Source organism: Pristis pectinata, chromosome 7 (genome assembly GCF_009764475.1).
Source record: "Pristis pectinata isolate sPriPec2 chromosome 7, sPriPec2.1.pri, whole genome shotgun sequence".
NCBI classification, from domain to species: domain Eukaryota; kingdom Metazoa; phylum Chordata; class Chondrichthyes; order Rhinopristiformes; family Pristidae; genus Pristis; species Pristis pectinata.
The window spans coordinates 1,959,006-2,081,846 of record NC_067411.1 but is presented as its reverse complement, the minus strand read 5'-3'; the positions used below and the strand labels follow the sequence as shown (position 1 = coordinate 2,081,846).

General features: G+C 45.4%; 2 protein-coding genes across 4 annotated transcripts; one reads left to right on the top strand and one right to left on the bottom strand.

The window, feature by feature from the left end:
* Window positions 1–1,252: 1,252 nt before the first annotated feature.
* Window positions 1,253–88,867, top strand: LOC127572475 (coiled-coil domain-containing protein 152-like). The gene is made up of 9 exons (XM_052019797.1): window positions 1,253–1,275; window positions 4,721–4,811; window positions 19,814–19,919; window positions 52,829–52,897; window positions 63,017–63,081; window positions 70,614–70,716; window positions 78,991–79,118; window positions 85,870–85,959; window positions 88,019–88,867. The coding sequence occupies exons 2-9, from the start codon at window positions 4,737–4,739 to the stop codon at window positions 88,139–88,141; spliced, it is 759 nt and encodes a 252-aa protein (XP_051875757.1). The 5' UTR covers window positions 1,253–1,275; window positions 4,721–4,736; the 3' UTR covers window positions 88,142–88,867.
* A 5,804-nt stretch (window positions 88,868–94,671) lies between these two features.
* On the bottom strand, window positions 94,672–120,430 carry selenop (selenoprotein P). 3 transcript variants are annotated; one of them, XM_052019316.1, is made up of 7 exons: window positions 120,334–120,406; window positions 112,523–112,697; window positions 108,666–108,873; window positions 106,240–106,451; window positions 102,274–102,486; window positions 98,728–98,845; window positions 94,672–96,089 (listed from the first exon to the last, which is right to left on the bottom strand). In XM_052019316.1, the coding sequence occupies exons 4-7, from the start codon at window positions 106,254–106,256 to the stop codon at window positions 95,823–95,825; spliced, it is 615 nt and encodes a 204-aa protein (XP_051875276.1). In that variant the 5' UTR covers window positions 106,257–106,451; window positions 108,666–108,873; window positions 112,523–112,697; window positions 120,334–120,406; the 3' UTR covers window positions 94,672–95,822. The 3 variants fall into 3 exon arrangements, with proteins under 3 accessions (XP_051875276.1, XP_051875277.1, XP_051875275.1); XM_052019317.1 differs by lacking the exon at window positions 108,666–108,873 and having other exon boundaries at window positions 120,334–120,430; XM_052019315.1 differs by lacking the exons at window positions 112,523–112,697; window positions 120,334–120,406 and having other exon boundaries at window positions 108,666–108,820.
* Between the last annotated feature and the right edge of the window lie 2,411 nt (window positions 120,431–122,841).

Here is a 122,841-nt window from a genome sequence, read left to right as displayed (position 1 = left end):
GAGTTCCTCCAGCAGATTGTGTGTTGACTCTTGCCTTTTTCAGCTCTTCCTGCAATCACAAACAAGGCCTGTGTCCACACGATCACCAAGTTGTGAAGGACACAGTGGAGATTGTCCCAGTCCTGATATCGAAATGTTTGTTTAAGTACACCATTTGGGGCGGGGGCACTGATGGGTGGGGCACCGATGGGTGTGGCAGGGGCACTGATGGGTGGGGCATTGCTGGGAGGGGCAGGGGCACTGATGGGTAGAGCACTGCTGGGTGGGGTGGAGGCACTGGATGGGCCAGGCACTGGATGGGCAGGGGCACAGATGGGTGGGGCACTGGGATTGGGCAATGGTTGGGCAGGGGCACCGGTGGGTGGGGCAGGGGCACTGATGAGAGGGGCACTGATGGGTGGGGCACTGGGTGGGGCTGGGGCACCGGGTAGGACACTGGGTTGGGCAGGGGCACCGATGGGTGAGGCAGGGGCACTGATAAGTGGGGCACTGATGGGTGGGGCACTGGGTGGGGTGGGGCGCTGATAGGTGGGGCACAGGGTGAGGCAGGGGCACAGATAGGTGGGGCACTGGGTGGGGTGGGGGCACATGGGTGGGGCACTGGGTGGGGCAGGGGACAGATGGGTGGTGCACTGATGGGTGGGGTACTGGGTGGGGCACAGATGGGTGGGGCAGGGGTACTGATGGATGGGGCTGATGGGTGGGGCACTGATTGATGGGGTGGGGCACTGGGTGGGGCTGATGGGAGGGGCTGATGGGTGGGGTGGGGCAGGGTGGGGCTGATGGGTGGGGCGGGGGCATATAAAGGCTCAACAGAGACGACAGTGGGACTGAACCAATGAGGGACAAGATAAGAGCAGAAGTGGGTGGGGCTGTCCGTGATTGGCAGGGCTGTGTCAGGCATGCGTGGGGCTGGGGCAGGGCTAGGTTGCTGATTGGTGGGGATGGGGAGCTGATGGGCAGGGTCAGATGCGCGGGGCAGGCTCAGTGATAGGCGGGGCTGTCAGGGGGAGGGACAGGGTTCGTGATTGACAGGGCTGCCCGTGCAGGGCGGGGCCGGGAATGGGCTCCGTAGTGGGCGGCGCCCATTGGCCGGGCCAATGACGGGCGCGGCGACGGCAGGCAGTGGCGGGATATGATTGGTGGGACTGCGGAAGGGGTGGAGTCAGTGCTGGGCGGGGGCCAATCCAAACTCCGCATTGTGGATTCGGGACCGCCCCCCACTCCCTCCGCGGCCGATGGTGCGGTCCAACGGACTCCCGTGGCGGGCAGGACGTGAGGAAAAGGCGGGAAAGCCCGGGAGGAGGAGGAGGGAGGGAGGGAGAGGGTGGGAGGGAGAGGGAGGGGGAGAGGGGGGGAGGGAGGGAGAGGGGGGGAGGGAGGGAGGGGGGGGGAGAGGGGGGGAGGGAGGGAGGGGGGGGGAGAGGGGGGGAGAGGGGGGGAGGGAGGGAGGGGGGGGAGAGGGGGGGAGGGAGGGAGGGAGGGGGGGGAGAGGGGGGGAGGGAGGGAGGGGGGGGAGAGGGGGGGAGGGGGGGAGGGAGGGAGGGGGGGAGAGGGGGGGAGGGAGGGGGGGGAGAGGGGGGGAGGGAGGGAGGGGGGGGAGAGGGGGGAGGGAGGGAGGGGAGAGGGGGGGGAGGGAGATGGGAGAGGGGGAGGGAGGGAGGGGAGAGGGGGAGCGGAGGGGGGGAGGGGGAGGGGAGGGAGAGGGGAGAGGGGGAGGGGAGGGAGGGAGATGGGAGAGGGGGAGGGGAGGGAGGGCGGGGAGGGGAGGGAGATGGGAGAGGGGGAGGGGGGGAGGGGAGAGGGGGAGGGAGGGGAGGGGGGGAGGGAGGGGAGAGGGGGAGGGGGGGGAGGGGAGGGGGGGGAGGGGGGGGGGGGAGGGGGGGGGGAGGGGAGGGGGGGGGGAGGGGGGGGGAGGGGGGGGAGGGGGGGGAGGGGGGGGGAGGGGAGGGGGGGGAGGGGGGGAGGGGAGGGGGGGGAGGGGGGGAGGGGAGGGGGGGGGGAGGGGGGGAGGGGAGGGGGGGGGAGGGGAGGGGGGGGAGGGGGGGGAGGGGAGGGAGGGGGGGAGGGGAGGGGAGGGGGGGAGGGGAGGGGGGGGAGGGGGGGGAGGGGAGGGGAGGGGGGGGAGGGGGGGAGGGGAGGGGAGGGGGGGGAGGGGGGGAGGGGAGGGGAGGGGGGGAAGGGGGGGAGGGGAGGGGGGGGGAAGGGGGGGAGGGGAGGGGAGGGGGGGGAAGGGGGGGAGGGGAGGAGGAGGGGGGAGGGGGGGGGAGGAGGAGGGGGGAGGGGGGGGAGGGGAGGAGGAGGGGGGAGGGGAGGAGGAGGGGGGAGGGGGGGGGAGGAGGAGGGGGGAGGGGGGGGAGGAGGAGGGGGGAGGGGGGGGAGGAGGAGGGAGGAGGAGGGGGGAGGGGAGGAGGAGGGGGGAGGGGGGGGAGGGGAGGAGGAGGGGGGAGGGGGGGGAGGGGAGGAGGAGGGGGGAGGGGGGGGAGGGGAGGAGGAGGGGGGAGGGGGGGGAGGGGAGGAGGAGGGGGAGGAGGGGGGAGGAGGAGGGGGGAGGAGGGGGGGGGGGGGAGGGGAGGAGGGAGAGGAGAGGAGGGGAGGGAGAGGAGGGGAGGGGAGGGAGAGGAGGGGAGGGGAGGGAGAGGAGGGGAGGGGAGGGGGAGGAGGGGGAGGAGGACGAGGGGGAGGAGGAGGAAGGAATAGTGAAGGAGGTGGAAAAACCAGGACAGAGAGAGAATCAGGAAAGGGCAGAGAGAGAGAAATCTAAGGAGAGGGTGAGAAAGCACTTGGGAAAACTGAGGGAGAGATACCCAGGATAGAGAGAGGGAGAGAAAGAAAACTTGGGATTCAGAGAATGGGAATCTGAGGGAAAGAATCCAAGCTAGAGAGAGAGAGAAAAAGCTGGGATAGAAAGAGTGCGGGAAATCCAAGCCTGAGAAAATGCAGGATAGACAGTGTGTGAATTCAAATTAGGAGCCATGAGAGAAAGGGGGAACCCAGGATAGTTGGACTGAAAGAACCTGAGAAAGAATGTCAGGGAAATGCCCGGATAAAGAGACAAGATAGAGAGGTATCCTGCTATAGAGAAATAGGTAACATGGTAAATGGATAGAAAAAGGAAGGAACAGTGGGATTGGAAGAAAGAGGTTGCTTGAAATAGAGAGATTATTTGGGGTAGAAACATGGTGGATAGGAACACAAATTGTAGTTGATGAGAAAATGGGCATCTGGTAGGTAGCACAGGGAAGTGAAAAGTAACATGACAAACAAAGATTGTGAGAAGAGGACAACACTTAAACATAAAAAAACAGGAGAGGAGGAGGTCCGTGCAGACAGACAGTCAGTCCTCGAGTCTGCACGGTCATGATTGATCCTCAAGTAGCATATTCTCATTTTCTCTCCATGTCCCTTGATGCCTACCTACCTACCTTAAATATACTCAAAAACTGACCCCCAGTGCATTGTATGGAAGAAATATCTGCAGGTTCACCACCTTCTAAGTGAAGATTTCTTTTTCCTCATCTCAGTCCTGTCTTGCACTATATCCTGAGATGGTGGTTCTAAACCCTCATTCAGGTAGGGAAAATATCTTCACATCCAGTCTGGCTGGCCTAGTCAGAATTTTGTTTTCTATTATTATTATTATAAACTTCTGTGAATATAAGCCAAGTCAACCAAATCCTTCCTTTTGTGACAGTCCTCCATTCAATGAATCAGTCTGATGAACCTTCACTGCATTCCCTCCAAGGCAAATGTATCATTTCTTGGGTCAGGAGAACAAACGGGTCCTGAAGAAGGGCCCTGACAAAACATTGACCGTCTGCTTTTCTCCACGGATGCTGCCTGGCCTGCTGAGTTTTTCCAGCATCGCCGTGTTTTTCATTCAGACCAAACAATGCTCTGGACATGGTCTCAACAAGTTCCTGTATATTTGTAGCAAGACATCCCTGTTCTTAAATTCAGAAACTTGTGAAGCCCAAATACCATTTGTCTTCTTAGCTCCTTGCTCACCAGCATATTTACTGTCAATGACTGGTGAACAAGGTCACCCAGCTAACTGCCTGTAATGGTTATGAAAACAATCATTAAGTGTCTTCAAAAGAGCATTAAATAGCCCTATAGTATTGTTATGGCACAGTATTGTTATGGCTGTAGGGTTTAAAAATAACCTGTGTGGCTATGGAGGAAATTAGGAGTGAAAAAAAAATCACGAATGGGCTGGAGATTGAAAACTAAATGAAGGGCTACAAAAAAGGGATTAAGTTAAGTGGCATCTCTTAGGGAACAGAAAACTGCTCTTGAAGATAGTTGATTTTACAGAGATTAATGATAGCTCAAGGGAAGATAAAAATACTGCCCTCAAGGAAAATATCACCCTGGGGAACTTGCTAAGGAAATCTAGAAAGTAGGATACCATATCTTAACTAAATTAATTGTAATATGTTTAAGCAGATAAATTAAACATTCTTAGGAAATACTGCATTGTAAAGAAAAGATTGAGTTAAGACTTTTGGGATATTACCACACGACATAAACAAAACCAGGAATATAGCTACACCCAGTAATTCATATTTCAAATTTGGGATTTTTTTCAAATTTGGGATTTATTCAAATTCAAGATGTCAATGTATTAAAAGAATCATAAACAAAAACTAACAAGACTTTTTGGAAGACTAAGTAATAATACCCTATTTTGTATATATATATATATATAAACATCTAGCAACAAAATAAAGAAAATGGAGAAGATGAAGAAGGCAACACATGCAGCAAATCTGGACAAATTGGTGGAAGACTTTGCCCTTTTGGAACAGGTATGCAAATGAGTAGCTTGGCAGTATGGTATATGCCAGAATGGATGGTGACTAAGGTTGTCAACTTTTCCCCCAAGTGCAGGAGTTAGATAAAGAAATTAAACTTAAAAACCTATAGCAACACCAGCTAGTCAAAAGTTACCAGTTTAGTACAGTTAACTAGACATTTGCTGGTCACCTGAACAGTGACTAAAAGGCTTTTGTGAAAGGGAGGGATTTGTTTTTTGCAGGACACTGGTAACAATGGTGTACCTTGCACCTTATTGCACTGCACTTTCTCTGTAGCTGTGACACTTTACTCTGTACTGTTATTGCTTTTACCTGAACTACATCAATGCACTCTGTACTAACTCAATGTAACTGCACTGTGTAATGAATTGACCGGTACGATCGGTTTGTAAGACAAGCTTTTCACTGTACCTCAGTACAAGTGACAATAATAAACCAATACCAATACACCACTGGAACACAAGTATCCAGACTCTCCCTGAATGGAATGAAAATAGTGCCTTTAAATGGCAGAGTCATGAGTACGTGAATGCAGGAATGGAAGCTGGTTTACCCTCAAGAAGAAGGTAGAATAAAAATGAGGATTTTAAGTTATAACAGTTCTGGATAGAGTTGATGTAAAGAGAGTACTTCTGATTGGGGTTGAGCAAAATTGAAGGCTATCAATTGAAAATAGTGATTCAAAATTAAAATAATTTAGAAGAAACATTTTTATCCAGTTACATTTCTGCTAACTGGAGGTTGACTCTGGTGCCAGGAGGATAACATACCTTCCTGGAATGACATCTGTGTCCACAGAAACACTTGTCACGTCCCTGACACTAGAATCACCTATATCTATTACTCTTTACCTTTCTCCTCCCTCCCTGTACAGCTGAACTAATCATGCAGCTATTGTCTTAGCTGTGATGACAATTTTCATGACAACCTTCTTCCCCCATTGGTATTTAGAAGCAGGTACTGGCTAGAAAGCAAGATATCATCAGGGGTCTCCTGAACTATCTGCCTGCTCTTTTCTATCTGTGGCACTTCTGGTTTTTGTTTTGGTTTATTATTGTCATGAGTACCGAGATGCAATGGAAAAACTATTGTTTGTGTGCCATTCAGGTAGACCATGCTATATATAAGTACATCGAGGTAGTGAAAGAAAACGATGCAGAATATAGTGTAGCAGCTATAGAGAAAGTGCAGTGCCAGTAAACAAATAAAATACAAGTCCCACAATGAGGTAGATTGGGAGATAAGAATTCATCTTTAGCATATGAAAGGTCCATTCAAGAGTCTGATAACAATGGGATAGAAGCTGTCCTTGAGTCTGGTGGTACGTGCTTTCAAGATTGTGTATCTTCTGCTGGATGGGAGAAGAGAACGACAAGAGTGGGAGGGGTCCTTGATTATTTTGGCTGCAGGAGGGGAGGCTGCTTTGTGCGCTCACAACTCTAGGCAATTTTTTGTAGTATTGGGCAGAGCAGTTGCCATACCAAGCTGTGATGCATCTGGAGAGGACGCTTTCTATGATGCCTCTGTTAAAAATTGTTAAGAGTCATTGGAGATGTGCTGAATTTGATTGTGGACTCCAGGAAGGGGAAGTCAGGAGAACACACACCAGTCCTCATTGAGGGGTCAGCAGTGGAAAGGGTGAGCAGCTTCAGTTTCCTAGGTGTCAACATCTCAAGAGGATCTGTCCTCAGCCTAACAGATTGATGCAATCACGAAGAAGGCACGCCAGCGGCCCTACTTAGGAGTTTGAGGAGATTCAGTATGTCACCAAAGACTCTTCAAAATTTCTACAGATGTACGGTGGAGAGCATTCTGACCGGTTGCATCACAGCCTGGTATGGAGACTCCAAAGTGCATGATCGCAAGAGGCTGTAGAGGTTTGTAGACTCAGCCAGCTCCATCATGTGCACAACTCTTCCTACCCTCGAGGACATCATCAAGAGGCAATGCCTCAAGAAGGCAGTAAAGACAGGTAGCAGCATGGAAAGACTGTTGGATTAAATTGAATTGGGGTGGTGGTGGAGGCAGATACATTGGACAGGTTCAAGAGCTTGTTGGATAGGCATATGGAGGAATGTGAGATGGAGGGATATGCGGGAGGAAGGGGTTAGGTAGTGTGAGGGTGGTTTGATGGACGGCACAGCATGGTGGGCCGAAGGGCCTGTTTTGTGCTGTATGGTTCTATGGAATTCATTTCAATGCAAGAAGCCTGACGAGTAAGATGGATGAACTCAGGGCATGGATAGCTACATTGGACTGGGATATTATAGCCATTACAGAAACATGGCTAAGGGAGGGATCAGACTGGCTGCTAAACATTCCAGGGTACAGGTGCTATAGGTGGGGTAGTGGTAGAGGAAAGAGGAGGGGGTGTTGGTTTTATGATTAGGGAGAACATCACAGCAGTGTGAGATGAAATTACTGAGGGATCGTCCAGTGAGGCTTAGAACATAGAACATTACAGCACAGTACAGGCCATTCAGCCCACAATGTTGTACTGACAATTTATCCTGCTCTAAAATCTATCTAACCCTTCCCTCCCACATAGCCCTCCATTTATCTATCATTCGTCTATCTAAGATTCTCTTAAATGTCCTGAATGTATCTGCCTCCACAATCTCTGCCAGCAGTGCGTTCCACGCACCCACCACTCTCTGTGTAAAAAAACTTACCCCTGACATCCCCCTTATATCTTCCAACAATCACCTTAAAACTATGCCCCCTCGTGTTAAGCATTGTCACCCTGGGAAAAAGTCTCTGACTGCCCACTTGATCTATGCCTCTTATCATCTTGTACACTTCTGTCAAGTCATCTCTCATCCTCCTCCTCTCCAAAGAGAAAAGCCCTAGCTCACTCAACCTATCCTCACAGGACATGCTCTCCAATCCAGGCAGCATCCTAGTAAATCTCCTCTGCACCCTCCCTAATGCTTCCATATCCTTCCTATAATGAGGCAACCAGAACTGAACACAATACTCCAAGTGTGGTCTAACCAGAGTTCTACAGAACTGCAACATCACCTCATGGCTCTTGAACTCAATACCCCGACTAATGAAGGCTAACACACTATACGCCTTCTTAACAGCCCTATTGACCTGCACGGCAACCTTGAGGAATCTATGGAAGTGGACCCCAAGATCCCTCTGTTCCTCCACACTGCTGAGTTCTGCCATTAACCTTGTATTCTGCCTTCAAATTCGATCTTTTGAAGTGTATCACTTCACACTTAGCCGGGTTGAACTCCATCTGCCACTTCTCAGCCCAGCTCTGCATTCTATCAATATCCTGTTGTAATCTACAGCAACCTTCTGCACTATCCACGAAACCACCAACCTTTGTGTCATCTGCAAACTTAGTAACCCACCCTTCCACATCCTCATCCAAGTCACTTATAAAAATCACAAAGAGCAGGGGTCCCAGAACAGATCCCTGTGGAACACCACTGGTCACCAACCTCCAGCCAGAATGCGCTCCATCTACCACTACTCTGTGCCTTCCATGAGCGAGCCAATTCTGAATCCACACAGCCAGGTTTCCCTGGATCCCATGCCTCCTGACTTTCTGAATGAGCCTTCCAAGAGGAGCCTTATCAAACCCCTTATTAAAATCCATGTAAACCACATCCACTGCTCTACCTTCATCAATGTGCTTTGTCACATCCTCAAAGAATTCAATCAGGCTTGTAAACACGACCTGCCCCTCACAAAGCCATGCTGACTGTCCCTAATCAGCCTATGCTTCTCCAAATGCCCATAAATCCTGTCTCTAAGAATCTTCTCCAGTAATTTGCCCACCATTGAAGAAAGACTCACTGGTCTGTAATTCCCAGGGTTATCCCTACTCCCTTTCTTAAACGAACAACATTTGCCACCCTCCAGTCATCTGGCACTAATCCTGTGTTCAGTGAGGATGCAAAGATCGTCGCCAAAGGTGCAGCAATCTCTTCCCTTGCTTCCCCTAATAACCTTGGATATATCCTGTCCAGCCCTGGTGACTTATCTATACTAATGTTTTTCAAACGTTACAGCACATCCTCTTTCCTCACGTCAACATGCCCTAGTGTATCAGCCTGTTGTACTCGCCAAGGTCTTCTCATGCCCCCTTCTAGCTCTCCTAAGTCCATTCTTAAGCTCCCTCCTGGCTACCTTGTAACTCAGAGCCCTGTCTGATCCATGCTTTCTAAACCTCAGGTAGGCTTTTTTCTTCCTCTTGACAAGATATTCTACATCTCTTGTCAATCACAGTTTCTTCACTGTACCATCCTAACCCTGCCTCAATGAGACAAACCTATCAGAACTCCCTAAACAACCTCCACGTTTCCTCTGTGCACTTCCCCAAGAACATCTGTTCCCAATTTACACTCCCAAGTTCCTGCCTAATAGCATCATAATTCCCCCTCCCCCAATTAAATACTTTCCCATATCGACTGCTCCTTTCCCCCTCCAAGGCTGTGGTAAAGGTCAAGGAGTTATGGTCACTGCCTCCAAAATGCTCTCCCACCGAGAGATCTGAAACCTGATCAGGCTCATTGAAGTCAGAAACAGGAAGGGAACGATCACTCTATTGGGAGTATGCTACAGACCCCCCAATAGCAGCAGAGATGCTGAGGGGCAGATCAGGAGGCAGATTTTGGAGAGGTGCAAAAACAACAGGGTTGTTGTCATGGGTGGTTTCAACTTCCCTAATATTGATTGGCACCTCCTTAGTAAAGGGGATAAATGGGACGGAATTTGTTCAGTGTGTCCAGGAAGGATTCCTGACACAGTATGTGGGCAGGCCGACTAGAGGAGAGGCCATTCTGGACCTGGTACTAGGCAATGAGCCTGATCAGATGTCAGATCTCTCAGTGGGTGAGCATTTCGGAGACAGACCACAACTCCCTGACCTTACCCTTGCCTTGGAGAGGGACAGTAGCAGACGGTATGGGAACATATTTAATTTGGAGAGGGGGAATTATGATACTCTTAGGCAGGAACTTGGGAGTGTAAATTGGGAGCAGATGTACTCAGGGAGATGCATAATGGAACTGGAGGTTGTTTAGAGATCACTTACATGGGGTTCTGGATAGGTTTGGCCAACTGAGGCAGGAAAATTATGGTTGGGTGAAGGAACCATGGTTGACAAGATGTGGAATATCTAGTGAAGAGGAAGAAAGAAGCTTACTTCAGGCTTTGGAAGCAAGGATCAGACAGCGCTCTAGAGAGTTGCAAGGTAGCCAGGAAGGAGCTTAAGAATGGACGGGAGAGCTGGAAGGGGGCATGAGAAGGCCTTACTGAGTAGGATTAAAGAAAACCCCAAGTTCTACTCGTATGCGAAGAAGAGATGAATGACTAGAGTGAAGGTAGGACGATAGGAGAGGAAACATGTGCCTGGAGTCAGAGGAGGTACGGGAGGTCCTCAATGAATACTTTGCTTCAGTACTCACCTGTGAGAGAGACCTTGACGTTTGTGAGGACAGTGTAAAACAGGCTGATAAGTTTGAACATGTCGATGTTAAGAAGGAGAATGTGCTGAAATGTTTTAAAAACATTAAGATAGATGAGTCCCCGGGGCTACAGGGGATATCCCAGGATACTATGGGAAGCGAGGGAAGAGATTTCTGAGCTCTTGGCGATGATCCTTGCGTCCTCACTGGCTGCAGGAGTTGTACCAGATGATTGGATGGTGGCAAATGTTATTCCTTTGTTCAAGAAAGGGAGTAGGGATAACTCTGGGAATTATAGACCAGTGAGTCTTACTTCAGTGGTAGGCAAATTATTGGAAAAGATTCTTAGAGACAGGATTTATGACCATTTGGAGAAGCATAGTCATAGGGATAGTCAGCATGGCTTTGTGAAGGGTAGGTCGTGCCTTGTGAGCCTGATTGAATTTTTTGAGAATGTGACAAAGCACATTGAGGGTAGAGCAGTGGATGTGGTGTATATGGACTTTAGTAAGGCATTTGATAAGGTTCCCCATGATACGGTTATTCAGAAGGTTAGGAGGCACGGGATCCAGGGAAACTAGGCTGTGTGGATTTGGAATTGGCTTGCCCACAGAAGGCAAAGGTGGTTGTAGATAGAACGTATTTTGCCTGGAGGTTGGTAACCAGTGGTGTCCCACAGGAATCTGTTCTGGGACCCTGGCCTTTGTGATTTTTATAAATGACTTGGGTGAGAGAAGGGGTGGGTTAGTAGGTTTGCAGATGACACGAAGGTTGGTGGTGTTGTGGATAGTGTAGAAGGTTGTTGAGGGTTAGAGCAGGACATTAATAATATGCAAAGCTGGGCTGAGAAGTGACAGATGGAGTTCAACCCAGAAAAGTGTGAAGTGATACACTTTGGAAGGTCAAATTTGAAGGCAGAATACAGGGTTAATGGCAGGATTCTTATCAGTGTGGAGGAACAGGGGATCTTGGGGTCCAAGTCCATAGATCCTTCAAAGTTGCCGTGCAAGTTGATTGGGTTATTAAGAAGGCATATGGCATGTTGGCCTTCAATAGTCGGGGTATTGAGTTCAAGAGCTGCAAGGTAATGTTACAGTTCTATAAAAACCCTGGTTAGACCACGCTTAGAATATTATGTTCAGTTCTGGTCACCTCACTATAGGATGTGGAAGCTTTAGAAAGGGTGCAGAAGAGATTTACCAGAATGCTACCTGGATTGGAGAGTATGTCTTATGAGGATAGGTTAAGTGAGCTAGGGCTTTTCTCTTTGGAGCGGAGGAGAATAAGAGGTGACCTGATGGTGGTGTACAAGATGATAAGACTCATAGACTGAGTGGACAGTCAGAGACTTTTTCCTAGGGCAGAAATGGCTAACACAAGGGGCATAATTTAAGGTGATTGGTGGAAAGTACAGGGGGGATATCAGAGGCGAGTTTTTTTTACTTAGAGTGGTGGGTGCATGGATTGCGCTGCCAGGGGTGCTGGTAGAGGCAGATACATTAGGGACATTTAAGAGACTCTTAGATAGGCACATGGATGATGGAAAAATGGAGGGGTATGTGGGAGGGAATTGTTCGATTGATCTTAGAATAGGTTAAAAGGTCAGCACAACATCGTGGGCCAAAGGGCCTGTACTGTGCTGTAATGTTCTATGAAATCAGAGGGACAAAAAGGGGGCATGAGATAGCTTTGGCAGAAAAGATGAAGGAGAATCCAAAGAGATTTTAAGTATACTAAGAGAAAAAGAGTAACCAGAGAGAGAATAGGGCCCTTCAAGTACCAAAGTGGACATCTTTGTGTGGAGTGGCAGGAGATGGGCGAAGTCTTTAATAGATATATCTCTTCTGCTTTTACTGTGGAGAAGGACATACAGACTTTGGAAATTGAGATATTGATTGCGATGTCTTAGGGATAGTCCACATTAGAGCAAAGGAGGTACTGCACATCTTAAAAGTGTATGAAGGTAGATGAATCTCCAGGGCCTGATCTAAGAAAGTGTGGCAAGCTAGAGAACAAATTGTGCGAGTCTTGTATCATTGTTAATGGCAGGTGAAGTTCTAGAACACCGGAGAGTGGCTGATGTTGTGCCTTTATTTAAGAAGGTCTGCAAAGAAAACCCTGGGAACTATAGACCAGTAAGCCTAATATCTGTAGTAAGTAAGTTATTGGAGGGGATTCTGAGGGATAAGGTATACAAGCATTTGGAAAGATAGGGATTGATTAGGGATAGTCAGCATGGCTTTATGTGCAGGAGATCATGTCTCTCAAATTTGATTTGAGTTTTTTGAAGAGGTAAGAGGTCAATGAGGGCAGGGCAGTAGGGTTGAAAAGTCTTTATGCACTTCAGTAAGGTGTTTAAGGTTCCACAGGGTAGGCTGCTATGGAAAGTTAGATCGCATGGGATCCAGGGTAAGCTAGCTAATTGGATACACAATTGGCTGGATAGTAGGAAGCAAAAGGTGATGGTGGAAGGTTGTTTTTTTGGACTGGAGGCCCATGACTAGTGGTATTCCCCAGGGTTGGTGCTGGGCCCATTGCTATTTGTCATCTTTATAAATGATTTGCATGAGAATATACTACCATGGGGCAGGCACAGTAGTGTAGCGGTTAGCGTAACGCTATTACAGCGCCAGCAACTCAGGTTCAATTCCGGCCGCTGTCGGTAAGGAGTTTGTATGTTCTCCCTGTGTCTGCATGGGTTTCCTCCGGGTGCTCCGGTTTCCTCCCACATTCCCAAGACATACAGTTTAGAAAGTTGTGGGCATGCTGTGATGGCGCTGGAAGCGTGGCGACACTTGAGGGCTGCTCCCAGAACACTCCATGCAAAAAAAAAGATTCATTTCACTGTGTGTTTCGATGTACATGTGACTAATAAAGATATCTTTTATCTTATATCTTACAAGGCAAGTTTAGTAAATTTGCAGATAACACTAAAATTGGTGGTGTCGTTGACAATGAAGATGGTTTTCAGGATTTGCAGAGGGATCTTGATCAGCTGGGTCAGTGGGCCGAGGAAAGGAGTTTAATTCAGGTGTGAGGTGTTACATTTTGGGAAAACAAATGAGGGTAGGACTTTCACAGTGAACAGTAAGGCCTTTGAGAGTGTTGTAGAACAGGGGGAGCGAGGAGTACAAGTACATGGTTCCCTGAAGGCGGCATCACAGGTAGACAGTGGTAAAGAAGGCTTTTGGCACAGTGGCCTTCAAGAGTCAGGGCATTGAGTATAGAAGTTGGAATGTTATGTTGCAGTTGTGCAAGTTATTGGTGAGACCACATTTGGAATATTGTGTTCAGTTTTGGTCACCCTGCTGCATTAAGCTGGAAAGAGTGCAGAAAAGATTTACGAGGATATTGCCAGTTTAAACCAGTCCCACCTGCCTGCACATGTTGGTCTTGGTTTATTATTGTCACTTGTACCAAGGTACAGTGAAAAACTTGTCTTGCATACTGATCGTACAGGTCAATTCATTACACAGTGCAGTTATATTGGATTAGTACAAAGTGCATTGATGTAGTACAGGTAAAAATGATAACAGTACAGAGTAAAGTGTCACAGCTACAGAGAAAGTGCAGTGCAATAAGGTGCAAAGTCCCAACAAGGTAGATCGTGAGGTCATAGTCCATCTCATCGTATAAAGGAACCGTTCAATAGTCTTATCCCCTGCCTGCTCAGTGACTTAAACGTTGCTATCATATCTGCTTCCACCACCTCCACCAGCAGCATGCTCCAGGCACCTACCACTCTGCTCCTTTGAAATCTCCTTTGAACTTGCCCACTCTCACCTTAAAACCACGTCTCTAGTATTTAACATTTCCACTCTGAGGAAAATGGCTATCTGCCTACCTATGCCTCTTGTCATCTTGTATAGTTCGGGTCACCCCATATGCTCCGATGTTGAAGTGAAAGCAATCTAAGTTGTGTGAACTCTCCTTATAGCTGATACACTCTAATTCTTGGTGATCCTCTTCTGAACCATCTCCAAACCCTCCATATCCTTCCTGTAATGTGGTAACCAGAACTGCCCACCATACTTCAAATATGTCCTAACCAAAGTTTTATACAGCTACAACATTACTTGCCAACTTTTATACTTAATGCCCTGACCAATGAAAGCAAACTGCAATGTCAAGCCAGAGGACTACAGGCCAATGAGCCTGACATCAATGGTGGGAAAGTTACTGGAAGGGATTCTGAGGGACAGAATCTACCAGCATTTAGAAAGACAAGGACTGATAAAGGGTGATCAGCATGGCTTTGTGTGTAGGAAATCATGTTTTGCATTTTTGATTGAGATTTTTGAAGAGGTAATGAAGGAGATTGACAAGGGAAGGGCAGTAGACATTGTCTACGTAGACTTTAGCAAGGCCTTTGACAAGGTCCCACATGGTATGTCTGGAAGGTCAAATCACATGGGATCTAGGGTGGGTTGGCCAATTGGATACAAAATTGGTGCGGTGGAAAGAGATGAGGGGTAGTGGAGGGTTGCAGTTCACATTGGAGGCCTGTAACCAGAGGGGTGCCACAGGGATAAGTGCAAGTTGCACTGTCATCTGCTAATGATTGGGATGACAGTGTTGTTAACGAGGTTAGTAAGTTTGCAGATGACACCAAAATTGGTGGTGGAGTGGGCAGTGAAGATATGATTATGACAGGATCCAGATGAACTGGGGAAGTGGGTCAAGGAATGGCAGATGGAATTTAACTCTGACAAGTGCGAGGTGTTGCATTTTGGTAAGTCAAATGAGGGCAGGACTTGCACAGTGAAGGTCAGAACCCTGGGAGTGTTGTAGAACAGGTAGACCTAGGGCAATGCTACATAGTTCCCTGAAAGTGGTGACACAGGTAGACAGGGTGGTGAAGAAGGCATCTGGCATGCTTGTCTTCATTGATCAGGACATTGAGTACAGGAATTGGGATGTCATGTTGCAACTGTATAAGTCATTAGTGAGATCACACTTGGCGTATTTATGCACAGTTTTAGCCATCCAGCTACAGGAAGGATGTCATACACAAACCGTGCAGAAAGGATTCATGAGGATGTTACTGGGACTGGACGGCTTAAGTAATAAGGAAAGGCTGGATTGGCTGGGACTTTGTTCCCTCGAGCGTATGAGGCTGATGGGTGACCTCAAAGGTATACAAAATCATGAAGGTCATGGATAAGGTAAGTGGCCTACACACAGGGCATGGGAGTCTAAAGTTGTAGATTTAAGATGAGAGGGGAGGTATTTAAAAGGGACCTGAGGGGCATTCTTTTTTCACTTAGGGTGGTGGCTGTATGGAAGCCATAGAGCTGGGTACAATTGCAATTTTTAGAAGACATTTGGTCAGGCACGTGGATAGAAAAAGGTCTAGAGTCCATCACAGGCTCATCACATCTTCAAGGTACATTACATCAGGAAGGCTAACAGTATCATTAAGGATGCCTGCCACCTGGCCATTCCCTTTTCTTTCTTCTATCTTCTGGGAGAAGATACAGGAGCTTGAAAGCCTGGATGATTGGACTCAAGAACAGCTTCTTCCCTATTGCTATCAGACTTCTGAACCAATCAACCTCTTTCACATCCCCTGCCCAGTGATGCTGCCATGTTCTTGAACTCTTAATTCTACCTCTTTTGTTATTGTCACTTTAGCAATTTATTTTGCACCGTTTCAGATTACACTACTATACTTTGAACTTCTATTTTGCACTTGTCACTGTATTTATTATTACTATGTCTACTGTCTGATCACATGAATAAGGAATTTCGTTGCCCCCAGTGTATATGACAATAAACTAATCTGAATCGAAATCTAGGGGACATGAGCCAAACACTGGTAAATGAGGCTAGCACAGATAGACATCTTGGTTGGTATGGACGACTTGGGCTGTAAGGCCTGTTTCCATATTGTATGACTATGCCTCTATGCCTTATGTCTTCTTTACCACCCTATCTACTTGTGTTGCCACTTCCAGGGAGCTATGGAGTTGCACCTGAAGATCCTCTGTGCATCAATGCTCCTAAGGGTCCTGCCATTTACTGTATACTTTGCTCTTGCATTTGACCTCCCAAGTGCTACACCTCACTTGTCTGGATTAACCTCCATCTGCCATTTCTCTGCCCATATTTCCAACTGATCCATATCCTGCTGTATCCTTTGACAACCTTTTTCACTCTCTACAACTCTGCCTATTTTTGTGTTATCTGCAAACTTACTAATCATTTTTGTCCAATTCATTTTATATGTATCACAAACAACAAAGGTCCCAGCACTGCTCCCTGTGGAAAAACACTTGTAACAGACCTCCAATCAGAATAACACTCCACCACTGCCATCTGTTTTCTTTGGCTAAGCTGATTTTGAATCTAATCTGCCAAGTCACCATGGATTCCATATGCCTCAATCTTCTAAATCAGCAGACCATAAGGGGCCTTGTTGATTGCTTAAGTCCATGTAGACAACATCCATTGCCCTACTCTCATCAATCATCTTTGTCACCCCCTCAAAAATCTCCAAGTTTGTAACACATGACCTCCCCCACATATATTGACTATCCCAAATAAGTCTATGCTTTGCCAGCTGTAAATAAATCCTATGCCTAAGAATCTTCTCCAGTAATTTCCCTACCACTGATGTCAGAGTCACTGGCCAATAATTTGCTGGATTGCCCCTATTGCCCTTCTTAAACATTGGCTATTCTCCAGATCTTTGGGATACAAGGTCTCTGTCAAGGCCCCAGCAATCTCCTCTCTTGTCTCTCAATAACCTGGGATATCGTCATTTCTGTTTCATTATTTAATGGGGATGTCACTAGCAAACCATCAACTGGTAAATTCCACAGCAAATTTTTAGCCACTTTCCTCACTTTCCATTTGTACATTCCTCGCTTTTGAGCTCCAGCCATCCAAACCATCAGGATTTCTGAATGTTTGGATTGCAGATTATCAGAATTTTTCTGTAATTTGCCCACATTTTGTTGGAAGTAAGGAAGAGTTTGAGGTTCAGTAATCCTTATGCATGACATTTACCTTTGCTGATCTTTTTTGTAATCTCACAGTACTTCCATCACTTCCAGGCATACAATTTATTAAAAACATTAATTTAAGAAAAATGTGTTATGACTGTATGAACCAGACCCGATTAAGCTTCATGAACAATGAAGGCAATTGAGATCAATTTCAGTTATGTTGTCAAGAACTGGTAGTATATCATTTCTGATAAATGAGTCATGGTGATGCATACTTTTCCCTGCCTATGTAAATTTAGTTCAGTATGTCAGAGCTCTGAGAAAAATTGGTGGAAGCTAGTTGGCTAAATTCCACATATCTGCATGGGATTACAATAACTAGATTTGCAAAAGAAATTAGGACAGACCTTTATTTGTTGTGAGTCATTAAAAATTCATGCATCATTTTCATGTTATCACACATACTGCTCGGGAATTGAGTGGTAAACAATGCCCTCAACTCTATCGACAATAATGGAATCTTGCTTGACTTTGCACCCTCACTGAAGAACTGGATTCATGCAGATGTATTTCACTGCATATAAAATATAAAACAGAAAATATAAAAACTATTGCATGGTCTCCTTGTACACTAAGATGGACCCTTTGACCTCACAAGCTACCTCACAAGTCATGGCCTTGCGCCTTATTGTCTGCCTGCACAGCACTTTCTCTGTAACTTTAACACTTTATTCTTCATTCTGTTATTGCTTTTCCCTTGTGCTACCTCACTGTACTGATGTAATAAAATGATCTGTATGGATGGCATGCAAAACAAAGTTTTTCACTGTACCTTGGTACATGTGACAATAATAAACCAATTTATCAAACTCAGACTATAAGTAGTTGAACTGTTTAAATGTTGCTGTGCAAGTTCTTCTGCCTAATTGCATACATATTCTAAGAGTGTTGCAATCTTTCTTCTTGTCATAGCATGATGGTTTGTTCATTATGGCAATTAATAATGACTCTATTACATAGGAAAGGCTCCTGAGAACTCTACAGTGAGGAATCATGGTATCTGTAGAATAATAGTCTACTTGTTCAAGGTTATTGTCATAAGCATACATAGACAGTATAAGTGGCATGAAAATTAGCTTTTTGCAGCAGTACATTACAAACATGACACTAACTGCTAACTGCTATACTACTGTGCCTGCCCTTGACACAATGATGTGCCAAATCTCCTTAAACTTGTAAGAAAGAAGAGATTCTGGTGCGCCTTCTTCATGGTTGTGTCTATTTGCTGGGTCCGGGATGGATCCTCTGAAATGATGACACCTAGTAACTTGAAGTTGCTCACCCTTTGCATCACAGACTCTTCAATGGGGACTGGTGCGTGTTTGCCTGGCTTCCCGTTCCTAAAGTCCACAGTCAGTTCCTTGGTTTTGCTGACGTTGAGTGGACGGTTGTTAAGACATCACTCAACCAGCTGACCTATCTCACTCCTATACGCCTCCTCATCACCATCCCTGATTCTGCCAACAACAGTGGTGTCATCGGCAAATTTGTAGGTGGTGTTGGAGCTATGCTTAGCCACACAGTTGTAGGTGTAGAGGGAGTAGAGCAGGGGGCTAAGCACACAGCCCTGTGGTGTGCCTGTGTTGATGTTCAGTGAGGAGGCGATGAGGTTTCTGATTTGTCCTGGTTGTGGTTTCCCAGTAAGGAAGTCAAGGATCCAATTGCAGAGGGAGGTACAGGAGCCCAGGTCTTGGAGCTTGATGATACATTTTGAGGGGATGATGGTGTTTAATGCTGAGCTTCAGTCAATGAACAACAGCCTGATGTACGTGTTCCGGTTGTCCAAGTGGTCCAGAGCAGAGTGGAGAGCCAGTGAGATAGCGTCTGCTGTAGACCTGTTGTGGCGATAGGGGAATTGAAGCAGGTCCGCGTCCTTACTGAGGTAGGAGTTGATTCAAACCATAACCAATCTTCATTGCACTTATTTATTTATATGTTAAATGTAAGGAGTGGTTATGATCTGAAAAGCTGGTGGAAATAGAATCAATCAAGGTTTTCCAAAGAGATTTGGATTGGCACTTGAGGAAAGATAATTTGCAGGACTATGAGGAGAGAGTGCGGGAACAGGACTGGATTACTGGACAAAGAGCTGGTACAGATTCAATGAGCTAAATTGCCTCTTTCTGTGGCATAGTAATTCCACACTTTTAAGATTCTATCAGAAATTTACTCAGCTTGCTGATCATTTCCAATTTGTATTTAAGCTCCTGTTTTATGAAGTAGTTAATGTTATTACTTTTGCCAGGAAAGTGTTGTGCAGTGGGCAAACAGTCTCATTCGAGGTCTGTTAACTTTGGGGTTGACTTTATACTCACAGTTGGCTACTTCCAAATGCTTCATGCCTCTTAAAGTTAGTCTCGTCACCCTGTATCAACAAGCAAATACTTTTCATTTATATAGTACCTTTAAAAGAGTTCTCCAGAATTCTTAAGTGCAGTATTTATCTCACAAGCAGATTATTGGAGGCAGTTTGTGCATAGGTCTCAGATCTATTCTTAATTAAGATACACAATTTTATGCCACTGTTACCTTTTAAATATTTCTTTACTTGCCTTAGAAAATATGCGAAATTCAGGGGAGAAACAGTCTTTTGGAAATTCAGCTGGAGGAAGCAAATCGTTTGGTGAAACTGACACAAACTAAAGAAAACTGTTTGAAAGAAGGTAACTAGAGGTGGATTAATGGAAATGCTTAATTTATTTGTCTGAAACCTTTTCTTGAATTTTCCCTCGGGTTTCTTTGTAGGTGCAATTGAATAATTCTTTCGTGACATTTACAACAAAACCGCTTAAAACTCATCTGATTAAAGGTAATATGGGTTGAGTCCTGGGTACCGCACATATCAGATGTATGTGAGATATAGCTAGTAACTCTGATCACAAATGTAAAAAGGTGTCCAGTAAGTTCAGAATGGAAAAACACAAAAAGTCCCAATAATCAATAGAATCTTAGAATATCAGACAACACATTGCAATTACAGAGGCACATAGAAATGAGATGCTGGATAGGTAAATGTTAATTGCCCAACTATAATTACCCTTGAGTAGATTGTGTTGCTTTCTTGAAACACTGAATAGGAGATGGCCCTCTCTGAACACTTCCTTCTGAAGCTCTCTAATCATATCCCACTTTCTCCTCCCAGCCCCTCCTTTTTGTCTAGCCCTGTAAAAAAAAAAGCTGTCACCCAATTTATTTCTACTACACTTTCAAAGTCTCCACTGTATAATCTTTGGGCCTGCAATTTTCCATTTAACGTGAAATTTCTGCTCAACCATGTGTTTCTTAATATCCTTAACTATTTCTGGCCACCGGTCTCCCAGCCATCTCAACATTTATTAAAACTCAGTCATCATCTTAGTATCACCTGTGCCTTTGTTACCTCCAGCAATGACAATTGCAAAACATTCTTCCAACCTCTCTTGCTTTACCCTACATAAGCTTGAAAACGTTTAGGTAGTCCATTTATCTATCACCCATGCTCTGGTTGATATACATTGGCTCCCTGTTGAAAATTGCTTTGATTTTAAAATTCTTATCCTTTTTTTTCAAATCCCTTCAGGGCTTCAACCCCATTAATCTCTGCAACCCATCCCAGCCCTATCACCCTCCAAGATATATATCTTAATCCAATTTGGTCATGGTCATCAATGAATTTATTTGTTCCTCCACTGGCATCAAAGGCTACAGAAGGCAAGGCTGAAAGCCTTGCAAATCGTTCCCTAGGTCATTCTGCCTATTTCCACCTTTAAGATGCTCCTTCAAATTAATCTCTAAATTTTGGAATTGGTCATTAGGTGGCATAGCATTGAATTTTGTTTGACAATGTTTCAATGGAGCATGTTGAGATGTTTTATAATAAAGGCACAGTATAAATGGAAGTTATGTTGAATGTTAATGGTGAATTTGCCAATGTAGGGAACTGCTTGTGAAACTACACCGAGAGTCAGTCATACAGTACAGAAACAGGCCCTTTGTCCCACCATGTCCATGCTGCCCATTGTATTTACCTACACTAATCTCATTTACCTACATTTGGTTCATAATCTTCTAGGCCTTGACAATTCAAATGCTTGTCTAGATGCATCTTGTTGTGAACGTGTCCACCTCCAACACCCACTCAGCCAGATTCCAATCATTTTCCATGTAAAAAAAACCCTCTGATCCCCTTTAAAAATCCTACCACTCACCTTAAACCTATTCCCTTAGACATTCCCACCATGGGAAAAAGATTTTTACTATCTAACCTATCTATCCCCCTCATAACTTTATATACCTCTATCAGGTTACCCTTCAGCCTCCTCTGCTCCAGGGAAAACAAACCCTGATTATCCAATCTCTGGCCCCAATCCAGGAAGCATCCCAGTGAACCTCCTGTTCACCCTCTCAGCACAATCGCATCCTTCTTGAATGGAGAGTTTGTTTTTCTAACCCATGCTGTCCCATCTTTTTATTTGATGTCAATGTAGGGAGAGTTTTATTCTTAATCCAAATCACACAATATACTTTCTCTGAGAAAGTTTTATGGGACATTGTCAAGAGATTTGTATCTAATCCATGTTGTGGTGGCAGTGGGATTTATAGACAGTAGATTTCAGAGGAAATTTTATTTGTATTGTATGTGAGATGAATGGGTAACTGTCGCATCCAGATCTCTCGGTGACTGAGTTGAGATGAGTCAGATGGATACATTTTCGAGGAAAGTAGATAAGTACATGGGAGAGAAAGGGGTAGAAGGATTAAACTGACAGGGTTTTCCGTCTGGAGTATAATCACTAGTACAGACATTAGATGGGCTGTTCCTTGAGATGTATATTCAATGCAATTACCAGCATTCAGCCTTCACCTTACTACCATTAAAAAAATTACCGGAAGAGTAAAAAGGAAAAGAAAAATGATTGTAGATTGATGAACAGGCAGGTTTAGTCAGGCAGAACAGTAAAGCTATTAGTTGTACTTAACCCCAATGATCTGAGCCAATTTTTGTAGATTGCTTTGAGACTTGTACTTGAGTGAGTGTACAGCCTGTTCCTGATTAGAAAATGCAAAACCTGGAACATCTTGTTTTTCACAGATTGTTTTAGGATAGTTCATGGCAAGCTAGAACAGGCTCTGCTTACAGGTGTGAACTTCCATACACCTCACTATCCAACATAAATACTATAACATATTGTAAAATAAAGAACAAGAAGCATGCTGTGTCAATGGTCGTGTCTCATCACTCCCCTTGCCCTCTTTATACTGGCCATCTCCCCTCTCCACTCTCAGACCTGAAACGTTGACGATTCCTTTCCTCCCACAGATGCTGCTCGACCTGCTGAGTTCCTCCAGCAGATTGTTTGTTGCTCCAGCTCTAGCATCTGCAGTCTCTTGTGTTGCCAGAAATATACAGTGAATTATCAACATCTGAAGAAAGACAAACTCAGAAATTCCTTGCTAGGACATGGAATGCTGAATATATTTATCAGGTCAAATAGTATCTTGAAGAAACAAAATTAATATTTCCAGTCATTGACCTTTCATCAAAGCTAGAAAAGTCAGAAATCAAGATTTTTTTTTAGAAGTTGCAGACATTGAGGTGGGTGGGGGTGGGAGCGTGGGAGAGGTGCAGGGATAGGCTATATAACAGAGGGGAGACTAAGAGAGGGTAAATGATACAAATGGCAGTGATATCACCAAGGTTGCCTACCTCTGCCACTTCCTCTGGCAGCTCGTTCCATATATTCATCACTGTCTGTATTAAAAACTTACCCCTTAAATCTTTTTTGAATCTTTCCCTGTCACCTTAAACCTATGCCCTCTAGTTTTAGACTCCCCTACCCTGGGAAAAAACCTGTGAGTATCTACCCTCTATAAGGTCACCCCTCAGTCTCCTTTGCTTCAAGGAAAGCAGTCTCTCCATAACTCCAGTCCCAGCAACATCCTTGTGAACCTTTTCTGTACCCTCTCTAGCTTAATCACATCCTTCCTATAGCATGGCCCAGAACTACACAATATTCCAAGTTAGTCTAACCAATGTTCTATACAACTGTAACATAACATTCTAATGCTTGTACCCAATAAGGGCAAGTGTGCCCTTCTTCACCACCCTGTCTACTTATGTCTCAAATCCTCTAGTAATCATACCATTTGCCTTCCTAACTGCTTGTTGCACCTGAACACTTGTTTTCAACAACTGGTGTACAAGGAAACCCAGGTCTCATTTCATTTTCCCTTCTACCGGTTGATCACCATTCAGATAATAGTCTTTCTTCTTGTTTTTAGAATTAAAGTGGATAATCTCACATTTATCCATGTAGAACTGCATCTGCTTTACAGTTGCCCAATCACCCAGTTTGTCTGGATTACACTGGAGCTGTTTAGCATCCTGCTCACAGCTCACATTTCCTCCCTCCATCTTTGTGTTGTCCAAAAACTTGAAAGTGTTACATTTAATTCCCTCATCCAAATTCTTTATATATATAATGCGACTCACTGGGACCCCAATCACTGATTGCAGCAGCACCCCACTAGTCACTGCTTGGCACTTGGAAAAAAATTCTGCTTTTTGTCAACCAGTTCTCGGACCATGCCATGACGTAGAACAGTGCAACACAGGAACAGGCCCTTCAGCCCACGATGACTCTGCTGAACACGAGCCAAATTAAACTAAATCTCTTCTGCCTGTACATGATCTATATCCCTCCACTCCCTGCATATTCACGTGTCTGTCTAAGTACCTCTTAAATGTCACTATTGTATCTGCTTCCACCACCACTCCTGGCAGTGTGTTGCAGGCACCCACTGCTCTCTGCCATATGTGCTGTAGGAAATTTGGCAGCCAATTTGTAACCACTCCTGATAACCAGATAAGTTTTAGTGAGATTGGTTTTGGACAAACAATTAGCTGGGACATGGGAGGAACTTTCCTTCTTTCCTTCAACCTGCGGGTGTGGGACCTTTTAAAGGAGGGAAAACTTCAGCACGATGTACACACTTGAAACAATAGAAGAATGGGGAATCAAGAACCAGAGGGAACAGGTTTAAGGTGAGGGGGGAGAGATTTAACAGGAACCCAAGGGGCAACATTTTCACCCAGAGGGTGGTCAGTATTTGGAATGAGCTGTTAGAGGAAGTGGTTGAAGCAGGTACATTAACAACATTCAAAAGGCACTTGGACAGATACATGGGTAGGAAAGGTTTAGAGGAATATGAGCCAAACGCGGGCAAATGGGACTAGCTTAGATGGGCATCTTGGTTGGGCCAAAGGGTCTGTTTCCATGCTGTATGACTTTATGTTATACTAACTTTGGACTAATGATCCAGAGTTTGAATCCATTGTTGTTCCAAGCAGGGAAAATGGGGAATTGAAATGGATTAGTATCAATTAATCTGATCAGTATCAGTCAGGGTGACAATGAAACTATCAAAATATCAGGATATTGTAAAAAGTATATTAGGGAAAGGAGTCTTCTCTTCTTAACTGGCCTGTCCCAAATGTTACTCCAAATCTACTGCAATGTGGTTGATCCTTAACTACCTCCTGAAATTTTGAACAGAACAGTACATCACTAGAGCAGGCCCTTCGGCCCATGATATCTTATCAAAATGCTCAGTTGTTGGCATGTCACCACATTCTCGAGCAATTAGGAAGGTATATTAAATGCTGGCCTTACCAGCAATGGCGATTGGTGATACCAAGGGATCAAATGCTGAAAGATAAACTTTGGAGCTTCTCTTAATTAAGTTGCGGCACTAGTGCTTAGAAATTCATTCTTAAGCAACCAGCAGGAAGAAAGGAATGACAAAGCCCCTGACCTGGTGGTCTGCATCTTGAAGTCAAAAAGAATGGCTGTGGAGATAAGTGGGTGCATTAGCCATGGTATGCTAGAGTTCCCTAGGTTCTGGAAAGGTCCTAGCAGATTTGAAAACTGTAATGTAACCCCTATACAAGATAGCAGAGGGACAGAAAGCAGTTAACTAAAGGCATGGTGGCACAGCTAGTAGAATTCCAGTGACCCAGGTTCTGACCTCCAGTGTTGTATATGTGGAGTTTTCCGTGTGGAAGCTTGGTTTTCCTCTGTTACTCCAGTTTCCTCCCACATTCCAAGGATATGTGGGTTGGTAGGTTGCTTGGGTCATTGTAAATTGCCCTGCTGTGTATATGAATGGTAGATTCTGGAAGGGATTTGATGAAAATGTGAGGAAAACAGAATGGGATTAGTGTGGGATTAATGTAAATGCGTGCTTGACTCTATGACGGTTAGCATGACGTGTCATTGAGAAACCTGGTCAGACCCCACTTGGAGTACTGTGCTCAGTTCTGGTCGCCTCACCACAGGAAGGATGTGGAAGCCATAGAAAGGATGCAGAGGAGATTTACAAGGATGTTGCCTGGATTGCAGAGCATGCCTTATGAAAGCAGGTTGAGTGAACTCGGACTTTTCTCCTTGGAGCGATGGAGGATGAGGGGGGACCTGATAGAGGTGTATAAGATGATGAGAGGCATTGATCATGTGGATAGTCAGAGGCTTTTTCCCAGGACTGAAATGGTTGCCACAAGAGGACACAGGTTTAAGGTGCTGGGGAGTAGATATAGAAGAGATGTCAGGGGTAAGTTTTTTACTCAGAGAGTGGTGAGTGCATGGAATGGGCTGCCGGAAACGGTGGTGGAGGCGGATACGATAGGGTCTTTCAAGAGACTTTTAGATAGGTATATGGAGCTGAGTGAAATAGAGGGTTATGGGTAAGCCTAGTAATTTCTGGAGTAGGGACATGTTCGGCACAGATTTGTGGGCCGAAGGGCCTGAATTGTGCTGTAGGTTTTCTATGTTCTAGATGCTAGAATCCATTATTAAAAATATAGTAATGTAGCGGTTGCTACCGCGGAATAAAACAAGACTCTACTCGGAGGATTGCCAAACAGAACTGGTTTATTTTCCCGCCTTGCGCGGGCCCTTTAAGGGAGAATTTTCCTGCCCAAAACAACCGGCAATGACGTAAGTCCTACGTCATCAGGACTTTCCCGCGTGCGGGTTCTCCCCGTCGCTTGGAAAGACGAGGCCCGCCGCCATCTTGGGCCTCGTCGCTCTGACGCCGCGCGACCCGACTGCCGAGCCGGTTCGCCCGACTAGACGGTGAGTCGCCACACAACCTCCCCCAGAACCGGCGAGACAGTCCCCAAGGTCTGTGGGCTGTGCCAGCTGCCGGTTAGGGGGGTGGCCTCTGCGTCGCGGCGTGGCAACCTCGACAGGCTGTTGCAGATCCAAATGGGCCGGTTTGAGGCGGTCCGCCGTGAAAACCTGTTCCCTGCCTCCAATGTCCAAAATAAAAGTGGATCTGTTATTCCGTATGACTCGGAACGGTCCCTCATATGGTCGTTGCAATGGCGCCCGAGGTGTGCCCCTGCGAACAAAAACAAACTTACAGTCCCGTAGTTCCTTGGGCTGGCAGGATGGGGCTTGACCGTGCCGTGAGGTGGGAATCGGGGCCAAGGCGCCAAGCTTCTCGCGCAGTCTTTGTAGGACTGCTGGGGGTTGTTCCCCTTGGTCCCGAAGGGCAGGTATGAAATCCCCGGGGACAACTAGTGGTGCCCCGTATACAAGCTCAGCTGACGAAGTGCGGAGGTCTTCTTTGGGGGCAGTGCGTATGCCGAGCAGGACCCAAGGCAGCTCGTCAACCCAGTTAGGACCCTTCAGGCGGGCCATCAAGGCCGATTTCAGATGGCGGTGAAAACGTTCCACCAACCCGTTTGATTGAGGATGGTAGGCCGTGGTGGTGTGCAGCTGCATCCCTAGCAGGTTCGCTAATGCAGCCCAGAGACTGGAAGTGAATTGGGTGCCTCTGTCTGAAGTGATGTGGGCCGGAACACCAAAACGTGAGACCCAAGTTGTGAGCAGCGCCCGGGCGCAGGAATCTGTTGTGATGTCAGCCAGGGGGGTTGCCTCAGGCCACCTCGTGAACCGGTCCACGATGGTAAGGAGGTACCGGGCTCCTCTTGAAACCGGCAGAGGGCCCACGAGTTCGACGTGTATGTGGTCGAACCTCCTACGGGTAGGCTCGAACTGCTGTGGTGGGACCTTGGTGTGTCGCTGGATTTTTGACGTCTGGCAGTGCGGACAAGTCCTGGCCCACTCACTGACCTGTTTGCGCAGGCCATGCTAGACAAACTTGCTGGCGACCAGTCGGACAGTAGATCTGATGGACGGGTGCGTCAACCCATGTACCGAGTCAAAAACGCGTCTCCGCCAGGCTGCAGGGACTATAGGGCGGGGCTGACCAGTCGCAACGTCGCAAAGTAGGGTCTGCTGACCTGGACCAACCAAGAAATCTCGGAGCTGCAGACCCGAGACTGCGGTTCTGTAGCTGGGCAGTTCGTCGTCGGCTTGCTGTGCGTCAGCTAGGGCCGTGTAGTCGACACCCAAGGATAGGTTGTGGATGGTTGGTCTGGAAAGTGCATCAGCAACGACATTATCCTTTCCGGAGACATGTTGGATGTCAGTGGGGAGCTGTTCGAGGAAGGCCTGTTCGAACATCAGGCATGGCTTGTGTCCCTTGGCCAATGCCAGCATCTCATTCATTAGGGCAGATGGGGATCTGTCCCCCAGGCCATCCAGATGAAGCAGGCGGGCGGCGCGCTCATGACGGGAGAGGCCGAAGGTCCGGATCAAAAGGTCTTTGAAAGCCGGGTACTTATCTTCCTCCGGAGGCGACTGGATGAAGTCTCCAACCTGGGCGGCTGTCTCCTGGTCCAGAGAGCTAACCACATGGTAGTACTTCGTGGAGTCGGAGGTGATCTGCCGAAGGTGGAATTGCGCTTCGGCCTGGTCAAACCAGACACTGGGCCGAAGTGTCCAAAAGGTGGGCAGCTTGAGGGCCACTGCGTTGGCTGCTGCGCTGTCGTCCATTTTGCGGGTCCAAAAGCCGTTTGGACCGTCGGGGTCACCAATGTAGCGGTTGCTACCGCGGAATAAAACAAGACTCGGAGGATTGCCGAACAGAACTGGTTTATTTTCCCGCCTTGCGCGGGCCCTTTAAGGGAGAATGTTCCCGCCCAAAACAACCGGCAATGACGTAAGTCCTACGTCATCAGGACTTTCCCGCGCGCGGGTTCTCCCCGTCGCTTGGAAAGATGAGGCCCGCCGCCATCTTGGGCCTCGTCGCTCCGACACCGCGCGACCCGACTGCCGAGCCGGTTTGCCCGACTAGACGGTGAGTCGCCACAGTAAGAAGATATTTAGACAATTGATGTGTAATTGAGCGGATTGAACATTGTTTTCTGTATGGGAAGTCAAGTTTGACAAATTTATTTGAGTTCTTTGGAAATGTATTGATTAGGGTAGATAAAGGAGAACCTATAGACGTAGTGTATTGGATTTTCAGAAGGCATTCAATAAGTGTAACATAAAATTAATGGCACACACAGAAATAAATGAATACAAACTCATAGCCACTGGAGAGATGTGGTTATTAAGTGACCAAAGTTCGGAAGTAAATTAGGAATTAAAGATTTATTGTACTTCACTTATGAAGTAAATTTCTGTTCACTTCAGTGGAACTGAATTTTGAAAGTGGAGTGGAAAGTGCATACATTACCACAGCACATTCAGTGCTTCTGAATTTCCAAGCTACTATAATTTATTAATCCTACACAAATTTACATTTCTGTAGTTTCAGGACACAACAAAGTGCAGCCAGTGCAGTGTGGTCGCTATCACAGCATAGGAAACCTGGCAGACAATTGGCACACAACATAGTCCCACAAACAGCAGTGTGATAATAACTGCCTTAAAGATGTTGGTTGAAGACTGACTATTGGTCAGGACAATGGGAGAATTCCTCGTCACCAGCCTCCCCACCACTTTGAGTAAGACTATGGCATCTTAAAAGTACACTTAAATAGGGCAGGCAAGGCCTTGGTTTAAGGTATTCAAGGGGCATGGGAACCAGGCAGAGAGGTGGAGTTGTGGTCAAGATCAGGTCAGCATAATCTTACTGGCTGACAAAGGCTCGAGGAACTGTATGGAGTATACAGGTTTCTGTTTCTTGTGTTCTTATATTCTCTAACATGGCATCTGAAAGCTGAGACTTCCACATATATTTTGGCATTATGCACTGTAATTCTATAGTTCATTACAAATTACTTTCCAACAGAATAGATTGCACTTATCTGCATGCTCCTGCTGCACAAAATAATACATTAGTTACTTCTGCCATGAGCAGTATTTTGGCAGAGGTAAAAGAAATTACAGATTTTTTTCCATTCTCTACATTGCCTGGTATGCTCAAGATGAAAATAACTTTTTTTTGGAAGCTTGATGATTAAAATTATGATTCTTGCTTTTGCTTTTATTCTTTCCAGAAAGAGTTGATTGTCACTAATTTGTGACTTATTGGTTCTTTGCACTAGAACACTACTTTGCCTTTGAGTCTAAATATTCCCTGCTGCAACAAACAACTGACATACTACTTACTGGCTCTCTCTGTTGTGTCTTTAGAGTTCAACTGTTTCAGGTAATGATTCAGCTATTCAAAGAGTCATAGAGGAATGCAGCACAGATACAGGCCCTTCAGCCCATCATGTCTGTGCTGACCATCAAGTACTTACCTATACTAGAATCAGAATCAGATTTATTATCACTGACATATGACATGAAATTTGTTGTTTTGCAGCAGCAGTGCAGTGCAAAGACAAAATTTTCAACATCTGCAGTTTTTTTTTGATTTTCACCATTTACCAATACCACCTACTCAGGCTATGTGTTCAGATTTCAACCATACTCTGGGTGAAATTGTTCTTCCTCAGATCCACTCTAAACCTTATATCTCTCTTCTCTCCTCTTCCATCGGGTAGAAGATACAGGAGCCTGAGGGCACGTACCATCAGACTTAAGGACAGCTTCTATCCCACTGTGATAAGACTATTGAACGGTTCCCTTGTACAATGAGATGGACTATGACCTCACGATCTACCTTGTTGTGACCTTGCACCTTATTGCACTGCACTTTCTCTGTAGCTGTGACACTTTACTCTGTTCTGTTTCTGTTTTTTACCTGTACTGCATCAATGCACTTTGTACTAATTCAATGTAACTGCACTGTGTAATGAATTGACCTGTACGATAGGTATGCAAGACAAGCTTTTCACTGTACCTTGGTACAAGTGACAATAATAAACCAATACCAATCCCTAAATTTATACCTTCTAGTTTTATGGGAAAAAATTCTTGATATCTACCCATCCGTAGCCTGGTTTTGTATACCTCTATCAGAATCCCCCTGTAGCCTCCTCCACTCCAAGGAATAAAACCCATGACTATTAAGTGTTTCTTCATAACTGAAACGTTCCGTCCCAGGCAACATCCTGGTGAATATCCTCCACAGCCTCCCCAGTGTAATCACGTCCTTCCCATAGTGTGGCAATCAGAATTACTCATAGTACTCCAGCTGTGGCCAAACCAGTGTTTTATAAAGTTTTACCATAATCTCCCTGCTCTTATATTCTGCGCCATGGTTAATGAGAGTAAGTATCCTATAGACCTTCTTCACCACCATTCCACCTGTGCTGCCGCCTTCAGAGACTCCTGAACTTGTACACCAAGGTCCCTCTATTCTTCAATATTCCCTAGGGTTCTACCATTCATGTGTATGCCCAACCCTTAGTCCTCCAAAAGTGCATCATCTTGCACTTATCAAGATTAAATTCCATTTGCCCATCTTAGCAACTGATCAATGTCATCCTGTAGCCTGGGACTATCCTCATTATCAACAATACTTTCAATTCTTGTGCCATCTGCTAACTTAGTATCAATCTTCACATCCAAATAGTCAATGTATATAACAAACATTAAGAGTCCTAGTACCAATTCCTGTGGTTCACCACTGGTCACAGGCTTCCAATCACAAAAACAACCCTCCACCGTCACCCTCTGCCTCCTAGTACCAAGCCAAGTTTGGATCCAATTTGGCAACTTGCCCTGGATCCCATGGGCTCCAACATTTTGGACCAGTTGCCACATGGGGCTGAAATTCATGTAGTTGATAATTCATGTTGATAAAGTTCATCAATCACACTCCCCTCATCAATGTATTTTGTTACCTCTTTGAAAAATCCAATCAAATTGGTCAGACCATATCTCCTTCTTACAAAACAATGCTGACTACCTTTGGTATTTCCCTGACCTTCCAAGTATAGATTAATTCTGTCCCACTAAATTTTTTTCCGATAACTTTGCTACCATAACTTTTGTATAGTGTGGCACAATGATACAGTTGGTAGAGCTGCTGTCCTGCAGCACCAGAAACCTGGGTTCATTTCCAAACTTGAGTGCTGCCTGCGTGGGGTTTGCATGTTCTTCCTGTGACCCTGTGGGTTTCCTCTGGGTGCTCCAGTTTCCTCCCACATCCCAGAAATATGTGGGTTGGTAGGTCAAATGGCTGCTGTAAATTGTCCCTCGTGTGTAGCTGAGTGGTAGAGTCTGGATGACAGGCAGGTTGACATCTTACACCTCTCCTCAGTCCACCAATCACCTTGACTCCTGTCTCCCCGCTCCCACTCCTCTTTATACTGGCCATCTCGCCTCTCCACTCTCAGTCCTGATGCAGGGTTTCGACTTGAAACATTGACAATTGCTTCCCCCCCACAGATGCTGCTCGACCCGCTGAGTTCCTCCAGCAGATTGTGTGTTGCTCCAGATTCCAGCATCTGCAGTCTCTTGCCTGGATTGGAGGACTTTAGTTAAGGGAAGAGATTGGATAGGCTGGGTTTGTTTTCCCTGGAATGAAGGAGGCTGAAGGGTGAGCTGATGAAGATTATGAGAGAGTATAAAGTCAAAATCTTTTTTCGATGGTAGGGGTATCAAAAACAAGATGCTAGGAGGGAATTGTAAAGGGGATGTGAAGAGTAAGTTGGTAAGTTGAATGGTGATATCTGCAATTCGCTGCCAGGGGAGGTGTTGGAATGAGATACAATGACTATGTTAAAGAGGCATTTAGACACACGCTTAAATAGGCAAGGCATACAAGGATACGGACCTCATGCAGGCTAATGGATTCATGTAGATGGGGAAAAATGTTGGCATGAACGTGGCGGACTAAAGGCCCATTTCTGTGCTGTACGATTCTATGACTATGTGTAAGAGGAGCTGTCTCCTCTGTTCAGGAATGGTCAATTAATACTGGCAATGCCATCAATGAATAATTTACAAACAAACAAAAAAAAGGCCGGTATTCGGAATAGTTGTGAACAATGTCATAATTGTGACAGAATAGGAAACTCGTATTTTTGTACTACTTGTAAAGGAGCAACCTATTACTTCCCTCACTTTCATGGTTAAATATCCTTTTGGTTCCACATTTTATGCTATTATTGTCAATATTCCTATTTTTATCTTGAAGAGTAATTTGGTTGAGTGAGTACCATAGAACCATACAGCACAAAACAGGCCCTTCGGCCCACCACGTTCTGCCATCCATCAAACCACCCTCACACTACCTAACCCCTTCCTCCTGCTTATCCCTCCATCTCACATTCCTCCTGCATATCCCTCCATCTCACATTCCTCCATATGCCTATCCGACAAGCTCTTGAACCTGTCCAATGTATCTGCCTCCACCACCACCCCAGGCAGTGCATTCCATGCACCAACCACTCTCTGGGTGAAAAACCTCCCCCTGACATCTCTCCTGAACCTCCCACCCATAACCTTAAAGCCATGCCCTCTCGTCTTGAGCATTGGTGCCCTGGCAAGGAGGCGCTGACTGTCTACTCTATCTATTCCTCTCAATATTTTATATACCTCTATCATGTCTCCTCTCATCCTCCTCCTTTCCAGTGAATAAAGCCCTAGCACCTTAAGCCTCTCCTCATATTCAATACTCTCTAATCCAGGCAGCATCCTGGTAAATCTCCTCTGCACCCTCTCCAACGCCTCCACATCCTTCCTATAATGAGGCGACCAGAACTGAACACAGTACTCTAAGTGTGGCCTAACTAGAGTTTTGTAAAGCTGCATCATCACCTCGCGGCTCTTAAACTCAATCCCGCGACTTATGAAAGCCAACATCCCATTGGCCTTCTTAACTGCTCTTTCCACCTGTGAGGCAACTTTCAATGAACTGTGAATATGAACCCCCAGATCCCTCTGCTCCTCCACACTGCCAAGTACCTTGCCATTTACCCAGTACTCTGCCCTGGAGTTTGTCCTTCCAAAGTGTACCACCTCACATTTCTCCAGGTTGAACTCCATCTGCCACTTGTCAGCCCAGCTCTGCATCCTATCAATATCCCTCTGTAAGCTCCGACAGCCCTCCACACTATCCACAACACCGCCTATCTTAGTGTCGTCCGCAAACTTACTAACCTAGCCCTCCACCCCCTCATCTAAGTCATCTATAAATATCACAAAAAGTAGAGGTCCCAGAACCGATCCCTGCGGGACACCACTAGTCACTGCCTTCCAATCCGAGGGCACTCCTTCCACCACAACCCTCTGCTTTCTACATGCAAGCCAATTCCTAATCCACACAGCCAAGCTTCCCTGGATCCCTTGGCCTCTGACCTTCTGAAGAAGCCTACCATGAGGAACCTTATCAAATGCCTTACTAAAATCCATGTAAACCACATCCACCGCACTGCCCTCATCAATCTTCCTGGTCACCTCCTCAAAGAACTCTATCAGGCTTGTGAGGCAAGATCTTCCCTTCACAAATCCATGCTGGCTGTCCCTAATCAGTCCATGATTCTCTAGGTGTTCATAAATCCTATCCCTTAGAGTCCTTTCTAACAGCTTCCCCACCACAGACGTGAGACTCACCGGTCTATAATTCCCTGGCCTATTACCTTTTTTGAACAAGGGGACAACATTCGCAACCCTCCAATCCTCTGGCACCATCCCCGTGGACAACGAGGACTCAAAAGATCCTTACCAGTGGTTCAACAATCTCCTCCCTAGCCTCTCGAAGCAGCCTGGGGAAAATCCCGTCAGGCCCCGGAGATTTATCTGTCTTAATATTATTTAACAACTTCGACACATCCTCTCTCTTGATATCTACAACCTCAAGAACATTACCCCTACCAACACTCCCTTCCGCATCATCAAGACCCCTCTCCCTGGTGAATACCGAAGAGAAGTGCTCATTGAGAACTTCTCCCACTTCCGCCGTCTCCAGGCAAATTCTCCCACCTTTGTCCTTAATCGGACCTACCTTTACCCTAGCCATCCTCCTACCCTTCACGTACTTGAAAAAGGCCTTGGGATTTTCCTTAACCCTACTAGCCAACGCCTTTTCATGTCCCCTTCTAGCTCTCTTCAGCCCTTTCTTAAGTTCCTTCCTCGCTACCCTATATTCCTCACGGGCCCTGTCTGAACCTTGCTGCTTATACCTCACGTATGCTACCTTCTTCTCCCTAACAAGTCATTCCACCTCTCTCGTCACCCACGGTTCCTTCACCCTGCCATTCCTTCTCTGCCTCACTGGGACATATTTATCCCTAACATCCTGCATAAGATCCCTGAACATTGACCACATCTCCATGGTACATTTCCCTTCAAAAAGGACATCCCAATTTACACTCCCAAGTTCACTCCTTATAGCCTCATAGTTCACCCTTCCCCAATTAAAAATCCTCTTGTCCTCTCTGCACCTGTCCCTGTCCATGACAATTTTAAAGGTTATGGAGCAATAGTCACTGTCCCCCAAATGCTCACCCACCAATAGATCCTTCACCTGTCCCGGTTCATTTCCTAAAACTAGATCTAACATGGCATTCCCTCTAGTCGGCCTGTCAACATACTGCGTCAGGAATCCCTCCTGGACACATTTAACAAATTCCGTCCCATCTAAACCTTTGGCACTAAGCAGGTTCCAGTCTATATTTGGGAAGTTGAAGTCTCCCATTATAACAACCCTGTTATTTTTGCTTCTCTCCAAACACTGTCTGCCAATCTGCTCCTCTATATCTCTACTGCTACAGGGGGGCCTATAGAATACTCCTAGTAGAGTAACTGCTCCTTTCTTGTTCCTTAATTCCACCCATACGGACTCTAGAGATGATCCTTCTACAACATCCATCTTTTCCACAGCCGTAACAGGGTCCCTGACCAGTATCGCCACCCCTCCTCCTCTTCTCCCCCCTTCCCTATCCCTCTTAAAACACCGAAAACCAGGAATATTCAATATCCACTCCTCTCCTGACGTCAGCCACGTCTCAGTAATAGCCACGATATCATAGTCCCTCATACTTATCCAAGCCCTCAGTTCATCCCCCTTATTCCTGACACTTCTTGCATTTAAGTAAACACATTTCAGTCCATCTACCTTCCTACTTTTATAGCCTGTATTCTGCTTCTCCTTCCCCAAAGCCTCTCTACCTGTTTGATCTAACTTTTCCCCATCCCCTTCTTCCTCTGACCTACTCCTCCGGTTCCCTTCCCCCTCACAAACTAGTTTAAACCCTCCCGAACCACCCTAGCAAATCTCGCTGCAAGGATATTGGCCCCCTTCTGGTTCGGGTGTATCCCGTCCTCTCTGTACAGGTCCCACCTTCCCGAGAAGAGATCCCAATGATCCAGAAATCTAAATCCCTCCCTCCTGCACCAGCTTCTCAGCCACCCATTTATCTGCCACCTCCTCCTATTCCTGCCTTCACTACTGCGTGGCACTGGCAGCAATCCCGAGATTGCTACCATTGAGGTCCTGTTCCTCAGTTTTCTGCCTAGCTCCCTGAACTCACTCTTCAGGACCTCATCCCCCTTCCTACCTATGTCGTTGGTGCCAACATGGACCACAACTTCTGGCTGCTCTCCCTCCCGCTCAAGAATCCTGTGGACCCGATCAGTGGCATCCCGGACCCTGGCACCTGGGAGGCAACATACCATCCGGGATTCATGCTCACTGCCACAGAACCTCCTATCTGTTTCCCTGACTATCGAGTCCCCTATCACTACCGCATGTCTCTTTCCCACCCTTCCCTTCTGAGCAGCAGTACCAGTCCCAGTACCAGAGACCTGGTAACTGCAGCTAGGCCCCTGCAGGTCATCCCCCTCAACAGCTTCCAAGGCAGAAAACTTGTTACTGAGGGGAACAGCTTCCGGGGTTCCCTGCTCTGTCTGCCTGCCTGACTTCTTCTTCCTCTTCCCTCCCCTGACAGTCACCATTCTATCTGCCTCCTGAACCTCAGATGTACCTGCTCTAAGGGGGGTGACTGTCACCTGATGAACCGTGTCTACATAACTCTCTCCCTCCCTTATGCTGCGCAGTGTTTGTAGCTGCGACTCCAGCTCATCAACTCTGAGCCGAAGTTCGTCCAGCCTCAAGCACTTACTGCAGATGTGGCCATCTTGGACCGCAGCAAGGTCCACGAGTTCCCACATCAAACAGATGCAGCATATGACCATGTCCTCCATCTGACTACCTTTCTTTTTTCCCTAGTTAGACCCACCTACAAATCTATAATGAACAACAGGTAAACCTTGCCTTTACCTACTTACCAGCTACTTACCCTCCTTGCCCCTTCAGGCCGAAGCACCTTGAGCCAAAGCCCAGAACACACTGCTCCCACTCACCTCTCCATAAGAACCTCTCCATTTACTCTGGGTAATGTGAATGAATCAGTCAGCCTGAGTAATGGGCAACCAGCTTTAAGTAGAAACAGTACTTCTTGAGAGCTACCAGAGGGAGACTGGAAAATAAACAAAAAAAAAATCAAAATCATGCTTGATAATTTGGTGAAGTACTTATTAAAGACAAGTGATAGAATTTTGCAGTTTTATAAGGAGCAAGGAGAAATATAAAATGTCTAAATTCACACATGGACAAATCATCTCAATGAAAATCAAGATTTAAATCGATCAACATGGTTAGTACTTAAACTTGAAAGTTCATAGGTAATGGATTTTAGGTGGCAGTTTGATTAAGGCTGGCAACTTTTACTGCAGTCCTGATCAGGCTTTCCTCTTACCAACAGCTTACACAGAAATGAATAAATACAGCTGATAGACCTGTCATAATTAATTATACATGTTAAATTTCTGAAACTCTAAAAGAAATAATTGCTCATATACTGAAGTGAAGTGTGTTTGGAACTTTAGACTTACAGGCTGCAAAGTGGCTTCTTAACCCTTCATTTGTCATGCTCATTGTAATCTCCAAACTTTCTGATCACTAAATTGGTAAAGGCCGAATAAATCAATGTGCTGTGCCCCTGTCTGAATCAGTATTTGGTTACAGTAAAACTGCATTAATTTGACATGCTAGTGATTTTGTTGATGCCATGGTAACAGATATTCCAGTCTATTGGATGCTATTCCAATTAATACTCCAACATATTTTTTAATTCACTTTTTCTTTCGGTGTGACACATTAGTGAACCTGGTAAATTTAAAGGGAGTGTGGGAAATGAGGCCCCAGTGAGCTTAGGGGGGGCGGGGTGGTGGGGGAGCAGGGTGCAGAGACTGGATCCCCAGTGAGTTTAAAGGCATCGTGGGAACGGGGCCTTGGTGTGTTAAAAGGAGTTAGGAAATCTGAGTTTTGGTGTGTTAAAGGGAATGCAGGGCCTTGGTGTGTTAAAAGGAGCATGGTCACCAGGATCCGGTGTGTTAAAGGGGGTGTGGGAAATGGGGACTGGTGAGTTTAAAAGGAGTGCAGGAACTAGAGCCCCAGTGAGCTTACAGAGAGTGGGGGAACTGAGGCCACTGGGTGTTGATGGAGTGCGAGAACCAGGACTGGTGTTTTAATAGGTCCTAGTTTGGGAAGCAGGCCCCTACTTTGTTAATGGGAGTGTAGGAACTGGGGCCCCAGTGTATTAAAAGGAGTACAAGTTTAAAGGGAGCACAGGAATCAGGGGCCCCAGTATGTTAATGGGAGTGCAAGAACTAGGGCCTTGCCTTGTTAATGGGAGCACGGGAACTGGTGCCCTGATGTGTTAAAGGGAACACAGGAACTTGGAAGCTGGTTTGTTAATGGGAGCATTGGAACTAGGGCTCTAGTGTGTTAATGGGACTGTGGGAACAGGGACCCTAATAAGTTAATGGAGAGCATGAGAACCAGGGCCCAGTAGACAGATGTTGGAACTATTAAGATTTCCAAAAAATTGGAGTTTTACTGGCTGTAATTCTTGTTCTGGTATTGTGTACAATAATTTGACCTGACAGGCTATCCTTAAAAAGGCTGCTGTATAAAAATGCACTTGTCACTACTCCCCATCACTCACCTTAATTGTCCCCACTGACTTCCATGCCATCATCACCAGCTCCAATCATTTTCATTCCCAATCTAGTCAGCTGTCCATCAGTCTGTCACCTGCACATCGATTTTCATTCTGTACTACAGCCAAACAGACTGAAGCATATCACACTTAGTTGCTCAGTGATAATAGATATGGATATAGGAGGCTAAACAGAGTTTTCGATTGATGAGGTTGATTGGTTGTGTTCTTCTGTTGCTATTTTAATAACTGACCACTGGTTATTACAGGGTTAACTAGTCTCAGCAGGTGCCATCATCAAAGCATTATGATTATTTTCAGCATTTCTTGGACACCTGTTGAAGAAACTGATTTGATTTTTACTGTTGGTTTCTATAATTGGCAGTGCACTCTGCCGGTTAAGGCCAAGGCAGTATGTTCAGATCTTCCTCATGACCTGAATGGCTGAAACACAGCCCTTGGCACCCACTGAGTTACATTCCAGAGAACTTCTTTGAGAAAGGAGAATATAAAACAAATAAAAACAAAAGCATTCAACAGGAAATGACTTTTAACTAGTTCCAGATTGCCAGTTCCAGCAAGTGAAATTGTGTAATAAGCTGCATAATCAATAAGGTATTTTAGATGCAAAACACGATAATGCTGGAGGAACTCAGCAGGTCAGGCAGCATCCGTGGAGAAAAGCAGGCGGTCAATGTTTCGGGTCAGGACCCTTCTTCAGGACTGAAGATAGGAAAAGAGGAAGCCCAACATATAGGGAGGAGAAACAGAGCAGTGATAGGTGGACAGAAGAGGGGAGGCAGGGTGGGCACAGGGTGGTGATAGGTCGATGCAGGTAAGCGATAGTGATGGGCAGGTGTGGGGGAGGAGGGGAGAGCAGATCCACCGGGGGTTGGGTCAAAGGTATGGAGGAAAAGGGTGGAAAAAAGAGGCTAGGAAAGGGAAGAAAAGAAGAGGCATGGTTGGGGTTGGGGTTGGGGATTACCTAAAGTGGAAGAATTCAATGTTCATGCTGTTAGGCTGCAAGGTTCCAAGACAGAAAATGAGCTGTTCCTCCAGTTTGTGCTTGGAATTCTCCCGGCAGTGGAGGAGGCCGAGGACTGACATACCTGTGGAGTGGGAGGGGGAGTTGAAATGACTGGCAGCGGGGAGATGCAGATCACTTCATTACAGATATATCAGGAGATGGTGACCTTCATGTTAGAGGTGATATGCAGTTCTTTGCAAGGGTTCAGCAATAATCCCAGCCCACAGCAGTTACTAGTTCAGGTGACGGGTGCTGCTGGAGGCACCAAAAAGCCCCTAGAACATATTTTTGGTTCGGTGTAATCTGATGCTGATGGAGGAGGTCACTGTCACATGGGAGCAGATTGAAGCTCTTCAAGAACAGCAGTCATCAGCTTGATGTCCTCTTTGAGCAGCAAGATGCCATTCACAAGCAGATTGTGGCTCCTGGTGATGCAGAGGTGCCACCCTGAGCAAAGGGGTGATGCACATGAGCAGCTGGCTTTTCTCCATGAGCGGTGTGATGTTTCATGTGAGCAGATGGCTCTCCTACATGAACTGAGAGATGTTATTCATGAACAGATAGCTCTCATACACAAGCAGAAAAGTGGCAGGCATACATTCATCTGTCTTCTGTAGGAGCAGAGACCTGCACACTCCTTCCCCCCCCCCCCCCCACCACCCCCCACCCCCCAACACACATCTCTCTATAGTGAGCAGTCCTGTTGTGATTCCACAAATGGATGATTCAAAGAAGAGTGATGATATCAAGGCCAGAAAGCCATGATTTCAGCTCTGTCCTCCAGCTCAGCCTGGGTCTGAAGGGTGAAACAATAGTCGTGCAGTCAGAGTGCCAGTAGATCAGGACACAGCTGCACAGGTTGACTCTGTGGTTAAGAAGGTATATGATGTATTGTCCTTCATCAACCGTGGAATTGAATTTAGGAGCTGAGAGGTAACGCTGCAGCTATATAGGACCCTGGTCAGGCCCCACTTGGAATACTGTGCTCAGTTCTGGTCACCTCACTACAGGAAGGATATGGAAGCCATAGAAAGGGTGCAGAGGAGATTTACAAGGATGCTGCCAGGATTGCGGAGCATGCCTTATGAAAGCCGGTTGAGAGAACTCGGCCTTTTCTCCTTGGAGCAATGGAGGATGAGGGGGGAGCCTGATAGAGGTGTATAAGATGATGAGAGGTATTGATCGGGTAGATAGTCAGAGGCTTTTTCCCAGGGCTGAAATGGTGGCCACAAGAGGACATAGGTTTAAGATGCTGGGGAGTAGGTATAGAGGAGATGTCAGGGGTAAGTTTTTTGTTCAGAGAGTGGTGAGTGCGTGTAATGGGCTGCCGGCAACGGTGGTGGAGGCGGATACGATAAGGTCTTTTAAGAGACTTCTGGATAGGTACATGGAGCTGAGAAAAATAAGAGGGCTATGGGTCTCTAAGGTAGGGACACGTTCGGCACAGCTTTGTGGGCCAAAGGGCCTGAATTGTGCTGTAGGTTTTCTATGTTTCTATTTTTCTATGACTACCCCAGACCTGGAGAGATCACCCATTTGTGCAGGTTTAGGATGTTGATTTTTTTTCCCCTCTCATGAGATTAGTAATTCACCTTCCACCCCTGCCTTTTAAACAATTACGCTCCAGTCATGTCCCACAACCAGCTATTTCAGGCTACTCCTTCAATTGGTCAGGGGCAGCAGGCTGAAGCCAGCCATCTTATGCAACAGCTTCTCATATATCATCAAACACAGCTGTGCAACCTCAAATGAGAAAGAGAACTGCAGTCATAGGCACCACTTTGCAGAGCTAAGTTATTGAAACCCATCTATTAGATGGTCAAAAGGGAATTGGACTGGAGTGCTTAATTTGAAAGTTCATAGTTTTCACTTTATGTGTTTGATTTCACTTATTATATATGATTTTTAATACAAGCAATATTCAAGATATATTCTCATTTAGGACACACAAAATCTTTCAGTGCGCAGAGAGAAGTCACTGGTGATAACATGTTGCTGACATTGCTTTATACCTAATGAATGCTTCTCATAAGGTTCAAATGTATTTCAAGTCAACTGGCTTGAAATTATATTTAATTGTGGCTAGCCTGTGAAGGATGCTTTTCAAATAGAAAAGATTGCCTCACTACAGTGCAGCATGCATGTGTGAAATAAGTACCACTAATCCCACTGCTGTCACGTAATTCAACAACACAAGGAAATAGCAGGAGTAAGCCACCAGGTCCTACAAGCCTGCCCCACCATCATGGCTGATCTATGCTGGTCTCAACTCTTCTTCTGTGTCAGCTCCCCACAGCCTTCGATTGCTCAATCTTTCAAATATTGATCCATCTCCCCTTTAAATATATCCAGTGATCCAGCTTCCACCACCCTTGGGGGCAGAGAATTCCAGAGATTCACCGCCCTCTGAGAGAAGACATTTCTCTGCACCTCATTTTAAATTACTGGACCCTTATTTTGTAACTCTCTCCCCTTTTTCTTCCCCACTGCCATCAGGTTATTGAACTGATCTGAAAAACCCTAATTTTACCTCAGATTATATTTCCCTGAATTTGCACTAATGTGTTATGAACCAGCAACAAAAGAAACACACCGAGTCATGTATGTGTTAAAAACTATTTTATTAATAACTACTTATGAGAATAAGAAAAATAAAAGTAAAAATGTTAGAATGTTAGAAGTAAAAATGTTAAATCTTAAACATTAACCCCAAAACCTAAACTCGTGTGTGTGTGGCAAATTCCCAAACTCCAAGTCCAGGAATGGTTCTTAAAGTTCAGTTCAGCAAGCCATAAGGTGAAAGGTAAGCAAAGGCTTCTTCAACAACCACCGCTGACTGAAGACAAGACGTAGTTGTAGGGAGAAAATAGAGAGTAATTACGAAATCCAAATGTTCCACTTTGGAACCCAAACAACACCTCAGTGTTTACTCGGTAGTGACTTCCTCACTCTGAAAGGCACTCGAATCGTGGCCATCCACACAAATACCTGCTTCCTTCTACAGGCCAGCAACAAAGTGAACTCCACTGCTTGGTTCCGAAGTATCTGCCGCCCCGAAAAGCATCGGAGATGTGGCCATCCACACAAATACCTGTTTCCCTCTACAGGTTAACGACAAAGTGGACTCCACTGGATTACTCCAAAAATCCATACGTGGATTGTAGAGACAGACACAGTTACTGTTTTTCATCCATCGATAGAGACTAGCAGTCTGGTCTCCCTCTCCCTCAGACTAACTCTGACTTACTGCTTCAAAAACGTCATTATGTTGTTTATCTTCTGTTGTAACCACGCCAACATACACACACACTACTATGCTCTATCTTAAAGGGACCTTCACCAATAGTAACCCAGTTTGTAACACACCTCCCACCTAAAAAGAATTTTTTCCCCCCAAAAAATTTAACCGCGCATATAGTTAGTAATGTGTTAATAGTTATCATTCTACACAATTAAAGAATATCAGATTAGTAAAGATACATGTTTCTCATTTAACATCTGGAAAGTCATGGCTGATTGCCTTCCATGTGACCATGTGACATATCACGTGTTCATACTTCCATTTTATCCATTTTCAAACAAAATTAATTCTCTCACATGTTGACCTTGTTGCAATTGGAACTGGTCCAATTTTGTTTCAAGGTTCTTTGATTCAATGTTGTTTATGAATTTCACTGATTCAATGTGTAGTCTGCCATAAGCTTTAACCTTCGAATTTTCAGACACTTTAATGTCAACAGAATTGGCCACAGCTGTTTTCTTCACAAAACAAAATGTTCCAATTTGGCAGGCTTTCTGCAGGTTTTTAAATTTCTGAGCAGAGTCCAGCAAATTAACCCGTTGTTCTCCTGGCAATTTTAAAATTACTTTTTCTCGATGTCCAGACACAAATTCAAAATCTAAGGTTTCCTGCACCAACTGTCTCACTGCAAACAAAAGCAAATGATCTCCTTTGTCCCAAACCTCTGGCAATGGTGTAACACAGTCCACAACCACCTTCGAAAAGGGCTCAGCAAAAACAGGAATATGCTTCAAAGGAACCACAAGGGAACTTTGATTCAGTTTCTCTACCATCTCATCACTTGAGAGTGCTTTTTCTCTCAATTCAGTAAGCTCAGGGTCTTTAGTCTGTTCCACTATAAATTCTTTTCTGGACAGAGACAAATCCTTAAATTCAGGCTCAATACAAGGACTTTGATCTTCCAGTGAAGACAGAAAAGTCTCAGACAGGTCATCATAATTTTCCTCCTGTTTAGGGCTGTCACAGGGACCAACATCAGGCTGCACAGGACTATCGGTCTTGGCTAATTCTTTAGCTCTAGCTCGAGTCACCGCACAGGATGGGTAAACATCTGGATCATTCTCAGACTCATCCCCCAGGAAACTTTTTTCCAAAAATGTATCCATGGTTGCTGGTTTCCACACACACAAGCCAATTGAAAAGAAATTTTCAGACCGACCACAATCAGTTGTCCAATTTGTTCAAACTCAGATCTCCAGTAACAATCTTGAGTTTGACTTCAAACCACCCTCGTCAATCTTGGGATCAATCCCGGATGAGCCCCCAATTTTGTTACGAACCAGCAACAAAAGAAACACACCGAGTCATGTATAAGTGTTAAAAACTATTTTATTAATAACTACTTATGAGAATAAGAAAAATAAAAGTAAAAATGTTAGAATGTTCGAAGTAACAATATTAAATCTTAAACATTAACCCCAAAACCTAAACTCGTGGTGTGTGTGTGGCAAATTCCCAAACTCCAAGTCCAGGAATGGTTCTTAAAGTTCAGTTCAGCAAGCCATAAGGTGAAAGGTGAGCAAAGGCTTCTTCAACAACCATCACTGACTGAAGACAAGACGTAGTTGTAGGGAGAAAATAGAGAGTAATTACGAAATCCAAATGTTCCACTTTGGAACCCAAACGACACCTCAGTGTTTACTCGGTAGTGACTTCCTCACTCTGAAAGGCACTTGAATCATGGCCATCCACACAAATACCTGCTTCCTTCTACAGGCCAGCAACAAAGTGAACTCCACTGCTTGGTTCCGAAGTATCTGCCACCTCGAAAAGCATCGGAGACGTGGCTGTCCACACAAATACCTGTTTCCCTCTACAGGTTAACGACAAAGTGGACTCCACTGGATTACTCCAAAAATCCATACGTGGATTGTAGAGACAGACACTCTCTCTCTCCTCCTTCAGACTGACCGCTTCAAAAACGTCATTACGTTGTTTATCTTCTGTTGTCGTAACCACGCCAACACACACACACACACACAACTATGCTGTATCTTAAAGGGACATTCACCAATAGTAACCCAGTTCGTAACAAATGTCATAATGATATTTTTGTTTATTTTGTCAGGTAAGTTATATAATAATTTATGTCAATTTAAGTTTATGTAATTTAAGTTTGTCATGTTTATAATGTACTATGCTGCTGCTGCAAAAAGCTTAATTTTCATGGCATTTATATTCAGGGTATGTATGCCCGTGACAATGAACTTGAACTTGACCCTCCCACTACTGAAAACAGGCGGCAATTGACTACTATCTTTGGTATAAAGTTTGATTCCTATCTTGTGATCCTTCTCCCCTACTTGAAGTGTTCTTCAAAAACTTAGAACTACAGATCCTTATGAGAAGCTGAGGGGTAACAGCAAAGTGTTGTGGTGAAATGAAACATCTGCTCGTTATACCTATTCTCCAGAAGACTTCATTTATGCATGGCATTAAAAGATGCATGAACAAGCCAGATAGAATTAGAGGTAGATCCTTGAGCAAGATCATGTGACAACATAGTGATTGTATCTGTATGGTTTGAATGATGTGAACATGATCCTCACACAGATTTCACCAGTACTTTTACATTGTGTATCGTGGAATGCTCAGTTAGTCCAGTGGCTTAAACTGAACCTTATCACTCCAAGTCACTTCCACTAGGAATTGTTCAGTGCTGAATGAGTGTGGACTTTATTAGCATGAGATGTTAGCCCTAAAGTGGTGGGAGCATTCAGTGTGTAGAAACATAGCATAAGATGCACAGCCCTGCAGTTAAAACATGGAGCAATACAGAAAAAGTGCTGGAGGAACTCAGCAGGTCAGGCAGCATCCATGGAGGGAAATAAACAGTCGATGTTTTGGGCCGAGACCCTTCATCAGGACCATAAAGGAAGAGGGCAGAAGCGAGAATAAGGTGGTGGTGGGAGGGGGAGGAGCACACGCAGGCAGGGGATAGGTGAGTTCAGGTGATGGGCGAGTCCAGGTGAGAGGGGGAAGGTAGGTGGGTGGGGGAGGGGGAGAACATGGACCTCTAGAGGGAGTGAACAATAGAATTACAACTCAGTCTTTTAAAGTCCCATTCAAATAATTACACCTCTCTCCCCTTAATTTACATGAAGACATATAAAATACAGTCAAAAAAGTGCAACGTTAGAACAAAATCAGAACTAACATTTCCATATTAACAAGTTCAATTCATCTGGTGGTTTAACTATAGAAAAATACAGGCCCTTCAGCCCACCATGTTGTGCCGACCTTTAAACCACGCCTAAGACTATCTAACCCCTTCCTCCCACATATCCCCCCTCATTTTAAATTCCTCCATATGCTTATCTAACAATCTCTTGAACTTGACCAATGTATCTGCCTCCACCACCACCCCAGGCAGCGCATTCCATGCACCAACCACTCTCTGAGTGAAAAACCTCCCTCTGATATCTCCCTTGAACTTCCCACCCATTACTTTAAAGCTATACCTTCTTGTATTGAGCATTGGTGCCCTGGGAAAGAGGCGCTGGCTGTCCACTCTAACTAGTCCTCTCAATATCTTGTATACCTCTATCATGTCTCCCCTCATCCTCCTTCTCTCCAAAGAGTAAAGCCCTAGCTCCCTTAGTCTCTCCTCATAAACCATACTCTCCAATCCAGGCAGCATCCTGGTAAATCTCCTCGCACCCTTTCCAATGCTTCCACGTCCTTCCTATAATGAGGCTACCAGAACTGGACACAGTACTCTAAGTGTGGTCTAACCAGTTTGTAGAGCTGCATCATTACCTCGCGGCTCTTAAACTCGATCCCACGACTTATGAAGGCTAACATCCCGTAAGCTTTCTTAATTACCCTATCCACCTGTGTGGCAACTTTCAGTGATCTGTGGATATGAACTCTCAGATCCCTCTGCTCCTCCACACTACCCAGAATCCTACCATTAACCTTGTACTCCGCCTTGGAGTTTGTCCTTCCAAAGTGTACCACCTCACTCTTCTCCAGATTGAACTCCGTCTGCCACTTCTCAGCCCAGTTCTGTATCCTATCAATATCCACCTGCAAGCTTCGACAGCCCTCCGCACTATTCACAACACCATTGACCTTTGTGTTGTCTGCAAACTTGCTAACCCAGCCTTCCAATCTGAGTGCACACTAGTCACAGCCCTCCAATCTGAGTGCACACCCTCCACCACAACCCTCTGCTTTCTACAGGCAAGCCAATTCTGAATCCACATGGCCAAGCCTCTCTGGATTCCATGCCCTCTGACCTTCTGAAGAAGGCTACCATGTGGAACCTTGTCAAACGCCTTACTAAAATCCATGTAGACCACATCTACTACACTACCCTCATCAATCTTCCTGGTCACCTCCTCAAAGAACCCTATCAGGCTTGTGAGACATGATCTTCCCTTCACAAAGCCATGCTGGCTGTCCTTAATCAGTCCATGATTCTCTAAATGCTTATAGATCCTATCTCTTAGAATACTTTCCAACAGCATACCCACCACAGATGTAAGGCTCACCAGTCTGTAATTCCCTGGACTATCCCTACTGACTTTTTTTGAATAAGGGGACAACATTTGCCACCCTCCAATCCTCCGGTACCATTCCTGTGGACAACGAGGACTCAAAGATCCTAGCCAACGGTTCATTAATCTTGTCCCTTGCCTCGTGGAGCAGCCTGGGGAATATTCCGTCAGGCCCTGGGGACTTATCTGTCCTAATATTTTCTAACAGCTCCAACACATCCTCTCTCTTGATACCTACATGCTCTAGAACATTAACCTTACCAATAGTGTCATCAAGGCCCCTCTCTTTGGTGAATAGTGAAGAGAAATATTCATTGAGAACCTCACCCACTTCCACAGCTTCCAGACATATCTTCCCACCTTTGTCTCTAATCAGTCCTACCTTTACTCTCGTCATCCTTCTGCTCTTCACGTACGTGAAAAAAGCCTTGGGATTCTCCTTAACCCTACTCGCCAAAGCCTTTTCATGTCCCCTTCTTGCTCTCCTCAGCCCCTTCTTAAGTTCCTTCCTTGCTACCCTTTATTCCTCATGAGCCCTATCTGATCCTTGCTGCCTACAACGTATGTATGCTGCCTTCTTCCTCTTAACTAGATGTTCCACCTCTCTTGTCACCCACGGTTCCTTCACCCTGCCATTCTTTCTCTGCCTCACCGGGACAAATTTATCCCTAACATCCTGCAAGAGATCCCTGAACAACGACCACATCTCTATAGTACATTTCCCTTCAAAAATGTCATCCCAATTTACACTCTCAAGTTCTAGCCTTATAGCTTCATAATTTGCCCTTCCCCAATTAAATATCTTCCCGTCCTCTTTGCTCCTATCCTTGTTCATGACAGTGCTAAAGGTTAGGGAGCGGTGGTCACTGTCCCCCAAATGCTCACCCACTGAGAGATCTGTCACCTGATCCGGTTCATTACCTAATACTAGATCTAATATGGCATTCCCTCTAGTTGGCCTGTCAACATACTGTGACAGGAATCCATCCTGAACACACTTAACAAACTCTGCCCTGTCTAAACCTTTGTGACTAAGCAGGTGCCAATCAATATTTGGGAAGTTGGTCTCCCATGATAACAACCCTGTTATTCTTGCACCTTTCCAAAATCTGCCTCCCAATCTGCTCCTCGGTATCCCTACTGCTATCGGGGGGCCTAGAGAATACTCCCAGTAGAGTAACTGCCCCTTTCTTTTTCCTAACTTCCACCCATACTGACTCTAGAGAGGATCCTTCTACATTATCCACCCTTTCTGCAGCTGTAATAGTATCCCTGACCAGTAACACCACCCCTCCCCCTCTTCTCCCCCCACCCCATCCCTTTTAAAACACTGAAATCCAGGAATATTCAGTATCCATTCCTGCCCTGTTGACAGCCAAGTCTCTGCAAGAGCCACAATATCTAGTCCCATGTACTTATCCAAGCTCTCAATTCATCATGCTTATTCCTGATACTTCTTGCATTTAAGTAAGTGCACCTTAGCCTATCCACCTTTCTACTTTTATACCCTGTACTCTGCTTCTCCTTCCTCAAAGCCTCTCGACATGTTAGATCTGACTTTTCCACATCCACTTCTTCCTCTGACCTACCCCTCTGGTTCCCATCCCCCTCACACACTAGTTTAAACCCTCCCGAACCACCCTAGCAAACCTGCCTGCAAGGATATTGGCCCCCTCAGGTCCAGGTGTAACCCGTCCTCTCTGTACAGGTCCCACCTTCCCCAGAAGAGATCCCAATGATCCAAAAATCTAAAACTTTCCCTCCTGCACCAACTCCTCAGCCATGCATTCATCTGCTATCTCCTCCTATTCCTACCTTCACTATCACGTGGCACTGGCAGCAATCCTGAGATTGAGGTCCCTTGAGGTCCTGTTCTTCAGCCTTCTGCCTAGCTCCCTAAACTCACTTATCAGGACCTCATCCTTCTTCCTACCTATGTCGTTGGTACCAACATGTACCACGACTTCTGGCTGTTCTCCCTCCTGCTCAAGAATACTGTGGACCTGATCAGAGACATCCCAGACCCTGGCACCTGGGAGGCAACATACCATCTGGGATTCATGCTCACTGCCACAGAACCTCCTATCTGTTTCCCTGACTATCGAGTCCCCTATCACTACTGCCCTCCTCTCCTCCTCCCTTCCCTTCTGAGCAGCAGGACCAGTCCCAGTGCCAGAGGCCTGGCTACTGATGCTTGATCCTGCTGGTCATCCCCCTTAACAGCTTCCAAAGCAGAAAACGGTTACTGAGGGGAACAGCCTCCGGGGTCCTCTGCACTGTCTGCCTGTTCCCCTTCTCTTTCTCTCCCCTGACAGTCACCCTTCTATCTACTTCCTGGACCCTAGAAGTACCTGCTCTAAGGGGGGGGGGTGGGGGGTGGGTGACTGTCTCCCGATGCACAGTATCTACATAACTCTCTCCATCCCTGATGCTTCGCAGTGTTTGAAGCTGCGACTCCAGCTCATCAGTTCTGAGCCGAAGTTCATCCAGCCTCTAGCCTGTACTGCAGAAGTGGTCACCGTGCACCCCAACAGGGTCCACTAGCTCCCACATCAAGCAGCTGCAGCACACCACCACGTCCTCCATCTGAACTAATTCTTTCCCTCCCTAGTTTTATCCTACTTAAAATTTATAACAATAACAGGTAACAGGTAAACCTTACCTTTACCTACCAGCTACTCACCCGCCTCGGCCCGTTATCGCCTAGGCCCGTTGAGCCAAAGCCCAATATAAATAATATATTCAAAATATTAATATAGTTTACAAATAGTATATATTCCTCTAAGGCAAAATAAAGCAAACAAAAAGTGGTCCAGCTATTTCTACCAAGAGATATTGGAACTGATGCTGTGCTTCAGACGATATTGACAAGGGAATGTAAAGGAGAAATATGACCTATTGTTGGCTCCTGCTGCATTTTCCCTGCCCCTGACATTTCTAAGCTTATTCTTTTCTGATGAAAGGTCATTGAGCTGAAATGTTACCTTTTTTGTGTTACACCTCAAATGCTTCCTGTTCTACTGAGTGCTTCCAGCATTAAATTAGGTAATTTACCAGACAATCCAGATCAGTTCTGGGGGGACAATTGCCCCATCATATCTCTTCCAGAGCAAATCCCATGTTCCAGCCCCGGCCCTTTCTGTGTCACCATAGGCAGTGCATTCCAGATTCCAATTGCACACAGCATAAAAAAGTAAAAAAAAAATTGGATAGCATAAGTTAAACTGAGATGGGAGGAGGTTCATGGAGCTTAAGCACCAGAATGGATGTGTTGGGCTAAGTGGGCTGCTTCTGTGCTATACAGTGAATACAATTCTCATGACACGATGTTATGTATTTTCTTGGGTAGACTGCCAGTGAGTTCAATTTACACTGACTGTCAGAGCTGATGTGAATGCTAATAGGGCATTAAGATTCAGTAATAATATTGGTGTTAATAAAGTGGGTATTAATATTTACCCATACTCCTAATTTTTTTCCTGTAAACATTTATTAAGTGTCTTAGCATTAATATTTGTTGCCTATTATTAAGTAACCAGTAATTCACAGAATGTATTCAAATTTGCTTGGGATTTGCTTAATTTATATAGCATCTTTTAATTTTGCAAATTGAGAATTAGTATTAAAGCATAGTGAGCTGCAACAGTTCAAGGAATGAGCAGAACTGAAAATAGCTTTTGGAATCAGACAAAGGGAAGTCTCTGTGACCACATCAATTTGGAGGTCGCATTGATTTTCATTTTCCTGAACACTTTGGCAAGATCAGCAGAAGACAAGAGCTTGATAGTTTGAAGGTTATAGAAGGTGATTCTTCGCTACCAAGCACATTCTGAGTGTGATTCATGTGGACATTGGTGAGGAATAGGTTCAAGAAAGACCAAATAGACGTCTTTAAAGCTGTAAAAAGTTTAAATAGGATATGCAGGATATGTATTTTCACTTGTGGGAAGGTGTTTAACTAGGGTCATTCATAAGATAGCCACCAAGAAACCCGGTAGACATTTCAGAAGTAACCTCTTTACCCAAAGAGAAGTGAGAGTGTGGAACTTGTTTCCACAGGAACTAGTTTAAGCAAATAGTGCAGATACATTTAATGGGAGGCTGAAAAAGCACATGAAGGAGAAGGGCTATGCTAATAGATTTAGATGATGTAAGAGGGGATGAGGCTTCTGTGGAGCATGAGAACAGGCATTGACTGGTTTCTGTGCTGTGTAAAATTATCCAATTCTCTCCAATGTAAAATTGTGACAAGTTTAGTTGGGGAAAGCTGATACCGCAAGTGGATGGAACAGAACTTTCAGCAAAAAATTCTAGTTAGACATAAGGAGAAACATTTTTTTTGGAGAGGGTATTTCTGATCTGGAACACTGCTATTAAGGGTGGTGGAAAGAGAATCAGTCATGGTTTTCAAGAGACAATTGGGTAGGCAATGAAGTCAAATAATTTGCTGAGCCAGCGTAGACTTGATCGGTCAAATGGGCCGCTGTGTCATAACAATTCTGTGTTTCATTGAATCTACTGACTAAAGGCTTTGCATAGATACTTCTGATCCCAAGGATAATCAAATAAAATACTCATCCCCCGATAAACCCATGTTGTCCCGGCAGATTTTTATCTCCAAAAATATGGTTGGCTTAGATTGGATTAAGTGTTAACATTCTCAGATTGAACATTCAGCTCAAACCTACCTACTTCTGAAAATAAGTGGTCATGATATGGGACTGCGATCCATATTCAGTATCTCCCCAAGCTCAGCATCATCGACCACCACCTTCAACCCCAGGACCACTTGCCTCCCAAACAGATGAGGACCTTCCCTACTCTGCCATTTAGAAGCCTTCATCTCTGCTCTTGCACCTAGTCTCCTCTGAAATGTTCCATACCTAACAGAGAACCAAACCTCCCAGAGGAGACACAAGAGACAGTAATGTGTTGGATATTTTTGCTTTTCTGAATCTAGAGAAAAAAAAGAAACTGCTGAAAGAACACACACAAAATGCTGGAGGAACTCAGCAGGTCAGGCAGCATCTATGGAGAGAAACAAATAGTTGACGTTTTGGGTTAAGACCCTTTATGAGTCCTGGTGAGGGGTCTCGACCCAAAAAGTTGACTGTTTATTTCCCTCCAATAGATGCTAACTGACCTGCTGAGTCCCTCCAGCATTTTGTGTGTGTTGCTCCAGATTCCAGTGTCTGCAGAATATCTTGTGTCTCCAAACTGCTGGAAGAATTCAGCAGGTCAAGCAGCATCGGTAGAGGCAAAGATGTCCTGATGCAGGGTCTTGATTCAAAACGTCATCCATCCCTTTACCTCCACAGATGCTGTTTGACCAACTGAGATCCTCCAGCAGTTTTTAACCAATGGCAAGTTAGGAAAGCACTGCTCTAGAGTCAGATCTCAGAAGCTTGTGAGGAAGCCCAAATTCCAGATGTCCTGCTACAACTCCTTCCCACCCTACTCTGGGATTTCCACACCCCACCCCATCCAAGTCAGAGCTGAACGAGCTGTGTTTGTACATATCCTTTTTATCCAGTAATGTATTGGATATCTTTGCTTTTCAGAATGTGTTGTGTTGCATAGAATGATGGAGGAACTGCAGGGCACCATTCAAAATCAATATGATGTGAGAGGTAAGAGTCCATGGTGACTTAGAGTAATGGAATGTTGTTCCATTGATTCAGCTATTACCCTGTTTCTTTTCCTCCTTTTTCTCAGTTTTCTCACTCATCCAGTAAAAACTGACAACTCACTGACACAGCAGAGATTGTGCTGAAAAGGTGTTTTAAGATTGAGATTTGTGTTGATGATCCTGGATGAAAGTCCAGTGTTTTAGCATTGTAAACAAGAGTTTACTCTAGGGATTCTTACTCTTTAGGGACTTACTTCCACCACTTTTCCAGTCTCATTGTAGATATTGTTTATCAGTTTGTTAAGGAACAGTTTTTAATCCAATTTTCTTCCTTCTGTCCACTTATAAAGATAAGATAAGATCTTTATTAGTCACATGTACATCGAAACACACACAGTGAAATACATCTTTTGCGTAGTAATTTTGGGGGGCAGCCCGCAAGTGTCGCCACGCTTCCGGCGCCAACACAGCATGCCCACAGCTTCCTAACCTGTACGTCTTTGGAATGTGGGAGGAAACCGGAGCACCCGGAGGAAACCCACACAGACACAGGGAGAACATACAAACTCCTTACAGACAGCGGCCGGATTTGAACCCGGGTTGCTGGCGCTGTAAAGCATTGTGCTAACCACTATGCTACTGTGCCGTCCTAAAGGTTCGACATCTGGGAATCAACCTGGTATCCTAGCCAAGTGACCGTGCTTCAAATGTGGCAGCAGACTGTTGATGAGTTACTGAATCAAAAGAGGGTTTTATGGTTGATACCGAGTTCATTATTAAGCACAGACTTCCCACACAATCCACCGGGAATGATTGAAGAAAACTTCCATGCACTGAGTGATCTTTATAGGATTAATTGCAGTGATTGTAGTCACTGCTCTCCCGATGTTCCTATCTACTCCCAGCTCCCTTGTAACCCCTACTCCAACTCTGTTCCAGAATAGAGTGACTGGATTTCACCACCCAGCAAACCAATGAGCTGCCTATCGGTGCTTGCTCAGTTCAGGCAACAAAGTCAAAGTACTTGAACGTAGTCCCACCATGGAAGTGGTTCAAGTCTCTTGCTAGCGCCACTAGGAAGGCAGTGCAAGTTCCCGATCCTCAAACACTCTGTCTTCAGCAAAAACCAATATATCCCTAATATTGATTGGAACCTCCTTAGTGCAAAAAGTTTAGATGGGGCAGAATTTGTTAGGTGTGTACAGGAAGGATTCCTGATACAGTATATGGACATACTAGAGAGAGGCCATGCTTGATCTGGTATTAGGCAATGAACCTGGTCAGGTGACGGACCTCTCGGTGGGCAAGCATTTCGAGGATAGTGACCACAACTCCCAGACCTTTAGCATAGCCATGGACAAGGATAGGAGCAGACCGTGTGGGAAAGTATTTAATTGGGGGAGGGTAAATTATGATGGTATTAGGCAAGAAATTGGGAACATAAACCAGGAACAGATGTAAATGTACTGCAGGAATATGGAGGTTGTTTAGGGACCACTTACATGGGGATCTACGTAAGTTTGTCCAGCTGAGACAAGGAAAGGATGGTAGGGTGAAGGAACCATGGTTAACCAGAGAGGTGGAAGGTTTAGTCAAGAGGAAGAAGGAAGCATATTTAAGGTTTAGGAAGCAAAAATGAGACAGGGCTCTTGAGAGTTCTAAGGTAGTCAGGATGGAGCTTAAGAACGGACCTAGGAGAGCTAGAAGGGGACATGAGAAGGCCTTGGCAAGTAGAGTTAAGAAAAACCCTAAGGCGTTCTACATGTATAAGAGCAACAAGAGGATGACTAGGGTGAGTGTAGGAACACTCAAGGATAAGGGGGGGGGGATATATGTGTCTGAAGGCAAAGGAGGTAGGGGAGGGCCTGAATGAATAGTTTCCTTCAGTGTTCACCAGGGAGAGAGACAAATGTGAGGTTAGCGTAGAACAGGCAAATCTGTTGGAGCATGTTGAGGTTAAGAAAGAAGCAGTGTTGGAGCTACTAAAAAGCATTATGATAGCTAAGTCCCTGGGTTCGGACAGGATATACCCCAGGTTACTATGGGAAGGGAGGGAAGAGATTGCTGGAGCATTAACGATGATCTTTGAGTCCTCCCTGGCCACAGGAGTGGTATTGGAGGACTGGAGGATGGCAAATATTGTTCGATTGTTCAAGGAAGGTAAAAGGGATAATCCTGGGAATTATAGACCAGTGAGTCTTACATCAGTGGTGGGCAAACTACTGGAGAGGATTCTTAGGGACAGAATTTATGAGCATTTGGAGAAGCATAGTCTTATTAGGGATGGTCAACATGGCTTTGTGAAGGGTAGGTCATGCCTCAGGAGCCTAGTAGAGTTTTTCGAGGAAGTGACAAGACAAATTGATGAAGATAGTGCAGTGGATATGATATATATAGATTTTAGCAAGGCATTTGACAAAGTTACCCATTGTAGGCTCATCCAGAAAGTCATAAGGTATGGGGTCCATGGAAAATTCCTGTGTGGATTCAGAATTGGCTTGTCTACAGAAGGCAGAGGGTGGTTGTAGAAGGGGAGTATTCGACCTGGAGGTTGGTGACTCGTGGTGTTCCACAGGGATCTGTTCTGGGACCCCTGCTCTTTGTGAATTTTATAAATGACTCGGATGAAGAAGTGGAAGGGTGGGTTGGTAAGTTTGCAGATGACATGAAAGTTGGTGGTATATAGTGCAGAAGGTTATCGTAGGTTGCAACAGGATTTAGACAGGATACAGATCTGGGTGGAGAAGTGGCAGATGGAGTTAAATCCGGAGAAGAGTGAAGTGATACACTTTGGAAGAATGAACTTGAAGCCAGAGTACATGGTTAATGGCAGATTTTTAGCAGTGTGGAGGAACAGAGAGATCTTGGTGTCCAAGTACATAGATCCCTCAAAGTTGCCGCACAAGTAGGGTGGTTAAGAAGGCATATGGTGTGCTGTCCTTCATTAGCTGGGCATTGAGTTCAAGAGCCACGAGTGATGTTGCAGCTCTATAAGACTCTGGTTAGACCACCCTTGGAATATTGTGTTCAGTTGTGGTCACCACATTATAGGAAGGATGTGGGAGCTTTGGAGAGGGTGCAGAGGAGATTTACCAGGGTGTTGCCTGGATTGGAGAACATGTCTTATGAGGAGAGGTTGAGGAGTTAGGGCTTTTCTCTTTGGATCGACGGAGGATGAGCGGCGACTTGACAGAGGTGGATAAGATTATGAGAGGCATAGACAGAGTGGAGAGCCAGCACCTTTTCCACAGGGCCGTAATGGCTAATACTAGAAGTCACCTGTTTAAGGTACATGGAGGAAAGTTCAGGGGAAATGTTAGAGGTAGTTTTTGTTTTACACACAGAGTGGTGGGTGCCTGGTAGGCACTGCCGGGGGTGCTGGTAGGGGCCAATGTGATCGGGTCATTTAAGAGAGTGTTAGATGGGCACATGGACAAAAGAAAAATAAAGGGTTATGAGAGGTGACGTAGAGAGGGATAGATTGAATGTGGATAAGGTTTATATAGGTCGGCACAACATCGTGGGCCAAAGGGCCCGTACTGCGCTGTACTGTTCTGTGTTATGTGTTCTGTGTTCCAATCTATTGGAGGAACTCAGCAGGTCGAGTAACAAATATGGGGGATAGAGCCGGGGGGAGAATGGGGGAAGGAATGTTTCAGATCAAAATCCTGTATCAGGACTGAGAATGGAGAGGAAAAATAGTCAGTATATAGAAGGCGAGGGTTGAGACAGGGGTTGTAGGTGATAGGTGGACCGAGGAGGGTTGAAGGATGACGGGCAGATGGAGCCATGTAGGGGAGCGGAGACGATGACAGGAAACACTCTGGCTTGCTTGGAGTCCATAATAAATGGTTGTGTGAGCACTGTCCACTCGATCTATGCCTCTCATCATCTTATCAAGTCACCTCTCATCCTCCTTCACTCCAAAGAGAAAAGCCCTAGCTCACTCAACCTATCCTTATAAGACATGCTCTCCAATCCAGGCAGCATCCTGGTAAATCTCCTCTGCATCCCCTCTAAAGCTTCCACATCCTTCCTGTAATGAGGCGACCAGAACTGAACGCAATACTGCAAGTGTGGTCTAACCAGAGTTTTATAGACCAGCAGCATTACCTGGCAGCTCTTGAACTCAATACCCCGCCTAATGAAGGCCAACACACCATACGCCTTCTTAACAACCCTATCGACCCGCACAGCAACCTTCAGGGAACTATGGACGTGGATCCCAAGATCCCTCTGTTCCTCCACACTGCTAAGAGTCCTGCCATTAACCTTGTATTCTGCCTTCAAATTTGATCTTCCAAAATGTATCATTTCACACTTTTCCAGCTTGAACTCTCTCAGCCCAGCTCTGCAGCCCATCAGTGTCCTGTTGGAACCTACAGCAACCTTCTACACTATCCACAAAACCACCAACCTTCGTGTCATCTGAAAACTTACTAACCCACCCTCCCACATCCTCATCCAAGTCATTTATAAAAATCACAAAGAGCAGGGGTCCCAGAACAGATCCCTGCGGAACACCACTGGTCACCAACCTCCAGTCAGAAAATGTTCCATCTACAACCACCCTCTGTCTTCTATGGGTAAGCCAATTCCGAATCCACACAGCCACGTTTCCTTTGATCCCATGCCTCCTGACCTTCTGAATGATCCTTCCATGAGGAACCTTATCAAATGCCTTACTGAAATCCATGCACACCACATCCACTGCTCTACCTTCATCAATGTGCTTTGTCATATCCTCAAAGGATTCAATCAGGCTCGTGAGGCACGGCCTTCCCCTCACAAAGCCATGCTGACTGTCCCTAATCAGCCTATGCTTCTCCAAATGCTCTTAAATCCTGTCTCTAAGAATCTTCTCCAGTAATTCATCCACCACTGAAGTAAGATTCACTGGTCTGTAATTCCCAGGGTTATCCCTACTCCCTTTCTTAAACAAAGGAACAACATTTGCCACCCTCCAATCATCTGGCACTACTTCTGTGGCCAGTGAGGGTGCAAAGATCATCGCCAAAAGCGCAGCAAGCTCTTCCCTCGCTTCCCGTAATAACCTTGGATATATCCCGTTCAGCCCCGGTGACTTATCTATCCTAATGTTTTTCAAAAGTTCCAGCACATCCTCTTTCCTCACATCGACATACCCTTGCGTATCAGCCTGTTGTACGCCATCCTTAATCCTACTCCCCAAGGCCTTCTCATGCCCCCTTCTAGCTTTCCTAAATCCATTCTTAAGCTCCGTTCTGGCTACCTTGTAACTCTCCAGAGCCCTGTCTGATCCTTGTTTTCTAAACCTTGGGTAAGCTTCTTTCTTTCTCTTGACAATATATTCTACATCTCTTGTCAACCATGCTTCCTTCACTCTACCATCCTTACCCTGCCTCAGTGGGACAAACCTATCCAGAACCCTATGCAAGTACTCCCTAAACAACCTCCACATTTCCAGTGTGCACTTCCCCAAGAACATCTGTTCTCAATTTACGCTCCCAATTTCCTGCCTAATAGTGTTATAATTCCCTCTCCCCCAATTAAATACTTTCCCATATCATCTGCTCCTATCCCTCTCCAAGGCTGTTGTAAGGGTCAAGGAGTTATGGTCACTGTCTCCAAAATGCTCTCCCACCGGGAGATCTGAAACCTGATCAGGCTCATTGCCTAGTACCAGGTCCAGTGTGGCCTCTCCTCTAGTCAGCCTGTCCACATACTGTGTCAGGAATCCTTCCTGGACACACCTATCCCCTTTTCACACTAAGGAGGTGCCAATCAATATTAGGGAAGTTGAAATCACCCATGACAACAACCCTGTTATTTTTCCACCTCTCCAAAATCTGCCTCCCGATCTGCTCCTCAGTGTCTCTGCTGCTATTGGGGGGTCTGTAGAATACTCCAATAGAGTGATTGTTCCCTTCCTATTTTCTGACTTCCACCCACTCTGACTCAGCAGACGATCCCTCCAGGACGTCCTCCCTCTCTACAGCTGTGACACTGTCCCTGATCAGCAAAGCCACTCCCCCACCTCTTTTACCGCCGTCTGTCCCTTTCGAAACATCTAAACCCCGGAATATCCAGCAGCCATTCCTGCCCTTGTGACAGGCAAGTCTTTGTGATGGCCACATCATATTTCCATGTACTTACCCACGCTCTAAGTTCATTAGCCTTGTTCCTGATACTTCTCACATTAGACACACTTCACCCCATTCAACTGCCCTTTCAACTGCCTATCCTTCCTCACAGTCCTTCTACACGGTGCATCTACTTGTGCACTAAATGAGCCAACCTCTGCCCTATCACTTTGGTTCCCATCCCGCTGCCAAACTAGTTTAAACCCTCCCCAACAGCAAACCTGCCCACAAGAATATTGGCCCCCCTCCGGTTCAGGTGTAACCCGTCACTTTTGTACTGTTCGTACCTGCCCCAGAAGAGCTCCCAATGATCCACAGATCTAAAACCCTGCCCCCTGCACCAACTCCTCAGCCATGCATTCATCTGCCAAATCAACCTATTCTTACCCTCACTGGCACGTGACACAGGCAGCAATCCAGAGATTACTACCCTTAAGTTCCTGCTTTTCAGCTTCCTACCTAGCTCCTTATATTCCCTCTTCAGGACCTCATCTCTTTTCCTACCAATGTCATTGGTACCAATATTTACCACAACTTCTGGTTGTTCACCCTCCCCCTTCAGAATGCTGTGGACCTAAGCCAAGACATCCCTGATCCTGGCACCCGGGAGGCAACATACCATCTAGGAGTCTCTTTCACGTCCACAGAATCTCCTGTCTGCCCCCCTTGCTATTGAATCCCCTATCACTACCGCTCTCCTCTTCTCCCCCCTTCCCTTCTGCGCTACACAACCAGGCTCAGTGCCAGAGACCATGTCACTGCAGCTTTCCCTTGGTAGGTCATCCCCCCCCAACAGTATCCAAAGCGTATACCTGTTATTCAGGGGAACGGCCACAGAGGAACTGCACTACCTGCCTTTTTTCCTTCCTTCTCCTGACAGTCACCCAGCTACCTGCCTCCTGGAGCTTAGGAGTGACTGCCTCCCTGTAGCTCTTATCTCTGAACTCCTCAGTATCTTGTAGGAGCCAAAGGTCATCCAGCTGCAGCTCCAGTTCCCTCACACGGTCTGTGAGGAGCTGCAGCTGGATGCACTTTGCGCAGATGTAGCTGTCAGGGAGAGTGGAGGTCTCCCAGAACTCCCACATCTCAGAAGATGAACACACCACTGACCCTGGAGCCATTCTAACTACTCTAGCCTGGTGCTAAAGGAAAAATCAAAGAAAGAAAGAAACTTATCAGAGACTTACCTTAGCTCCAACCCCCGATTACAATGCAGCTGGTTTATCGTGGCAACAAACTAAATGCTGGAGGAACTCAGTGAGTAAGGCAGCATCTCTGGAGGGAAACGGATGGTCGATGTTGTGGGTTGAGACCTTTCATGTGGACTGGTTGTAAGTGGGTTGCACTTTCCAGCTGGTATCGATGCAGGGAACAGCCAACACTACCACCTGCAGGAAGTACAGACACACAGCAACTAATAGTCACAGTGGGGTAGAAAACTGTCATATACTTAGTTGAACCAGAGTCCTTATCTGGACTCATGAGGGACACTCCTGATCTTCTCTGGTAGACTAAAATAAAAATAGACCGATTACAAGTGAGTTCTGAACATTAATTCTAATTCTGAGTTGTACATTTGTATTTCCTTTTACTATCATGGGGAGTTAGTCTACCTGGAACCCACTTACTTTGCATTAGATGATATTTTCTCACAAATACCACTCGCCGTCTTTGAGCCAGAGGCTGAAGAGGCATTCTTTCAGAGGAGCAGTTTACGCAGGTGATTCCACTTTTATTTGAACATGTCTGATGAACTTTATTTGTGCTTCATTGGGAAGGTGCTGAAATCATGTCACAATCCTGCAGCTCGGGTGTCTTGAAACATCTTTGCAAGTAGCTTGATTTAACTCAGCTTGGAAAACTTATTTTATACCAACAAGCACTACTACTTTCATTGTGTTGTGAAGTATTGTTTTTGTGTTGGTCTCTGTTTTTATGCGTGTGTCATTGAGTCGTACAGAACAGAAAAGGGCCCTCCAGCCCCCAAACCCGTGCCAACTTTTTTACCCATCTACACTAATCCCATTTACCCACACTAGGTTTGTATCCTTCTACGCCATGCCTTTTCAAGTGACTCTTAAACGTTGGTAATTATGTCTGATTCCATCACCTCCTCTGGCAGCAGTCCCAGATATCAACCACTCTCTGTGTAAAAATTTAACACTCAGATTCCCTTTAAAACTCCTTCCTCTCACCTGAAACCTATGCCCTCTTGTTTTTGATATCCCTACCATGGGAAGTAGATTTTGGCTATCTACTCTCTCTACGTCTCTCATAATGTCTCTCATACTTCTGTCAGGTCAACCCTCAGCCTCCTTGACTCCTGGGAAAACAAACTCATAACTAAGTCCTCTAATCCAGGCAGCATCCTTGTGAATCTCTTCTGCATTATATTGTGGCTATCAGAACTGCACACAATATTCAGCCCTTCCAGGTGAGGCAAAGATTCCCGTTCACCTCCTCCAACCTCAGAGCTCCTCTCTATTGGTGAGACCAAGCACAGACGAGGCAACCGATTTGCAGAGCACCTGTGCTCTCTCTGCAGTGGCCTTCCTGAGCTCCCGGTTGCGTGCCATCTCAACTCCCATTCCCAATCGCCCTTCTCCACTGCCAGGGTGAGTTCCAATGCAAACTAGAGGAACAGCACCTCATAGTCCACCTGGGTAGTCTACAACCCAATGGTATGAATATTGAATTTTCCAGTTTCAGGTAACCCTGATCTCCTGAGTTCTCTCTCACCTTCTGATCCACCCCAGGTTCTCCCATTTTTGACCCCTTTCCTGTACACCTCCCTCCAGTCCCCTATCACCCATTTTCCTTCCCCTCTCCCCACTGGTTCCATCCACCTGCTACCCACACATTTCAACCACTGATCCTGTTTCTCTCATTTGGTTCCATCTGCTCCACCTCTCACCTGATGGTTCCCAATATCACCTTCCTTACTTATCAGGTTCCAGCACTGGTAGCCTTTATGTCCCCGCTTATCATCCTCCAACAGTTGTCTCCAACCTTCATCCTCTGCTCCACCGACCTGGCTCCATCAGCCCTTCCTTTGTCTCATTCCACCCATCACTCACCTGCCTGTCTCCTAACTCTACCCTTCCCCTTACCCCACCTGCCCATCATCCTTCACCCCTTGTCGCTTCACCTGTCATCCACTGGCCCTATCTCACCCTTCCCCTCTTCTCTTTATACTGGCTATCTTCCCATTCCATTCTCAGTCCTGATGGAGGGTCTCGACCCGAAACGTTAACAAATTCCTTCCCCCCAATAGATGCTGCTCAACCTGCCGAGTTTCTCTAGCAGTTTGTTTTTTGCTTGAGATTACAGCATCTGCTGTCTCTTGTGTCTGTACACAATATTCTGTGCAGCCTAACCAACGTTTAGTAAAGTTGAAACATAACGTCCCTAATTTTATATTCTATACCCTGACCATGAAGACAGCCTTGCCACATGCTTTCTTCACCACACTATCTACCTGTGTTGCCGCTTTCAGGGAGCTGTGGACATGGACCCCTAGGTCTCTCTGTTCATCAACATTTACTGTTATGTCCTACCCCTATTTGATTTCCTAAAATGCATCACCTCACATTTGTCAGAATTAAATTCTATGTGCCAATGCTCTGCCCAACTTTTCAACTGATCCATATCCTGCTGTAGCCTTAGACAACCTTTCTTGCTATCCATAACACCACTAATTTTTTTTCAGTCATCCACAAACTTATGAATTGTATGAGGAAGGAGCTTTATGTCTGTGTAGAGGCTGGTGGATTGATGCTTATGTGTGTCATGCTTTTGTGGGTTTGCATGTGTGTGGGTTAGCATTGGTTTGTGGGGAGAGTGTCTCTGGGTTTCCACAGGTCTGTGTAAGCGTGTGCATGTGTCTGAATGAGTGCTTGCAAAGAGTGCATCCAAACAAAACGCAGAACCTGAGCAAGCTGTTTTGAAATTACTACTCAAATAAAGTCATATATTTTTAAAAATCACTGTATTTGCAGATGAAAATGAAAACTTGAAAAGAAGGATCAGGGTTCTGGAAGAGAAGTTAAAAATGGTTGAACAGGTAGGATGTTCAGAATGCAACTTTACACCAGTCTTTATTCTGTGATTGTCTAATCTAGTGATGAGGATTACCTTTCTACAATTGTGATTTTTTTATAAATAGCCTGACATGTCAATATATAATGCCAATATATAACACACTGATTGGCATACCAAGTACAGATTATCACCTGATAACCTACTATCATTATGTTTGACTTTTTTTTACATTGATTTTATTGTGTATCTAGAGGAAGTCCTGCATCTCCAGCTGCTGATATTAATCCCACTCTTTCAAAGTTCTAACTGTTACTATCTAGGAAATTACCTCTTCGATTACAGCTTTAACCAAAACATTTCTATTAACTTTGTGGCCAAGCTGGATATAAAACAAAAGAGACTGCAGATACTGGAATCTGGAACAAAAAGCAGAATGCTGGAACACAATAGGTCAAGCAGCATTCGTTGAGACCCAAGGTCCTGATGCAGGGTCTTGAGCAAAACGTCAATTTACACCTTTTGCCTCCACGTATGCTGCGTGACCTGCTTTGGGTTCTTCCAGTGTTGTGTTTTGTAAAGTTGCAACATAACTTTGTTTTGCATGCCACCCATACGGATCATTTTATTACAACAGTGCATCGAGGTAGTACAAGAGAAAACAATAATAGAATGCAGAATACAGTGTTACAGTGAAAGTGTAATGCAGGCAGACAATAAGGTGCAAGGCCATTATGAGATAGATTGTGAAGTCCATCTTACTGTAATAGGGAACCGTTCATAGAACATAGAACAATACAGCACAATTCAGGCCCTTCGGCCCACAAAGCTGTGCCGAACATGTCCCTACTCTAGAAATTACTAGGCTTACCCATAGCCTTCTATTTTACTCAGCTCCATATACCTATCTAACAGTCTCTTGAAAGACCCTATCGTATCAGCCTCCACCACTGTTGCTGGCAGCCCATTCCATGCACTCACCACTCTCTGAGTAAAAAACTTACCCCTGACATCTCCTCTATATCTACTCCCCGGCACCTTAAACCTGTCCTCTTGTGGCCACCAATTCAGCCCTGGGAATGTTATAATAGTCTTATAACATCAGTCCTTGAGCCTGGTGGTACACGCTTTCAGGTTTTTGTATTTTCAGCCTGATGGGAGGGGGGAGAAGAGAGGATGTCTGGGCTGGGTGGGGTCTTTGATTACGTTGGCTGCTTTATTGATGCAGCGAGAAGTGTAGACTAAGAGTCCATGGAGGGGAGGCTGGTTTCCATGATGTCCTGAGCTGTGTCCACAACTCTGCAGTTTCTTGCGGTCTTGGCAGAACAGTTGCCGTACCAAGGTGTGATGCATTCCAATAAATAGAGAACACGGAACAGGCCCTTCGGCCCATGATGCTGTGCCGAACTAATTTAGTTAAATGCCTAACTAAGCTAATCCCTTCTGCTTACACAATGTCCATATCCCCCCAATAGGATGCTTTCTGTGGTGCATTGATAAAAGTTTGTGAGCGTCAAAGGGGACATGCCAAATTTCTTTAGCCTCCTGAGGAATTAGAGGTGCCAGTGAGCTCTCTTGGCCATTGCTTCTAAGTGGTTGGACCAGAACAGGCTACTGGTGATGTTCACTCCTAGGAACCTGAAGCTTTCAACCCTCTTGACCTTAGCACCATTGATGTAGACAGGGCCATGTGCACCACCCTTCCTTCCTGAAGTCAATGACCAGCTCCTTTGTTTTGCTGAGATTGAAGTAAAGGCTGTTGTCATGACACCATGTCACTAGGCTCTCTATCTCCTTCCCGTACTCCGACACATTGTTATTTGAGATTCGGCCCTCTATGGTGGTGTCATCTGCAGACTTGTAGATGGAGTTAGAGCAGAATCTGGCCACGCGGTCGTGAGTGTATAAGGAGTAGAGTAGGGGGCTGAGGACGCAGCCTTGTGGGGCACCAGTGCTGGGGATAATCGTGCCAGAGGTGTTGCTGCCTATCCTCACTGATTGCGGTCTGTTGGTCAGGAAGCCAAGGATCCAGTTGCAGAGGCAGGTGTTGAGTCCCAGGTCTCGGAGTTTGGTGATGAGTTTGCTTGGAATTATAGTATTGAAGGTGGAGCTGTAGTCAATAAACAATAGTCTAACGTAGGTGTCTGAAGGGCCTGTTCCTTTGCTGTACTGCTCCATGTTCTATGTTTATTGGAATGCATCATGATTTGGTATGGCAATTGTTCTGCCCAAGACCGCAAGAAACTATCCAGATGGCAATCTAAACTAATCCCATCTGCTTGAAAATGGAGTGCATCCCTCTGTTCCCTGCCTGTCGACGTGGCTGACGAAATGCCTCCTAAACATTGCTTTCGTATCAGCTTCCACCATTTCTTCTGTCAGCACGTTCCAGGCATCTACCACTCTGTGTAAAAAAAAAACAGCCTTGCACATACCCTTTAAATTATCCCCCTCTCACCTTTAAACTTTGCCCTCTAGTATTTGACCTTTCCATCCTTGGAAAAAGACTCCATATACCCTACCTATGCCTCTCATAATTTTATAAACTTCTATCAGATCATCCCTCAGCCTTCGATGCTCCAGTAAAAATAATTTGAGATTATCCAATAAACTCCATCCAGGCAACATCCTGGTGAACGTCTTCTGCACCCTTTCCAAAGCCTCCACATCCTTCCTATAATGTGGCAACCAAATCTGCAAACATTACTCCAAATGTAGCCTAACCAAAGTTGTATACATCTGCAACATGACATTCCATCTTTTATACTTAATTCCCCGACTGATGAAAGCAGGCATGTCGTACGCCTTCTTTACCACTGTACATGTGTTGCCACTTTCAGAGAGCTATGGACTTGCACCCCAAGATCCCTTTGTACATCAATGCCTCTGGCACTTGACCTCCCAAAACACCTCACACTTAACTGCATCTGCCATTGCTCTGCCCAAATCTCCAACTGAGTTATGTCTTGCTGTATCATTTGACAACCTTCCTCACTATCCACAAGTCCACCAATTTTGCATTGTCTGCAAAATTACTAATCAGCTCACCTACAATTTTATCCAGATCATTTATATATATCACAAATAACAGAGGTCCCAGCACTGATCCTTGTGGAACACCACTGGTCATAGACAACGAATCAGAGAAAAACCTCTCCACCACTAACCTTCTGACTTCTATGACCAAGGCAATTTTGTATCAAACTTACTGATTCACCGTGGATCCCATGTGAATTAATCTTCTGAATCAGCCTACCACAAGCGACCTTGCCAATTTTTTTCCAATAATTTTCCTACTACTGATGTAAGGCTCAGCTATAATTGCCTGGCTTGTTGCTGTTGCAACAAAGGAACAACATTGGCTATTCAACAGTCTTCTGGGACCTTGCCTGTGACTAAAGAGGATACAATGCCTCCCTCAGTCTCCTGGGATAATTCCATTAGGCCCTAGGGACTTATCCACCATAATGTTTCTCAGTGCACACTAAATATCAACGTACCCTAGAATATCAACGCACCCTTCCGTAATCTCAGTGTCATCATTGTCCTTCTTGATGAATATCAATGTGAAGTACTCATTAAAGACTTCACCCATTTCCTCTGGCTGCACGTGTGTTCCCTCCATTGTCATTGAGTAGATGGTACCTATTCCCTAGCTACCATCTTGCTCCTGACATATGCATATAATGCCTTGGGATTCTCTTTAAATCCTACTTCCTAAGGACATTTCATGGCCCTTTTAAGCCCTCCTCTAAATCTTCATTGAAGTTCTTTCCTGCTTCCATTATATTCCTCAAAAGCCGTCTGATTTCAGCCTCCTAAACCTTATGCTTCCTTTTCCTTTTTGACTAAACTTTCCCAAATCTTACCATCCTTATTTTTCATCCTCATGGGAACATGCTGGCCCTGAACTCTAACCAGCTGACCTTTAAGGAGCATCAGATCTGGATTCAACCTCAAACAGCTGCTCCTAATCTACTTTCCCCAGTTCCTGCCTAATACTGTTGTAATTAGCCTTCCGCTAATTTAGCACGTTCACCCATGAACCAGTCTTATCCCTATCCATAACTATCTTAAAACTTGTGGAATTATGATCACTCTTCCCAAACTGTTCCCCCACTGAAACTCCGATCACCTAGCCAGGCTCTTACCCCAATATAAGGTCTCGTACAGCCTCAACCCTAGTTGGACTATCTACATATTCTTACAAGACATCAGCAACTTAGATATGAATGTAAAAGTATGACTAGTAAGTTTACTGATGACACAAAAAGTAATTGTTGATAGGAGAGTAGTCGTAGGCTACAGAATAATATCCATCAGCTGGTAAATTGGGTAGGGCAATGGTAAATGCAATTTTATCCTGATGTGTAATGTGATGGACAGACTATTGTTTATTGACTACAGCTCTGCCTTCATTATTATAATTCCAAGCAAACTCATCTCCAAACTCCGAGACCTGGGACTCAACATCTCCCTCTGCAAATGGATCCTTGACTTCCTGACCAACAGACCACAATCAGTGAGGATAGGCAGCAACACCTCCTGCACGATTATTCACAACACTGGTGCCCCACAAGGCTAAATCCTCAGCCCCCTACTCTACTCCCTATACACTCATGTCTGCGTGGCCAGATTCTGCTCTAATTCCGTCTACAATTTGCAGATGATACCACCGTAGTGGGCCGTATCTCAAATAACGATGAGTCAAAGTACAGGAAAGAGATATAGAGCTTAGTGACATGGTGTCATGACAACAGCTTTTCCCTCAATGTCAGCAAAACAAAAGAGCTGGTTATTGACTTCAGGAAGGCGGACGGTGCACATGCACCTGTCTACATCAACAGTGCTGAGGTCGAGAGGGTTGAGAGCTTCAAGTTCCTTGGAGTGAACATCACCAATAACCTGTCCTTGTCCAACCACATAGATGCTACAGCCAAGAAAGTTCACCAGCACCTTGACTTCCTCAGGAGGCTAAAGAAATTTGGCATGTCCCCCTTGACACTCACCAACATGTATCGATGCATCCTATCTGGATGTATCACAGCTTAGTATGACAACTGCTCTGCCCAGGACCGCAAGAAACTGTAGAGAGTTGTGGACACAGCCCAGCACATCATGGAAACCAACCTCCCCTCCATGGGCTCTGTCTATACATCTCGCTGCCTTGGTAAAGCAGCCAGCATAATCAAAGACCCCACGCACCCCGGACATTCTCTCTTCTCCCCTCTCCCATCAGGCAGAAGATACAAAAGCCTGAAAGCACGTACCACCAGGCTTAAGGACAGCTTGTATCCCACTGTAATAAGATTATTGAACGGTTCCCTATTACAATAAAATGGGGACCTCACAATCAACCTTGTTAATGACCTTGCACCTTATTGTCTACCTGCACTACATTTACTCTGTAGCTGTAATACTTTACATTCTGTATTGTTTTACCTTGTACTCCCTCAATGCACTGTGTAATGAATTAGTCTGTGTGAACAGTATGCAAGACAAGTTTTTCACTCTACCTCGGTACGTGACAATAATAAACCAATTCCAATTCTGATAGTTGTGTGGACTTCTACCATGAATGGTTGGGCCCAAGGGAGTATAGGGGAACAAAGGGACTTATGTGTATGTCCAAAGATCCCTGAAGGTGGCAGTATCAGATGATAGGGCAGTGAGGATGGTAAACGGGATGCTTGTCTTCATTAGCTGGAGCATGGAGTATAGGACAAGGGAGAAAAACTTTATAAAACATAGGCTAGGCCACAGATGGAATATTTTGTGCAGTTCTTGTTGCTACATTGTGGGAAGGACATGATTTTATTGGAGAGGATGCAGAGGACATTCACCAGGAGGTTTCCTGTGATGGAATATTTCAGTTATGAGCAGAGACTGGAGAGGCTAGTATTGTTTTCCTTGGAGAAGAGTAGGCTGAGGGGTAATTTGATGGAGGTGTACAAAATTATGATGGGCATAGTCAAGGTAGATGGTAAGAAACTTTTCCTATCTAGCAGAGGTTATAGAGTCACACAACATGGAAACAGGCCCTTCGGCCCAACTGGTCCATGCCGACCAAGATTCCCATCTAAGCCAGTCCCATTTGCCTGCTTTTGGCCCATATCCTCTAAACCTTTCCTCTCCATGTACCTGTCCAAGTACGTTTTAAATGTTGTTAATGTAGCTGCCTCAACCACTTCCTCTGGCAGCTCATTCCATATACTGACTACCCTCTCGGTGAAGAGGTTGCCCCTCAGGTTCCTATTAAATCTCTCCCCTCTCACCGTAAACCTATGCTCTCTAGTTCTTGATTCTCCAACCCTGGGAAAAAGACTGTGCACATTGACCCTAACTATGCCCCTCATAATTTTATACACCTCTATAAGATCACCCCACATTCTCCTACGCTCCAGTGAAAAGTATCCCAACCTGCTCAAACTCTGATTAAAACACGATGACGCTGGAGGAACTCAGCAGGCCAGGCAGCATCCGTGGAGAAAAGCAGGTGGTCAACGTTTCGGGTCAGGACCCTTCTCCAGGATTGAAGATAGGAAAAGGGGAAGCCCAATATATAGGAGGGAAAAGCAGAGCAGTGATAGGTGGACAGAAGAGGGGAGGCGGGCTGGGCACAGGGTGGTGGTAGGTAGATGCAGGTAATAGATGGTGATAGGCAGGTGTGGGGGAGGAGGGGAGAGCAGATCCACCGGGGGATGGGTCACAGGTAAGGAGAGAGAGGAACAAAAAGGATGAACAAAACAGGCTAGGAATGGGAAGAGAAGAAGCATGGTGGTGGTGGTGGGGGGTGGGGATTACCTAAAGTGGGAGAATGAGGAGCTGTTCCTCCAGTTTGTGCTTGGAATTCTCCCGGCAGTGGAGGAGGCTGAGGACTGACATATCAGTGATAGTGTGGGAGGGGGAGTTGAAGTGACCGGCAATGAGGAGATGCAGATCGCGGTTACGTACAGAGAGCAGGTGTTCTGTGAAACGGTCACCTAGTCTGCGTTTGGTTTCACCAATGTAGAGGAGGCCACACTTGGAGCACTGAATGCAGTCGATAATATTAAGGGAGGTGCAGGTGAGTCTCTGTCTCATCTGAAAGGACTGTTTGGGTCCCTGGATGGAGGTGATGGAAGTGATGTAGGGGCAGGTGTGGCATCTATGGGGGTGGGGGGATGGTGGGGGCAGTGGAAAGTTTCCGGGGTGGGAATGGGATAGGGTGGGAGGAGTGAACTAGGGAGTTGCGGAAAGAGCAGTCCCTTGATGGTCAGCATGGACATGGTGGGTCAGAGGGCCTTTTTCTGTGCAATATGCTTCTAGGACTCTAATATCCAGCCTCTGACCTACCCTATTCTCATGGAATTTATGGGTCTGGTTTGTTTTAGCTTCTGACTAGTTGTAACCCCACCACCCCCCCCCCCACCCCCAGATTGCTATTGGTGTGAAGCTCTGCAGATTTAAGCCAGGGATTTCCTGCAATGGCAGTTGAAAGTCTAAGTTGCTACGTACTTTGTTGGTTCTGTCAAGTGGAAATGTATGGCTCTGAGCCTCATCACAATATACTTACAGGAGGAAAAACGACATGTGGAGAGGTTGCTGTTACAGGTGAAAACAAGGGAGCAGGAGCAAGAGGCAGAGCGTGCTGAGATTCAGCAAAACTTGAACAGGCAATGTAAGTACGTTTTTGGATATCAGTCGTGATATCTGCTCACATTCCTCTTCTTGTTCACTTCAACAAACAAAAGAAGCCAAACCCCTGGATTGAAGTACACCACAACATTTGTAAAGCACAATTTCCCATTCGTAAAACATTTTGGACTCCAGTGATTTTCTAATGATTTTCTAAATATCCTTCTGTGATCTCCTTAATCCCAGCATTCCACAATGACAGACTTTCGGCTAATTGGCACATATTATCCTACTTTCTTAAATAGTGGTGTTACATTTGCAGTTTTCAATCCTCTGAGAATTCTCCAAAATCCAGGGAATGTTGGGAGATTACAGCCAAAGCCACCGCTTCTTCAACAGCTGCTCCCTCTAAAACCGCAGGATGTGGGCCATCAGGTCTCAGGCCTTCAGCTCAATTCGTTCACCCAGTAATTTTTTTTGAGTGATCGAGATTGTTTAAAGTTCCTCGTTCCCTTTTGTCCCTTAATTATCTCATATCATTGGGATATTTTTAGCATCTTTTACTGTGAACACCATTCCTAAATTATTTAGAATCTGTGTTATTAATTCTATGTTATTAATTCCCCAGTCTCATGAGCTAAAGGACCAACACTTGCTTTAACTAGTCTCTTCCCTTTTATATACCAGATTACTCCTAACACTGACTTCTCACATTTACTATTTCTGATCTCCATTAGAATTGATTCTACACCTTGAAATTCTGAACCAGACTCATTGTTCTCCACTGCAGTGATCTCACCCCTTGGAGCTGCCCCTTTTTCTTTCTGCCTTTCCTCCTAAAATGTCAAATACCCCTGAATATTCAATTCCCAGCCTTGGTCAGCTGCATCTCTGTCATGGCTGTCAGATTATAACCATTTATTTCTCTTTGTACCATTAACTCATCCATCTTAACACAATAATATAATAAGCAGGAGCAAGAGTAGGCCATCTAGTCCTTTGAATCTTCTCCACCATTCATCATGATCATGGCTGACCTTTTGTCTCACCTCCATTTTCCTGCACGAAGATTTTTAAGATATCTTTATTAGTCACGTGCATTGAAACACACAGTGAAATGCATCTTTTGCGTAGGGTTTTCTGGGGGCAGCCTGCAAGTGTTGCCACGATTCCAGCGCCAACATAGCATGCCCATAACTTCCTAAATCGTACCTCATTGGAATGTGGGAAGAAACTGGAGCACCCCGAGGAAACGCACACAGACACACGGGGAAAACGTATAAACTCCTTACAGACAGTGGCCAGAATTGAACCTGGGTCTCTGGCACTGTAATAGCATTGTGCACTACCTACATATCCCCTAATTTCCTTAGTATCTAGAAATCCTTTGATCTTTTTTCTGACTGCAATCAATGACTCCACAGCCCAATGGGCTAAAGAATTCCAAAGATTCAGCACCATCTGAGCAAAGGAATTTTTCCTCATCTCAGTCCTAAGAGGCCAATCCCTTATTTTGAAAATGTGCTTGCCTGGTTCTAGACTCCTCAGCCAGGGGAAATATTCTCCCTGCAAACCAGCCTGTTGAGCCGTGGAGTTTTGTAAGTTTCAAAGAGATTATCTCTCATTCTTCTAAACTCTGGAGAATGCAGTCCCGGTCTACTCAAACTCTCCTCATATGGCAAGTTTCCTGAGATGTTTTTGATGAATTTGGTACCTTTCAAAATATGGAAGACAAGATTCATCTGAAGGAGAAGGCACAACCTGTACTTCACAGCATAAAGGAAAACGTTGTGAAAGTGCTGAGGAGTCACTGTTCCTGTAATGAAGAAAGATGGCACCATCAGGATCTCTGGAGATTATTCAATAATAGTCAACAAAGATATTAATGATTTATTTACTTGGTTCGAAAAGGGACAAATCTTCACAATCTTGACCAGCAGATTGAGTTGGACAAATTTTGAAAGGCATAGTCAGTGATTAATACTCACCTTAAACTGAAAAATCAAAGAAAACTGCAGATGCTGAGGATCTAAAACAAAAACAAAGTACTGGAAATACTCAGCAGGTGTAGGCTTCATCTGTGGGAAGACATACAAAAATTAACATTTCAGGTCAAAGACCGTAAGAACTGGGAAGGAGACTAAAAAAGCTGGTTAAACGGCAGGGTGGCTGAGAGAGAGGGATGTCTCTCATCCCTCTTCTACAGGAAGAGGGTAAACCCGGGGTGACCATGGGGATAATCCATAAAAAAGTTATCTGGTCAATGAGTGAATGGGAGCAGTTGGAGGGTGAGGGACAAAAGCTGGAGACACATGAGACTACAGATGCTGCAATCTGGAGCTCAAACAATCAGCTGGACAAACTCAGTGGGCTGAACAGCTTCTGTGGGGGGAAAGGAATGAGTCCTGATGCAGGGTTTCAACCGAAACATTGACAATTCCTTCCCCCCCTAGATGCTGCTTGACCCGCTGAGATCCATAGACAAAAGCTGGAACTTTAAAATTTTGATGGTCTATGAGCCTCAGAGGAATTTTGGTGAATCCAAGGGTATACCGTAGATGACCTCAGCTGGAGTACAAAGATGGGCATTAATGTTGGCTGCATAGCATTATGTTCTTGTGTACAAGTGTGTACAGGACAATCAGAAGGTGGATGCACCTCTATATGTGATACCAATACTGGGTTCAACAGCTGAAATACATGGACAGTACTCCAATCACAGCTTACTACCACGATGAAATGTACAAACACATTCTTCACGAAAGGGAAGGATGAAGGTGACATTGTTACTTTATTTCCCAAAAAAATTCAAACAAAGCAACAAGGATAGTGTGGTTCTTTGGCAAACAAAAGTTGTTGTCCCATCACAGGAGCAGTTATTTTTGAAACAGCTGCAGGAAGGATATCCAGATATCTTGTCGCAAACAGGTTCTGTCTGGTTGCTTTGAATAGACAAACCATTTGAGGACACCGTGAGAGAATGTTAGAAATATCAAGAACATTATAAGAATCCATCAGATACTCGTCTCAATCTGTGGCCTTGGACGCACAAATCATAGATGAGAACATGTGGATTTTAACATAGGACATTGAATGGTACAGCACAGGAACAGGCCCTTCAGCCCACAGTGTCTGTGCCGACCATGACGCCAAATTAAACTAATCCCATCTGCCTGCACATGATCCATACCCCTCCATTCCCTGCCTATTCATGTGCCTGTCTAAATGCCTCTTAAACTTAGTGTCATATCTGCCTCATATCACCCCAGACAGCACATTCCAGGCACCCACCACTCTCTGTGTAAATAAAAAAACTTGCCTCGTAAGTCCCCTTTAAACTTTCCCCTCTCAACTTAAAGCTATGCCTTCCAGAGTCATAGAGTACTACAGCATGGAAACAGGCCATTCGGCCCAACTCATCCAGGCCAACCAAACTAGTGCCTTTTGCCTGTGTTTGCCCATATCCCTCTAAACCTCTTCTATCCATGTACTAATCCAAATGTCTTTTAAATGCTGTTATTGTACCTGCCTCAACCACTTTCTCTGGCAGCTCATTCAATATACAGACCACCTGCTACATGAAGAGCTTGCCCCTCAGATCCCTTTTAAATCTTTCACCTCGCACCTTAAACCTGTGCCTTCTAGTTTTTAGTTCCCTGTCCCTGGGAAAAAGACTGTGCATTCATCCTAGCTATACCCCTCATGATTTTATACACTTCTATAAATTCACCCCTCAATCTCCTGTGTTCCAAGGAATAAAGTCCTAGTCTGCCCAATAACTCAGGCCCTCGAGTCCTAGCAGCATCTTCGTAAATCTTCTCTGCACTCTTTCCGATTTAATGATGTCTTTCTTATAACAGGGCGATTAGTATTTGAGATTTCCACCCTGGGAAAAAGACTCTATCTACCCAATCTATGCTTCTCATAATTTTATAAACTTCTATAAGGTCACTCCGCAGCCTCCAACGCTGCAAAGAAAACAATCCAAGTTTGTCCATCCTCTCCTCATAGATCATCCTCTCGAATCGAGGCAATATCCTGGTGAACCACTTCTGCACCCTTGCCAAAGCCTCCACATCTTTCCTGTAATGTGATGACCAGAACTACACACAGTACTCTGAATGTGGACTAACCAAAGTTTTAAACAACTGCAACATGACCTTGTGGGACCATTGAATAAGTGCATAAAAGCAGTTCCCAGGTTACTTTATATTTCAACATGAGAATGGTAGTTGCTACACATGGTCTTCCAGAGTTGCATGTGATGAACAATGGAAGCAACTTCATGAGTCCTACTCAGCAGGGATGGAGATAAGCACGTGCACCTGCTTCCAGATCACTCAGCCACAATTGGTTTTGTGGAAGAAATGGTCAGACTCTGACATTTTCCCCTTTCACGGTGAATATGTTCCAAAAACATCAGCAAATCCAGAAACTGAAAGCACTACAATTAGATATTGTGCTGGTAAATCTGTTGTTTGCTACTTTAGTGGTAGCCTCTAGCTACCAGCTGCTGTGGATGGTCAGAAATGTCAGAAGCTGGTCAATCCCCTCCCAGTAAGGGTGTGGTAAATCAAAAGCAAATTTCACTTGCTTTGACAAACTGAAACATACAAGTCACTCATCAAATCACCGTTATTGCCGGATGGAAGATTGCAAGTGCTCAAGAGTGTTTTTCTCCCCATTTGAAATTCAGTGAACTTCAGATCGTTCGTTGTCCAACCATTCAGAAATCCTGATGGTTCAGCATCTGGCTCACCAGGTAATGTCTGCTGTGCCACCTTTCCACTCACCAGGACCCTGGTTCCCACACTCTCTTTCAACTCTGGTTTCAGCACTCCTTCTCCACTCACTGGGTCCCTGCATCCTGCTCTCCCTTGCAACTTACTGGGTTCACTGGAAAATTTATCATACTGTGTAATATCTAAAAACAAATTAATTAAAAGAGTGTTGGGGTATTAATAGAAATTACATTCAATAGTCCATAAAATCTGCCATCTGGCACCAGCAAAGCCCCTGGTGTGCTGAATTATCAGAGTTTTACTGTAGCTTGTTTATTTAATAGACTCCTTCCCATTGACCTGGTCAAAAACAGTTCAAGGTTACTAGTTTTTGCAGACCTGTGTTTGAAAGAGGATCTGCAAAGATACTTTCTATTCATTGTTGCTTAACAAAACCTTTGTTAAGAAGCAAATTAAATTAAACAAAACCTTTGTTGTAACAAAGATTTATTAAGTAAATGTTTGCTAAGTGGAGGAGAGACTTATTTATAAGAACATAAGAAATATTAAAGAGGAATAGATAGACAGCCAGCGCCTCTTTCCCAGGGCACCAAGAGGGCATGGCTTTAAAGTAACAGGTGGGAAGTTCAAGGGAGATATCAAAGGGAAGTTTTTCACCCAGAGAGTGGTTGGTGCATGGAATGTGCTGCCTGGGGTGGTGGTGGAGGCTGATACGTCGGTTGAGTTCAAGAGATTGTTAGATAAGCATATGGAGGAATTCAAGATAGAGATATATGTGGGAGGAAGGGGTTAGATAGTATTAGGCGTGGTTTAAAGGTTGGCACAGCATTGTGGGCCGAAGGGCCTGTATTGTTCTATGGTTCTAAATAGCAGTGTCAGATTATTCAGCTCTTCATAGCTGCTCTGCCATTCAATAAGATCATTTATCGTTTTATCTCAGTGCAGTTTTTCTGCTCTGACCCATATTTCTTGAATCCCTTAATATCCAAATATCTTTTGATCTCTATCTTGAACATATGCAGTGACTGAGCCTTCACAGCTTCCTTGGATAGAGGATTACAAAGATTCACTAATCCTTGGGTAAGGAAAATTCTTATCTCAGCCCTGAGTGGCCAACTCCCTATTTTGAATGTGACCCCTGGTTCTAAATACCCTAGAGAAGACATCAGTTCCACGTCTACCCTCTCAAGCTCCAGAAGAACTAGATCCCCTTTCGTTCTTCTAAATGTATGGGCCTAGTCTGCTTAATCTCTCCTGGCAGGATAAATGGATGCAATATAGTTCAAGAGCAAGGAAGTCAAGATGAATTGGCTGCATCTGGAATACATTGTCCATTTCTGGATGTCTCACTTTTGGACATGGTGCAGAGTAGATTTAACAAAATATTTTCCAAATATTTAATATATTTTTTTCCTATTTCCTCATGACTTAGTAGAAGTCCATTTGGCTCATCAAGTCTATGCCAGTACTCATCCCATCAGTCCCATTTCCCCATGTATTTCCTTATAACCCATTCTCTCATACATGGCCATTAGTACCGCTCTAACCACCTACTCTGGAGTTATTTGCGGTACCCACTTAACTTAATAACCATGATTCCGGGTATGAAGAACTGGAGTACGGGAAATAGACTGGAGAATATGGGCTTGTTCTCCTTGGAACAAAGGAGGTTGCAAAATGATTTAAGAAATATTTAAAATCTTGAAAGATTTAGATAGTTGATAGAGAGGAGCTGTTAACATTGGCAAGAGAGACAGGAAGAGAGGGTGTAAATGAGTTTAATTGGTAAAAGAACCAAAGTGACACAAGGAAACTTCTTCTTTACACAGTGAATGGTTGGGGTTGGGATTGCACCCTCGGAGTAGTGGAGCCAGATTCAACTGTTGTATTCAAAAAGGAGCTGGATAGCATCTGAAAAGAGCTGTGGGGAGAAGGAGGGGGAGTGAGACTATTTGGATTGCTCTTCCATCAAGCTGGAGGGGACACAATGGGCCAATGGCCTCCCTCCATCTTATAACCATTCAGCAATCCCAGGAGTCAATGTGGTCAACCTTCTGCCTAAACAATTACTCCTGGAAAACAGTGCTGTGAGATCCACTTTCTGCCCAAAGCAAAAGTAAGAAAAAAGACAATTCTTAAAAGTAAACTACAAAACATTGGTTTAGCTGCAGTTGGATAATCTGAAATTGCATTCACTATGGTAGTTATGCTGGCACACAGCAGGCTCAAAGAGGCAATAAAGTGGGAAATGTGTGCTAATCTGGGGTGTCTGGGTGGTTACAGTGGTAACAAAGAGTGTTGCTCTGTACTGCAAGCTCTCTGACATTTTTTGTATGTCCAAGAAGTTGGTGCTCAGGAGTAGTATAAATGCTTGGAATTCGAGTTGGACTCTAAAGCAGTACTCTCCCTGGACTGTGGAGTGACTCTTTTTTTTTCACAATTTGTGAGTGAATTTCCCTAGTATTTCCAGCATCTTTGTGCCTGAATTTCTAACCCAAGAATTTTTGGACCATTGAATTTTATGCGTGAATGTCAGATCCAAAGAGGAGGGATGTAAAGTTGCCAGAAGAGGCAGCCGCCTAAGGATCGGGAGCAGCTTAGAAAAGAGCAAAAAAGGATCAAGAGTTAGACTAAGAGAGGGAGAAGCAAGAGTATGAGAGTAATCTTGCGAGGAGTGTAAAACTGGCCCATAAAAATATCTACGTATGTGAAAAGGAAAAGAAGGACATCTATTACAGACAGAGACAGGAGAATGTATCATGTGTTCTATCTCCACCAAGGACACACAACCCTTCCAGCAATGCCCCTGAACCAAGAATCTAATGAAGTAGAAATTAGCGTTAGTAAAAAACTAATGACGGAGACGTTAGTGACACTGATGACACTGTGAATCGCTAAGTCCGCAAGGCCGAATAAACTTCATCCCAAAAGTAGCAGCCGTGGAAATAGGGGAGGCAATTGGTTGTCACCTTTCAAATTCTACAGATTATAGAATAGCTCCTGTCGACTGGAGAGTGACTAATGTAAGAATGTAATGTTTCTAATATTCCGACAGCACTAAACTGGGTGGGATTGAGTTGTGAAAAGTAAACAAAGAGCCGTCAAGATGATTTTGACGTTGAGTAAGTGGGCAAATACATGGCAGAGGCAGTATAATGTGGATAAATGTGAATTATACCACTGGTATGAGAAACAGAAAGGCAGAGTTTTATTTACAAAGCTAATAGATTGGAAAACGTACAAAGCAAAGATACACGTGGAGCAAGCAATTGAGCAGTTACACGGTAAGATTGGCCTTCACTGCAAGAGACTTTGATGATTTCTTACACTGTGGACTGTAGAGGCCAAGTTGCTGAATACATTTAAGAGGGAGTTGCATAAATTCCTAGACAAGAAATGTCAAGGGCTTTGGAAAGAGAGCGGGAACATATTTTTGAGACAGACGATCAGCCATGTTAGTAATGAATGGTGGAGCAGGCTTGAAGGGCTGAATGGCCTATTCCCTGCTCCTATTTACTTTGTTTCTTCGCTTTGACATACTTCTGCTGTATTAATTTGTAATTTCATTTTGCCAGTTGAAATAAAGGAGGCAGAACTCAACAGAATTATTGACAAAAAGGAAACAGAGATTCAGCTACTGAACAGACAGATATGTTCTCAAGAGAGGGAAAAGCAAAGGGAGATTATCAAGTTGCAAATGGAGGTAAGCACAGAATTGTTGTTAATCATCATGTAAAATAGACCTTGCCTACATAGCTTCAGCCTGTTACTGAAGGAGGTGAGGTGGGGCAGGAGAAGAGGTGTGGGGATACCAAGGGTTCTTCCCAAAGGGATTGATGGGTAAAGATGGCAGTGTCTGAGCCATATAGCAGCCCTTCAGCAACATTATCCATAAATACTGCATTAGTTTCCACTCAGTGACACAGGGCTCCACTTCATCACCACAGATCTCAATGTCTTCACTTTATGAATTGTCACACTGCTTTTCTGACATTCATTACTGAATGAGTTGAAATTTCTTCATCTAACTATGGGAGAGACCAAAATTGTGATATTCATTTTGGCATCTCCATTGCCAAACCATAACTCCATCCCTCTCCCTGGAAATTGACTGAAAATCATAAAAAACTGCAGTTGCTGAAAACCTGAAATAAAAACACAACACACTCAGTAGGTCTGGCAGCATCTGTGGAAAGAGAAACAGGATTACCCCTTCAGGTCAAAAATCCTTTGACAGAACAAGAAATGTGTTGGTATTGGTTTATTGTCACTTGTACCGAGGTACAGTGAAAAACTTGTCTTGCATACCGATCGTACAGGTCAATTCACTACACAGTGCAGTTACATTGAGTTAGTACAGAGTGCATTGATGTAGTACAGGTAAAAACAATAACAGTACAGAGTAAAGTGTCACAGCTACAGAGAAAGTGCAGTGCATTAAGGTGCAAGGTCACAACAAGGTAGATCATGAGATCAGAGCCTATCTTATCGTATAAGGGAACCGTTCAATAGTCTTATCACCGTGGGGTAGAAGCTGTCCTTAAGTCTGATGGTACGTGCCCTCAGGCTCCTGTATCTTCTACCTGATGGAAGAGGAGAGAAGAGAGAATGTCTCGGGTGGGTGGGTGAGAAAACAAGTTAATTTTAAGCTGCAGAAAGGGAGTGTTGTGTACAGTTCTGGTCGCTGCACTATCGGAAGGATGTGGTAGCATTCGAAAGAGTGCAGAAGAGATTCACAGGATGTTGCCTGAAATGGAGGGCTGATAAGGAGAGATTGGATAGGCTGGGTTTATTCTCACTGTAACGTAGGAGGTTGAGGATTGACCTTCAGAGGTTTATAAAATTATGAGGAGCATAGATAGAGTAGTCAGGATCTTTTTCCCAGGGTGAGGGAGTCTAAAACTAGAGGGCACAGGTTTAAGGTGAGAGGGCAGAAATTTAAAGGAGACCTGAGGGGCAGGTTTTTCACACAGAGGGTGGTGGTTTTATGGAACAAGCTGCCAAAGGAAGTGGTAGAGATAGATATAACTACAAGGTTGAAAAGGTATTTGGACAGGTAGATGGATAGGAAAGGAAAGTAGATAGGTATGAGCATAGTGTGGGAAAATGGAATTAGAGGAGATAGGCATCATCATCAACGTAGTCAGCATGGACCATTTGGACAGGTAGGTGGATAGGAATAAAGGGATATGGGCCAAACACGGGCAAATGGGACTAGCTTAGATGGGTACCTTGGTTGGCATGGACGTTGGGCCAAAGGGCCTGTTTCTGTGCTGTACACCTCTGACTGTGGTTGAGGGAGGGATGCATATCACATAGGAATATCTCTTAGAGAATGATGCCAGCATTGTTACAGTGATGCACTGTTTACAAACCATCTGGTTAATAGATTGATGAGGGCATTTAAAGAGGGAGAAACCAAGGGACACGTAAAAGCAAAAGATCAGATATGTAGCTATGGGAAATTGCATGACCCAAGCTGTACCTGTGTTTCTGTGAGATACATGGAACAGGAGTTATTTCAATTCAACTCAGGACCCTCTCTCAACTCCTTCTGGTACCTTCCTCAGGAGGCTAAAGAAATTTGGTTTGTCCCCTTTGACTCTCACCAACTTCTACCGATGCACCATAGAAAGCATCCTATCGGGATATATCACGGCTTGGTATGGCAACTGCTCTGCCCAAGATCGCAAGAAGCTGCAGAGAGTTGTGGACACAGCCCAGCGCATTACGGACATCAGTCTCCCCTCCTTGGACTCTGTCTTTACCTATTGTTGTCTTGGTGAAGCAGCCAGCATAATCAAAGACCCCACCCACCCAGGACATTCTCTCTTCTCTCCTCTTCCATTGAGTAGAAGATACAGGAGCCTGAGGGCACGTACCACCAGACTTAAGGACAGCTTCTACCCCACTGTGATAAGACTATTGAACGGTTCTCTTATACGATGAGATGGACTCTGACCTCAAGATCTACCTTGTTGTGACCTTGCACCTTATTGCACTGCACTTTCTCTGTAGCTGTGACACTTTATTCTGTACTGTTACTGTTTTTACCTGTACTACATCAATGCACTCTGTACTAACTTGATGTAACTGCACTGACCTGTACGATCGGTTTGTAAGACAAGTTTTTCACTGGATCTCGGTACAAGTGACAACAATAAACCAATCCCGGTACAACTGTATTGGTGCTGCTTCCTGCACTCGTAAATAACTTGAAAATGTCATTACCTAATTGTCAGCTTCCACCATACTCTGACCTTCACATGGTCCATCTCTGACCCTTCACTTCCCTTTCTGGATCTTTGTCTTTGTCTCATTACAAGCCCACAACCTGCCACATTTACCTCAGCTATATAAATATACAATTATTAAATTGTAATTACAACGTCGTCCTTCCTACTTTTATCCCTGCCCTTCTCTCCCTTTGCACTCAACCTTTTCTCTTCCTGCCTCTCCCTTATCCTCACCCTCTTTCTCTCTTCCATCCCTCTTCCTTTATCTCTTTCTCCCTCTCCATACTCTGTCTCTCCTTCCCTTCCGCTCTTTCTCCTTCTCTCCCATTCTGCTTTCCTCTCCCACTACAGCGCCCTCCCAAGCCCTAGAAAGGCTCTCTCTTTCTCTCCCCTCCCCTTTCTCTGCTAAGGTCACTGCCTGCCAGAGATGGTCTGAGCCTCTTCTGTCCTGGACGTTCCCCCCTTACATACCACCTGTGAGACCCTCTTGAATCAACCCAGCACCACCCTTCTCTCGCCATCCTCTATCCCCCCCAGAGTGCCATTTGAGTGGCCTTTAGATTACTTGTTCTTCAAATGCAAACAGCCAGCCAGTAAGTGAGCAGTTAGCCATTGACATTTTAATGAGACCCAGACAGCTTACCGCCTGAACTATTTTAATAAAATGTGACTGTGTGTCAGTATTCCCTGAAAAACAAGTTGTACATGTGATTCTTAGAAAACACTCAGCATACTTTATTCTCAGAACAGTCCAGCATGCTGTCATCTCAGAGAAAATACTTCTGTCTTTAAGGGTAGTTATTTCCCAATTTCATTTAACCATTAAATTGAGAGCTATTAATATGAGAACCACTAATATTTAATTAATGTTAATTTTATTTACAATAATGTGAACACATTGGAACAATTTTTTGATGGTGTACTGTGCTTATACTTGCCAGTAGGGATCTCATAGGAGCCAACTGATTCCATCAGGAATGGACATACTAGATGCAGGAATGATGTTCCTGATGTAGGGGAGTCCAGGACCAGGGGTAAGGGGTAAGCCTTGTCAGACTGACATGAGGAGAAACTTCTCTCAGAGAGTGGTGAACCTGTGGAATTCTCCACCACAGAAAGCAGCTGAAGCCAACTCAATAGACACATTCAGAGAGGAGTTGGATGTAGTTCTTGGGGAGACATACAAGTCAGTGATAATAAACCTGATTCTGAAAGATATCAAAGGATATGGGGGATTGAATTGGGATGATCAGCGATGAACATATTGTCTGGTGGAGCAGACTGAAAAGGCTGAACAGCCTGTGCTTATTTTAGGTTCCGTATTACCTTTCACAGCACATCTTGATTTGTCAAGAATGTGGATTGGATAATTGGAGATATATCCATTTGAAGCTATACCCATTTCTCAAAAAGATATTCTTGTTGACTTTTGCTCAGTATCTGAACTGAGAATCAGTGAACGTGATGGGAAAGCTTACTAACGAGCAGATGGACGATAGTTTAATTTAGCCTCGTCCTCTGCTGATGAATGGGAAGAGGTCATAGGCCTGGAAATGGCCATTATCTTGAACTTGCTTTCTGTATGTACAGTCAGTCATAGAATCATACAGCATGGAAACATGCCCTTCTTTGCCAACAATCAAGCACCCATTTTTACACTAATTCTACTCAAACTTATTTTATCCACCCCACATCCCCACCACTCCTGCTCCCCACATTCTGCCACTCATCTACAAAATCGGGGCAATTTATAATGAATAATTAACCTGCCAATCAGCACCTCTTTGGGATGTAGGAGGAAACCAGATCACTTGAAGGAAACCCACATGGTCACAGGGAGAACGTGCACACTCCACACAGACAGTACCCAAGGTCAGGATGGAATCTGGATCGCTGGAGCTGGAGGCAGCATCCCTACCAGCTTTGCCACTGTCCATCCACTGGATCTTAGACATATCTCAGTTGAGAGGGACAGGACAGTTTTACTAATAGGAAGCAAGTATGGGGCAAAGTAGCGTTGGAGTAGGCACATCCCTTGCATGTCCAACAAGTATGAGGTTCTTGTAGTCTGTTTGATTGAGGGGAGAGACTGCAGGGAATATGTGAAAACTAGATAACTCAAGATTGGTATTGGTTTATTATTGTCACTTGTACTGAGGTACAGTGAAAAACTTGCCTTGCATATCGTCTGTACAGATCAATTCATTACACAGTGCAGATACATTGAGTTAGTACAGAGTGTATTGCGGTAGTACAGGGTAAAAACAATAACAGAATACAGAGTAAAGTGTCACAGCTACAGAGAAGTGCATTGCAGGTAGACAATAAGGTGCAAGGTCAAGCAAGGTACATTGTGAGGTCAAGAGTCTATGTCATCATATAAAGGGAACCGTTCGATAGTCTCATCACCGTGGGATAGAAGCTGTCCTTGTGCCTGGTGGTACATGCCCTCAGGCTCCTGTATCTTTTACCTGATGGGAGAGGAGGGAAGAGAGAATGACCCAAGTGGGTGGGGCCTTTGATTATGCTGGCTGCTTCACCAAGGCAGCGCGAGGTATAGACAGAGTCCACGGAGGGGAGGCTGGTGTCCACAACTCTCTGCAGTTTCTTGCAGTACTGGGCAGAGCAGTTGCCGTACCAAGCTGTGATACATCCAGATGGGATGCTTTCTGTGGTGCATCGGTAAAAGTTGGTGAGGGTCAAATGGGACATGCCAAATTTCTTTAGCCTCCTGAGGAAGTGGAGGCGCTGGTGAGCTTTCTTGATCAAGTCTGGAGAACGAAGGGAACAGTGGTAGTGTTAGGGAATAGCATAGTTAGGGTGATAGATAATGCAATTTGCAGCCAAGAACAAGTCCCAGAGGCTATGTTGCCTTCCTGATGCCAGGATTAAGCGCATCTCCTCGTGGCTGGAGAAGAACTCTGTGCGAGAGGAAAATCCAGTTGTCATGGTCCATGTGGGCACCACATCTGAGAAGGATATTCTGCTGAATGGAGTATGAATTGTTTGGGTTTAAATTAAAAACTAACATTGCAAAGAATAGTCACTGGATTATTACCTGCTTACTCTGCACGTCTATTAATGTTTGCCTCAAATGTTGCAGTGCTTTTTAGTATTGACTATCCTTCCCAATTTGGTAACTTTTAGAAATTTGGCTTTTTATTTATAAAGGCTAAATTGTAAAATGTAAATTGTGTCTTAGCAGTGATCCTTGTAGAATACCACTTTACTCCCACTCCGTCTTGAACAAAAAACAAGCTGCTGGAGGAGCTCAGTGGGTCAGGCAGCATCAGTGGAGGCAGAGGGATGGTCAATGTTTTGGATCAAGACCCTGCATCAGGACTCATGCAGGGTCTCAACCTGAAACGTCAGCCATCCCTCTGCCTCCACAGATGCTGCCTGACCCACTGAGTTCCTCCAGCAGCTTGTTTCATTGCTCCAGATTGCAGCATTTGCAGTCTGTGTCTCTGTCTTGAAGGCAGTTAGTGATCCATTCTGCTACCTTTTCCCCCCCCTGATACTGACCTTATTCTTGGTGGTACCTTATCAAACACCTTGAAAATCTAGATAAATTACAGCTACAGTGAGGTTGTGAAGCAAGATCCTCCCTTTTGAAATCCACAGTGACAATTCCTTACTTTATGTTTTATTATAGATTTCTTCCATTCATTTCTGCTTTCTCCTGCCACTGCTGCCAACTCATTGTTTATAATGATCTGGACATGTTATTATTTCCTTTTTAAATACAGGCATTACATTAGGTATCAGCTAGTCCTCCAGCATTTCACAAATTATTTTAACAGGTTATAAATAAGTGTAGTAAACCCTCTGCTAGACTTTCTCTGATTTTTTTCTAAAGTGTGTAGATGCAATCCATCCATTGTTGTAACATGCAAACTGAGAACAGTTGGTCATGTTGCAATTCTTAAAGCTGTATTAGCCCAGCATACATAGGCCATTTTATTCACACGGGTATTCCAAGTTGCAGGTGCAGTTATCCAAGCAGAAACGTAGACTGTATGGTAGAGCTTAATTCCTGGGAAAAGTGTGAATTCAGGGTTATGGTAAGGTAGGCAGGTGAGTTTGTAAAAGAAATTGGACTACTGGTCCATTAGTATGTTTCTGCTGCTAGAATTAATTATATTTTCAAGGTAAAAAGGTTAGGAAACGTTATGTAATGCTTCATAATGATAAAAGTCTATATTACTGTTTATGCAGTTTAACACCAAGCTCGTGAAGATCCAAAGCACCTCATTGAAGTCACCACATCATGATTTGTCTGGTTTGCCTCACAACATCTTCAAGAGGGTGAGTTCCTAAACAAGAATATTTCCTGTATGGACTAATATTGCTTCATATTTTCATATTCTTTTATGTTGTAGAAGGAGGCTATTCAGCCCACTGAGTTTATGCTGGCCCTCGGAGCAACTATTTCCCTGTAACCTATTCACACAGCTGCCCTTTAGCAAACTACCCCCAGTTCTTCCACCAGCCACCTCCACACAAAGGGTAATTTTTAGTAGCCAATTAATCTACCAACCAGCACATGTTTGGGGTGTGGGAGGGAACTGGAGTACCCAGGGAAAGCCACAGGGTCACAAATAGAATGTGCAATCTCCACCAGACAGCAGGGGAGGGCAGAATCAAAGCCAGGTCACTCTTCCACCCCCTAGAACAAGAGACCATCAGTTACATTGTAAAAGCAAGACAGCTTTGAAGTTACAGTGCCAACTGGGCACCTTAACTCTTCACGGCCCTCTCTCACTCCGCTCTTTGCTGCTCACCCAAGGCTCATTCAGTTATGTTGTAGCATCGGCGGCTCTTTGACGAGTGAGCTGGAGGAACCCATCTCCTCTCAGGCTAGGGATTGATATCAGCTTGCAGAGTGCTCAGCTGCTCGGAGTTCTACAGGATGTTCACACATGTTGTCAACAAGACTTTCCAGTTGGGGGGTCAATTTAGTCCCATCCATGGAACCACCTCTATTGATTTACAAGGCACCTGGTCTGATGGGCCTAATTCTTGTACATTGTATTTTGGGATCTTCCTTCCCTTCCTTACTCTTGTTTACCAGGGATGTTACTTCTGGTTTTGTTGTTCAATTATGTTGTTGGAATATATAAGCTTTCGGTGAGTTTGGGACCTATCAAACATGGACAGGTTTGCTGTATCCTCTCTCTGAAATATTCAGGTAGACTATCCTAACCATAACATTGCAGATGAATGCATTTTTCATCTTGTTCTTTTGCCAATTAGTTTAAGAACAATTGCCAAGTATTTAAAATTTGTTGATCATTATTCTTAGCTCTTCAAAACGGAACAATCCCTGCTTCTCCACTCTTTCTATGTAACTGAAGTACCTCAAGTTGGCATGCAAAATTAAAGCACACAGGTTTGGGGATAAGTTGCTGATCGGGTCGGGGAACCAGTTGGCTGACAGGAAGCAGAGTAGGAATAAACAGGTCTTTTTCTGAGTGCTAGGCAGTGACTAGTGTGCTACCACAAGCATCAGGGCCAGAATCCCAGCTATTCAAAATATCATTAACGATTTGGATGAGGGAATTAAACGTAACATCTTCAAGTTCGCAGACAACACACAGCTGGGCAATGCATGGCAGATGCAGTATAATGTGAATAAATGAGAGGTTACCCACAGTGGCAAGAACAAGGCGGCAGAATATTATCTGAATGACGATAGATCCCAAACATCCCGACTTCTATACTCAGTGCCCTGACTGATGAAGGCCAGCGTGCCAAACGCCTTCTTTACCACCCTGTCTACCTGTGATGCCACTTTCAGGGAACCGTGTACTTGTACTCCTAGGTCCCTCTGTTCTACTACACTCCCCAGGGCCCTACCATTCACTGTAAAAGTCCTGCCCTCATTTGTCTTCCCAAAATGCAATACCTTGCACTTATCAGAGTTAAACTCCATTTGCCATTCTTCAACCAACTTACCCAGCTGATCACGATCCCTCTGATCAAAATCCCGGACCATCTCCACTGTCAACACCACCTATATCTGGTGTCAGAAGAATGCAAGAAATGTTCATCAGTAAATAAACGAACAATCTTCCAACTATTCCCACCCTTTCCCTCAGCCAATTACACCTTCAGACTATCACTGTCCCTTTAATATCATATACCTCTTCCCTTTGTAAAGTCTGTAATGCCATACATTATCAAAGGTCTTTTGCAAGTGCCTACTCTACCTTCATCAATCCTTTCTGTTACATCAGCAACAACTTCAATACAATTAGTTCAACAACATTTGCCCTTAAATCTGTTCCGGATGACGTTAACGTGTCTCTAGTGTTTGTCCATTGTTAGACTGACCAGCCTGTTGGTTCGTTTCTCTTTCTGACAGAAGTTACAGCATTTACAAGAGGAAAAAAACCAAGAGATTGCAGCGCTTCGCCGGACCATTCGAGAGCTCGAACAGCAGCGAGATTGCAATCACACCTTGCAGCTGAAACGCAGGAAGTTTTAGTATAAATTTACTTTGAGGCAGAGTCTTGTGAGACATGAGGTGTGGATTGAAGCTGGTGTTGAGGTCCTCTCTCTGAGCTGCACTTGGCCTTACTAAGAGCTTTGCTGTTGTGGAGAAATTCATTTCTGGTCCTTAACACTAAACACACAGTTATATGAGGGGATCATTTGCTGGTTGTACCCACCTCTTGCTCACTCAGTTCTAGCGAGGGCAATGGGACTGATATGGGAATATTGAGTATGCTTGATGCTATTACTCTCACAATGCTGGGAACCAGAAATGACTTCCTCCCAGAGTGTGTTTGGCCACATATTTCAACTCGTAAGGTTGAGTTCTTTCATTCATTGTTCAAGCGAGTTTAAATAAATGTTACAATTGTGATTAAGCATTTGTAATGAAATTTAGATTGTGGAACCAGATGGAGACGGTATTAAAGGGCAGAATTATAACATTGTAGACTGCAAGATACAGACAGGTTGGCAGAATAAACACACTTAGCAGATGGAATTTCACAGAGCGAGTGGGAAGTGGCACAATTGGGCTGAAGGAGTGAGAAACAATATAGCAAGATAGTTTATTTCTGAAGGACATGCAGGAACGGAGGGACGTCTTGTTCAACGTCAGTAAAACTAAAGAGCTGATTGTTGACTTCAGGAAGGGGGAAGGAGGGTGAACATGCGCCAGCCTACGTTGAGGGATTGGCGGTGGAGAGAGTCAACAGCTTTAAATCCCTGGGTGTTAACATGCCGGATGACCTGTTCTCGGCCCAGCATACAAATACAATAAGAACATAAGACATAGGAGCAGGAGTCGGCCATCTGGCCCGTCGAGTCTGCTCCGCCATTCAATAAGATCATGGCTGATCCAGCCATGGACTCAGATACACCTATCTGCCATTTCCCCATAATGCTTAATTCCCCTAATGCGCACAAAATCTATCTACAGTAACTGTGTCTTAAATATATTTAATGAGCAAGCCTCTGCTGCTCCCCTGGGCAGAGAATTCCACAGATTCACTACTCTGGGAAAAGCAATTTCTCCTCATCTCTGTCCTAAATCTATTCCCCTGAATCTTGAGGCCATATCCCCTAGTTCTAGTCTCACCTACCAGTGGAAACAACCTTCCTGCCTCTATCTTATCTACCCCTTTCATAATTTTATGTCTCCATGAGATCCCCTCTCATTCTTCTGAATTCCAGTGAGTACAGTCCCAGGTGACTCAATCTCTCCTCATAGGCTAACCCCCTCATCTCTGGAGTCAGCCTGGTGAACCTACTCTGCACCACCTCCAAAGCCAGTATATCCTTCCTCAAGTAAGGAGACCAGAACTACACGCAGTACTCCAGGTGCGGCCTCACCAGTACCACTCAATTTATTGTCATCAGCAAACTTAGATACGTTACACTCAGTCCTCTCTTCCAAATTGTTAATGTATATCGTGAACAGTTACAGGCCCAGCACCGACCCCTGCGGCACCCCGCTCACCAGATTGCTAACCAGAGAAACACCCATTTATCCCAACTCTCTGCCTTTTATTGATTAACCAATCCTCTAGCCATGCTAATACATTACCCCCAACTCCATGCATCCTTATCTTATGGATAAGGTGCCGCATAAAAATCTTATCGAACACCTTCTGGAAATCCAAGTATACAACATCCACCTGTTCCCCACTATCCACTGTGCTCATTACATCCTCAAATAACTCCAGTAAGTTTGTCAAACAGGACCTGCCCTTCCTGAATCCATGCTGTGGCTGCCTGATGGATCCACTTCAATCTAGATGTCTCGCTATTTCTTCCTCAATGATAGCTTCAAACATTTTCCCAACTAGAGATGTTAAGCTAACTGGCCTATAGTTACCTGCCTTTTGCCTACCTCCTTTTTTAAACAGTGACATTAGATCCACAGTTTTCCAATCTGCCGGGACCTGCCCAGAGTCCAGAGAATTTTGGTAACTTATCACAAACGTCTCTACTATAACGTCCGCCATTTCTTTCAGTTCCCTGGGATGCATCCCATCAGGATCAGGGGACTTGTCTACCTTTAGACCCACTAGTTTGCTCATCACTACCTCTTTAGTGACCCCGATTGTATCAAGGTCCTCACCCCCCCATTGCATCCATAACATCTCACTTTGGCGTGTTAGACGTGTCCTCCACCGTGAAGACCGACACAAAATAGTCATTCAAGGCCTCAGCCATTTCCACATTACCCAATATTAATTCACCCTTTTCATCTTCCAAGGGACCTACATTCACTTCAGCCACCCTTTTTCACTTTATATAATTATAAAAACTTACTATCTGTTTTCATATTTTGTGCTAGTTTACTTTCATAATCTATCTTCCGTTTCCTTATTACTTGCTCAGTGGTTCTTTGTTGCTTTTTAAAGTTTTCTCAATCTTCCAGTTTCCTACTACTGTTTGTGATGTACATAAATGAACTGGATGAATATGTTGATTGATGGGTTAGTAAGTTTGCAGACGATACCAAGATTGGTGGAGTTGTGAATCAGGTAGAAGACTGGCGACGGATACAGCGTGATATAGATCAGCTGAAGATGTGGGCAGAGAAATGGCAGATGGGGTTTAACCCAGATAAATGTGAGGTGTTGCACCTTGGTGGGACTAATGTCAGGAGGCAGTACACTCTTAAGGACAAGACCCTTAACAGTGTTGAAGAGCAGAGAGACCTTGGGGTGCAAGTCCATGAGTCATTGAAAGTGGCTACACAGGTAGACAGGGTGGTACAGAAATCTGAAGTCCCACACAACCAGGTTCAAGAACAGCCACTTCCCTTCAACCATTTGGTTCTTGAAACCACCGGCACAACCCTAATCACCACAGCTTAGCAAAACTTTCCTCCTTGCTTTGGAGTTCCCACATTATGCAGGAGGAGCATGACATGGGTCTGAGCTCACCTGCCATGAGCAAAAAGCTTTGAGGGGAAATAAAGAGAAAGAAAAACATAATAAGTACCTACCCTCACCTTAGTGTTGCTCACCCTTCTCACTGAAGCCTGGTATTTACCAAAGCCCACACTTGGGCAACCAGCAGAACACTGACTAGCCAGCAGCCCCTATCAAAATAGCTGCTCCAAAATGGCCACTCTGCTTGACCCTAACTTCTTTTTATTATCTGCTGACAAGCATCTAATTAGCCAATAACCTGTAACTAACAATTAGCTGACTTAAATTCCTGCAAGTGAAACTCACAAGCAGGCAAGGAGACTCACTTCTTTTCAATTCTCCCACTCTAAGTCACCAACTCCTTGGCTTCCACCTCTTCTCGCTGAAGCCCCTGAGCCAAAGCCTCAGCTCCCTACACCCCCCAACACTGGCCCACTCACACAATAGCTGCTCCAAAATGGCCACTCTGCTTGACTCTTGCTTCTTTTTATCGGCTGCTGTTAACTAGCCAATGAGCCTATCAACTATTAACAACTTGCAAATGTGCCTCTTTTAAACTCCTGCAAGGTGAAACTCACAAGCACAAGCACAGACTCACATCTTTTCAAATCTCTCGCTCAAATCTCACTCCAAATCCCAACTTCTGTAAGGTGAAACTCACAAGAACAGAGGAATCCTCACAATCATAAGGAAAGCACACCAGCGTCTTTACTTTCTCAGGAGGTTAAGGAGGCTCGGCTTGTCACCGAACACTCTAACAAACTTCTACAGATGCACTGTTGAAAGTATCCTGACTGGTTGCATCATGGTCTGGGATGGCAAGTCAAATGTGAAAGAATGTAAGAAGCTGTAGAGAGTAGCAGATTCAGCCCAATACATCACGGGCACATCCCTCCCCACCATCGGTGGTGTCTACACGAGGTGCTTCCTCAAGAAGACAACTTCTATCTTTAAGGATCCCCATTATCCAGGCTGTGCCATCTTCTCGCAGCTACCATCGGGCAGGAGGTACAGAAGCCTGAAGTCCCACACCACCAGGCTCAAGAACAGCCACTTCCCTTCAACCATTTGGTTCTTGAACTCACCAGCACAACCCTAATCACCACAGCTTAGCAACACTTTCTTTCTTGCTTTGTTGTTTCCTTTAGTGCCGGGCCATAGTAGTGAGAACGGCTCCAGGGTCAGTGGTGTGTTCAGCTTGTGAGATGTGGGAGTTCTGGGAGACATCCAGTCTCCCTGATAACTACATCTGCACAGGGTACATCCAACTGCAGCTCCTTACAGGCCGTGTGAGGGAACTGGAGCTGCAGCTGGATGACCTTTGGCTCCTACAGGATACTGAGGAGTTCATAGATAAGAGCTACAGGGAGGCAGTCACTCTGAAGCTGCAGGAGGCAGGTAGCTGGGTGACTGTCAGGAGAAGGACGGAGAATAGGCAGATAGTGCAGAGTAACCCTGTGGCTGTTCCCCTGAATAACAGGTATACCGCTGTGGATACTGTTGGGGGGAATGACCTACCAGAGTGAAGCTGCAGTGACCAGGTCTCTGGCACTGAGCCTGGTCATGTGGTGCAGAAGGGAAGTGGGGAGAAGAGGAGGGCAGTAGTGATAGGGGATTCCATAGTAAAGGGGGCAGACAGGAGATTCTGTGGATGTGAAAGACTCCTGGATGATACGTTGTCTCCCGGGTGCCAGGGTCAGGGACGTCTCGGATCGGGTCCACAGCATTCTGAAGGGGGAGGGTGAACGGCCAGAAGTCGTGGTACAATGACATAGGAAAAGAGATGAGGTCCTGAAGAGGGAACATAGGGAGTTAGGTAGGAAGCTGAAAAGCAGAACCTCAAGGGTAGTAATCTCTGGATTGCTGCCTGTGCCACGTGCCAGTGAGGAATGCGTGGCTAAGGAATCGGTGCAGGGGACAGGGTTTCAGATTTGTGGATCATTGGGATCTCTTCCGGGGAAGGTACGACTTGTACGAAAGGGACAGGTTACACCTGAACTGGAGGGGAACCAATATTCTTGCGAGCAGGTTTGCTAGAACTGTTGGGGAGGGTTTAAACTAGTTTGGCAGGGGGATGGGAACCAGAGTGATAGGTCAGAGGTTGGTGCATTTAGTGTACAAGTAGATGCAGAGTGTAGAGAGACTGTGAGGAAGGATAGGCATTTGAAAGGGCAAAATTGCAGTCAGTTGGATGGGCTGAAGTGTGTCTACTTTAACGCGAGAAGTATCAGGAACAAAGCTGATGAACTTAGAGCATGGGTAAGTACATGGAACTATGATGTGGTGGCCATAACAAAGACTTGGCTGTGGTAAGGGCAGGAGTAGCTGCTGTATATTCCGGGGTTTAGATGTTTCAAAAGGGACAGGGACGGTTCCCTTATATGATGAGGTGGACTCTTGACCTCACAATCTACCTTGTTGTGACCTTGCACCTTATTGTCTACCAGCACTGCACTTCCTCTGTAGCTGTGAAACTTTACTCTGTACTGTTATTGTTTGTACCTGTACTACCTCAATGCAATGTGTACTAACTCAATGTAACTGCACTGTGTAATGAATTGACCTGTACGATCGGTTTGCAAGACAAGTTTTTCACTGTACCTCAGTACAAGTGACAATAATAAACCAATACCAATAAACCAATACCAATAATCTGGCCAAGAGTGAAGTGCTGCACCTTGGGAGATCAAACGTAAAGGGACAGTACACTGTTAATGGCCAGTTCCTTAACAGTGTTAATGAGCAGAGGGATCTTGGGGTTCAAGTCCATAGCTCCCTGAAAGTGGCTGCGCAGGTTGATAGGGTGGTAAAGGTGGTGTACGGCACACTTGTCTTTATTAGTCAAGATATTGAGTTCAAGAGTCAGGAAGTCATGCTGCACCTTTATAAAACTCTGGTTAGGTTGCATTGGAATATGGCATTCAGTTCTGATCACCCCATTGTAGGAAGGATGTGGAGGCTTTGGAGAGGGTGCAGAAGAGGTTCACCAGGATGCTGCCTGGATTAGAGGGCATGTGCTATAGGGAGAGGTTGGACAATCTTGGGTTGTTTTCTCTGGAGCGGCGGAGGCTGAGGGGGGCTGATAGGAGTTCATAAGATTATAAAAGAGGCACAGATAAACGCTGGTATCTTTTCTCCAGGGTGGAAATGTCTAATACTAGAGGCATGCATTTAAGGTGAGAGGGGGTAAGTTCAAAGGAGATGTGTGGGGCACGTTTTTTTCCACAGAGGGTGGTGGGTGCCTGGAATGTGCTGCCAGGGGTGGTGGTGGGGACAGATGTGATAAAGGCATTTAAAAAGCTCTAGAATGTGCAAAGAACGGAGGGATATAGACCACATGTAGGCAGCAGGGATTAGTTTAGTTTGGAATTTAATTACTAGTTTAATCAGTTTGGCACAACATGGTGGGCCGAAGGGCTTGTTCCTGTGCTGTACTGTTCCATGTTCTATGTTACAGCTGGAAAACAATATCTGTGTATGTTAATTTCATCCTTTCACTAAATATGACTGAGATGTGTGGAGACTGAAAGGATTGATCTTTGAGTTGGCAATTAACTAACATCAAATGTGAGCTGACGTTGGTAGATCTGTTCCCAAACACATGGCTGCATAACAATGATTTCCAGAAACAGACTTTTTTATTGACATCTTTTTACACTTTCAGTGCATTGTAAACCTTCCAGAAAATGTAATCTGTTTGCATTTACCACACAGGGATTTCAGGTAAACTGGGGTCATGGTTTCCCCAGTAACTATCATGAAATATGGCACCTGCTTTCAAACAAATCACAAACACTCTTTTGTCATAATCAAGTCTTTGTTTTTAACTGAAAGCCATATGTGGCCGGATATTGACAATTACGTTAAAGGATTTCTTTGATTAGTCATAGAGCAAATGAGAGAGTAAAGTAGCTGTGAGGTGAGATTCAGCTCAAGTGTTAATGGCCCCAACCACAGATTACTCTGGTTGTGTTTAATTCCAGTAACTTCGGGTGTTATTTACTAATTGTTAAGAAATGCTCCTGCTTGTTTCAATTAGCAGTACTTCGGTGGATGCCACAAAGTAGAGGAATTTTCTTCTTCAGAATTATAGCAAGAAAAATTGATGGATCAGAAATGCAAATTCATTGATGTTGATAAGCATGTTTTGCAAGGTTGTTGCAGATTAGGAAGATTAGTTTCTCTTTTTTACTCATTTTCCCTTTGTGCTTGTCTTACATCAGATAGCAGCTACTACCGTGTAGTTTGTGCAGCTGTCCTCATAGAAACAACCACAAGGACTGGGAAAAAAAGCAAGATTGACAAGGACTAACTTGGACGTTATACTGATCGGGCAGGTAATACTGTTTGGTAGCAGATCAGCCCTCACGATGGAATACAGGACTCGCAGTAAACCTTAAAGCTGAAATCCAAACAGGTTTCAAAGCTTTATGAAAACAGCAATTTACATTCTAGCCAGAGTGTTTACTGCTGCCCATCTTGTCATCCTCAGTTTGTGCTAGGTTGTCATTGGTTCTGCCCCAGCCTGGTTTGCATTGGTCAGAGAGCAGACAGCAGTCGTCACTGTCAGGATTCGGACAGGTTCTCCCCACCAACCTCTGCCTGTCACTGTCAGGATGATGACCGTATCCTGCATTGTCAAAACACTTCATTATTGGAAGGGTTTTGATGGGGCAGTTGACGGCAGTATCATCATCACCCGATCCCTGCTAGTTCTGACATGCCGTTGGGCTTTCAGCTGAACTTCCTCTTGCACCTCAGTGTGTTTTTTCATGGATCTCCCAGCCGGTGCAAGCCGTGGACTCCCCCTTCACTCGCTGAAAACTCTGTGTGCTGGTGCTGCAGATGGTGATGCTGGTGGTGCTGATGGTCAACGTGTTCAACTTGTTCTGACTGGGTCCTGTTCTTGGGGAGAGGCCATCTTCTAGCTCTTTTATAGGAATTGTGTGCATGGCCCCGATGGTGACCGTGATGGTTGCCAGCTTCAGCTTCTGTTTGTTCTTCTGCATCTCTGGCACTACACACTGGAGGCTGGTCCTGCGGGTGCAAAGACGGGACATTTCAAATGCTCTAAGTGTGGCTTGCAGTTCGATTACATTTAATTTAGAATCTGTGCATGTATTATGAGTATGGCAATTAAAGTAAACATGGTTTCCAAATAAAACCTTGACGTATGCTTACCAGATAAATCTCCCTGCTATCAAAGTGTATCGATTTGCTTTAAGTGCACCAACAGCTATGTTCAGAACAGATGACTTTCTTACAAATGTTCTAAATACATAAGTACAGCATGACTATGGTTCCAGCCTGTAATTTTAATTAGGGCAGGCATGGTAGTGTAGTGGTTAGCATAACGCTATTACAGCACCAGTGACCCGAGTTCAATTCTGGCCGCTGTCTGTAAGGAGTTTGTACGTTCTCCCTGTGTTTGCGTGGGTTTCCTCCGGATGCTCCGGTTTCTTGCCACATTCCAAAGACGTACGGGTTAGGAAGTTGTGGGCGTGCTATGTTGGCGCCGGAAGCATGGTGACACTTGCGGGCTGCCCCCAGAACACTCTACGCAAAAGATGCATTTCACCGTGTGTTTCGATGTACATGTGACTAATAAAGATATCTGATCTGATCTTATCTTAATAACCTCTTTTCAAGGATATATAAATGGAAACTCCCAGCAGTTCTTCTGCGTGCAACAGCCAGAGGATGATACTCCATGCAATTATACATGAGGGGAATTGCAGTAGGGAGGGAGCAGAAGGCTTTCTGTCTTAATCCAGCCTGCAGTTCACGGTGAAAGGTGACTTTACTTCATGGTGGGTCTCGGGCCTGCAAAGTCATGCCCTTAAAAGTTCCTTAACTGTTCAAAGTGCATTAAAGGCACCTCCTGCTAAATTACTAAGATATCAAATATTGTTTAAAAATTGCTGCTAAGCAGCATGTCGGGGCATTCCACTGATCCCTACCTCCACTGTCTCCTCTGGAAGCTCATTACATGTAGCCATCACCCACTGTGTGAAAAACTTCCTCCTCAGATATCCTTTAAATTCCTTCCTTCTAACCTTAAACCAGTGGTCTCTCACTTTAGACTCTCCACCCTGGGAAAAAAGATTCTGACCATTTACCCTATCTATGCCCCTTATAATTTTATAAAACTCTAGGTCACCCCTCAGCCTCCTTCACCCCGGTGAGAATAAAGCCAGCGGATCCAATCTGTCTTCATAACCACAGCCCTTCATTCCAGCCAACGTTCTCTAGTACCTTGTTTTACCTTGGCTATCGTACCCCACTGTCTTTTAAGAAGTTTAGTCTGGTGAAGCTGCTCCTCCGTTCATCAAGATCATGGCAGAACCTCCGCCTCACAGCCTTTTCTCTGCACATATCCCCATATCCTCTGATTCCCTTTGGTTCAGAATTCCAAAGTTTCACCACCCTCTGAAGAAATGTCACCCCTTTTCTGTCCCTACTGGCCTACTGCGAGTGTGACCCCTGATTCCTCAGCCAGAAGGAAAATCCTCCCTGATTGTCTAGCCTTGTGTAAGAATTTTGTTAGTTTTGATGAGATTGCCTCTCACTCTTCTGAACTATAGTGAACATGGGCTAGAATACCATCTCTCCTGCCATCCCTGGAACCCAGCTAATGAACCTAGTAATGTTGTCCTCCCTCTGTACCAAGTACCACCTGTCTTGGGTAAGGAGACCAAAACTGTGCACAATACACCAGGTAGGGTTTCGCCAAGACGCTTTGTAATTATAGTTAGATCTTCAGCATTCAAAGATATACAGGAACAGGGAGGTTTTACTCAACCATATTAATCCTTAATCAGGCAAAAATGCAGGAAGGTTGCAAAAACACTGGTGTGTTGCAGAGGAACTTATAAGGTGCCCAGAGATGGAGAATTTTAACTTTTGGAAAAGGTAGGGCTGCCTGGGATTATTTAGAATTGAGGTGAGATTATGAGAGGTTAGGACAGAATGAACAAGGACAAATATCTCTTAGCTAAGAGATTAATAACTGTGACCTCTCACTGACTGACATGGCCTGGCTCAGAGACACAAATATAAAAATCTAAGCTAACTCTCCAATAAAGTTCTGAGGGAGATTCTGTGTTCCAAATAGGACGATAAAATTGAGATCCTTCTGTTCTCTTGAGTGAACATAAGATCCTCCCTGATATTCTGACCAATATTATCCCTCAACCTACATCACTAAACATAAATAATCTGATCCTCGGTGTCCACCACCTGAGCCCCAGGTGTCATGGGAGGACCCTGAGGTACCGACTCAGCTGAGCCAGCCCTTTGTGTCTAGGCACTGGGTCCGAGCAGCAGGCCAAACCTAGTACAAGCTAGCCCATTACTGTATGGACGTTTGCTGTGCACAAACCAACTGCTGTATGTCCTACATCACAACATGACTGCACTGCAAAAACATACATCTTTGGCTATTATGTCCCAGGGCCACAAAAAATGTATTAGAAATAGAAATCTCTCTTTTCCTCTTTGTAAGTGTAATGACCACATGCTGGTACATTGGCATTGGCAGCTCCTGTGTGTTCAGTCTAGTTCTCTTGGGCTTTTCTCCACCAGCCGTTCCACTCCCCAGATTCTGTCCCAGGGTTTCTGTCAATGGCACATCCACCAGTATTACTACAGGGTCAATTCACAGCGTGATCCTTACCGACAAAGAGCAATTAGTGCAGATTGTTTGACAATACGTTTGCCTAATTCCGTGCTCCACGTATCTTTTTCTGAGGTCGGTGTATGGCAGTCCCAAGTGAAAGGTCTGTTGGCCACACCTGTTGGAAGAACAGTTTCTTACATTTGCACGTACTGATCAATAAACATGTCAGAGGACATTATAGGCTCTATTTATTACAAAGCAGAGGAAGGCCATTTGGCCCCCCAGATCCATGCTGGCTCTCAACAGAGCAATCCCATCATCCCTGATGGGATCACATGCCCAGCACCTCCCCTTTAATTCTTTTGCAGGGAGGTGTCAGTATTCAGAAAGTGGAAGTGATAGGTGTCTTGGAAAGCATAAGGGTGGGTCAGTAGAGGGCGGTGGGTGTGTGGGACGAACTGCCAGAGGAAGTGGTAGAGGCGGGTGCAATTACAACATTTAAAAGACATTTAGACAGGTCCGTGGATGGGAAAGCTTTAGAGGGATACGGGCCAAGTGCAGGGAAATGGGACCAGCTTAGATGGGCATCTTGGTCGGCATGGACCAGTTGGGCCTGTTCCTGTTCTGTACAACTATGACTCTAGACTAGTCCAGAAGGTTGAGGCACATGGGATCCAAGGGGAGCTGGCTAATTGGACCCAAAACTGGCTTGGTGATAGGAGGCGAGGGGTGGTGGTGGAGGGATACAGACACCGGAGACGGCAGATGCGGAATCTGGGGCAACACACAATCTGCCGGAGGAGCTCAGCGGGTCGAGCAGCATGTAGAGTCATAGAGTTCTACAGCACAGAAGCAGGCCCTTCGGGCCATCTAGTCCTTCTGCCTAGTCCCATCTACCTGCACCCGGACCATATCCCTCCAAACCCCTCCCATCCATGTACCGATCCAAACTTCTCTTAAATGTTACAATTGAGCCCACATCCACCACTTCCGCTGGCAGCTCGTTCCACACTCGCACCACCCTCTGAGTGAAGAAGTTTCCCCTCAGAGTCCCGTAGCCCTGCATCTTAGTCTATGGGAGGAAAGGAACCAGCGACATTTCCGGTTGAAACCCTGCAGGTTGTTTATTGGTGAAAGGATGTTTTCCTGATTGGAATTCTGTGAACAATGGTGCACCACGGGGATCGGTGCTGGGACCTTTGCTGTTTGTGCTATATGTTATTGGCTTGGATGGGAATGTAGTAGGTATGACTTGTAAGTCTGCAGATGACATGAAAGTTGGTGGTGGTGTGGATAGCGAGGAATGTTGTCTAAGGCTACAGCAGGGTATGGATCAGATGGAAAGTTGGGCAGATTGTTGACAGATGGAATTTATTCCAGACAAGTGCAAGGTGATGCAATTTCAGAAGTCAGATGGGGCAGGACATGTACAGTAAATGGTAGGGACCTAAAGAATGTTGACAAACAGAGAGCCCGAGGGCTCCAAACCCACAGTTCCCTGAAAGTGACAACACAGGTAGATTGGGTGGTGAAGAAGGTGTGTGGCATACTTGGCTTCATTGATCAGGGCACAGAATACAAGAGATGGGACATTATGTTGCTACTTTATCAAATACTGGTAAGACCACACCTGGAAGACTGTGTGCAATTCTGGTTGCCACACTATAGGAAGGATGTGATGGTCCTGGAGTGAGTACAGAGGAGACTCACCTGGATACTGCCTGGATCGGAGGACATTAGTTATGGGGACTCTGGAACGAAGGAAGCTGAGGCCTTACCTGGTGGAGGTGCAGGAGATGATGAGAGGCATGGATAGAGTAGACAGTCAATACCTTTCCCATAGTAGGGGTATCAAAAACAAGAGGGCATTGGTTTGAGGTGAGAGGAAGGAGTTTTAAATAGGATTTGAGGGTAAGGTTTTTACAGAGAGAGTGGTTGATATCTGGAATGTGCTGTTTCTGTGCTGTACAACTCTATGACTCTACAATGTTAAGCCACATAGAAATTCCTCTCCCTCACCCTCTCGTGCAGAGATGGAAGCCCACCTTTAGTCACATGGGAAACTGCGGACCAGCAGGGAAGGGCAAAAACCCCCAGAAAGTATGTTTACAACCTGATCAAAACCTAAACTTTTCAAGACAGAATCTTTTTCCCAGAGTAGAAAAGTCTAATACTAGAGGTCATGCATTTAAGGTGAGATGGGAAAGTTTAAAGGAGATGTGCGGGGCAAGTTTTTTTTACACAGAGAGCGGTGGGTGCCTGGAATGGACGACAAGAGGTGGTGGTGGAGGCAGATATAATGGTGACGTATAAGAGGTCATTAGATAGACACATGAATGGAGGGATATGGATCTTGTGCAGGCAGAAGAGATTTCATTTAATTTGGCATTGTGTTTGGTGCAGACGTTGTGGGCCGAACTGCTCGTTCCTGTGCTGTGTTCTAAGATGCTCCTCACATTATCTGTGTAGCAGTGAGGGTGAGTGTATCTGGGCTGATTGCAGATCTTGGTGGCCATTTTACAGCATGAAAATGACTTGAAAACCATTAGATATCCACGTATTCTGCCTGGAGGTCGGTGACCAGTGGTGTTCCGCAGGGATCTGTGCTGGGACCCCTGCTCTTTGTGATTTTTATAAATGACTTGGGTGAGGATGTGGACGGGTGGGTTAGTAAGTTTGCTGGTGATACAAAGGTTGGTGGTGTTGTGGATAGTGTAGAAGGTTGCTGTAGATTACAACAGGATATTGAGAGGATGCAGAGCTGGGCAGAGAAGTGGCCAATGGAGTTCAACCCGGAAAAGTGTGAAGTGATACATTTTGGGAGATTGAATTTGAAGGCAGAATACGAGGTTAATGGCAGGACTCTTAGCAGTGTAGAGGAACAGAGGGATCTTGGGGTCCACATCCATAGATCCCTCAAGGTTGCCGCGCAGGTCGATAGGGTTATTAAGAAGGTGTATGGTGTGTTGGCCTTCATTAGTCAGGCTATTGAGTTCAAGAGCCACGAGGTGATGTTGCAGCTCTATAGAGCTCTGGTCAGACCACACTTGGAGCATTGTGTTCCGTTCTGGTCGCCTCATTATAGGAAGGACATGGAAGCTTTAGAGACGGTGCAGAGGAGATTTACCAGGATGTTGCCTGGATTGGAGAGCATGTCTTATGAGGATAAGTTGAGTGAGATGAGGTTTTTCTCTTTGGAGAGAAGTAGGATGAGAGGTGACTTGATAGAGGTGTACGAGGTGATAAGAGGCACAGATCGAGTGGACAGCCAGAGACTTTTTCCCAGGGTGACAATGGCTAACACGAGGGGGCATAATTTTAAGGTGATTGGAGGAAGGTATAAGGGGGATGTCAGGGGTAAGTTTTTTTTACACAGAGAGTGGTGGGTGTGTGGAATGCACTGCCTGCAGAGGTTGTGGAGGCAGATACATCAGGAACGTTTAAGAGAATCTTAGATAGACACATGAATGATAGAGAAATGGGGGGCTATGTGGGAGGGAAGGGTTAGATAGAACTTAGAGCAGGATGAAATGTCGGCACAACATTGCAGGCTGAATGGCCTGTACTGTGCTGTGTTCTATGTTCTATAATGCAATAACTGACCTATCGTAGATGAGGAAGTCATCCTTCTCGCCTCGGAGTAGCGTCCAAACATCAGGCTGACCAATTTCTTGTTGATACACAGGCAGTGCTTCTTGCACCTTTGATTTCAGCACTTGGTAATTTTTACGTGAGCTGTTTCCCTGGTGATTTACCACCATGTAGGAGATGTTCAGCAACCCCTTCTGATCTAGTTTCTGCTTTAGGCGCCTCAGACTGAAATGATAAATTACAAAGTAAAGCACCGAAGAAGTTGAAACCTGATGTCAATCAGGCAAGTAGTTGGATCCGTCTGGATGTTTTACTGAGCTAAACGTAGCAGGCAAATGCAGTGTAGCAGCACTGTGGCCACTTTGATCACTTTGCACTAAAATGGACTTTGTTTTTTTTGTTCTAATTGTGTTCTTTCTTGTAAAAATTGTTTAATTTATGCTAATTTATGTTTTTCTTGTGAATGCTGCTTATCTGATGCTCTGTGCCTGTGATGCTGCTGCAAGTAAGTTTTTCATTGTGCCTGTACATACGTGTACTTGTGCATGTGACATTAAATTTGACTTTGACTGATGTAAACTAATAGTTGATTAAATGAAGGGGAAAAAATCAGATGCTAAAAGTGTTACCCACTTTTCTTGAAGAAAACACTGGTTTAGTGGAGCTTCCAATCCTAGGAAAAACTTGCAGTGAACCTGCAATTCCAGCTATGCTGGAGACGTAGGTAGCAATTGTGCATCTGTGCTCCAAGAGACATTAGGAATTTGTCGTAAAGTGTCGGACTGAAGTCACAAGTACACCCAACCAAGCAGTGTGTGATGGGGCCTGTGATGCAGTACTGCAGCTCTCAGGATCATTTTCTGGTACAGTAGAGTTCACACAATTAGAGAGTTAATTTTCACATCGTGTCCTGGACAGTTTTGATTATTAATCCAGTACCACAAGTGATGGAAGATGGTGGGTAAGGAAGCAATCTTAGATCATAAATTTAGATTCCCATGCAGAAATGATTTCCTTGGACCTGGATGTGGGGAGTTCGAAGGTTGTTGTTTATAACGGAACCGATGCAGGATGCTCTCAATGCTGCCATCCGAAGAGTCCCAGCAGGGAGGAAGCCTGTGTCTGAAGATCGAGGACCGTTACATTGACACTAGGATGTGCTTTTGTTGCTTTCAAACGTTACTTGAAAACACTGAATTACATAGTCCTATCCATTACATAGCATAAAACACTACAGGACATTTTATTGAAATGAAGCATCTTTAGCAGAATTCAAGTGTAACCCTTTCACAAAATATGGGATCGATTTGGATGGAAGTTTTCCCGGCTGATTTCCCATTTCGCAGTGACATTGAGCAACTATCTGCAGGCCTTCACACCTGAAAAATGAACCACTGGCCCAATATAAATGTATCACCACCTGGCCAGCAGTGGGATTGATTGAAAGGATGAGTCCAGAGGGAAGCAACTAAATATGCATGGAACACAATACACAACGACTGTGTAAGTAAACCAAGCGGCCACAGAGAAAGATGATTAAATAAGAGAGAGGGGCTCTTGTATGAAGGTCTCAATTATCTTTTTAAAGCTCCTGTATTGTTTATTAAACACAACATAAAGGATATGCAAATCCAGCGGCCAGTTGTACTCTGAATCCAAGCACTCGGATCACAAGACCAACAGAAGAAATCAACATTATGCTCTAATAATAAATATTATCAGGAATGAGAGCAATGTAATCCTAAAGTATTAATTCAACCTTGTGTTACAGCAGTCCTTGAAGAGTATTTGACAAGCAATGGTGTAATGATGTGTGGTATTTCTTAAAAAAAAATGGTAAATGTGATTGATAGGGGACTGACTTAGAGAGCTGAGAGAAGAATGCCAGAGTTTGTACAGGAAGCAGTAACAAATCTCATGCAGTGCACATGCTTGAACTGAAAATAAGACTCTTGTTAAAGTCTGTTTCTCAGTGTGTGATGACCAGACTCAGTTTCTCAGTGTGTGATGATCGGTCTCAGTTTCTCAGTGTGTGATGACCAGACTCAGTTTCTCAGTGTGTGATGATCGGTCTCAGTTTCTCAGTGTGTGATGATCGGTCTCAGTATCTCAGTGTGTGATGATCGGTCTCAGTTTTCCAGTGTGTGATGACCAGACTCAGTTTCTCACTGTGTGATGACCAGTCTCAGTTTCTCAGTGTGTGATGACCAGTCTCAGTTTCTCACTGTGTGATGACCACTCAGTTTCTCAGTGTGTGATGATCGGTCTCAGTTTCTCAGTGTGTGATGACCGGTCTCAGTTTCTCAGTGTGTGATGACCACTCAGTTTCTCAGTGTGTGATGATTGGTCTCAGTTTCTCAGTGTGTGATGACCAGTCTCAGTTTCTCACTGTGTGATGACCACTCAGTTTCTCAGTGTGTGATGATCGGTCTCAGTTTCTCAGTGTGTGATGACCAGACTCAGTTTCCCAGTGTGTGATGACCAGTCTCAGTTTCTCACCGTGTGATGACCACTCAGTTTCTCAGTGTGTGATGATCGGTCTCAGTTTCTCAGTGTGTGATGACCAGACTCAGTTTCCCAGTGTGTGATGACCAGTCTCAGTTTCTCAGTGTGTGATGACCAGACTGTTTCTCAGTGTGTGATGATTGGTCTCAGTTTCTCAGTGTGTGATGATTGGTCTCAGTTTCTCAGTGTGTGATGACCGGTCTCAGTTTCCCAGTGTGTGATGACCAGTCTCAGTTTCTCAGTCTGTGATGACCAGTCTCAGTTTCTCAGTGTGTGATGACCAGACTCAGTTTCCCAGTGTGTGATGACCAGTCTCATTTTCTCAGTGTATGATGACCACTCAGTTTCTCAGTGTGTGATGACCGGTCTCAGTTTCTCACTGTGTGATGACCGGTCTCAGTTTCTCAGTGTGATGACCACTCAGTTTCTCAGTGTGTGATGACCAGTCTCAGTTTCTCAGTGTGTGATGACCAGACTCAATTTCTCAGTGTGTGATGACCGGTCTCAGTTTCCCAGTGTGTGATGACCGGTCTCAGTTTCTCAGTCTGTGATGACCAGTCTCAGTTTCTCAGTCTGTGATGACCAGTCTCAGTTTCTCAGTGTGTGATGACCAGACTCAGTTCCCCAGTGTGTGATGACCAGTCTCATTTTCTCAGTGTATGATGACCACTCAGTTTCTCAGTGTGTGATGATCAGTCTCAGTTTCTCAGTGTGTGATGACCGGTCTCAGTTTCTCACTGTGTGATGACCGGTCTCAGTTCCTCAGTGTGTGATGACCAGACTCAGTTTCTCAGTGTGTGATGAACATTGCAATGAGACACCTCTGACATCCTGCCACCAGGGAGCAGTATGTTTGCTGTGAGCTACAGAGAACATCCAGGGACGATACTACAACAGCACAATATAGCACAGGAGAAGGCCATTTAGCCTATCGATACTATCTCACCTCTTTAGAAAGCTCTTAGATGGTGAATTAAAGAAATCATTCGGTAACCTCCCATGTGTTCCCTGATGTAATTTTTAAAAATAAATACCTAATGGACCAGAAAATACAAAACATAAATCGAATGCTATATTGACCATTGCATGCCTGGCTTTGTCTGAATTCATCCCAGCCTCCAGCAACAGGGATCATTAAAAAGTGGCCCTAATGTCCATTCTTGATGGAAGTTTGCCAACGTGTATTCGTTGTGAAAAGTGTGATAATTTTCCATGCCAAGCCGTGGACTATTCATGCCCCTTTCCCAGACGGGTACAAAAAGGTCAACATTCCAAGAACTACCATTAAGCAGGAGAGAGTGGACTTGTGCAAAACTGAACTGACAGTTGTTTGTGTTGACTGTAGTGCTGTCACTGTGAACAAAGAGGCCTTTATTTTCCCACAGGAACACTGTGAGAGATACCCCAGAGATTAGCAAAATGATTTTATCTTATTAAGGTACTGAGGAACAAATGTTTATTTTGGGGCCTTACCTGGCTGCCTGGACCATACAGAACTGTCAGCTGGCCTGCAGTAGTGCCACCACGGTCACTCTCCCCATAGAGTCTTTCATGGGATTTTTGTTCCCAATGGTCCATGTTGGTGGATTCTCACATTGTCCCTGACCCTCTGCCCACCCCACGAGGAGTAGGCAGAGAGTCAGGGCAACACCCAGGCCCTTTTGCATTGACGCAGAGGGCTTTGGCTGAAACAGAAGGATAAAAGGTACAGGTCGATCTCATCTTCAAATGTCTTCAACATCACATATCTCTCATGCTAAATATTAATCCATCACCTGATTCACATAAAGTTCACCCGTGGCATTGTTTTCAATTTGTTAAGAATGGGGTAGGGTTTCAGGCCAGGGTGTGTAACAGGCTAGATCAGAGCTGGTGGAACTGGTCTGATTGGATCATATTTTAAATGCAACTCCAGACAAACATTTTAAACTTCTTGACAAAGGACCAAACTTCTTAACTTGCAACATTGGAGCAGGTGATGAGTCTGGGGAATTATGCTCTCTTGTTCTACGTGTGAATCACTGTTCTCTGGTGACTGAGAGTCAGTTCATGGATTCTGAGAGATTTCCTGGTAATTTGGGGATTATATTTTGTGATACTACCGTTTATATTGGGCTTGTTAGGATATGGCAACTTACAATTTTGTTTGTCGTTGGAGAAGTTCCAGTGATTTCATCCATTTCTCCAGGTGAACCATGTATACTGGCCATGCCTGTACTTTGCATTAAAATGGACTTTGTTTTTCTTCTTTTCTAATTGTGTCCTTCCTTGTAAAAATTGTGGTTATGTTTAATTTATGTTTTTCTTGTGAATGCTGCTTATCTGTTGCTATGTGCCTGTGATGCTGCTGCAAGTAAGTTTTTCACTGCACCTGTGCACACATGGACTTGTCCATCTGACAATAAACTCGACTTTGACCTTGTTTATGCTGAGGTCTACAAAAAAATGCTGTCGATATCTAATAGACAACAAGGAAAGGCTGCCTCAGTCGATCAGGCAGCAGTTGTAGAGGCAGAACCAGAAATGTATGTTTCAGACTGATCTTCTTTTGTCAGACCTTGAAGAAAGGTCTTTGAACTGACTCTGTCTCACCTCCTGTGCTCCCTGAGTGCTGAGCACTTCCAGTATGATCCAGTTTGGCGCCTACAGCCTGAATGTACAGTCTCTGATGCCACAGACCCAAACAACACATTTTAATCATTCTTAAGCTGGTTGTATTTATAGTTGGGACAGACATCAACAAGGTCAATGGTTATTGAACAGGACTGAATATGTTTTTGATATTAGAACAGTAATAACCCAGTATGTCTGGGATTTCAGGAGAAGCAAGTGGGCTTCTCTTTTTTTTTGCTGATAGAGACATTCATTCCAAATTTGGCTGACTTCCAAGCATAACAATACTTTAAAAATACTAATGGGTCTCATGGGTACTGATGGGATCAGCAGCATGAAACAATATGGTAGATATTTTGTGTATTAGATGGTGTGGGAACAGGTGAGACCCGTGTGAACTATATAAAATCAGGCTGAGATATGGGACGGTATGTGCTCAACATCTAATATTTACTCCACTGCGCTGGGACACAAAGGACAAAGTTCTGAGCATTGATATTAAGCAAGGGCGAGTTGCGCAGTCTGAGGCAAGGTTCTGCAAAGTTGAACTGACAGCTTTTGTTGTTGACTGTTGTTCAGTGAGGCCGCCTGTACTAAGAACCAAAACTATTGCAATGCTACAACACAGCTTGTTTCAGAGTGGAAGGAGAGCAAAGATTGTAATGGATTTGCAGAACACTGCAGCAGAAAATTGGCTGTTTACCCTCCAAGTCTCTGCTGGCTCCTTATAGTTACACTTTCCCCACATCCTGGCAAGATTTTCTCCGCAAGTATTTACCCAGTTTCCTCACTTTTACTAGTCTGGTGTCATTGGAAAGTGGTTTTCTTTACTTACCCTTGATGACTTTAAATACTTCAGTCAAATTCCTCTCTTTTCTAACAAGCCCGGCTTCTCAAATCTCTCTACCTATTTGCCCTTACCCCAGAACCATTCTAGTAATATAAGATTAATTACCCAATCTAACACTGCAATGTCAGTGTGTGTTAAATGTACCATAAAAACTGCTAGTGTTCAGTGGCAAAACAGCTTCTGAAAATTAACACAATGAAAGTTAGAATTAGTCATCTAAATTTTTCCAAAACATAGAAGGTGTCTCCAATGGGTTAAAGCTCTTTTGGGTTGCTATGAAAAACACAACACATTGCCCAAGTAAATTGAACACATAACACGTAACACTTTTTTCATTATATCATTCTCGTTTACAAATTTCACAAATTTTCAAAAAGTTAAAGACTTTTTACCCTGATAAATCAATAAAAGGAAGATTATAAAGTAACAGTCTTACGTGTTTAGCTATTTTGTTCCCAGCTTGTTCCTATGCTGATCTGTTTTCTCTCACTATTGGGATCCCAGATGTTCACTGCTATTTATACCTCTGGTTCTCTCTCTCTCTGCAGTCACAGGATTTGGCTCAAAGTTCAGATGTGTCAGTCAGAAACAGCTCATGTGCCAACTTCCTATTTCTGGTTTTTCTTTATTCTGGAATGTTGCTTCTTCATTCAGTGAAGGAAAGGAATATATCAGCCACTAGCTACAGAGGTCTCGAAACTTTATTAATCTCTTCACCAAAAGTTAATACAAGCATTTTCTGTTTTAGGTTAAAGCTTTGGCAAAAAATCCCCCATCTCATCACGTGGGATTTAGAGAAATTTCCAGAACCACACACTGCGACTAGCCCTGAGGCTGAAGGTGAATTTGTGAAACTTGCTCCAAATGTGGGGTTGTGTTTAGGAACGTCAGGTTTTGGAATAATGCATGTGATTCAAAAGGTCAAAGATCTTTGGATGATTAAACTGAGCATTTCCATCGTTTCCTGGTTTGGTTCTCTATAGTCCAGCACTGTAGAGGAATTGCTGAAATTTTCTACAGCTCTGGAGCAAACATTCGGTCTGTGGAAACAGTTTTTAAAAATAGACCTAGACAATGAAACATAAGTATCCTAAGTTGTCCTTTCTGTCACTGACACCAGCATCTACACACAAACTGACACCAACAGCCAGAGACTTATCAATTGGAAATGGATGAGCAGGATTATTGAATGTTACAGTGTGCATGGATATCGTCTTTGCCTGTGATGGCCTCTGAAGAAGATGTCCCCTTTCCTTTTAAACTATTTACCTTCTTTGGTCATTTGCATTGTAAGCAGAAGAATGTGGGACTAGAAAATGGAGCATGACTTAAACAAACAGGAACACCAGTTCATGTGATGCAGTGGGCTGGAACTGCCATGAAGGTTCAGCAGAAGAGGGGCAGGTTGTGATGAAGCCAAGCACTGACATTCAGACAAGTAAAACATCCTTAAGTTTATGTCTTCCTGGCAACCCCAAAGTAGGACACTGGCAGAAACAACTGGTCTTCCAATGGTACAGCTGGCTGTTGGTACTGACAACACTGTGGGTTCTTGGCTGAATTGAGCTTGTAAGCAGAGCATAATCCAGCTCATTAATACAGATCTGTTCAAAACTGTGATGTGAGTGGGTGGGCTAATGTGAGCTTGCTTGTCTGGAAATGACTATGTTTAGGGGGCAAATTGGTAAATAGGCAAGGCAGAGAAGGATATGGATCCAATGTGGGCAAATGGGATTAGTGTAGACGGGCAAAAAGGTCAGCATGGATGTGGTGGGCCGAAAGGCCTGTTCTGTGCTGTACCACATGATGACTATGACAGGATTTGGAATTATGGCTTTTGTTCAAAACATATCAACAAATCTTTATTAACAAATCTTTGCTTAATCTTAAACCAGTCTTTAAGAAGTGTAAAACCTTTGAATTTTGAAAGTTTGAATTTTTTAACTTTTGTTTCAAATACTTTTGATATTAGAAATTTAAATAACTAAAATGTGGCAAAGCGGTTAGCGTAACACTATTACAGCGCCAGCGACCTGGGTTCAATTCCGGCCACTGCCTGTAAGGAGTTTGTATGTTCTCGCCGTGTCTGCGTGGATTTCCTCCGGGTGCTCCGGTTTCCTCCCACATTCCAAAGACGTACGGGTTAGGAAGTTGTGGGTATGCTATGTTGGTGCCGGAAGCGTGGCGACACTTGTGGGCTGCCTGCAGAACACTCTACGCAAAAGATGCATTTCACTGTGTGGTTTGATGTACATGTGACTAATAAAGAAATCTGATCTGATGTAGATGAGAAATAGAATGAGTTTGGAGAAACCTGTGGAACAACCCAACACTTTGACAACACCGACCTCACACATGAACCCGATCAGTTAGTCAGCAAGAGCCTCCTCCATGATGGAAGTGGATCTACAAGTACACGGTCCCCTGAAACTGGCATCACAGGTAGACAGGGTGGTGAAGAAGGCTTTTGGCTCACTGGACTTATTAGTCAGGGCAACCGGTATAGAAGTTGGGATGTTATGTTGCAGTTATACAAGGCATTGGTGAGGTGGCATTTGGAATATTGTGTTCAGGTTTGGTCACCCTGCTATAGGAAGGATGCCACTTAGCTGGAAAGAGTGCAGAGGAGACTTATGAGAATGTTGCCAGGACTTGAGGGACTGAGTTATGGAGAGAGGTATAACGTTGGGACTTTATTCATTGGAACATAGGAGAATGAGGGGCAATCTTATAAAATCATGAGGGGCATAGATAAGGTGAATGTACACAGTCTGTTTCCCAGGGTTGGGGAATCAAGAACCAGAGGGCACAGGTTTAGGGTGAGAGGGGGGAGATTCAATAAGGATCTGAGGGGTAACTTTTTCACCCAGAGGGTAGTCCGTACATGGAATAAGCTGCCAGAGGAAGTGGTTGAGGGAGATATATTAACAACACTTAAAAGATACTTGGACAGGTACATGGATAGGAAAGGTTCAGAGGGATCTGGGCCAAATGCAGGCAAATGGGACTGGCTTAGATGGGTGTCTTGGTCAGCATTGGACAAGTTGGGCTGAAGGGCCTGTTTCTGTGCTGAATGACCTTATGACTCTAACCACTGGGGTTTATGTGAACTCCATTTACTAAACATTAGTTCAGTCCTGAGAAGGGGATTGAGCCCGTCCCTGGGCAGAGAGGGGGTTAGTGAGATAGTTCCCATCCTGGGGCCAGTACTTGGGGAGGTGTTGAAATGGAGCAAGTCCAGGGCTGGGGGGGGGGGGGGGTGTCAGGGGGAGCAGGGTGCATTCTGTTGGTATTGGGCCAGACCCAGGGGTAGATAAATGAATTGGCTGTTCTGGGAGGAGAGGAGATAGTGTATTGGACCAATCCCATGGCCAGTACAGGGCAGGGGGGTGTTCCAGGAGTGTCAGGATATTAGAACAGTCCCAGGGTTGGGGAACATGAGGTACTGGGCCAATGCCAGGTGCAGGAGTTGGGTCAATCCCATGAGGACTGGGGCACATGAGGAGAGAATTGGGCCAATCCCTGGGTTTGGCTGACTCCCAAGGTCAGTCATGAGGTGGTGGGTATTAAACCATTGGACACAATACACCTCTCTTCTGACAACTGTTAACAATTGCAGGAGTCACTGTGGATACCCTGTCCAGTAAGCCCCAACTTTAATGTGAGACCATCAGGAAGAGCATCGTCACCAGTAATTAACCCCAGGCCATGGGCACCACACTACAGACTGTCAGAACACCTGCGCTCTGTCCGTAACCGCGATCTGCATCTCCCCGTTGCCGGTCACTTCAACTCCCCCTCCCACACCGTCACTGATATGTCAGTCCTCGGCCTCCTCCACTGCCGGGAGAATTCCAAGCACAAACTGGAGGAACAGCTCCTCATTTTCCATCTTGGAACCTTGCAGCCTAACGGCATGGACATTGAATTCTCCGAGTTTAAGTAAACCAAACCACCCCCCCCCCCCCCCACCCACCTTGCCTCTTCTTCCCTTTCCCAGCCTCCCTCTCTTTTCTGTCCTCACCATTTTTTTCTCTCTCCTTTCCCTCCCCTCCCCTCCCCTCCCCTCCCCCCATGCCTTCTGCCTCCACACCTGTGACCCATCCCCCGGTGGATCTGCTCTCCCCTCCTCCCTCACACCTGCCCATCACTATCTCTTACCTGCATCTACCTATCACCACCCTGTGCCCACCCCACCTCCCCTCTTCTGTCCACCTATCACTGCTCTGCTTTTCCCTCCTATATATTGGGCTTCCCCTTTTCCTATCTTCCGTCCTGAAGAAGGGTCCTGACCTGAAACGTTGACCGTCTGCTTTTCCCCACGGACGCTGCCTGGCCTGCTGAGTCCTTCCAGCATCATCTTGTTTTTCTTCTGGATTCCAGCATCTGCAGTCCTCTGTTTCTCTCGATTGTCAGAAGATAAAGTTCCTCAAAAAAAACTGTTAGCTCGAGTTGAAGCCCATGAAAGCTGCTGAGCAATGTGAGTGGGAGAGCAGGAATATTAGATGGGTGCTGAAATTGGCACAAGAATACAGCAGGGTCTTGCAGCGATTTACTGGATTTTTAAATGATTTTAATGATGGGATAGAAAGTAACCGATCGACGTTGCAAAGTTAGCCAGGACTGAATGTTGTGCAGATGGAAGGGTTTAGTTGCAGGTATTAATAGATTCATGGAATGGGCAAATGATGTCAACTGGATTTCACACAGCAGAGTTCAGTGGAGAGACTTAGGGCTTCATGGATGTTGCTCATAAACATGTCATGGAAGGAAATAGAAAATAGAATGTCATGGAATGGTACTATATCCTGAAGACCGGAATACGGGCAGGAGAGGGTATACTGCATAGCCCTGGCTGACCAGCTGGAGCTGAGACAGGCCCTGGGAGATCCCAGCCCATGGTTACAGCTCCAGCCCTTGGAGCCCAGTGTGACTCCTGCACCTCAGGGGTTGAACTACAAGGAGACGTTACCCAAAATAGGTTTGTCTTCACTGATTGTGAAAGTTGTGGAAAGTTACGGCTGATTTGATTTAAGTACTGAAGGTATGAATTATTGGGTATGGGAAAGGCGAGTGAGGTTACAGATCAGCAAAGTCACTTTGAATGGTAGAACAGGCTCGATGGGTGAATGGCCTCCCTGTTCCAATTTTCCTAATTGCTCCAGACAAACAAAAACTGAGAGTGTGGGTGATTTTGCACATAACAGGGAGATGATTGGATACACTCAGACACATCCCAACACCGTACTCTGCTCAAAGTGTGGGGAAGAGAGCTTCAGAATATTAAGATACATCAACACCAGACACAAATGGAAGTTAGAGTGGCCTATTATTCTTCCTGCCCTTTGTGCAGCTACACTAGCAAATATTTTGTTTTACTCGACCAGTTCTTTCCAGCCCTAAAGTCTGTAAAAGTTTCTCTTGGAAGGTGCTGAGTGATTTTACTGTTTCTGGGCTCAGGCCAATCAATCTGTCTCGATTTGACCCCCTACTGATGGGAGCAGGGCCAAGGAGTTATGTGAAATGCCTCAGTCAGCACTCTGGCTGTCAGCTGATACAATCCCTTCAAATCGTTTTGTTCTCAGAGTTTGTCCTTGACTTCACATCAAACCCTAGGAAGGAGCCTCTTACTGTGTAGTACAAAATGAACACTAACAACCTGAGGAGAGTTGTTATCGTTGCAGGACCGTGTTACAGCAGCTGACACCACCAGCACAACCAGCCGAGACAACACAACTGGGAAAAGGGCTGGGGGCAGGGGGTTAGAACATGAAACGTAAACATGAGCAGCCCACAACTCTCAGTGCACAGCCTGTCATAGAGTCACAGAGTCCTACAGCACAGAAACAGGCCCTTCAGCCCCAGTCGTCCATGCTGACCTAGACTCACATCTAAGCCAGTCCCTTTCGCCAGTGTTTGACCCATATCCCTCTCAACCTTTCCTATCCATGGACCTGTCCAAGTGCCTTTCAAACATTGTTAATGTACCTGCCTCACCCACGTCCTCTGGCAGCTCGTTCCATACATTGACCACCCTCTGGGTGAAAAAGTTGCCCCTCAGTTTCCAATTAAATCTCTCCCCTCTCACCTTAAACCTGTGCCCTCTAGTTCTTGATTCCCCAACCCTGGGGAAAAGACTGTGCGCATCTTCTTCAGAATCAAGGTGCCTCAGCATCGAGGATGGCTCACCTCCACTTAGTTCTGCAGGTCCTCTGGTGTCTGATGAAGCAATGTAGGACCCACAGTCTCAGCCATGGAGAGGACAGGGGGTGACTGATAGAACAGACGGGTGGTAGCTTGTGATGTGGTGTGTTCCACCTCCCACTTGCTCTGGACTGCTGCGTTCACCTGATGCACGGACAAGGATCTCACCCCCGTCCCAAATGCTCTTTCTCTTTGGATGGACAGAAGTCACAGATTCCCAGAGTCAGTGGGGATGTTGCATTTTTCAAGGAGGTTTTGAGAACATCCTTAAATCTTTCTCTCTGCCCATCTGTTAACCTCTTCCCATGACAGAGCTTGGAATATGGTTACTGATGGAACAAAGAGGATGTCGAAAGGGGAACCAGTGGATGCCGTGCATTTGGAATTCCAGAGGCATACTGTTAAGTGTGATTTGGAAGATTGTTGCACTAAGTAAGAGCACACAGGTTGACACAGGTATCGGCATGGAGACGGGGTTAGTTAACAAAAGGAAAACAGAGGCAGATGATGACAGTGAAGGTTATCTAAAGTTACAACGGATCTAGATCAACTGGAAAAGTGGGTGAGAGAATGGCTGAGGGAATTTAACTCAGACCATTGTGAAGTGATGCACTTTGGGAAATTAAACCAGGGCAGGTCATACATAGTGAATGGCAGAGCCCCGGGGAGTGTTATTGAACAGAAAGACCTTTGGGCACAGTATATAGTTCCCAAAAAATGGGAACACAAGTAGGCAGGGTGGTGAGGAATGTGTACGGCAGGCTCGTCATCATCGGCAGAGGCACTGAGAATAAGAATTAGTACAATCATGTTACAGTTGTACAAAGCATTGGTTAGGTCACACTTGGAGTATTGTGTGCAGTTCTGGTCACCACACAATAGGAGGGATGCGATTAAGCTAGAGAGAGTCCAGAAAAGATTTACAAGGATTTGTAAAGAGAGATTAGATTGGCTGGGTCTGTTTTCCTTAGACTGAAGGAACCTGAGAGGTGACATTATAGAGGAACATAAAGTCATGAGAGGTATAGATAGGGTCGATAGCAGAGTCTGTTCCCCATCATAGAGGTGCCTAAAACTAGGGCACAGGTTTAAGGTGAGAGGGAGGAGGTTTATAGGAGATCTGAGGGGTAAACGTTTCCCACACGGAGTAGCTGGTACCTGGAATGAGCTGCCAGAGGAGGAGGTGGAGGCAGGAGCAGTAACAACATTTAAGAGACATCTGGACAGATGAATGAGCCAGGCACAGAGGGAGATGGAGTTAATGCAGGCAGTGGGGTTAGTGTAGGTGGGTGTGAAGGTGGGCACGGACACGGTGGGCCGAAGGGCCTGTCTCTGTGCTGCACAGCTCTGTGACTCTAGGAATCTAAATGGGCCATATTCTGATTGGCCAGAGAATCAGTGCAGGGGTGTCAAATCCCTGCTGCTGACGAGGTTGGAAGGACCGAGTGCACTGTGGCTCAGTCTGATGACACAGAGACAAATGTCTGAACAAGTTGTGAGCCTAGGGAGCAGAGGGGTGGGGATAAGCAAGTCGGCAAGAAGTTGGGAAAGTTATCCACTTTGGAAGAATAAAAAAGACAACTATTGATTGTGGAATAAGACTACAGGACAGCACAGGGACAGGCCCTTCGGCCCACCATGTCTGTGCCGACCATGATACTAATTTAAACAAATCCCATCTGCCTGCACATGGGTCTATATATACAGTACATATTCTTCCATTCCCTGCCTGTTCATCTGCCTGTCTAAATGCCTCTTAAACATTTCTGTCATATCTGCTTGCACCAAAACCTCTGGCAGTGTGTTCCAGGCACCCAGCACTCTCTGTGTAAGAAAAAACTTTCCTCATAAATCTCCTTTAAACCTTCTCCCTCTTATCTTAAAGCTGTGACTTCCACTATTTAACAGTTCCACCCTGGGAAAAAGACTGTCAACCATTTCTGTACCTCTCATAAATGTATCTAGTCAGCCTTCAGCCTCTGACACTCCAGAGAAAACAATCAAGTCTGTCCAACCTCTCCCCTCTGTACCCACTTTGTTTTCCCTTATCCCACCGGCCCCAATACCCCTTCTCTTTCCCCTCCCTGCATTCTCCACCTGCCCATCACCCACACATTCCTCCCTCCGGTTCCCCTCCTCACCTTTATCCCACGGTCCACTGTCCTCTCCTATCACATTCCATCTTCCTCAGTCCTTTGTCACTTCCACCTATCACCTCCCAGCTTCTGGCATCATTCCCGCTCTCCCCCCCCCCCCTCACCTGCCTATCACACCCCCCTCACCGGGACCCACCCCTCCCCTGCCCCACCCTTTTATACTGGCTGTCTCCCCTCTTCCCAGTCCTGAAGGAGGGTCTCGACCCAAAATGTCGACCGTCCATTTCCCTCCATAGATGCTGCCTGACCTGCTGAGTTTCTCCAGCAGTTTGTGTGTTGCTCCAGATTTCCAGCATCTGTCGTCTCTGGTGTCTGTCCAGCCTTTCATTATAGCTGATACTCTATAATCCAGGCAGCATCCTGGTGAACCCCTTCTGCACCCTCTCCAAAGCCTCTGCATCCTTCCTGTAATGAGGTGACCAGAACTGCACACAATGCTCCAAATGTGGTCGAACCAAAGTTTTATACAAGTTACACACATGAAATGTAAAAAGCTTGCATGAAGTACATTCATTAGAAAGGATAATGGAAATGTTAACCTCTATTGCAAGGGATGTGCGGAATAAAGGTAGGGTAGTTCTGGTCTCCATATTTAAGGCAGGATATACCTGCTGCGGACGCAGTGCAGAGAAGGTTCACTGGGTTGATCCCTGGGACGGAGGGGATGACTTATGGAGAGAAGTCGAGAAGGATGGGCCTATTGAACTACAGAAGGATGAGGTGATCACATTGATAGATAGGATTCTGAGGGGAATTGAGAGGGTGGATGGAGAGAGGTGTTCCCCTGGTGGTGGTATCTGGAACTGGGGGCATATTTTCACAGAAGGAGTAAATCATTTTGGAAGAAGATGAGGTGGAATTTCTCCCTCAGAGGGTTGTGAATCTCAGGAATTCTCTTGTGAGGGTGGAGTCATTGACAGAGATTTAAACTAAAGGGGTGTGGGGATAGTATGGGAAAGGGGTTTTGACACTGACCGGATTGGCCATGATCGCATTGGATGGTGGTGTGAGGTGATCAGCCTCCTCCTGCTCCTGTTTCTCACGTCCCTAATGGAGAGTTTGTTTCGGGAGTGTGGTGTTGGGTTGTGGAAGGCAAGTTTGCACAATAATGCTGACTGACTGTAAGGGGACGTGGCCCTGGGAGAGGACACCGATGTTGGTTCATTGATGCTGCTGGTGGATGGGAGGATTTGTGGAGGGAGTGTTTGTGTTCCACTATACCCGTTGTAGGTCACCCAAGTCTCAGAAGCATAAAGGAGGAGAAGAACAACTGAGATAGGGTGAACAGTTTCTGCAGTTGAGCTCCACCTTTGGGGCACAGTGGCTCACCCTACTGCACCAGTGACCCAGGTTCAATTCTGATCTCTGGCGCTGTCTGTGTGGAGTTTGCATGTTCTCCCTGTGATCAGGTGCTCTGGTTTCCTTTCACATTCCAAGACGTGCAGATTGACTGGTTGATTGTCTGTGGTAAACTGCCTGTAGTCTGTAGGTGATGGGGGAATCTGGGGGAAGTTGATGGGAATGTGGGGAGAATAAAATGGGCTCAGTATAGGATCAGTGTAAATGGGTGGCTGATGGTCAGGGCAGACTCGATGGGCAGAAGGGCCTGTGTTCATGCTGTATGACTCTATGACTGTGACATTACGGCACTCCAGCAGGAAGCTTGTTAGAGATGAGCCGAAGCATTCCGGTAAAAAAGGTTGAGGAATGAGCTGGGGCAGGAGCAGCCCCTTGTGTGGCAGTCTGGCACAGTGATGGGCTCTGCTGTGGACCACTGGTGAGGATCAGCAGCCGAACGCCGTCAAGAGCAAACGTAAGGCAGAGGCTAATTCCTGCAGCAGGCGACTCTGCAGGTACTGTGCTGTTGTCTAACCTGATCGTTAGAGTGAAAGGCTTCAGAACTGGAGAGGAAAGGCTTTTCATGATGGTGAGAACTGCTCCCTGGATTTCTCTTGCACATTAAAGATCAAACTCACTTCATCTGGGTGGATGGAAAATAGGCAATGACTCAAGGACAGCTTGATGTCATACCCCACAGCTCACAATTCAACACAGCAGCCCCCTGCCCCGGCTCCTGCTCCCCACCCCTCCACCCCCACCTCACCACCCTACTACACCCTCACTTCTCCACCCCCGCCCCTCCCCACACCCTCCACCCCCCCTCCACTCCACCTTTCCACACCCCTTTCCACCCCCACCTCACCATCCCCACCTCACCACCCCTACCTCTCCAACCCTACCTCTCCAACCCTACCTCACCATCCCCACCTCACCACCCCTACCTCTCCAACCCTACCTCACCACCCCCCACCTCTCCACCCCTACCTCTCCAACCCTACCTCACCATCCCCACCTCACCACCCCTACCTCTCCAACCCTACCTCACCACCCCCCACCTCACCACCCCTACCTCTCCAACCCTACCTCACCATCCCCACCTCACCACCCCTACCTCTCCACCCCTACCTCACCATCCCCACCTCACCACCCCTACCTCTCCAACCCTACCTCACCATCCCCACCTCACCACCCCTACCTCTCCAACCCTACCTCACCACCCCCCACCTCACCACCCCTACCTCTCCAACCCTACCTCACCATCCCCACCTCACCACCCCTACCTCTCCACCCCTACCTCACCATCCCCACCTCACCACCCCTACCTCTCCAACCCTACCTCACCATCCCCACCTCACCACCCCTACCTCTCCAACCCTACCTCACCATCCCCACCTCACCACCCCTACCTCTCCACCCCTACCTCACCATCCCCACCTCTCCACCCCTACCTCTCCAACCCTACCTCACCATCCCCACCTCACCACCCCTACCTCTCCAACCCTACCTCACCATCCCCACCTCACCACCCCTACCTCTCCACCCCTACCTCACCATCCCCACCTCACCACCCCTACCTCTCCAACCCTACCTCTCCACCCCCCACCTCACCACCCCTACCTCTCCAACCCTACCTCACCACCCCCCACCTCTCCACCCCATGCGGTAGGGGTGTAGGTGAGAGGGGAGTGGGTGGGTAGGGGTGGGGGAGACATTGGAAGGAGGAGTTGCTGTCTGTCAGGCTGTCTGGCCATGAAGGTTTTGTCTCTCCACTGGAAACGTTTGTACATTGACGGCAGGTGATCATCCAGTTGCCTTTTGCAATCGTTGGGAGCTGATGAGGGAATCAGAGAAAATCGGGAGAGCAGAGAGGGGCAGCTGATCTACTGGAATGACACCCTGGGTTGAGGGGCCAAATGGCCACCTTTCTCCATATTTCACAATCTCTGTTTCCATGAGCAGGAAGATCTTTCGATTGGGACATTAATTCACCACCCACGGGCAGTGAAGCAAAGTGTGGACACTTTCAAAGTCTGCTGTCCTGAGCCACTGAAATGGAAATCTGAGGGATCCTGGACCGAGACTTTTAATTTTTGAAAAATATTTATGAGAGGTTACATGGCAGCAGCAGTGCAGAAAGGAACGGTGTGTGGGCAAGAGATCGTCCCGGTGTCTGGTAACATTCCTCACCCACCATCAGCACCCCTCTGACCTCGGCTTTGCTCTCGCCCTATCTCCGGACTCCTCACCATACCTCTCCAGAATGAAAAACAAGGGTGAATAAGAGCTCAGTCAATGTTAGGAAAGGGGATGGAGAAACTTAAGGCAGTAATTCCAAGTGCAAGTTAAAGCATGGGCACCATAGTGGGACAAGGGGAGTGGGAATCTCTCCTCAGCCACACTTACCCCTCATGGTGACACATTCCATCGGCTCCTTCTGCATTGCAGCCTCTTCTTCAGCCCCAGTCCCTGCCTCTTCATGCCCATGCCACTCAGGAGTGCCTGCCAGCCCTCCCCATACCCACAGTACCTCCCCTCAGTGCTCCTGGTTTGTCATGTGTCAGTACTTGGCACAGTGAAAGCAGAGGAAGGTTACCAGAGTACAGATCAACAAGTAGCACAATACTCGGCTTCAAGGCTACAAAGATTGAGAAATCCTTGGTGTGGCACTGTGCCCATCCAAGCATTAACATCTCCCGTGAACCTTGGTCCTGTCAAAGGTCAGGTGAACAGCAAAATGGCAGCTACAAGCTCCTTGTGCAGGACTAGACTGTGGATCCCAGCTCAGCAGTTTGTGTTATCACTTGTACCAATGACCAACTAGCTGTTAGAATTTTATCTTTCATGTCTTAGTTTAACAACTTGTTACTGTTAATGTGTAGGAAATAGGGGAGGAATTCAGATCAGGGTCACGCAGAGCTGAAAGACCTGGAATGTTTACAGGCAATATCTCTCATCCAACCTGTTTTCAGAAATCAATTATTTTTATATGTTTTGTAAAGAATTTATTGCTTGTGCCAACTCAGAACAAGCTCAGCAATAGCATTAAAGGCATGTTTTACAAAACACCTTTAAAGTAGAAAAAGATGTTCCAAGGCGCTTGATTGCTACATCATCAGAGAATTTAAAACTGAGGCACAAGCAGAGTATTCAGAGAAGTGATCATGTTTTAAGGAGGGTTTACATACAGAAAATGGACTGTGGGAAAAGTTTTCTTTTGCAGAGAGTGGTAAGAATGGTTGAAACAGGACCTTCATAAGAGAAGTGGATGGGCATAATTTGAAGGCTATTGGGAAAGAGTAGGGAAATGGGACTTACAAGGTTGACCTACTCCTAGCAAACTCGTCTGCAAACTCCTAGATCTGGGACTCAACACCTCCCTCTGCAAATGGATCCATGACTTCCTGACCAACAGACCGCAATCAGTGAGGATCGGCAGCAACACCTTCGGCACGATTATCCTCAACACTGGTGCCCCACAAGGCTGCGTCCTCAGCCCTCTGCTCTACTCCCTGTACACTCACGACTGTGTGGCCAGATTCTGCTCTAACTCCATCTGCAAGTTTGCAGATGACACCACCGTGGTGGCCTGAATCTCAAATAACGATGAGTCGGTGTACAGGAAGGAGATAGAGAGCCTAGTGACATGGTGTCATGACAACAACCTTTCCCTCAATGTTGGTAAAACAAAAGAGCTGGTCATTGACTTCAGGAAGGGGGGTGTTGCACACGCTCCTGTCTACATCAATGGTGCTGAGGTCAAGAAGGTTGAGAGCTTCAAGTTCCTAAGCGTGAGCATCACCGACAGCCTGTCCTGGTCCAACCACGTATATGCCATAATACTGTAAGTGTGGTCTAACCAATGTTTTCTACGACTGTAATATAACGCCTCATCTCCTATACTCAGTGCCACAGCCAGTGAAGGCCAGCACTTCATCTTCACTACCCTGTCTACCTGTGTCACCACTTTCAGGCAACTATGAAATTGTACCCAAGGTCTTGTTCAATAACACTCCCCAAGGCCCTGCCATTCACCAGTAATGCCACTTTCAGGGAAATATGGACTTGTACCTCTTAGTCTCTCTGTTCAATTACACTCCCCAGGGTCCTGCCATTCACTGTGCAAGTCCTGCCCTGGTTTAACTTCCCAAAATAAATCACTTCACACTTGTCTGTGTTAATTTCCATCTGCCATTCCCTTGCCCACTTTCCCAGTCGAGCTAGATCTGTTGCAACCTTAGTCACTGTCCACCACACCACCAATTTGGGTGTCATCTACAAACTTACTCATCATGCCAACTACATTCTCACCCAAATCATTAATATACATGAAAGACAACTGGTCCCTCAGCTCTGCGGCACACCACTGGTCACAGGCCTCCAATCTGATAAACAGCCCTTCACTATCATCCTGTACCTCCTACCTCCAAGCCAATTTTGTATCCTACTGGCTGGCTCATCCTGGTCTTCCAGACCAGCCTACCATGTGGGAGCTTGTCAAAAGCCTTGCTAAAGTCCATGTAGACAACGTCTCCTGCCCTGCCACTATAGATTACATTTTAGTCCCTGAGAGGTTTGGCTCTCGGTGACCCTTTTGCTCAATTTACATAAAAGATCTTTGGAGTTTCTTTGCCATTATTTTTAAGCTTGCCTTTGCTTTCCTAATTTCAGCTTTATTAAACTTTGTTTCTAACATGAGCTTTCCTTATTTTTGAACATTGCAAGTGTCTTAGTGATCGTTTATGACAAAGCAAATTCATAAAAGTGGAAAATGAAACAAACTGGTCCAGGCACTCCCCGGGTTATGTGAGGATTCCGTTCCTGAGAACTGTCTGTAAAACAATTCCTCCGCAAATTAGACATGTCCATTTTCTAGAGCTAAGTGCAGTAGTGTAGCAGTTAGCGTAACGCTAT

Excerpts from the sequence above, each read along its gene's own strand:
- selenop (XM_052019317.1), bottom strand. Across the intron at positions 98,846-102,273 it reads GACTTCCTCATCTACGATAG|GTGTGGCCAACAGACCTTTC; the intron begins GTCAGTTATTGC and ends TTCTTCCAACAG. Across the intron at positions 96,090-98,727 it reads GCACTAATTGCTCTTTGTCG|GACCAGCCTCCAGTGTGTAG; the intron begins GTAAGGATCACG and ends TTGCACCCGCAG.
- LOC127572475 (XM_052019797.1), top strand. The coding sequence starts at position 4,737 with ATGGAGAAGATGAAGAAGGCAACACATGCAGCAAATCTGGACAAATTG. Across the intron at positions 4,812-19,813 it reads ACTTTGCCCTTTTGGAACAG|AAAATATGCGAAATTCAGGG; the intron begins GTATGCAAATGA and ends TACTTGCCTTAG. Across the intron at positions 52,898-63,016 it reads AAATCAATATGATGTGAGAG|ATGAAAATGAAAACTTGAAA; the intron begins GTAAGAGTCCAT and ends CTGTATTTGCAG.